The sequence below is a fragment of the Heptranchias perlo genome, chromosome 24 (assembly GCF_035084215.1).
Source record: "Heptranchias perlo isolate sHepPer1 chromosome 24, sHepPer1.hap1, whole genome shotgun sequence".
Classification (NCBI taxonomy): Eukaryota; Metazoa; Chordata; class Chondrichthyes; order Hexanchiformes; family Hexanchidae; genus Heptranchias; species Heptranchias perlo.
Genome location: NC_090348.1, coordinates 46321698 through 46465876, shown reverse-complemented (window position 1 = coordinate 46465876; position 144179 = coordinate 46321698). Strand labels below are relative to the sequence as shown.

Below are 144179 nucleotides of genomic sequence, written 5' to 3'. Positions count from 1 at the left end.
ACAGGTTTCTGTGCTCTACGGGCTGTTCCCGGGGACGCACACTGAGACGGACATCAGCTGCTGCTGGAAGACCATCAACTCGGTGAAAGACGCCCTTTGGTCTGCCCGAAACTTGCTGGTCTTCCAGCACAAGGAGCTGTCCTCGACCGAGTGTTGCAGACTGGCACATTCCAAGGTCCAGGACTACGTGCTGAGGGACGCACTGAGGATGGGTGCGGCCGCCGCAAAGGCCCTGTGGGGAAAGGCAACCGTTTAGAGCCTTCCCGCCATTGTAAACCGAGGGGCTGCAATCAGGGAAAAACCCCCTCGGGCAGAATGTAAAATTCAAATTGCTGAAATGTACCTGTAATGAATCTGAAATGTACCTGTAATGAATCTGAAATGAATCTGTAAGCAATAATCCGTGTTGAGTATGATGCAATGAGACACCCTAGAGTGTCATGAACTGCAATGATGTCCAATGTGTTCATTGTACTGTACTTGACGTAACCTGCAAATTGTATAATCTGTATTGTGTACGTTTGGAAAGTGATATGACAACTGTTTTGTATGTACTGCTGCAAATTTTATGAATAAAGTATATTTTTTGGAAAAAAAACAGGCAGATGGCGCTACATCCACTTTTTACATCATGAAACATCCTTGGTGAGACCGCACTTGGAGTACTGTGGAGAGCCCAGTTCCAGTCTCCATATTACACTTGGAGTACTGTGGAGAGCCCAGTTCTAGTCTCCATATTACACTTGGAGTACTGTGGAGAGCCCAGGTCTAGTCTCCATATTACACCTGGAGTACTGTGGAGAGCCCAGGTCTAGTCTCCATATTACACTTGGAGTACTGTGGAGAGCCCAGGTCTAGTCTCCATATTACACTTGGAGTACTGTGGAGAGCCCAGTTCCAGTCTCCATATTACACCTGGAGTACTGTGGAGAGCCCAGTTCTAGTCTCCATATTACACTTGGAGTACTGTGGAGAGCCCAGTTCTAGTCTCCATATTACACCTGGAGTACTGTGGAGAGCCCAGTTCCAGTCTCCATATTACACCTGGAGTACTGTGGAGAGCCCAGTTCGAGTCTCCATATAACACCTGGAGTACTGTGGAGAGCCCAGTTCTAGTCTCCATGTTACACTTGGAGTACTGTGGAGAGCCCAGTTCTAGTCTCCATATTACACCTGGAGTACTGTGGAGAGCCCAGTTCTAGTCTCCATATTACACCTGGAGTACTGTGGAGAGCCCAGTTCTAGTCTCCATATTACACTTGGAGTACTGTGGAGAGCCCAGTTCTAGTCTCCATATTACACTTGGAGTACTGTGGAGAGCCCAGTTCTAGTCTCCATATTACACTTGGAGTACTGTGGAGAGCCCAGTTCCAGTCTCCATATTACACCTGGAGTACTGTGGAGAGCCCAGTTCTCGTCTCCATATTACACCTGGAGTACTGTGGAGAGCCCAGTTCTAGTCTCCATATTACACCTGGAGTACTGTGGAGAGCCCAGGTCTAGTCTCCATATTACACCTGGAGTACTGTGGAGAGCCCAGGTCTAGTCTCCATATTACACCTGGAGTACTGTGGAGAGCCCAGTTCTAGTCTCCATATTACACTTGGAGTACTGTGGAGAGCCCAGTTCTAGTCTCCATATTACACCTGGAGTACTGTGGAGAGCCCAGTTCCAGTCTCCATATTACACTTGGAGTACTGTGGAGAGCCCAGTTCTAGTCTCCATGTTACACTTGGAGTACTGTGGAGAGCCCAGTTCTAGTCTCCATATTACACCTGGAGTACTGTGGAGAGCCCAGTTCTAGTCTCCATATTACACCTGGAGTACTGTGGAGAGCCCAGTTCGAGTCTCCATATAACACCTGGAGTACTGTGGAGAGCCCAGTTCTAGTCTCCATGTTACACTTGGAGTACTGTGGAGAGCCCAGTTCTAGTCTCCATATTACACCTGGAGTACTGTGGAGATCCCAGTTCGAGTCTCCATATTACACTTGGAGTACTGTGGAGAGCCCAGTTCTAGTCTCCATATTACACCTGGAGTACTGTGGAGAGCCCAGTTCTAGTCTCCATATTACACCTGGAGTACTGTGGAGAGCCCAGTTCGAGTCTCCATATAACACCTGGAGTACTGTGGAGAGCCCAGTTCTAGTCTCCATGTTACACTTGGAGTACTGTGGAGAGCCCAGTTCTAGTCTCCATATTACACCTGGAGTACTGTGGAGAGCCCAGTTCTAGTCTCCATATTACACCTGGAGTACTGTGGAGAGCCCAGTTCTAGTCTCCATATTACACTTGGAGTACTGTGGAGAGCCCAGTTCTAGTCTCCATATTACACTTGGAGTACTGTGGAGAGCCCAGTTCTAGTCTCCATATTACACTTGGAGTACTGTGGAGAGCCCAGTTCCAGTCTCCATATTACACCTGGAGTACTGTGGAGAGCCCAGTTCTCGTCTCCATATTACACCTGGAGTACTGTGGAGAGCCCAGTTCTAGTCTCCATATTACACTTGGAGTACTGTGGAGAGCCCAGTTCTAGTCTCCATATTACACTTGGAGTACTGTGGAGAGCCCAGTTCTAGTCTCCATATTACACTTGGAGTACTGTGGAGAGCCCAGTTCTAGTCTCCATATTACACTTGGAGTACTGTGGAGAGCCCAGTTCTAGTCTCCATATTACACCTGGAGTACTGTGGAGAGCCCAGGTCTAGTCTCCATATTACACCTGGAGTACTGTGGAGAGCCCAGGTCTAGTCTCCATATTACACCTGGAGTACTGTGGAGAGCCCAGTTCTAGTCTCCATATTACACTTGGAGTACTGTGGAGAGCCCAGTTCTAGTCTCCATATTACACCTGGAGTACTGTGGAGAGCCCAGTTCCAGTCTCCATATTACACTTGGAGTACTGTGGAGATCCCAGTTCGAGTCTCCATATTACACTTGGAGTACTGTGGAGAGCCCAGTTCTAGTCTCCATATTACACCTGGAGTACTGTGGAGAGCCCAGTTCTAGTCTCCATATTACACCTGGAGTACTGTGGAGAGCCCAGGTCTAGTCTCCATATTACACTTGGAGTACTGTGGAGAGCCCAGTTCGAGTCTCCATATTACACTTGGAGTACTGTGGAGAGCCCAGTTCCAGTCTCCATATTACACCTGGAGTACTGTGGAGAGCCCAGTTCTAGTCTCCATATTACACTTGGAGTAGTGTGGAGAGCCCAGTTCGAGTCTCCATATTACACTTGGAGTACTGTGGAGAGCCCAGTTCTAGTCTCCATATTACACTTGGAGTACTGTGGAGAGCCCAGTTCCAGTCTCCATATTACACCTGGAGTACTGTGGAGAGCCCAGTTCTAGTCTCCATATTACACTTGGAGTACTGTGGAGAGCCCAGTTCGAGTCTCCATATTACACTTGGAGTACTGTGGAGAGCCCAGTTCTAGTCTCCATATTACACTTGGAGTACTGTGGAGAGCCCAGGTCTAGTCTCCATATTACACTTGGAGTACTGTGGAGAGCCCAGTTCTAGTCTCCATATTACACTTGGAGTACTGTGGAGAGCCCAGGTCTAGTCTCCATATTACACTTGGAGTACTGTGGAGAGCCCAGTTCTAGTCTCCATATTACACCTGGAGTACTGTGGAGAGCCCAGGTCTAGTCTCCATATTACACTTGGAGTACTGTGGAGAGCCCAGTTCTAGTCTCCATATTACACTTGGAGTACTGTGGAGAGCCCAGTTCTAGTCTCCATATTACACTTGGAGTACTGTGGAGAGCCCAGTTCTAGTCTCCATATTACACCTGGAGTACTGTGGAGAGCCCAGGTCTAGTCTCCATATGACACTTGGAGTACTGTGGAGAGCCCAGTTCTAGTCTCCATATGACACTTGGAGTACTGTGGAGAGCCCAGTTCTAGTCTCCATATTACACTTGGAGTACTGTGGAGAGCCCAGTTCTAGTCTCCATATGACACTTGGAGTACTGTGGAGAGCCCAGTTCTAGTCTCCATATGACACCTGGAGTACTGTGGAGAGCCCAGTTCTAGTCTCCATATGACACTTGGAGTACTGTGGAGAGCCCAGTTCTAGTCTCCATATTACACTTGGAGTACTGTGGAGAGCCCAGTTCTAGTCTCCATATTACACTTGGAGTACTGTGGAGAGCCCAGTTCTAGTCTCCATATAACACCTGGAGTACTGTGGAGAGCCCAGTTCTAGTCTCCATATTACACTTGGAGTACTGTGGAGAGCCCAGTTCTAGTCTCCATATTACACTTGGAGTACTGTGGAGAGCCCAGTTCTAGTCTCCATATTACACTTGGAGTAGTGTGGAGAGCCCAGTTCTAGTCTCCATATTACACTTGGAGTACTGTGGAGAGCCCAGTTCTAGTCTCCATATTACACTTGGAGTACTGTGGAGAGCCCAGTTCCAGTCTCCATATTGCACCTGGAGTACTGTGGAGAGCCCAGTTCTAGTCTCCATATTACACTTGGAGTAGTGTGGAGAGCCCAGTTCTAGTCTCCATATTACACTTGGAGTACTGTGGAGAGCCCAGTTCCAGTCTCCATATTACACCTGGAGTACTGTGGAGAGCCCAGTTCTAGTCTCCATATTACACTTGGAGTACTGTGGAGAGCCCAGTTCTAGTCTCCATATTACACCTGGAGTACTGTGGAGAGCCCAGTTCTAGTCTCCATATTACACTTGGAGTAGTGTGGAGAGCCCAGTTCTAGTCTCCATATTACACCTGGAGTACTGTGGAGAGCCCAGTTCCAGTCTCCATATTACACTTGGAGTACTGTGGAGAGCCTAGTTCTAGTCTCCATATTACACTTGGAGTACTGTGGAGAGCCCAGTTCCAGTCTCCATATTACACCTGGAGTACTGTGGAGAGCCCAGTTCCAGTCTCCATATTACACCTGGAGTACTGTGGAGAGACCAGTTCTAGTCTCCATATTACACTTGGAGTACTGTGGAGAGCCCAGTTCTAGTCTCCATATTACACCTGGAGTACTGTGGAGAGCCCAGTTCTAGTCTCCATATTACACTTGGAGTACTGTGGAGAGCCCAGTTCTAGTCTCCATATTACACCTGGAGTACTGTGGAGATCCCAGTTCTAGTCTCCATATGACACTTGGAGTACTGTGGAGAGCCCAGTTCGAGTCTCCATATGACACTTGGAGTACTGTGGAGAGCCCAGTTCGAGTCTCCATATTACACTTGGAGTACTGTGGAGAGCCCAGTTCGAGTCTCCATATTACACTTGGAGTACTGTGGAGAGCCCAGTTCACGTCTCCATATTACACCTGGAGTACTGTGGAGAGCCCAGTTCCAGTCTCCATATTACACCTGGAGTACTGTGGAGAGCCCAGTTCCAGTCTCCATATTACACTTGGAGTACTGTGGAGAGCCCAGTTCCAGTCTCCATATTACACCTGGAGTACTGTGGAGAGCCCAGTTCACGTCTCCATATTACACCTGGAGTACTGTGGAGAGCCCAGTTCCAGTCTCTATATTACACTTGGAGTACTGTGGAGAGCCCAGTTCCAGTCTCTATATTACACTTGGAGTACTGTGCACAGTTCGAGTCTCCATTTTCCAAAAAGGATATAAAGGCACTGGAGAAAGTGTAAAAAAATTCACAAGAATGAAAGCAGAACTAAGAGGTTACAACAATCAGAAAGATTGAATAGGCTGGGGCTCATTTCTTTAGAAAAGAGAAGGCTGAGGGGTGACCTGATCGAGGTCTTTAAGATTATGAAAGAGTTTGATAAGGTAGACATAGAGAAGATATTTCCACTTGTGGGGGAGACCAAAACTAGAGCTCATAAATATAAGATAATAACTAATGTACCCAATAAGTAATTCAGGAGAAACTTCTTTACTCAGAGAATGATTAGAATGTGGAACTCACTACCACATAGAGTGGTTGAGGCGAATAGCAGAGGTGCATTTAACGGGAAGCTTGAAAAGTACATGAGGGAGAAAGGAATAGAAGGATATGTTGATAGGGTGAGATGAAATAAGGTGGGAGGAGGCTCGTGTGGAGCATAAACACCGGCATGGACCAGTTGGGCCGAATGGCCTGTTTCTGTGATGTACATTCTATGTAATTCTATGTAATCATTCATGAGTATGGTTCCTCATTACATTGAAGTGACAACAGGCCGCACGACCCAACCAGCCTGTGCTGATGTTTACCCTCCACATGGGCAGTAGTCCTAATCCCATGTGAACACCCTGTTCCTATATCCCCTGATCTCCCTTTCATTCAACCTTCTCTCACCTCAAGCCTCAAACCTCCCTCCGTTCCAACATTTCTTCCTTCCCATTCTCTCTTTCTCTCTCTCCTATCAATCTTATTTTGGTCAGTCCTCCTCTGAACTTTCTTCTCTCAATCCCTAAATCCAAAAACTCCACACTACACACCCCTCCCCCAACCATCTTCAGCTGCTTCATCAATGACCTTCCCTCCATCATAAGGTCAGAAATGGGGATATTCGCTGATGATTGCACAGTGTTCAGTTCCATTCGCAACCCCTCAGATAATGAAGCAGTCCGAGCCTGCATGCAGCAAGACCTGGACAACATCCAGGCTTGGGCTCATAAGTGGCAAGTAACATTCGCGCCAGATAAGTGCCAGGCAATGACCATCTCCAACAAGAGAGAGTCTAACCACCTCCCCTTGACATTCAACGGCATTACCATCGCCGAATCCCCCACCATCAACATCCTGGGGGTCACCATTGACCAGAAACTTAACTGGACCAGCCATATAAATACTGTGGCTACAAGAGCAGGTCAGAGGCTGGGTATTCTGTGGCGAGTGACTCACCTCCTGACTCCCCAAAGCCTTTCCACCATCTACAAGGCACAAGTCAGGAGTGTGATGGAATACTCTCCACTTGCCTGGATGAGTGCAGCTCCAACAACACTCAAGAAGCTCGACACCATCCAAGATAAAGCAGCCCGCTTGATTGGCACCCCATCCACCACCCTAAACATTCACTCCCTTCACCACCGGCGCACTGTGGCTGCAGTGTGCACCATCCACAGGATGCACTGCAGCAACTCGCCAAGGCTTCTTCGACAGCACCTCTCAAACCCGCGACCTCTACCACCTAGAAGGACAAGGGCAGCAGGCGCATGGGAACAACACCACCTGCACGTTCCCCTCCAAGTCACACACCATCCCGACTTGGAAATATATCGCCGTTCCTTCATTGTCGCTGGGTCAAAATCCTGGAACTCCCTTCCTAACAGCACTGTGGGAGAACCTTCACCACACGGACTGCAGCGGTTCAAGAAGGCGGCTCACCACCACCTTCTCAAGGGCAATTAGGGATGGGCAATAAATGCCGGCCTCGCCAGCGATACCCACATCCCGTGAACGAATAAAAAAAAAACTACACACCCCTCCTCCAACACTACACACCCCCCCTCCAACACTACACACCCCCCTCCAACACTACACACCCCTCCTCCAACACTACACACCCCTCCTCCAACACTACACACCCCCCCTCCAACACTACACACCCCCCCTCCAACACTACACACCCCTCCCCCAACACTACACACCCCCCCTCCAACACTACACACCCCTCCTCCAACACTACACACCCCCCCTCCAACACTACACACCCCTCCTCCAACACTACACACCCCTCCTCCAACACTACACACCCCTCCTCCAACACTACACACCCCTCCTCCAACACTACACACCCCTCCTCCAACACTACACACCCCCCCTCCAACACTACACACCCCTCCTCCAACACTACACACCCCCCCTCCAACACTACACACCCCTCCTCCAACACTACACACCCCCCCTCCAACACTACACACCCCTCCTCCAACACTACACACCCCCCCTCCAACACTACACACCCCTCCTCCAACACTACACACCCCCCCTCCAACACTACACACCCCTCCCCCAACACTACACACCCCCCCTCCAACACTACACACCCCTCCCCCAACACTACACACCCCTCCCCCAACACTACACACCCCCCCTCCAACACTACACACCCCTCCTCCAACACTACACACCCCCCCTCCAACACTACACACCCCCCCTCCAACACTACACACCCCCCCTCCAACACTACACACCCCTCCTCCAACACTACACACCCCCCCTCCAACACTACACACCCCCCCTCCAACACTACACACCCCCCCTCCAACACTACACACCCCTCCTCCAACACTACACACCCCCCTCCAACACTACACACCCCTCCTCCAACACTACACACCCCCCCTCCAACACTACACACCCCTCCTCCAACACTACACACCCCTACTCCAACACTACACACCCCCCCTCCAACACTACACACCCCTCCTCCAACACTACACACCCCTCCTCCAACACTACACACCCCCCCTCCAACACTACACACCCCTCCAACACTACACACCCCTCCTCCAACACTACACACCCCTCCTCCAACACTACACACCCCCCCTCCAACACTACACACCCCTCCTCCAACACTACACACCCCCCCTCCAACACTACACACCCCCCCTCCAACACTACACACCCCCCCTCCAACACTACACACCCCTCCTCCAACACTACACACCCCTCCTCCACCCCGTTTCTTCACTGTGTTACAATCAACACTCAATCAAACTGTCTCCTACTGTCACCTGGACTTTCTCAGGACCTGAAAACTGTGGGACTCCTCCCCTCCCTCAGACTCCCCTCAAACTGTGGGACTCCTCCCCTCCCTCAGACTCCCCTCAAACTGTGGGACTCCTCCCCTCCCTCAGACTCCCCTCAAACTGTGGGACTCCTCCCCTCCCTCAGACTCCCCTCAAACTGTGGGACTCCTCCCCTCCCTCAGTCTCCTCACAAACTGTGGGACTCCTCCCCTCCCTCAGACTCCCCTCAAACTGTGGGACTCCTCCCCTCTATCAGACTCCCCTCAAACTGTGAGACTCCTCCCCTCCCTCAGTCTCCCCTCAAACTGCAATCTACAGGCTTTTAAAGCTCTACGGTTGATATCATTTAACAACAAGTACAGATCAGCCATGATCTAATTAAATGACGGAACAGGCTCAAGGGGCTGAATGGCCTTGTCCTGTTCCTTTGTTACTTACTTCCAGGTTTGTCTCATCTTCTCTCCTACTGTTTTCAGCTTTGTCAGTGCCCTTGCACTGTGGGTTTTGGTTCCTTCCCTTTGGTGACAGACAGAGACGCTGCATGTGTGGTACTGGGCTGGCTTTAATCTTTGCCAAAATCCGGTCTCACCTAAACACCCAGAGCGAGACGGGAATAAACAGAGCCGGTTTCACACCGTGGCACCAATGAGGGATGACTCAAATTGTCCCCACAAGCTTCCTTTCTGATGTGATAGCAGCGTTGAGTATTCTAGTGTAGCAGTTACAAAGACTTGCCGCAGGAAGTTCTCATGATGGCTCAGTGAGTAGATTCACCATGTTTTGAGGTACTGAATCATATGGACCCTGAGGTCCTAAGTCTGATCTCTGGCCTGTGCTGAGTTAACTGATCTCAAGTTGGACAGCAGCTGGGGCATTGCAATTTGCCTCGGTGCCACTGAGTTGGAAAGAAGCACAGTCAGCCACTGTAGCCACCCTTGACCCCCACTGGACAGTGACCTTGTGTGGACATCAGCGATCGAATTGGGCATGGTCGTGATATCTTCCATGGTAGAATAGCAATGAAGGAGAAAGGAATAGAAGGTTATGCTGATGGGGTTAGATGAAGAGAGGTGGGAGGAGGCTCATGTGGAGCTTAAACACCGGCATAGAGCAGTCGGGCCGAATGGCCTATTTCAGTGAAGTAGACGCAATGTAACTCGATGTAATAGCCTGACAATATGGCCTCGCCCCTCCCTATCTCTGTAACCTCCTCCAACCCTACAACCCTCCGAGAACTCTGCACTCCTCCAATTCTGGCCTCTTGCGCATCCCTGATTTCCATTGGTGTCAAATTTTATTTGGTAACGCTCCTGTGAAGCGCCTTGGGACGTTAAAGGCGCTATATAAATGCAAGTAGTAGTAGTAGTAGTTGTTGTAGTAGTAGTAATAGTTGTTGTTGTTGTCCAGGTGCACACATGGAGAATAGTCAATTGGGTAAGTTCTCAGAGGGGTTGTACAACTGCACAGCTGGACTCCGAGCAGTGCACAGCTGGACTCCAACAGGAGTCAGGAGTTGAGGGCAGAAAATTGCGGGAGTGGGGGTGAAAAGAACAGAGATAGACAAGCTTGGCTTTCTGTACATACGCTCCTGGGGGGAACACAAGGCTGCTTGAGATTGGACATATTTGAGAAGGTGGGAGTGGAGACAATGGACTTCGATGGGAAAGAAATTTTGTAAAGTAAAAAGTTAACAGTGAAAATCAAGATTTATTTCCATCCAGTGAGAGGGAAAAGCAGGGCCCGTCCGGGAACTCTTGCAGTTTCAACCTCGGACACTTCCCTAAGTGAGAATCATGTCCCTGGACCAAGGAAACCTTAACTACATGTTTAGCTTAATTCTCCCTCCAAGAACAGCCTGGACCCTGCAACCTCAGTGTGCACGGAGCAGCTGTAGGGAGAGAGGCTCGGGTTACAGAGGCAAACCCTCCGCAGTGAGCCAGTAAAGAGAGAGATTCTGCCCCAGTATCTCACCGAGAAAGACTTAGTCTCATCATCACCAGCCCACCCTGATTGTCCCTATATAGTGCAGGGAAGTGTGTGCAGCACGGGATAGCTGTGTGTGTCTGTGTATTTATACAGTACAGGATAGCTGTGTGTACCTGTGTACTTATACAGTACAGGATAGCTGTGTGTACCTGTGTACTTATACACTGCAGGATAGCTGTGCGTATAGAATCATAGAAGTTTACAACATGGAAACAGGCCCTTCGGCCCAACATGTCCATGTCGCCCAGTTTATACCACTAAGCTAGTCCCAATTGCCTGCACTTGGCCCATATCCCTCTATACCCATCTTACCCATGTAACTGTCCAAATGCTTTTTAAAAGACAAAATTGTACCCGCCTCTACTACTGCCTCTGGCAGCTCGTTCCAGACACTCACCACCCTTTGAGTGAAAAAATTGCCCCTCTGGACCCTTTTGTATCTCTCCCCTCTCACCTTAAATCTATGCCCTCTCGTTATAGACTCCCCTACCTTTGGGAAAAGATTTTGACTATCTACCTTATCTATGCCCCTCATTATTTTATAGACTTCTATAAGATCACCCCTAAACCTCCTACTCTCCAGGGAAAAAAGTCTCAGTCTATCCAACCTCTCCCTATAAGTCAAACCATCAAGTCCCGGTAGCATCCTAGTAAATCATTTCTGCACTCTTTCTAGTTTAATAATATCCTTTCTATAATAGGGTGACCAGAACTGTACACAGTATTCCAAGTGTGGCCTTACTAATGTCTTGTACAACTTCAACAAGACATCCCAACTCCTGTATTCAATGTTCTGACCAGTGAAACCAAGCATGCTGAATGCCTTCTTCACCACCCTATCCACCTGTGACTCCACTTTCAAGGAGCTATGAACCTGTACTCCTAGATCTCTTTGTTCTATAACTCTCCCCAACGCCCTACCATTAACGGAGTAGGTCCTGGCCCGATTCGATCTACCAAAATGCATCACCTCACATTTATCTAAATTAAACTCCATCTGCCATTCATCGGCCCACTGGCCCGATTTATCAAGATCCCGTTGCAATCCTAGATAACCTTCTTCACTGTCCACAATGCCACCAATCTTGGTGTCATCTGCAAACTTACTAACCATGCCTCCTAAATTCTCATCCAAATCATTAATATAAATAACAAATAACAGCGGACCCAGCACCGATCCCTGAGGCACACCGCTGGACACAGGCCTCCAGTTTGAAAAACAACCCTCTACAACCACCCTCTGTCTTCTGTCATCAATCCAATTTTGTATCCAATTGGCTACCTCACCTTGGATCCCGTGAGATTTAACCTTATGTAACAACCTACCATGTGGTACCTTGTCAAAGGCTTTGCTGAAGTCCATGTAGACCACGTTTACTGCACAGCCCTCATCTATCTTCTTGGTTACCCCTTCAAAAAACTCAATCAAATTCGTGAGACATGATTTTCCACTCACAAAACCATGCTGACTGTTCCTAATCAGTCCCTGCCTCTCCAAATGCCTGTAGATCCTGTCTCTCAGAATACCCTCTAACAACTTACCCACTACAGATGTCAGGCTCACCGGTCTGTGGTTCCCAGGCTTTTCCCTGCCACCCTTCTTAAACAAAGGCACAACATTTGCTACCCTCCAATCTTCAGGCACCTCACCTGTAGCTGTCGATGATTCAAATATCTCTGCTCGGGGACCCGCAATTTCCTCCCTAACCTCCCATAACGTCCTGGGATACATTTCATCAGGTCCCGGAGATTTATCGACCTTGATGCGCGTTAAGACTTCCAGCACCTCCCTCTCTGTAATATGTACACTCCTCAAGACATCACTATTTATTTCCCCAAGTTCCCTAACATCCATGCCTTTCTCAACCGTAAATACCGATGTGAAATATTCATTTAGGATCTCACCCATCTCTTGTGGTTCCGCACATAGATGACCTTGTTGATCCTTAAGAGGCCCTACTCTCTCCCTAGTTACTCTTTTGCCCTTTATGTATTTGTAGAAGCTCTTTGGATTCTCCTTTGCCTTATCTGCCAAAGCAATCTCATGTCCCCTTTTTGCCCTCCTGATTTCTCTCTTAACTCTACTCCGGCAATCTCTATACTCTTCAAGGGATCCACTTGATCCCAGCTGCCTATGCATGTCATATGCCTCCTTCTTCTTTTTGACTAGGGCCTCAATCTCCCGAGTCATCCAAGGTTCCCTACTTCTACCAGCCTTGCCCTTCACTTTATAAGGAATGTGCTTACCCTGAACCCTGGTTAACACACTTTTGAAAGCCTCCCACTTACCAGACGTCCCTTTCCTGCTAACAGACTCTCCCAATCAACTTCTGAAAGTTCCTGTCTAATACCATCAAAATTGGCCTTTCCCCAATTTAGAATTTTAACTTTTGGGCCAGACCTACCTATCATTCTCCATAGCGTACCTGTGTATTTATACAGTACAGGATAGCTGTGCATACCTGTGTATTTATACAGTGCAGGATAGCTGTGCATACCTGTGTATTTATACACTGCAGGATAGCAGTGCGTACCTGTGTATTTATACAGTACAGGATAGCTGTGCATACCTGTGTATTTATACAGTACAGGATAGCTGTGCGTACCTGTTTATTTATAAAGTACAGGATAGCTGTGCGTACCTGTGTATTTATACATTACAGGATAGCTGTGCGTACCTGTGTATTTATACAGTAAAGGATAGCTGTGTGTACCTCTCTTTTTATACAGTACAGGATAGCTGTGTGTACCTGTGTAGTTACACAGTACAGGATAGCTGTGCGTACCTGTGTACTTATACAGTACAGGATAGCTCTGCGTACCTGTGTACTTATACAGTACAGGATAGCTGTGTGTGTCTGTATATTTATACAGTACAGGATAGCTGTGCGTACCTGTGTATTTATACACTGCAGGATAGCTGTGCGTACCTGTGTATTTATACACAGCGGGATAGCTGTGCGTACCTGTGTACTTATGCAGTACAGGATAGCTGTGCGTACCTGTGTACTTATACAGTACAGGATAGCTGTGTGTACCTGTGTATTTATACAGTACAGGATAGCTGTGTGTACCTGTCTTTTTATGCAGTAGAGGATAGCTGTGTGTACCTGTGTATTTATACAGTACAGGATAGCTGTGTGTGTCTGTATATTTATACAGTGCAGGATAGCTGTGCGTACCTGTGTATTTATACAGTACAGGATAGCTGTGCGTACCTGTGTATTTATACAGTACAGGATAGCTGTGCGTACCTGTGTATTTATACATTACAGGATAGCTGTGCGTACCTGTGTATTTATACAGTACAGGATAGCTGTGCGTACCTGTGTATTTATACAGTACAGGATAGCTGTGCGTACCTGTGTATTTATACATTACAGGATAGCTGTGCGTACCTGTGTATTTATACATTACAGGATAGCTGTGCGTACCTGTGTATTTATACAGTACAGGATAGCTGTGCGTACCTGTGTATTTATACACTGCAGGATAGCTGTGCGTACCTGTGTATTTATACACAGCGGGATAGCTGTGCGTACCTGTGTACTTATGCAGTACAGGATAGCTGTGCGTACCTGTGTATTTATACAGTACAGGATAGCTGTGTGTACCTGTCTTTTTATGCAGTAGAGGATAGCTGTGTGTACCTGTGTATTTATACAGTACAGGATAGCTGTGTGTGTCTGTATATTTATACAGTGCAGGATAGCTGTGCGTACCTGTGTATTTATACAGTACAGGATAGCTGTGCGTACCTGTGTATTTATACAGTACAGGATAGCTGTGCGTACCTGTATATTTATACATTACAGGATAGCTGTGCGTACCTGTGTATTTATACAGTACAGGATAGCTGTGCGTACCTGTGTATTTATACAGTACAGGATAGCTGTGCGTACCTGTGTATTTATACATTACAGGATAGCTGTGCGTACCTGTGTATTTATACATTACAGGATAGCTGTGCGTACCTGTGTATTTATACAGTACAGGATAGCTGTGCATACCTGTGTATTTATACACTGCAGGATAGCTGTGCGTACCTGTGTATTTATACACAGCGGGATAGCTGTGCGTACCTGTGTACTTATGCAGTACAGGATAGCTGTGCGTACCTGTGTACTTATACAGTACAGGATAGCTGTGTGTACCTGTGTATTTATACAGTACAGGATAGCTGTGTGTACCTGTCTTTTTATGCAGTAGAGGATAGCTGTGTGTACCTGTGTATTTATACAGTACAGGATAGCTGTGTGTGTCTGTATATTTATACAGTGCAGGATAGCTGTGCGTACCTGTGTATTTATACAGTACAGGATAGCTGTGCGTACCTGTGTATTTATACAGTACAGGATAGCTGTGCGTACCTGTGTATTTATACATTACAGGATAGCTGTGCGTACCTGTGTATTTATACAGTACAGGATAGCTGTGCGTACCTGTGTATTTATACAGTACAGGATAGCTGTGCGTACCTGTGTATTTATACATTACAGGATAGCTGTGCGTACCTGTGTATTTATACATTACAGGATAGCTGTGCGTACCTGTGTATTTATACAGTAAAGGATAGCTGTGTGTACCTCTCTTTTTATACAGTACAGGATAGCTGTGTGTACCTGTGTAGTTATACAGTACAGGATAGCTGTGCGTACCTGTGTACTTGTACAGTACAGGATAGCTGTGCGTACCTGTGTATTTATACAGTACAGGATAGCTGTGTGTACCTGTGTACTTATACAGTACAGGATAGCTGTGCGTACCTGTGTATTTATACACTGCAGGATAGCTGTGCGTACCTGTGTATTTATACAGTACAGGATAGCTGTCCGTACCTGTGTATTTATACACAGCGGGATAGCTGTGCGTACCTGTGTACTTATACAGTACAGGATAGCTGTCCGTACCTGTGTACTTATACAGTACAGGATAGCTGTGCATACCTGTGTACTTATACAGTACAGGATAGCTGTGCGTACCTGTCTATTTATACAGTGCAGGATAGCTGTGGGTACCTGTGTATTTATGCAGTACAGGATAGCTGCGTGTACCTGTGTATTTATACAGTACAGGATAGCTGTGTACCTGTGTATTTATACAGTACAGGATAGTTGTGTACCTGTGTATTTATACAGCACAGGATAGCTGTGTACCTGTGTATTTATACAGTACAGGATAGCTGTGTACCTGTGTATTTATACAGTAAAGGATAGCTGTGTGTACCTCTCTTTTTATACAGTACAGGATAGCTATGTACCTGTGTATTTATACAGTACAGGATAGCTGTGTACCTGTGTATTTATACAGTACAGGATAGCTGTGTACCTGTGTATTTATACAGTACAGGATAACTGTGTACCTGTGTATTTATACAGTACAGGATAGCTGTGTGTACCTCTCTTTTTATACAGTACAGGATAGCTGTGTGTACCTGTGTAGTTATACAGTACAGGATAGCTGTGTGTACCTGTCTTTTTATACAGTAGAGGATAGCTGTGTGTGTCTGTATATTTATACAGTGCAGGATAGCTGTGCGTACCTGTGTATTTATACAGTACAGGATAGCTGTGTGTACCTGTCTTTTTATACAGTAGAGGATAGCTGTGTGTGTCTGTATATTTATACAGTACAGGATAGCTGTGCGTACCTGTGTATTTGTGCAGTCCAGATTTTTAACAGATTCAATGATAAACTTTGATCCTTTCATGTGATTTTATTCACAGTTTGAAAAGTTCTATCGTATGATTTTAAAGATCTTACCTCACCCATTAGGAAAAGGAAGATGGAACTTGCATTTATATGGAGCCTTTCAGCACCTCAGGAAGTCCCAAAGTGCTTTACAGCCAAAGAAGTTGTAATGTAGGAAACGTAGCAGCCAATTTGCGCACAGCAAGATCCCACAAACAACAATGTGATAAATGACCAGATCATCTGTATTTAGGTGTTGGTTGTGGGACCAAGTGTGACACCAAGGAGCCCGAGTAAAATTGAAGTCAATGGGAATCAGGGGGAAAACTCTCCAGTGGCTGGAGTCATACCGAGCACAAAGGAAGATGGTAGTGGTTGTTGGAGGCCAATCATCTCAGCCCCGGGGCATTGCTGCAGGAGTTCCTCAGGGCAGTGTCCTAGGCCCAGCCATCTTCAGCTGCTTCATCAATGACCTTCCCTCCATCATAAGGTCAGAAATGGGGATGTTCGCTGATGATTGCACGGTGTTCAGTTCCATTCGCAACCCCTCAGATAATGAAGCAGTCCGTGCCCGCATGCAGCAAGACCTGGACAACATCCAGGCTTGGGCTCATAAGTGGCAAGTAACATTCGCGCCAGACAAGTGCCAGGCAATGACCATCTCCAACAAGAGAGAGTCCAACCACCTCCCCTTGACATTCAACGGCATTACCATCGCCGAATCCCCCACCATCAACATCCTGGGGGTCACCATTGACCAGAAACTTAACTGGACCAGACTTATAAATACTGTGGCTACAAGAGCAGGTCAGAGGCTGGGTATTCTGTGGCGAGTGACTCACCTCCTGACTCCCCAAAGCCTCTCCACCATCTACAAGGCACAAGTCAGGAGTGTGATGGAATACTCTCCACTTGCCTGGATGAGTGCAGCTCCAACAACACTCAAGAAGCTCGACACCATCCAGGACAAAGCAGCCCGCTTGATTGGCACCCCATCCACCACCCTAAACATTCACTCCCTTCACCACCGGCGCACTGTGGCTGCAGTGTGTACCATCCACAGGATGCACTGCAGCAACTCGCCAAGGCTTCTTCGACAGCACTTCCCAAACCCGCGACCTCTACCACCTAGAAGGACAAGAGCAGCAGGCACATGGGAACAACACCACCTGCACGTTCCCCTCCAAGTCACACACCATCCCGACTTGGAAATATATCGCCGTTCCTTCATCGTCGCTGGGTCAAAATCCTGGAACTCCCTTCCTAACAGCACTGTGGGAGAACCTTCACCACACGGACTGCAGCGGTTCAAGAAGGCGGCTCACCACCACCTTCTCAAGGGCAATTAGGGATCGGCAATAAATGCCGACCTCGCCAGCGACGCCCACATCCCATGAACGAATAAAATAAATAAACTTTGCCCAGGACACCGGGGAGAACTCTGCTGCTTCTCTTTGAAATAATGCTGTGGGATCTTTTATATCTATGCAAGAGAACAGACTTTAATGTCTCATCTGAAAAACAGCACTCTCTCAGTACTGATCGGAAGTGTCAGCCTAAATTATGCTGTCAAGTCTCTGCAGTGGGACTTGAACTCACAACTTTTTAAGTCAGAGATTAGAGTGTTGCAAACTGAGCCACAGCTGACAACTGAGTTTAGAGGATGGCTATTTGACCATGGAGGGCATCACACCCAGGCCTGATCCTGGAGTCTCCATGAATGCACTTTCCAGCAGAAATAGCTGAACAGCAATCAGGAACAGGAACCTTTGCTGATTCCCCCACCCCCTCGCTCCCCCCCAGCATTGATGCGGTGAGATTAATAGTAGGATTCCAAATTGCAGCTGGTCATATCAGCCAACTCAGTGCAGACCAGAGTTTGCACTTCTGTGGCTCCGTTACTTGTCTCCCAGCTGACTGAGCTGTGTGTGTGTGTGTGTGTGTGTGTGTGCTGGCCGTCTGTGTAACCCGAGCCCCCTCTCCCTGCAGCTCCCATATGCAGACTGAAGCAGCAGAGACGTGGCAGTTCTGAGAGAGACAAGTTAAAAATCTTCCTATTCTATAGCAGGAGGGCTCGTTGGTCTAGGGGCATGATTCTCGCTTAGGGGAAATTTAGTGTTTGAAATTGCGAGAGGTCCCGGGTTCAAATCCCGGACGAGCCCTAATTTTTTTGGTTCTGTCGATTGAAAGAAATACTTGCCATTTTAAAATAATTTCTTACTGATCTACCAGAGCCTTACGGTTTATTTTGTTCAGCATTAACCCTTTTTGTCAGTTTTTGTTCCTTTCCCTCCTGGATCTTCCGACTCTTGCTGGGGTGCAGGTCTGCCCTATGGAACCTTTCCCAAATGGCCAGCTTTCATGTGAGAGCTGAGACGTTGAACGTCAGCCAGTTATTCAACCATGGAGGGCATCACAATCAAGCCCAGTCTTGTTCGACTGTGAGTTCAAGTCCCACTCCAGAGACTTGAGCACAGAATCTTAACCTCCACCCCCGGTGCCAGCATTGAGGGAGTGCAGCACTGTCTGAGGTGCCGTCTTTCAAACCGGGGCCCCATCTGTCCTCTCAGGTGGACGTAAAAGATCCCACAGCATTATTCAAAGAAAAGCAGGGGGAGTTCTCCCCCCGGTGTCCTGCCCAATATTTATCCCTCAACCAACATCACTAAAATAGATTATCTGGTTATTTATCACGTTGCTGTTTGTGGGATCTTGCTGTGCGCAAATTGGCTGCCGCATTCCCTACATTACAACAGTGACTACACTTCAAGAAGTCCTTCATTTGGGACGTCCTGAGGTTGTGAAAGGTACTATAGAAATGTCCAATGCCCATATGCGCATCCTTTCCAGCAGAGGATTCCGGGAAGCAATCGGGAGCTGGGATTGTAACTAAGTTTTATTTTCAGTTCGCCCTTAGCCCTGGAGCACTGAGGCCAAATGTAGCACTGTAACTCCTCCCCTAGCTGAGATCAGTTAACTCAGCACAGATTGTGATCCTGACAATAGGGAGAAACTGTTTCCACTGGCAGGAGGGTCGGTGACCAGAGGACACAGATTTAAGGTGATTGACAAAAGAAAAGTGGGAAATGAGCAGAATTTTTTTTACGCAGCGAGTTGTTTTGATCTGGAATGCGCTGCCTGAAAGGGCGGTGGAGGCAGATTCAATAATAACTTTCAAAAGGGGAATTGGATATATAACAGGAAAGGAATCAATTTGCAGGGCTATAGGGAAAGAGCAGGAGAGTGGGACTAACTGGATAGCTCTTTCAAAGAGCCAGCACAGGCACGATGGGCTGAATGGCCTCCTTCTGTGCTGTATGATTCTATCATTCAAACATGGAACCCTCAGGTTCGGTACCACACCACAGAGTTATTTTACCCATAGGACTAACAGAAAGCGCACTCAGGTAGTAAAAATAATTCATGTTGATCAGCAAGGCCATCAGCTGCCTAGACTCACAGTCTGTTCCATTTCCAGTTATTATTGAGCTCTGTAACAGGTGTCCCATTAAATGGTCCTGGTAGCAAGACTCTCCGAGCTTAACCCATTCCTTCAGTTTCAGATGCTGACATGATTGCTGTGAATTTCCAGCTTTTTCTGTTCCCCTTTCCCTCCCACAAGTGCTCCCCTCAGAGGCCCTGACTCTTCCTGGGACACAGTTATCAGGCTTTCCCCAGGAATATTTTATTGACACTGAACACAAAAGTCAGCTTCCGTAAACAATCACAGTCTTCCTAAGAACTGATACTTGACTTTGTGCAACAACATATCTAAGATAGTTGCCTCTGAGTGAACAATGAACCTTTTAACGGTTGGAATATGCACTAAAAATAATACCAGTTGCCACCGTTTACTCCTGATCTCTCTGACTGCTGGTAAACACCACCCAATAGACTATTAGCTCTGGCTAAGACTACTAAATTAAATTTATTAGACGTAAGAGTAAACGGAAGCAAAATTTAAAACAACAGTTTTAGAAAGATTATACTACTTCCCTTTAATTTATATCACCTATTCCTAAACAATAAAGCTCCAAAATCTTAGTAGTTCTCTTCAGTAATAACATTTTTTACATGGGACTGATCCCTTAAGAAGTTCCCTACTGGCCCCTGGCTGGGAACAGTGGAACAGTGAAGTGGGAAATTATTGAAGGATAAAGGCCACCAGCCCGTACTAGCCTTCCCTTTCACCTGCAAGTTATACAAAGAGATTTTTTTTTAAGTACCTTCGCAATCAAAACTGACAATCAAATTAAATTTTAAAAGCATAACTTCAAATCCCAGAGTCGTGACCCAAGGAATTCACAGGCCTTCAGGATGAAGGACAGCTCGGAGAGTCTTGCTACCAGGACCATTTAATGGGACACCTGTTACAGAGCTCAATAATAACTGGAAATGGAACAGACTGTGAGTCTAGGCAGCTGATGGCCTTGCTGATCAACATGAATTATTTTTACTACCTGGGTGCACTTTCCATCTTCCACCACTTGTTATCGACAAAAAGAGGAGAGGAGTCAACACATTAGCCTGCGATTCCCCACCGTCCTTACAACAGAAAATCTTTCATAGGAAGTTATTGCGGAAGCCATTTTGTGGTACAAGTCGTTTGTTGCTTGTAGTGTTGTTCACAGTAGTTGCTAAATTTAACTTTTTTTATATATATATATACAGGATGGTGACAGAGTTGGGAGAGTGACTTCAGATATATCACTCACCCACTGGCCAAAGCCTGGAACTATATAGTGACACACAGTGTAGAGGGAGCTTTACTCTGTATCTAACCCTGTACCTGCCCTGGGAGTGTTTGATGGGACAGTGTAGAGGGAGCTTTACTCTGTATCTAACCTGTGCTGTACCTGCCCTGGGAGTGTTTGATGGGACAGTGTAGAGGGAGCTTTACTCTGTATCTAACCTGTGCTGTACCTGCCCTGGGAGTGTTTGATGGGACAGTGTAGAGGGAGCTTTACTCTGTATCTAACCTGTGCTGTACCTGCCCTGGGAGTGTTTGATGGGACAGTGTAGAGGGAGCTTTACTCTGTATCTAACCCGTGCTGTACCTGCCCTGGGAGTGTTTGATGGGACGGTGTAGAGGGAGCTTTACTCTATATCTAACCTGTGCTGTACCTGCCCTGAGAGTGTTTGTTGGGACAGTGTAGAGGGAGCTTTACTCTGCATCTAACCCGTGCTGTACCTGCCCTAAGAGTGTTTGATGGGACAGTGTAGAGGGAGCTTTACTCTGTATCTAACCCGTGCTGGACCTGCCCTGGGAGTGTTTGATGGGACGGTGTAGAGGGAGCTTTACTCTATATTTAACCTGTGCTGTACCTGCCCTGGGAGTGTTTGATGGGACGGTGTAAAGGGAGCTTTACTCTATATCTAACCTGTGCTGTACCTGCCCTGGGAGTGTTTGATGGGACAGTGTAGAGGGAGCTTTACTCTGTATCTAACCCTGTACCTGCCCTGAGAGTGTTTGATGGGACAGTGTAGAGGGAGCTTTACTCTGTATCTAACCTGTGCTGTACCTGCCCTGGGAGTGTTTGATGGGACAGTGTAGAGGGAGCTTTACTCTGTATCTAACCCGTGCTGTACCTGCCCTGGGAGTGTTTGATGGGACGGTGTAGAGGGAGCTTTACTCTATATCTAACCTGTGCTGTACCTGCCCTGGGAGTGTTTGATGGGACGGTGTAAAGGGAGCTTTACTCTGTATCTAACCCGTGCTGTACCTGCCCTGGGAGTGTTTGATGGGACAGTGTAGAGGGAGCTTTACTCTGTATCTAACCTGTGCTGTATCTGCCCTGAGAGTGTTTGATGGGACAGTGTAGAGGGAGCTTTACTCTGTATCTAACCCGTGCTGTACCTGCCCTGAGAGTGTTTGATGGGACAGTGTAGAGGGAGCTTTACTCTGTATCTAACCCTGTACCTGCCCTGAGAGTGTTTGATGGGACAGTGTAGAGGGAGCTTTACTCTGTATCTAACCTGTGCTGTACCTGCCCTGGGAGTGTTTGATGGAGACAGTGTAGAGGGAGCTTTACTCTGTATCTAACCCGTGCTGTGAACAGAATGTGAAAGGAGTTCATGAGAATAGAGTCTTCCCTCTTCACAGTGAGATGGCAGTTTAAGGTATAATGCGGTGGATATGCAGCATTTTGGGATGTCCTAGGAGGTGCTATATATAAATGCAGGGTCTTTCTCTCTAAATGTCCACTCACAGGCAATGACATCCTGTCATTACATCCCCGAGGAGTCTGGTGCTGCCGATGGGTGTCTGTGTAATCTGAGCCTCTTTCCCTGCAGCTCCTCTGTGCAGGCTGAGGATGCAGAGACGTGGCAGTTTTCAGAGAGACAGGAGTTAAACATCTGGTGAAATATTGTGGAAGGCTTGTTGGTCTAGGGGTATGATTCTTGCGTAGAGATGTGTTTGTAAATGCCAAGAGGTCCTGGGTTCAAATCCCAGATTTTCTCACTTTATTTTGTTCTCCGTGATTTTTAAAAAATAGAGTTTTCTGTTTTGAAAAGAAAATTTAATTCTTACTTTTCAGCTTGCAATTGAAGCAGGAATCAAGTTTGCAACAAACTTTAAACAGTTCCAGAATTCCCAGCAATGTTACATACTTTCAAGCACATCATCAGCTTGTGGACAGTAAAAACTATGGAAAGGAACATGTAAAAGGATCAGAAATACGTTACTCTGTAAACTTGAGATCATCCAAAGCTCTGCTGCCCGTATCCTAACTCATACCAAGTCCCGTTCACCCATCACCCCCTGTGCTCGTTGACCTACATTGGCTCCCAGTCCGGCAATGCCTCGATTTTAAAATTCTCATCCTTGTTTTGAAATCCCTCCATGGCCTCGCCCCTCCCTATCCCTGTAACCTCCTCCAGCCCTACAACCCTCCGAGATCTCTGCACTCCTCCAATTCTGGCCTCTTGCGCATCCCCGATTTTAATCGCTCCACCATTGGCGGCCGTGCCTTCAGCTGCCCAGGCCCTAAACTCTGGAATTCCCTCCCTAAACCTCTCTACCTCTCTCTCCTCCTTTAAGACGCTCCTTAAAACCTACCTCTTTGACCGAGCTTTTGGTCACCTGACCTAATATCTCCTTATGTGGCTCGGTGTCAAATTTTGTTTGATAATTGCTCCTTTGAAGCGCCTTGAGACGTTTTACTCTATTAAAGGCGCTATATAAATGCAGGTTGTTGTTGTTACAGACTGAGACCTGATCATGGCTTTCTGCAGTTTGACTCCCCACTTCTCCTGAATGTACTGAGTCTCACCGGGACTCAGTTCCACAAGTGCCGGCCACCCTGTCTGAGAGGCGTTCTTACAGCCGAATTGCATCGTGTCCGCCCCCCGACTCCTTCCCACACCTTCGCCTCGTCCACCCCTTCTGCCTCTCATTGAAAATCCTCATTGTCTTCCCTTTCAGTAACCATGGCAACCTCCTCATTGGCCCCCCTCCTCCCTTACACTCGGCACTGAGGTACTTCTCATCCTCAGTGATTTCAGTCTACATCTAAACTCCCCACCACTACTCCTCCAACTGTCTCACCCTCCTGTCCTGAGCCAACCTCATCCAGTGCTGGGACAGTCAGTCCTGTTCACACACAGTCAGTGCTGGGACAGTCAGTCCTGTTCACACACAGTCAGTGCTGGGACAGTCAGTCCTGTTACACACAGTCAGTGCTGGGACAGTCAGTCCTGTTACACACAGTCAGTGCTGGGACAGTCAGTCCTGAAACACACACAGTCAGTGCTGGGACAGTCAGTCCTGTTACACACACAGTCAGTGCTGGGACAGTCAGTCCTGTTACACACACAGTCAGTGCTGGGACAGTCAGTCCTGTTCACACAGTCAGTGCTGGGACAGTCAGTCCTGTTCATACAGTCAGTGCTGGGACAGTCAGTCCTGTTCATACAGTCAGTGCTGGGACAGTCAGTCCTGTTCACACAGTCAGTGCTGGGACAGTCAGTCCTGTTATACACACAGTCAGTGCTGGGACAGTCAGTCCTGTTCATACAGTCAGTGCTGGGACAGTCAGTCCTGTTATACACACAGTCAGTGCTGGGACAGTCAGTTCTGTTCATACAGTCAGTGCTGGGACAGTCAGTCCTGTTCATACAGTCAGTGCTGGGACAGTCAGTCCTGTTCACACAGTCAGTGCTGGGACAGTCAGTCCTGTTCGTACAGTCAGTGCTGGGACAGTCAGTTCTGTTCATACAGTCAGTGCTGGGACAGTCAGTCCTGTTCATACAGTCAGTGCTGGGACAGTCAGTCCTGTTCATACAGTCAGTGCTGGGACAGTCAGTCCTGTTCATACAGTCAGTGCTGGGACAGTCAGTCCTGTTCACACAGTCAGTGCTGGGACAGTCAGTCCTGTTCATACAGTCAGTGCTGGGACACTCAGTCCTGTTCACACAGTCAGTGCTGGGACAGTCAGTCCTGTTATACACACAGTCAGTGCTGGGACAGTCAGTCCTGTTCATACAGTCAGTGCTGGGACAGTCAGTCCTGTTCATACAGTCAGTGCTGGGACAGTCAGTCCTGTTCATACAGTCAGTGCTGGGACACTCAGTCCTGTTCACACAGTCAGTGCTGGGACAGTCAGTCCTGTTATACACACAGTCAGTGCTGGGACAGTCAGTCCTGTTCATACAGTCAGTGCTGGGACAGTCAGTCCTGTTCATACAGTCAGTGCTGGGACAGTCAGTCCTGTTCATACAGTCAGTGCTGGGACAGTCAGTCCTGTTCATACAGTCAGTGCTGGGACAGTCAGTCCTGTTCATACAGTCAGTGCTGGGACAGTCAGTCCTGTTCATACAGTCAGTGCTGGGACAGTCAGTCCTGTTCATACAGTCAGTGCTGGGACAGTCAGTCCTGTTCACACAGTCAGTGCTGGGACAGTCAGTCTTAAGTCTTAAGGGAAGAACAAAGATGAATTTATGGAGCATCTTATAACGTCTCTCGGGAAGTGGCAAAATGCTTCTCATCCAGTGGAACACTTTTGAATTGCAAACATTGTTGCTGTGTAGGCAAACATGGCACAAACTGTTAGTGAGATGATTAACCAGTAATTTGTTCTTTTCGATGGTGTTAGTTGTGGGAGGAATGTTAGTCAGGACCTCAAGACTTTTCATATCTGCCTGAACCATCGAAACAGGAAAAGGAGCCTCAGTTTGACGTCTCATGAGAAGGATTGCAGCTTCAACAGTGCAACACTCCCTCAGTACTGACCCTCCGACAGTGCAGCACTCCCTCAGTACTGACCCTCCGACAGTGCAGCGCTCCCTCAGTACTGACCCTCCGACAGTGCAGCGCTCCCTCAGTACTGACCCTCCGACAGTGCAGCACTCCCTCAGTACTGACCCTCCGACAGTGCAGCGCTCTCTCAGTACTGACCCTCCGACAGTGCAGCACTCCCTCAGTACTGACCCTCCGACAGTGCAGCACTCCCTCAGTACTGACCCTCCGACAGTGCAGCAGTCCCTCAGTACTGACCCTCCGACAGTGCAGCACTCCCTCAGTACTGACCCTCCGACAGTGCAGCACTGCCACAGTACTGCCCCTCCGACAGTGCAGCACTCCTTCAGTACTGACCCTCCGACAGTGCAGCGCTCCCTCAGTACTGACCCTCCGACAGTGCAGCGCTCTCTCAGTACTGACCCTCCGACAGTGCAGCGCTCCCTCATTACTGACCCTCCGACGGTGCAGCGCTCCCTCAGCACTGACCCTCCGACAGTGCAGCACTCTCTCAGTACTGCCCCTCCGACAGTGCAGCGCTCCCTCAGTACTGAACCTCCGACAGTGCAGCACTCCCTCAGTACTGACCCTCCGACAGTGCAGCACTCCCTCAGTACTGACCCTCCGACAGTGCAGCTCTCCCTCGGTACTGACCCTCCGACAGTGCAGCACTCCCTCGGTACTGACCCTCCGACAGTGCAGCACTCCCTCGGTACTGCCCCTCCGACAGTGCAGCACTCCCTCGGTACTGACCCTCCGACAGTGCAGCACTCCCTCGGTACTGACCCTCCGACAGTGCAGCACTCCCTCGGTACTGCCCCTCCGACAGTGCAGCACTCCCTCAGTACTGCACTCAAATGTCGAACCTAGATTATATGCTCAAATCCTTGAGCGAAGCTTGAAACTAAGTCTTAAAGGTGAAGGGTCAGTATCCAGCTCAATCTATCACTCAGTTCTGAACCATCCCAGATGTTCAATATCCCTGTGTTCATGTGGACTAAATTATTACACAGATGGACCCACATACAAAAGTACTATACTTAGTCCCTCTTCATCATCTGTGTCTCGGGTTGCCAACCCTTCAGGATAGTGCTGGAGTCTCCAAGAATTAAAGATTAATCTCCTGGACACTGCTGCGAGCAACACGACCCTGGGGGAAAAAATAATTTGGGCATTAAAAAATATTGTGGCCCTTTTCATTTTCTTTCGACACTTTTGTTTATTAGTAAAAAAAAATGTTGGAAAATGGGCAAAAAGGCCGTCTGACTGGGTGGGGCAGTCGGAGGCAGGAAGCCATGTGATGTAAACTCCAGGAATACATCCAACCAGAGTTGGCAGCCCCTCCCTGTGACCCCTTTCAGCCTGATCCACTTTGACCCTCGGCATTTCTGCACAGCCCAAGCAGCAAATGTTTGCTTGGCAGTGAACAATTTCTGTTTGCCAATAGCAGAGAACATGTGCTACTTTGTGAGGGAAATTTGCAGCTCGCCCGATATTCTGGTGTGCAAAGAGAAAGAAAAAGAAAGCTTTGCATTTATATAGCGCCTTTCACGACCTCAGGACGTCCCACAGCGCTTCACAGCCGGTGAAGTACTTTTGAAGTGTAGTCGCTGTTGTAATGTAGGAAACGAGGCAGCCAATTTTGCGCACAGCAAGATCCCACAAACAGCAATATGATAATGACCAGACCACCTGTGTTTAAAGACACTGTTGGGTGAGCCATACCGACCAGGTGGTTAGACTCCTGGTCTCTGCTGAGTCAGCTGATCTCACTCAGGGCAGCAGTCGGACGGCTTCAGTTGGGTGTAGGATTCCCAGGTAAAGGACTGGACAAAATTCACCCAGGGCTCATTCTCCTGATCGTTGTCTTGTGAAACCTGCTGGAAAACGCACAATGTCAACATCAGCTGAAGGCAGGATCAGGCTCAGGTTTGGCTGTGATGCCCTTAGCAGTTCAATAGCCTGCGGACTCTCTTTGTCCATCCCAGCACGGGAAGAATGCCCATTTACAGAGATCTTCTGATTTTTTTTTTAATTTTCGTCGTTTGGAAGAGCTGAGCTCAGTTGTAGCAGCCCTGCTGTCTTCCCAGTTAAATCAGTATAAACCCATTTTAAAAAAAATTAATAGAAACTAGCAATTTAGTCCCCAATCTGTAGTGCATGAGCTGATGGTAGCTGGGTTGGCAGTCAGCACGATACATAGAGTCCCAACTCTGGTTGGATCACACTACACAAGTGGAGTTTGGAGGTTTCATCACAAAGAAAAAGATCTAGGTGTTATTGTGCACAGATCTCTGAAGGTTCCATAACCAATGTGGAGAAGCTGTAGTTAAAGCTAACAGGGTATTGGTTAGTATTAATAGAACCATTCAGTATAAACCAAAGGACACCATTCTGACATTATCCAGGTCGCTGGTTAGACCGCATCTGGAGTGCTGCACCAAAGGGGTTTGGGAGTCACGATGTTCCAGCCATCCTGAGCGTGGAGCAGGCTTGATGGACCAGTTGGTCTTTTCCTTTCAATTTCAGATGTTCGTGTGACCTTCTGCTCCAACTGTCCCACCCCCACACTCCCGCCATTGGTCACCCGACACCTCAGAGCAATCAATCAGTCAATAATGGCGGATATAATACCCACAATCCTCCGCGCTCCAGAAATCGCTTTATCTATTGTGTGGTTTAACCGGAACGCGCCTGCGCCAAAGTCCACATTGAATCCTGGGAGCGTTGTGGCCCTGCAGTTTGTGAGTCTGGCCAGATTGAAACGGGGGATGAGAAACGTCCCTGTGGTTTTTCTCCCGAGTCGCTCGCGGTAGTGTCCGTGGGATTAATCTTTAATTCCGGGAGACTCCAAGACGATCGGGAGGGCCAAAACCCTAGTGCTTCGGCTGGTCGCTGCATCCTGGGTTAGGGAGAGGGAGAGGGAGAAAGATCGGGCAGGAGCAGGCTCAACTGTGATGCCTGAACAGTCAAATAGCCTGTTACTCCTTTTCTAAGCTTACACATGACGAATTGTCACTTGAGTGAAGCATTGATGAGTGGCTGATGACCATTAGTCACACCCCAGTCCGAGGTCGCGCTTTCAGGAACCCAGAGGCCAAAAATAAACAGATGTTGCTGCTTTGGTGAAGATGACTGCGGCAAGGTGTGAATTGCTGGTTTCAATTCACTCAAAAGATCAAAGTGGTTATTTCCACGGCTTAGTCAGCAGCAATTGTTCCTTTAATGTGAAAATCTATTTTTATAGATTTGTATGATCAATGCAGACCTGCTAAATGTTCAGACCTGCAGAACCAGAGGGGGAGATGAGGAGAATTTTTTTTACCCAGCGAGTTGTGATGATCTGGAATGCGCTGCCTGAAAGGGCGGTGGAAGCAGATTTAATAGTAACTTTCAAAAGGGAACTGGATAAATACTTGAGAAGGAAAAATTTGCATGGTGAAAGAGCGGAGTGAGTGGGAATAATTGGAGAGCTCTTTCAGAGAACCAGCCCAGGCACGATGGGTTGAATGGCCTCCTTCTGTGCTGTATCATTCTATGCCCATTATTGCTTCATGTCATCATGTTTTTCTTGTGTGAATTGCATGTATGTATGTACTTCATATGTATGTATGAAGTGTTGGTGATTTTGTTCGCACATTAAAAGAGTGACCAAAAGTGTCAGTCCCAGCACCTAAGGGGTTAAAAGTTTGAGTTTAAAACTGTGCTGGAAGCCCTCTAAATACCAGCGCCAGGTCAGAATGAAAGGCTGAATTTCTCTCTCTGTTTAGGCAACGAGAAGCTGATGCAAGACATTTACAAGAGAAGAAAATCACTGACTTCATCTTGTCAGAAACCAGATTCTCGTTTCTTAAATCAGTTCTGTGGGAAAACTTTGGGCATTGGTCACAAGCATTCTGGGGAAAATAAAAGGGTTAATCCTTGCATGCTGGGAAATCCTTTCACAAACCATTCTGGTAGAAGTTCCTATTTAAAGTCATTGGTACCAGAGTAAGCAAATAGATTGATTAGCGCACAATCCAGGCCGACACTCCCAGTGCAGTACTGAGGGAGTGCTGCACTGTCGGCGGTGCCGTCTTTCAGATGAGACGTTAAACTGAGGCCCCGTCTACCCTCTCAGGTGGATGTAAAAGATCCCATGGCATTATTCGAAGAGCAGGGGAGTTCTCCCCGCATCCTGGCCAACATTTATCCCTCAACCAAAACCTAAAACAGATGAACTTGTCATTTATCACACTGCTGTTTGTGGGATCTTCCTGTGTGCAAATTGGCTGCTGCATTTCCTACATTTCAACAGTGACTACACTTCAAAAGTACATAATTGGCTATGAAGCGCTTTGGGACATCCTGAGATTGTGAAAGGCGCTATATAAATGCAATTTCTTTCTTTTTAAATCGATAGATTGTGTTACTTGAGCAGGTAGGGTTAACAAGGCAGGAATAACCTGGAACAGCCCTGATATAGGAAAATGTGTCTGCCTTACTATGACTTAAGCCCTGGGAAATTAAAAAAGAGCTCTACTTGGAGTCTTGCCCTTCGTTAAACTAATTAAAATCAGGAAATTATCATTCTGACATCTCGATCTAGTCTAATGACACCAATGGAAAAGGGTCCATATGTTTGAATTGTTCAGCTTGGTTCGTCAGTGATGGTCATGTGTCCTTAAGTGGGATTTGCTTGGCACAATTAGATATATAAGGCAGTGTGTTCCCATTGATATCTGAGCATGAGACAAAGTGGTGAAGAACTTTGAAAGCAGGTCTCCAAAGCCACGAAAATCTTACGACTGGGAGTTGGAAAACCAAGATTAAGTATTTAATCATACAGACAGAAATAAAAACTAAAGTGTATTGCGACTGTAGTTTAACAGCTTACATCTGAACACAGTATAACAGTACAGAGCAATAACGCAAGTACAAGGTGAGGAGCACCTTGAGAAGAGGAGCACAACAGTTAACTACTAGCTCCAGGGAATCCCTGAAGTGATCCTGAGTATTCCAGAGGAAGGCAGAGCTGCCCAAAGGATGAGGGCTTGTGTTTTATGCTCATATCACAGGGAACTCGTCCTGCACTTACCAGTGCTACATTGAATACAGACTGTAAACTAAACCTTGGTAAATTCATACTGCAGCCTCAGATATTGGAGTACGAATTACTCAGCAGAACATGACTAACGCTTAGATAGTGATATAAAGTTACTGATGTGCCTGTGACCATTTAGGTTCCATTGACTGATATTTAGATATCCAGCCCCTGTAATGTAATCCTCAATATTTAACCAGGATGATAATTGTATCGTAGATGTTGTTAAATAATGTTAGTTGATATGTCCCTGGGTCCAACATCAATCTTTGAATACTCTGCAAGGAGTTAAAGTTACACCTCACTCCGTGATATACTCTATTCCTATTGAGATTGAATGGACTCAGCTTGGTTAACAATTTGGACTGGAGTCTATGGGACAATCTAAGCAGGAGCTCAATTAGGTATCTTGAAAACCTTAGATATGAAGTGGTAGGCCCCAATTTTAGGAGAAAGAGGGAGAGGAGAAGTGATCCATCCGATACTCAAATAGGTTACACATGGAAATTTCAGATATAGTAGCTTTTGTGTGGGATTTAGCATTCATCCGAGACAATTAAATCAAATCTAAAGACATTATGAAGGGTAACTAACCCCTTGTGGACTTTATTAAATATCTTCCACCAACATGCACTTTATCATTCTTCTATTATAAATTCCTATATTCACATTTATAATGGAAACTGCCCATATAAAGATGTCACACTGTAATTACACCCTCTCATCCTGCATTATCACCAGTGACAGGAGGTGCAATTGGAGGACAAGTTTACATACAGTTTACATTCTGGAAGACATAGGAGCTTAGAATGGAAATATAAAAGTAAGACGACATTGTAAGACTTTAAAACAGGGACTGATGCGTGCTCTTACCCAATATCCCCACCCTCTGACTCCACTTCCCCTGAACACTACAGCTGGTCTCCTCTTCCTCTGTGCTCCAGGTGATGGATTAGTACATATGAAAAAAATTCACGCAACAGTGTCCGGACTTTCAAAGTAATTCATTGGTTGTTAAACACTATAATATACAGTTCTTTCTTTTGCTATTTGACAATTGTCCTTTATATTCCTATTCATTTGTTTTATTTGGAAATCTCTGGTCTGTGTAATGACATCTGCCACTTTGAAGAGAGTTTAATCGCACAGCACCAGGTGGCCCATAAATTGCTGGAATGGCAGCTCTCGCAGCGAACGATGTGAATTGGATTTGTTCACCACGCCTTTCAAGGTCGTATTATTTTTGCGCCACAAATTGCTGGAAATGTGAACTGACAATGGTGCACCGATGTCAACATCGCATCTGGGAACTCACGAATATAGTGCCCATCGCGCGATCTCCTTAACTAATGAAATTTAAGGATATAGAAAGAGCGAATAACAGAAGGAAATAGGTGAATTAAGAGTGAAATTAGATACAGAAAGAGAAATAAAGAGGGAAAGAGTGGAATGAGAGAGAGAGAGAGAGAGACAAAGTAAAAGTAAGAAAAAAATTAAGAACAAGTATAAGAGGGCATCGTAACCCAGTTGTGTATTGGTAGGCGTGTGAAATGTATAAACATTCTTACTCATATACTACCAAAATTATTTTTCAAAATCTAATTTGCATTTCTGAGTGTCAGAACAGCTTTGCATCCTGAAAATTATTGCCTTCCGACACAAAAGTTTAAAAAACCTCTCTGAACAATTCACTACCTGCTGGAATGAAACTGCAGCTTCATTTGTTCCCTGACTGGATCTCCAAGGTTAAGATTCACGTCAGGACCATATATCCCGTCACTAACAGGGTCCTTACGACATGAAATATCAGCCCTAACTTTCTGTGGAGAGATTAATTCATATTTACGGTGCAAATCTAACAATTTGACACTCACGGGGAGGTTGATGGAGAGCTCGTGTTTTTACAAGGCTAATGGCAGAGTAGCACAAATCGTCCAGCAATTTGGGGAGATGTGAAATTCATGGTGTATCTCTTCCTTGCCACAAATTACTGTTTTTTTTAAAACGCACTAATAATGGTGGGGGTAGTGAACTGTTATTTTTCCAGCAATTTCTGGGCCAAAGTTAAATTATAGAAAGCAAGTGGTACAATTGTTTGTCAGGCAGCTGAGGGCACTGTACAGAAAAGATACAGCTTGCAGACTGTGAGAAGCAAGGTCTGATAGGACAGAGACAGAGACAGCTGTAATAATCCAGAACTGTAACAAACGACCAACATAAAGATGACTTGCATTTCTATCACACCTTTCACCACCTCGGAGTCCCAAAGTGCTTTACAGCCAATGAATTACTTTTGAAGCATAGTCACTGCTGTAATGCTGCAGCCAATTTGCGCACAGCAAGATCCCACAAACAGCAAATGAGATAATGACCAATTTTTAAAAAAAAAGTTGGTTGAGGGCTAAATATTGGCAGAACGCCCCTGCTTTTCTTCAAAATAGTGCCATAGGATCTTTTACGTCCACTTGAGGAAAGACAGGCCTTCAGTTTAAGGTCTCACCCGAAAGACAGCACCTACCGACCTGTGCAGCACTCCCTCAGTACTGCACAGGAGTGTCAGCCTAGATTTTGTGCTCAAATCGCTGGAGTAGGAATTGAACCTGCAACCTTCTGACTTAGAGACAAGGGTGCTACTCACTGAGCCGCAGCTGACACTGCTAAAACTAGCTGCAGCAAAACAAAGGATTTCAAGGCAAAGCACAAGACAGAACCAGGAACTTAGTGAAATAAACAAACAAAATCTCTTTACTTAAAAAAACACTTTATTGAGGATTAGAATTCAACTTGAAGGAGACACAGGCAAACATTAAGAAAAATGTGCTAGTGTTGATATATCATAAAAATGTGATTTACTGACACTTCAAGTACAAGGCAAGTGACAGCTCAGACCTGCCCAAAGGGCCACAGGCAGCAAAATTAAATGTTTGAGTTGATTTGGTGAAAATATATACTAAACATGTGCTGAATATCTGAGTGATATGTGGCAGCAGCTGGTTTTCCTGCAACAGCACCCCTTCCTACCACATGATCCAAGTAGCCTAATCTACAACACTGTGCTTTGGCTGCTCTCACCCCAGCATGTGATGCACTCTGCACTTTCATTACATTGAGCAGCAGACTTGGACCCTGCCACAAACTAAGCCATCTGTCTATTTTATCCCCCTCCTCTGGGTTTTCTCCCCCTCACAAAGTGCTGGTTCTTCCTAGGACGCATGTCCACAGTTAATAGCTGCCCTCCCAACACCTTGCCCATGAAACCACAGTGTAAGCATAAGCGGTAAGTGTTGATAGGCTAATCAGCGCTGGAGGCATCACATCTCAGCCCAAACCAGTCTGCGCACAACATCCTTATTAGTCCTTCCAACTCGTCCTCATTTATTGGATGAAGCCCTGTTTCTGATCATTTTTAAAAGCACACAGAATTCTTCGTACTTAATTCACTGATCTAGATTTTGAATAAATGAAGGGTTGGACAGTTGAACATACAGGCACTGGGATCACTGGATAACTTACATTTAACCAGTGCTGGATGAAAAGAATAGCTTCCAATTCAGGCACCCAGTGTCAGATCAAACACTCCCAGGGCAGGTACAGCACGGGTTAGATACGGAGTAAAGCTCCCTCTACACTGGCCCATCAAACAATCCCAGGGCAGATTGGGTAGAGCTCCATCTATTCTGCCCAGTGCGTATCAGTGATAATCTCAGAAGAGCTGAGGAAAAATATCACAATGGTGCCTCTTACTGCACCCAGTGAGATATTTTTCACTTCTGCTATCAGCCATCCTGTGAGACTATTTAGAGAGAAACAATGGGCAATTCTGTGCGCCCAAACTATGTCCAATAAGAACCAGATGGAGACTGTCCAAATTCTGCCCAGGTTACATTTGAGCCCAGGTTGCAGAGATGAAATGATACTGGCCTAACATCTTTCTTACATTAAATCTAGTCCAGATTTTACAAAATCTAAATGAAATGTTGCAGGTTCACCTCCAACACTGAAAAGGAAAGAATCCAATCCACGTGCGCCAGTGGCAGGGGGGCTCAGAGGGTGGGAAGGAGTATGAGGCTTCAGTCACGTGCCAAAATGATGGCAGTGTTGGTATAAAAAGCAGAGCGACAAATTTAAAAACCCCACTGATGTTAACCATTACAATTCCGGGCATCCCTTTAAAGCCCTCGATTAGATCCCAGCCTATAACTCAAGTATCTGTTATTGTCTATTTATAACCTTTGAAGAACTTAACACAACTTAATTTTTGAAAAGGAATCCAATGTCTGATGAGAAGACACTCAGCTGCCTGGTTACGCACGCAGGGGGTCAGAAACACTTTCAAAACTGCTGTAGTACAGAGCAGTGGAAGATGGATACTCACTATATGCTGAATTTCCAATCTCAAACCAGGTACTGGAGGGAAGGTGACAACATTGTTACAAACTAGGGAGGGAGCAAACTCTTGTGTGGGGGTGCAGTGGGGGAAATGCCAATTAAGATTGTCACTATAAAAAAGTATCTGACTCGAATTGCTCTCCTCGCTATGCAACCAGTTCGACATGAAAGAGGGAGGTGACTGATCCTAGACACCACCAGGAGCCACCTAAAACTCAGTTAGAAACTATGCCAAACAGACACAAATGACTCCTCAGCTTGTGCACTGGTGTCAAGAGGGAGACCATTTTGTACAACTGCAGATAAAACAGTCCCACTCATTTGGATTCAGCAGATTAGAGTCAACATTAGAGGCCATTAGTTGCAGTGGCAGGGAGAAATAAAAACCAGCATTGTGCACTGGAGAGCACATTTTAACTTGAAGAGCTTCAGTGAATGTGGAAACTGCATCCAATGCATTGATCGCGTGACCAGAGGGCGCGGGCGATGAAGGTTTGGGGGGGCGGAGCTAGGTGGCTGACTCAGTCTATGGTTAAATGGTAGCCTTGGCCGCAGTGGTTCCCTATAAATCAGCAGGGGGCTACGACTCCTCAATCAAGGTCAGATCATCACTTTGGTGCTGGAACTGGGCATCACCAGATAGCATGGAAGAAAAACAAAGCAGCATGGGCTTAGAGCATTTAAAATAAACTTTGCTCATTTTTAGTGGCAAGACATAAAATGTTGGAAACAGAAAATGATAGAAATTAAGCCTACAATCGAAAGATAAAGTTGGTCAATGGTTTGCGTGGGATGTTGACAGAGCCCCATTCCTTCACATGCTGACTGAGGTACAGCTGGTGGAGCAGGGGCAGGGAGAGAATGCCATGATCCATTAACAGTACATGAACACTGGTCAGAGCAGGCTCGATAGACTCGAGTGAGAAAAGGCCAGTCAGACTGCACTCGTTCCCAGGAGTGTGTGTGGTTTTTAAACACCAAGATTTGAAGAAGTTTAAGCACATGCCGGTGCAGCCCACAGGCTAACCACACCAGTCAGTGTGATGTTCACTTCCTTCACACTGACTAAATGAAACCCTATTAAACCGCTGTGCAGTGGCCTTGACGCATTCCTCCTTTCCTCTTCCCCACAAGTGATCTGTACTTGTGAACTTGAGTGGAAAGAATGCCCTGCACTAGTGACTTGTTCTCCAAACCTTAAAGGCAACAAAACCATTGACCAACAAGCACAAGTCGTCATAACCCCCTCCTCCTCACAAAAATCTGCTTGATCACAAACACCATCAAATTCTCTCTCCTTCCTTCCCCCCCCCACCTTTCCTCTCCCCACGTTTTGATGGGGTACAGTGCCACAGGAGCCAGAAAACTCCGTACCTCACCCAAGTCTCCATTCCTCACACGTGTGCCTAGGCATGAGTTTTGGGAGATTATTTGACTGTAGAGACATTATAGCCAAGCTTGATTTTGTTCTAACAAACACGCAATTTCAGTAGCAAGAACCCTAACTTACTTTCCCCTCCTCAGCCACGAGGCAACTGCAGCCCCAGCTGCTGCTCGGACTGGGATCAGCTCATTCAGCGCAGACCCTATCAAACCTGGTACCTTCTAGTTTGTATGGAGCAGGTGTTACACCGGCTGTTTAAGTTGCTTGTGTATTGCCATTTTAAAAGGAGCCGGTCATAAGCTTCTAGCACATATCCATCCCCCAAACAAACAAAAGCTTACAGGCACCGTTACTCCAGGTTTATTTGCAGTCTCATTCTATGCCACCTGCTTGGTTTAAAAACCCACCATCCAAGTAAGTGGACTGCACAAGATACTACATTCTCCACTCACACAATGCATTAATACCAAGAAAAATCAACGACATGCATTTCAATTATATGTACAAATATAATACTGAATTTACTTACTTAGTGACTGGATGCAAATGTTTTTTCTTTAAATGTAGTATGTCACTTTTATTGTGAATATTTATATTTAATCTCTCCAAATATATATTCTCTCCTCAAAATACATGATGGTAAATATAGGATAACAAATGACTGACTGAGTTATAGGGCAATGTTTCAAGTTAACTGTTTGGACAATGTTCGCATTCTCATGAGGGATGCCTGTGTAGTTTATAAGCAGCAGAATGGGACAACCTGCCCCCATCCACGTGAGGTAAACCTGCCTTAAACCAATCGCCAGTTGGGTTAAAAACTTAGTATACTGTTTATTTCTAGACTCTTACTGTTACACTTTAAACTACAAGGCAGCACGAGGCCAGTGAAAGGCTGAGAGAGATGGGGACAAAGGTATATAACGGTTATTACACGATCAATACTATATACAATTATGCCTTCAAGAGAGCTTGACTGAGTCAGAGATCACATCTTATAGAAGGTGAGTGTCTTTATAGATTAATACTTGGTCCATGTGATATCCTGGACTGGTTTCAATCGCCTGAGGGGGTCGGAGAGCAATTTTCTGGAGTATTTTCTCACTTATTGGCCCTGTTTTTTTTTTAAACCTCTGCTAGGAGATTACATGGTTGCCCATGGTGTGGGGGAGAGGGGGTGGGAAGTGTCTAGTCACGATGCTCCAGCTATCACGAGGTGTAGGGCAGGCTTGATGGACCAGCTGGTCTTTTCCTGCCCGGCAGAGATTCTACTCCCTCTCCCCCTGTGGCAGTACATTACAAAATGGATGAACACTGTAGTACACAATGTAACAGATGGCCAAGGTACTTTACTAAAAGGTGTATCTGGTCTCCTGCTGGTATCACGAGTGTACACACAGGTTTGAGCCCCAAAACTCCAGTTATACACACACCATGCATCCCCACTTATTATTCTGCCGTTAAGATATGAAACAAGAGCTCTGATCAAAAAGTATTTCCATAATCAAAGCATTTCTCAATTCTATGTACAATGAACAATTGACCAGGACTTCTATAAACCAGGCCTTTTTAACAAACACATCTGATTTGGAATTTCCTGGAGGTTAAGCAGACTTTGGGTGAAATTAGAAGTTATTAAATCATCTGATCAAGGAAAAAGAAAAAAAATACACAATACAAAAATAAGTTTGGTTTTACACATACATGGGAAGTAAATATAAAATCAGTAATTTCACAAGATGGCCACTCTCTGCAACCCCCTTCTCTGCTTCCAATTCAAGTTCAGTTAACAGCCTGAGAACAGAACACCTCGAGTTAAACAGCAAGTTGTAAAAAATAAATTATCCCTTCTTTATGGAATGGATTCTTGTTGTTCTTTTCTGCAGTAGTTATCTACATACTTAGAACTCATCGTGTCTCACTAAGGCCTCCCCGAAGTCTGTGGCCTGGCTCCCCACAAACAGGTCGTACTTCTTGATTATTTCTTCCTTTGAGAGTTTTCCATCCTGGAACAGAATGGGGAAAACGGTAAAAAGGGAGCCATGTAACTTGGAACAGGTGAAGGCCATTAGACCTGCCCCTTCGACAGATCAACCCCATCCACCATATCTAATCAATCCCTTCTCTGGAAATGTATCCAATTGCCTATTGAATTCATTGAAATTGACTTTCCACAATAATTTCCCATTGGGTGAAAAATCTCTGCTCAACACCATAAGAACGTGAGATAGGAGCAGGCCATACGGCCCCTCGAGCCTGCTCCACCATTCAATAAGATAATGGCTAATCTTAGACCTCAACTCCACTTTCCTGCCCGATCCCATATCCCTAGATTCCCCTCGAGTCCAGAAATCTGTATCTATCTATCTCAGCCTTGAATATAGTCAAACGACTGAGCATTCACAGCCCTCTGGGGTAGAGAATTCCAAAGATTCACAACCCTGAGTGAACAAAAACCTCCTCATTTTCTAACAGGAAGCAGAGAGTTGGGATAAATGGTTCATTCTCGGACTGGCAACCGGTAGCCAGTGGTGTTCCGCAGGGGTCGGTGCTGGGTCCCCAACTCTTTACAATCTATAGTAAGGATTTGGAGGAGGGGACCAAGTGTAACATATCAAAGTTTGCAGATGATACAAAGAGGGAGGGAAAGTAGAGAGTGAGGAGGACATAAAAAACCTACAAGGGGATATAGACAGGCTGGGTGAGTGGGCGGAGATTTGGCAGATGCAATACAATATTGGAAAATGTGAGGTTATGCACTTTGGCAGCAAAAATCAGAGAGCAAGTTCTTATCTTAATGGCGAGAAACTGGAAAGTACTGCAGTACAAAGGGATCTGGGGGTCCTAGTGCAAGAAAATCAAAAAGTTAGTATGCAGGTGCAGCAGGTGATCAAGAAGGCCAATGGAATGTTGGCTTTTATTGCTAGGGGGATAGAATATAAAAACAGGGAGGTATTGCTGCAGTTATATAAGGTATTGGTGAGACCGCACCTGAATACTGCATACAGTTTTGGTGTCCATACTTAAGAAAAGACATACTTGCTCTCGAGGCAGTACAAAGATGGTTCACTCGGCTAATCCCGGGGATGAGGGGGCGGACATATGAGGAGAGGTTGAGTAGATTGGGACTCTACTCATTGGAGTTCAGAAGAATGAGAGGCGATCTTATTGAAACATATAAGATTGTGAAGGGGCTTGATCGGGTGGATGCGGTAAGGATGTTCCCAAGGATGGGTGAAACTAGAACAAGGGGGCACAATCTTAGAATAAGGGGCTGCTCTTTCAAAACTGAGGTGAGGAGAAACTTCTTCACTCAGAGGGTAGTAGGTCTGTGGAATTTGCTGCCCCAGGAAGCTGTGGAAGCTACATCATTAAATAAATTTAACAGAAAAAGACAGTTTCCTAGAAGTAAAGGGAATTAGGAGTTACGGGGAGCGGGCAGGAAATTGGACATGAAACTGAGTTCGGATCGGTCAAGACCCTGTGGGTGATGGAGCGGGCCCAGGGGCTGATTGGCCGGGTCCTGCTCCTACTTCTTGTGTTCTTTGGATTTGAGGTTAGGATCAGATCAGCCATGATCTTATTGAATGGCGGAGCAGGCTCGAGGGGCCGATTGGCCTACTCCTGCTCCTATTTCTTATGTTCTTATGTTCATTTGTCTTAAATGGCCGACCCCTTATCCTGCAACTATGCCCTCTGGGTTTGAGATTCTCCAGCCATGGGAAACAACCTCTCAGCCTCTACCCTGTCAAGCCCCCTCAGAATCTTGTATATTTCAGTGAGATCCCCTCTCATTCTTTGAGAGTATAGGTCCATTCTACTCAACTTCTTAGGACAACCCTCTCATCCCAGGAATTAATCTAGTGAACATTCACTGCACTGCCTCTAAGGCAAGTATATCCTTCCTTAGGTAAGGAGACCAAAACTGTACACAGTACCCCAGGTGAGGACTCACCAAAGTCCTGTACAACTGTAGCAAGACTTCCTTACTCTTGTACTCCAATCCCCTTGCAATAAAGGCCAAAATGCCATTTGCCCTCCTAATTGCTTGCTGTACCTGCATGCTAACTTTTTGTGTTTCTTGTACCAGGACACCCAAGTCTCTCTGGACACCAACATTTAATAGTTTCTCACCATTTAAAAAAATATTCTGCTTTTCTATTCTTCCTACCAAAGTGAATAACCTCACATTTCCCCACATTGTACACCATCTGCCCCCTTCTTGCCCACTCATTTAACCTGTCTCTATCCCTTTGCAGACTGTGTCCTCCTCACAGCTTACCTTCCCACCTAGCTTTGTATCCAGAGTAAGGAAGTCTTATTACAATTGTATAGGGCTTTGGTGAGACCTCACCTGGAGTACTGTGTACAGTTTTGGTGTCAAGAGACTTGGGTGTCCTATTACCATGCAGACACTCAACTTCCCAATTTTTTAAAAAAAAACTGGTATTTGAGATCTTCAATAAACAATTTGCTTATGAATTGTCAATTCCTTTCCTAATCTAAAGAAAAAAAAATCATACCTCATCCACTTCTCTATATACATGTTCTCCACTTCCCAACCCCACAGACACCATCTTTACTCATCACTGGTCAGCTCCAACAGAGAATAACTGATTTCCTATGCTCACTGACTTGAGTGTATTCATTGAAAGAATCTGTTGCATATTCCTCCCCTGACCCATTTATCCCATCTCGAAGATTTGGATAGGGTTTCACAGGAGTCAGCAGCCTCTAGTGCCTCCCCAAGTGGTCATTCTTGATCTGAACAGTGGAATGTCAGCGTGCTATTCCACCATGCAAGGTGCCATTATAACCCTCACCTGCTGTCCACACACAGGCACTTCAATCAGATGTCAGTGGACAACAGGTCGGAATGGGCTAGAGCTGATTCTTCTGCCTCCCCTTTCTCCATTGCCACTCTCCGAGTGCACAGTGTGATCGATCTGTTTCGAACTTGCATTTATATAGTGCCATTAACTCGCTCCACCTCTCTCTCCCCTCCTTTAACATACTCCTTAAAACCTACCTCTTTGACCAAGTTTTTGGTCACCTGTCCTAATATATCCTTATGTGGCTTGGTGTCAAATTTTGTCTGATAATCGCTCATGAAGCACCTTGGGACATTTAACTAAAGGCACTATATAAGTGCAAATTGTTGTTGTTAATGTAGTTAAATGTCCCAAGGTGATGCACAGGAGCGATCAGACAATGTGATGCCGAGCCACATAAGGAGATATTAGGACAGGTGACCAAAAACTTGAAGAGGTAGGTTTTAAGGAGTGTGTTAAAGGAGAGAGGTGGAGGGGTTTGGGGAAAGAATTCCAGAGCTTAGGGCCCAGGCAGCTGAAGACACGGCCTCCAGTGGTGGTGCGGTGAAAGGCTGGGTAATGGAATTATACGCCTGACACTCGGTCCGTTAAGCAAGACCGGACGAGCAGTGGGCACAGCTCACCTGGTTTTCATCAGATTCGTAGACAAGATGGCGGGCCTCGGCCTCAGCATGGTCATAGTCAGCTGGCAGGATCCAGTCCTTGGTTTCGTCCTTGTCCATTTTGCCGTCTTTGTTCCGGTCTCTGAACTCGGTGAACTGCTCGCGCTCGGTTTTCACCCACTCGGGCTCGTGGCCGTCACTGTCGGCAGTGTACATGTCGCCTGAAACCAGAGAGGGGGAGGTCAAACGTGTCAGCAACTTTCCCCTTTAACCAACTGGCCCCAGTTTACAAAACCACTTTTGCCTCGACACATCGGTACATGTAGCAAAGTACAAAGAGAACATAAACTTCATTTGGCCCTACTCTGCTCAGACAGAATGTAGGGTCTGCAGCACCAAGGAATCCTCCCCCCATTTATTTTGTCTGCCAAAGATGACTTACTGCAGGAAAAACTCAGGAGCAAAACATGGTCATTTTATCCCCTAGGCACCCCCACACTATAAGTAATCAAGCAAAACTCGGACACCAACTCAACATCGCAATCCATGTTCTTGAATCCTAACTGGATGCGGAATGCAGATGAAATTTCCACAGCCTCAAGTTTGGAACCAATGTCCTAATGCCCTTTGGAATCCTTTCCCAAAATTCAACCATCTCACTTCAACTCTTCACCAGCACAAAAGCTTCAAAATCTACTTGTTCAACCTTGCCTTTAGTCACCTCTCCTGTCAAATCCCTGCTCAGTGAAGCTCCTTGGGATATACTGCAGCATCAAAAAGGTACCATACAGTCTGCTGTACACCTCTACCCTGCAATTTTATCTTCCTGACCCCCCCCCCCCCATTCTTCCAACTTTGGTCTACTTACCAATATACTCCTCCAGATCAATGAATCCATCTCCATTCTTATCAATGTCTTCCATGGTTTCCTGCCAGAGAAACAAAGCTTTTGTCTATTTCTATGGATAAACCTTCAACAGCAGGAGGAAATAATATGGCTCAAATCAGAATATGAGTTCTGCTTACTGTTTAAAGTCAAAACTAGTAAAAATGGAATTAACATAGCAAGTGTCCATATTGGGAGTCTTGTCCCTTGCAGAGTCCAAGTCTCTATACAACCAGAAATTTAAAGCTGGCAATTAAGGCAACCATTGAACCTTCACTTGCCATTCAATCATGTACAAATCACCACTGTTGTGGACACTCCTAGTTTAATCAATCAACCGCCAGAAAAAGGTGGTGAACAGCCACAAAGAAAATATATAAGAACAATGAAAAGTCTCTGAATAGTACACAAGCTTTAACTAAGGAGACAGACACAAGCCCAGAAGGACATCAGATAGCTTAGCTTTAACATTGCAGGGTGGTGCTTGTGTGTGACAGGATGCTCGTGGAGATGAAGGTGGAAAGGGCTGTTTTTACAAATCTAAAGATAGATCTAACAAGAAAAATCTAACTGGATAGTTTTCTGGTAAACGATGCAATTGAGACAAGAGCAAGCATTTTACAGGATGTGTTTTTTGGGGAATTTTGGGATCAGTCAAATGGGCCATGTGGTCCTTTCTGGTCCTGTACATTCCTTATGTTCCGATAACAAAATGTAACGTCACAATCCTTGTTACTCAGTCCTGACCAGCTGCTCGGTTCCAAGAAGCCAAAGTACAGTCAAGTCTCGTAGTGCAGTCTATCCTTCTAACCCTCAATCCCATCCCATGTCAGATATTCAGTCAGCTCTTCTGCATCTTGATACACAATCATTTAAGGGGAAGCTAGATAAGTACACGAGGGAGAAAGAATGAGAAGGATATGCTGATAGGATTAGATGCAGGGTGAGATGTAAGATGAAGTAAGGTGGGAGGTGGCACGTGTGGAGCATAAACCTGTTGGGCTGAAGGGCCTGTTTCTGTGATGTACATTAGGTAATTGTGTGTAATCTTCTCCAGTTTAAGAGGGGGGAAAAACATGGCAACACTCACCAGCACAACTATGTCCTTCATGTGGTCGTATTCCTCTGGGTGCAGGAAGGCAGTGAACTCCTCTTTTGTGGCAAACAGGTCACCGTTTTGGTCAGCCCTTTTGAACCGGCGCTCATCTCTTGCCATCATCTGTTTGTAGTTGTAACCATCGTCAGAATCCACATCATCTGTGGAGATCAAACAGGGAGTGGAGAGAATAAATCCAACGTGGGTAAACGGAGGCACAAGTGAATGAATGATCGGTCCCAAAGATAATGCCAGGGTTGAGATAGAAACATAGAAAATAGGAGCAGGAGTAGGCCATTCGAACCTGCTCCACCATTCAATATTATCATGGCTGATCCTCTATCTCAATACCATATTCCCGCTCTCCCCATACCCCTTGATGCCTTCTGAGATAAAGTTCGCTAACTGGCAGTGATTGTTGGAACAGCAGCAATGACCGTTTATATTTAAGTTTTTGAAGTACTTCACTCTTTGCCTTAGGTGCTGCGCTACAGCAGGAAACTCTGCTGGGAATGGAGCTTGGCATTTTCTCATGTTACTTTGTGCACAATGAAAGGCAAACCAGATCAATCTTGAGGCTAGTTGGTGTGTTTCCACAATCCCATGGCAGAACCACAGAACATCAAAACATCATGACTCACGTTCCCAGTGAGTTTTCCCCATTTATAAAAAGTGCTTTCAAAACCTTCTCAACAGGAAGGTCTTGGGTTTCATCTCTATTCTGAGCCAAGTTAGTTAGTTATCTGAATCAGGACATTACAATTGGCCTTGGTGATCAATGGGAAGAGGGGAGCAGGAAAATGGTGGAAAAAAAGTCAGGATTCCTACTCCTGATCCCCATCCATTGATCCCTCCTGGAGAGTACAAGGGCATCAGTTGAGGAGGGGACAGTTTGAGCTGCATTGATCGCTTGCCATCTTGGCTCACACATAAATATCCATTTGATCAAGGTACCGGAGGGCTGCCAGCATTGGTGGTACTACACTCACAGTCAGTGCTTCAGAGTGGGGAGAAAACAACAACGCTCTCATCCAAACACAGAATGCGTATTTACCAGCTGGCATGAGTCAGTTACCAGGGTCAATGCTGGGAGAACTGCCCAAGACTTGGACTGACAAGTTGCCAGTTTGTTGTGACAATAGGGGCACTGAACATGAAAAGACACCAATTTACACCGTTCATGTACTGTGAAGTGCTGAAATATCCTAGTCCCTTCGTGATGTTAACATAGAAGAGATGTGCCAACCACTAAATGTCCAGTGGCACAATGTCAAAGCAAACTCCTCTCTCCACCCCCTCCAAATCAGGTGGCTGATCCCGACATATTTCCTGCATGCCAGTCTCTAACCTAAAATCTTTCTGTATACCAATGAATCATTCAACACTAGAAAACCCCAAAACATTCAACACCGCAATGGCTAATACAGCACTGAGTGCACCATGTCCATTTTAAAACACAAATTCAATCTACAACAGGGCTCAGTATTAACTAATGCACCCAAGCCTACAACTCAAGACACTTTCTTACTAGATTCACCAACTCGCAATTCACCTGCCATCAACAAGCAGAGACCCAAGTTAGAATTTTTTTAGCTGCACAAACCCTTACTTTTGCTCCTTAAAACTCCCACACGTTGATGTGACTATAAGTTAAGCTGTTCTTTTAAATAAATATTACATGAGATAGACTTGTGTGGCTCAATGGCCAAACCCATCTCACTGAATTCCCAGCAGCTGCAGTGGAGACAAGGTATGGTTACAAATGCTGCACCTCCCCTGTGCGTGTGCCTCACCAAGCTGTCCATTGACTGGTACATCTCCTACAATAGCAAACACTGATGCACTGAGCTGAGGCATAGTTACAGCACTCTGATAGAAGACCCGCCTCATTTATTCACAAGATTTCTCTTCCCCGCAAACCCCTGGCACTTTTTATACACACATACATAAACTGTCCAACACTACACTTATTCCAGCCAGTGGGTTTGCTGCAATTAATCAGACACAAGACAGTGCTTTTGAGTGCCTTATACCATTTGGATAAAATATTGCATCTAACAAACCAGGTAAATTTTCCCTTTACACAACAATTTCCATTAATTCCAAAGAGATATCACTTTTTTTTTACTATTTTGTGCTTGGGATGGAACCCTTTCCCATTCAGGTAACCAATATCAAGTACACAGATATAAAATAAAGCTCCTTCCACTTGGCCCAACTTTAGAAAAGCACCCCTTATACCACCAATTTAACATTACCCTTCTTCAGCAGCCATTTTGCGACTACTCAAACGAGAATGCCGTTTAGTTTTGAATTTAGGGCTTTTTATGCTGTGCATCAACTTCCAGTAGGAGCTGGATTGAGACTACCCGAAGTCGTTAGGTAGGATCTTACAAAGGAGACTTCCATCCCATCAGAGTGAGCTATTGGTCTTGGATGCAAATGGAGAACGTTTAACTCACCAAGTCTCCTCATATAATTTAAAAGGAAAAATTCAAGGACTTACCTGGTGAATGAATGAGGTCGAGGCGGTGCCTGAGTGGACGGATGCGGCAGTGGTAGGATTGTGGTGATGGGTGGAGCCACGGAAATGCTGGAAGGAAGCAGCCAGAGAAAGGTGCAGCGGTTCTACCCCCCTCTCCCCGCAAGGCCACTTGGAAAGCAGTCATGTGCTAGAGTGACCATGTATGGAAAACTAGTGCACGATGAAAATAGTGTGCTGCTTTTTAAAAAGTCTATAGATCTGAACCCTGATGTGAAACAGATTTAATACCAAAGCTGACAGATGGTATTAACTGATACGGACCTCAATTGCCAACATGAAGGATGATGTGGAGATGCCGGTGATGGACTGGGGTGGACAAATGTAAGGAATCTTACAACACCAGGTTATAGTCCAACAGTTTTATTTGAAAATCACAAGCTTTCGGAGATTATCTCCTTCGTCAGGAGAGAGAGTGAAATATGCGATTTGAGAACCTTTCACTCACTCACCTGACGAAGGAGATAATCTCCGAAAGCTTGTGATTTTCAAATAAAACTGTTGGACTATAACCTGGTGCTGTAAGATTCCTTAAACATGAAGGAGGTCCCAGTCCCAGTTCAAATTTAACTTCTAATGACAGTGAAAATGCACCATAGCATTGGGCAATACAGACCAACGTGGTCCAAGCTTCAAATCGATGGATGTATTTGTTCTAGGTATCAGCAGAATGTTGCTATTGCCCTGAATCATGTTAAAGGGGAGGGAGAGGAAAAGTAAACCAGGATTCCTACTCCTGAGCACTATCCAGGAAGCTCTGAAAGTTCACAGAATTTTACAGCACAGTACAGGCCATTCAGCCAAACAGGTCTATGCCAGTCTTTATGCTCCACATGAGCCTCCTCCCACTGTACTTCACCTTCTAGGCTATTAAGAAATAAAATCAGGAAACACTTTCACACAAAGGGTAGGGGAAATCTGAAACTCGCTCTCCCAAAGCCTGTGGGTCAATTGAAATTTTCAAGAGGGCGATTGATCGAACTTTGGGTAAGGATATCAAGGGTTAGGGACCAAAGGCAGGTAAATGGATTTGAGGTACAGATCAGCCATGATCTAATAGGATGGTGGAACAGGTTCAAGGGGCTGAATGGCCTCCTCCTGTTTGTATGTTCCTTCCTAACCATAGCTATCAGGAGCCACTGCCTTCAGAGGAGGAGGAAACAAGTTGGGGGGGGGGGAAAGGATAAAATTGCAGGCGAGAGTATAATTGCACTTTTTTTGATGGACAAGAGAAGAACTTTTATTGCTGATCTACCAATCTCCGTAAGCGTAAATTAGTGAAGTTGAAGTCTCCAGTAACGCCAGGAGCATCAGAATTCACTCTGAATCCCAGTAACCCACAGCACGGTATTTCAGCACCATAATTCCACCTTCAATTTACTGCCATTGGACACCCCCACCCCACCCCCTCAATTATTTGCATGCTGCTCATTGCCCCGCTGCTCCTTACCCAGGTAGTAGCCGTACGTTACGTTTCTGTACTCCTCCCAGGAGACAAACCCGTCCTGGTTACTGTCGAAATCTGGCCACTGGCGCCCAACATTCTCGAAGATGTACCTCTTCTGAGCCCTCTTTATCCAGGCCTTCAGCTCTGCCTCCGTCACAAATCCGTCCTTATCCCCATCTATTTTATCTACTATCATTCTACAAAGAGAGAGACAAAAAACGTGTAGATGGCAGGGTCAGACTCTGGGCCTTAGAGGGTTTACCAAAAAAACCTACCCAGCAGGGACCCATAGGTCGCATTTTTGTACTCCTCCCAGGTCACGAGGTCATCGTCGTCTAGATCATGACCCTTCCACTGACGGTCGACATCCTCGTAAATCCAACGCTTTTGTGTAAATTTAATCCATTTCTCAAGTTCCTCCTCTGTAACAAACCCATCCTTGTCTCCGTCGATTTTATCTACAATTTTTCTGTTGGGAGAGTCACAAAACCCGGGAAAGGTTAGGAAAGGAGCTTGGAGAAGCTGATCTACAGGCACTTTTACATTCGAGTTAGGGGATCCTGGAGAGTCACACAAACAGAGGCTTCTGTAGGGCACTCTCCCCCATTTACCTTTCTCTTACAGCCACCTCAATCCAAGGGCTGTTGCGGGCCAAAAAACAGCGATTCATAGGTAAAAAAGGCAATAAAAATGCAGCTGCAGATTTAAGTGAAGGCCAGATGCCACGGTATTGGACATCTAGAGGATCCCCATTTTATATTGAGAGTGGTACCAGCTGCAGCAGTACTGCACCTCTGCTCTTTTTTAGCACCCTTTCAATGTAAAAGTGCCTTTGGTGAAGACTGTTAGTTCTACTGTGCAGGTATGGGGCTGCGAAGGGATCGTACAGCATCTAAGAGAAAATGACATAGCCTTCATACTAGAGGTTGTTAGTACCATTCCAGAGCGCCCATTTTTCAAATAGGCCTGTAACAAAGTCCGTCCCTTCCCCCAAGGCAGTGACTCATGCTGGGAACAACTCTGCATGTGCACGAGTCCCTCCAATAACTCGTCCATGTTGCCATTCTTCATGAGTGTTAGTCTATTTGATCATGGGGGTGGTGAAGAATGGAGAAAGTAGTACGAGAGAAAAGAGAGAGAAGAAGATTGGGTGTGCTACATCCAAATCCTACCCTCTCTAGATGGCAGCATACTTTCTAGCTGGACTGACTGCATAGGGATCAGCAGGTCTTGGCAGATTCTCATCTCTCCAGCACAGACAAACAGACCAACTGTCATGTCCCCAGTGCTGGTCAAGCTGAGATCAGGTAGCAGCACAGTGATTGACCTTTGGGTCATCCTGATCTTCATGGTTCAATAACACATTAGTGCATTTACCCATCAAACCTTCAGGGAACCCCTAAAGGCTACTTAGAATAGTGTGGTACTTTTTTTTCAGCTGTAGAACCTGGATTCAAATCCAGCCAGATTAGTGGAATTAAATCAGTATCTCCCTCTCAAGGTCACAAAGGAATTGAGTTTGGGGCAGTCTCAAGCCATGTACCAAGTGGGCACACAAAAGGTCATAACCGACAACTCAAATCAGAGATTGCTAGTGTGGGGAAAATATCACAACGGTGGGCAGAGTTTTTATTCTGCACAAACCCTGACCTGGTATGGGAGAACCAGAACGCCATAGGTACATGTATTAAATATGTGATGGAATACTGCACATTGCAAGTTACAATTGGACACATTTCCAAAAAAAAGGAGTATGGTGAGAAAATGGATGGTTGAGAGCCAACGCAGGTGTACTGGGTCTCAATAAACCCATGTTAAAAATTCTTGTGTCCCAAGCCCAGTTTGGACTCAGATTTAACTGAATCTCTACTGGAGATGAGACAGACAACTCATGTTTAATGTAGCAGAACATCCCATGGCACTTCACTGTTAAATGTAAGGAATCTTACAACACCAGGTTATTTTAAAATCACAAGCTTTCGGAGATTATCCCCTTCATCAGGCGAATGACTTCACTGTTAGATTTCTGACAAAAATAGGAGCAGCGGAATTAGGAGATGTGGCACGTTGAAGTAGATTTATTAAATGAGGTTTTCGAAGGTGGGGAAGGAAGTAGCAAGGGCTGAAGGCGGGGAAGTGTTCTGCCACTGATGGTTGGGGGGTGGGTGGAGTGGGGGAACACCTAGATCAGATTTGAAGAGTGGTGTGTGCAAGCTATGACCTAGGGTTGGGTGTAGAAAGACCATAGGTGGATGAACAGTTGAGGATTGCCGAGAGAGAGGGAACCAGCAAAGTTAGAAAATCAAAAGTTTGTTTGCATACGAGCACGAGGCTATCAAGTGATCACTCAAACAAAAGGATTTTAGTCACAAGCTGTGGAACAAGGCCATGCTCTGTAAGGAAGTAAATGAAAGCCACAGCACTCACTCAGTTACAACTCAGAGCTTCAGAATTCCGGTGAACAAAACCAGTTTTCAAGTGAGCATGTCGTAGGGACTCACTGTTACACAATGAGCTTAAAAAGAGTTAGTTATTCACCATGAATTAACTTGCATCTTTCATTACATTTATTTCCAGAAGAAAAAAATGCTCACCCCTCTTCACTTAATGGGTCTGATTCTTGCTGGGATACAATTCTATGTGCACCAAAAGCTCCCCACCAGTACCTCATCCAAGGAGATATTCTTCACATGCAAATCTAAACAGTAAATGTTGAGACGATTCGCCTACAGGGAAGTTTGATTCTGCCTGTACCAACCTCAGTACCCGAGCAACTTCCCTATGGGAGTCACTGTGCAATGGTCAGGAGTGGGTACCTTGAATAATTTCACCTCCTCCTTTTCAGCTCAGAGGCAGAGACTAATTGTAACACACCTTCCACCAACCCAGCCGAGATCAGCGAACTCAGCGCAGAGGACCCAACTTGAGAAAGTATACCCTGGAAAGAGTCAGTATTATTTCTAAAAGACATCAGGTTTAGAGGTAAGACTGGACAGGAAACAGGTCAGTTAAATCTCAATGGCAACAGCTTGCCATGAAAAGAAACACTCTGTTCAGTGCAGTCACTGGGTTTAGTGTATTGGTAGACTCTAAAGCGAAAGATATTATACCTGCTATTGTGCCAAATGCTCAAATTGCCCCCACTGTCATTGCAATGATAGAACTATAACGATCAGTACTACAGCCACACCCTCAAGCTCAGAATGCCCCATCCAGAAACAACCAAGTTGGAAGGACAGAATCTAGAATTTCACTGCAGGGTGTTTCTGTACAATTGAACTGGACACAGCACATGAAAATTCCATATCCCCATTTTACTGAAATCTTGGTGACAACATTGCACAGAATTACAAACCCACCCCTCAGAGCAAATAATCTCCATTCTTCCCTTAGTAAAGACATTCCAAATGAATGGCATTAGTTCTTCAGCCATCAGGTTAACAGTTTCCTGACAGGGAGAACAACAAATTAGAAAGAAAGCACCTCCCAGCAGCTGACCAGGTTGTCATTAGGAGGAGACTGCGAGTACATTACCCACCTGGCCCCAATCAGTGTCTCCCAGGGAGACAAGAGGTACATTGGAGGTAAAACACATTCAAACTGGGAATACAGCACTGCATTATTTAGCTCTCCCTGCCTGAACCCTTACACAGAAACACACATTAAGGCATTATATTAAATGGCCTCCTTTTAAAGCTGCCAAATGCCTCATTTTAATTCAGTACACTTTCCACTCCTTCTGTGGTTTATGCTGAGCAAATAATCAACAGTCTGAAAAACCTCAGGACCCTGAAGTCCCATTCTGGCAGAAGTTCCGAGCAGCCAGTAGGGACACAGTGCCATATTACGCCCACCATTATCCACATTTGTGGCTCAGGGAGGATTAATGCAACCCATTAATGGCTTATACAAACTGCTCGTTGCAGAGAACACAGCATCAACACTTCAAAAGTTATATAGGTGTTACCAAGGGCTTGAAAGTGGTGCTTACCTGACTAGACACTAAAGAACAGAATAAACAGATGCTAACTGACCCAGCTGTTCATGTTCCTGCAGAGGGTGGTTTTAACAAAACTACTGCAAACCTTTAATTAAGATTTAATTTATTTATTTACTTATTTTAAAAAAGGATAAAGGCAACAGCCAGATAAGTTGGAACTGGCAGTGACCTACCAATTTGAAGTTCCTAACCCCTCTGTTGCTACAATGCCTGACTGCCAAGGAACAATCCATGGTGGTTAAAGCACCCGACTCCCAACAGTGAGGGATTCTCCACACCACTAATGCCAAAGTACCCAACTCCCATCGAGGGAGGAACACGTTGCATCTATGGTGGTATAGAACCCAACTTGCACCAAGGAGGATCCCCATACGTCTTGTGATACAGAGTCCAACTCCTAGCAATTATACTTCCAATTCCTGCACCCTTTCAAATGCAATAAAAGGGAGCAGTGCGCTGACAGAATATTGAAGATGAGTTTGTGGTCAGCTCTACAACTTTTCCAGTGCAAACCATTATGTGTTAAACATTTTCTGACATGTTCTTACACACCCAAGCCTCTCTTTGCTCTCCTCAGGAGTGAGCTGGTCGAATGTCTTTGCCTCCTCAGCTCCAAGGAAGGCATCGTGGTCGTATTCGAAGTTCTCCGTGTCATCGTGCACCTTGTCACTCAGCTCCTTCTCGTGGATAGCACGATCTTTCTTCTCGGTGGGTTTGCTTAGAGCATAGACGCCACACATGGTCAGGTACAGAATGAGCTTTGTCAAACCCATCATATCCGTGGTGTTTCTGAAAGGTGGGGGGGAAAAAAAGGAAAAAAAAGTTAAACCCAAAGATTTGGTCTATGTTGTGTGCGCACAGTGTCTGGAGGCAGAAACAGTATTCACAGTAGTGGGGAGGGGAGAGAAAAGAGACTGAACAAACTTTTTCTTTACATTAGAATTTACAGAGAAAAATTCAAAAGTGCTGGAAATCAAATTTTAAAAATACACAATGCTGGGTATACAGAACATCTGGAGGAGAAAAGGTCAGTTAACAATGAAGGTGACCCGCTTCATCAGGGCACCGATTAAAGTAATATATTTGGGCTAAAATGCCAAGTAATTAAGTTTTGTTGCACTGCCCTTCTCATGCATCATTCACTTGCCAGGAAGGTGCCAGGCAGGTTGTACCTTTGCCAGTGATCTCCTAGCTGATTACTAGGAGGGACACAAACAGCCTGGGTTCAGTCACTTTAAATCCAACTGCTTCTTCCTCTGTTCTCCCCTTCTCAGAACAAAAGCTTGTATAACTAAGCAATCTTTTAGCTTCTCTATGGCAGCACACAGGTAATCAGCATACATCACACAGTTTCATTTATTCTCAGGACGTGGGCGCCGTTGGCAAGGCCAGCATTTATTGCCCATCCCTAGTTACCCCGAGAAGGTGGTAGCAACCAAGTGGTTTGCTAGGCCACTTCAGAGGGAGTGAACAGTCAACCACAATGGTGCAAGGCTGGAGTCAGTACTGGCCCATATCATGCAGGGACAACGGGTTTCTTTTGAAGTAAGAACAGAAAATGCTGGAAACACTCAGCAGGTCAGGCAGCATCTGTGGACAGCAAAACAGAGTTAACGTTTCAGGTCGATGACCTTTAACTCTTTTTCACCACAGATGCTGCCTGACCCGTTTGTTGCCAGAATTTTCTGTTCTATTTCAGATTTCCAGCATCCACAGTATTTTGCTTTTGTTTTAGGTTTCTTGAGTTGAGTTTTTATAACAACCCAGCAGCTTCACAGTCACTTTTATTGATACCAGCTAATTTAAACGAAACTCAAATTGCTGTGGTGGGATTTGAGCTCTTGTCCTCTGGATTATTAGTCCAGGCATCTGGATTACTAGGCCAGTAACAAAACCACTACACTACCGTAGCCGTGTCAAGAAGCTTCTCTGAGATGGACACCTTTGGGACAGACTGCAGGTGGCCTCCGCTATTGCAGTACATCGCTGGAGCTGAAACACACTTATAACAAGTGTATGGTTGAAATTTCTCTTTTCCTTTCTAGTTTCTAGATGCCGAATAGTCACTGGCTCTCAGGCTTTCCTGATGACACTCTGGAGCTGTCTCTACAAGTCATATGATAATGGCTTGGGGGTAAGTCTCAATTCTTCCTCCTGTGGGGTACCTAGCTTCGATTTGGTATTCTTCTCAGACCCTTCCCAGCAGTATAACAGATTGGATCCCCACTCCACATGTTGCTGAAATATCCTGCACCACAGTGGCCATTTAGACCAAAATAGGCCAGGTTCAATTTCCAGTAGTTGGGATGCAACAATTGGTCTCTGAGCAATTGGGGAGTGGAGTCACTGACTGGGGGGTGGGAAGGACATCCAGAAAGGGTTCTAGCTCTTGATTGCCATCTAGTAACTAACCCTTGCTAGACAGCATGCACGTGGAAGGTAATCATGGTCAGGATCAGATTCGGCTGCAATGTGTCCCACTCAGTTGCTGGGATGTTGTAAAAAAACTCAACTCAAAAGAAACCTGTCATCCTTACCCGATCTGGCTTATACGTGACAAGACTGGCACCAGTGGTTGACTTAACTGCCCTCTGAAGTAGCCTAACAAGCCACTTGGTTGCCACCACCTTCGCAGGGCAACTACGGATGGGTAATAAATACCAGCCTTTCCAGTGGCACTCACACCCCAAGAACATATGTCACCACTAACTGTCTAGGTTCACTAATGAAGATGGCCAATTGAATGATATACAGCAGAATACTTGGCAACTGTGGGCACTGCATCCTGCAGAAGACAGCACCTTCAGGAGAGGGGAGAAAATTGGAGGAAGGAAAAAAGGTTTGGCAACAAAATGACAGTCAGCTTAGGCTGACACTTCAGCGCAATACTGAGGGAGTGCTGCGCTGTTGGAGGTGCCGTCTTTTGGATGAAACATTGAGGCTCTGTCTGCTCAGGTGGACTTAAAAGATCCCATGGCACTATTTGAAGGGGAGTTCTCCTAGTCAACATTCATCCCATATCCAATACCACCAAAAGAAACAGATTAACTGGTCATATTTCTCATTGCATGCAAATCGGTTGCCACATTTGCCTACAAAACAACAGTGACTGCACTTCAAAAAGTGATTCATAGGCTGTGAAGCGATTTGGGATGTCCTGAGGACATGAAAAGCACAATATAAATGCAAGTCTTTTCCTTTCATAAGCTTACTTAGCCAAAGTAGGACATTTAAAATTCAATTTCCTTAATTATCTTTTTAAAAAAAAAATCACTAATCAGTGTGTTCTTGCTATAAATTCTGTTTTACAGTCACACAGAAAGCATTTAATAAGTGATATGCTTTGTTAGGTGTTACCATAATAGGATTGTCCACATTGAAGTGAGACATCACCTCGCCATTACTTCCCAATTTACTTCATCTTCCACTTTTTTTTTTAAAAAAAGCTTTGTGAAGTAACAAACTGGCTCTTCACTTCACCGTCGTTTCTCAACTGAGAGATACAGGAAACCCAACATTCAAAAAATGGACAAAAGCCTAACAGTAACTTACTTTATTTGTAAAAAAAAAAGCCAACACTGAAATCAAATGCTGGATTCCTAACTTTGAGCTAGTAGAAGAGGCAAAATATGCAGTTAACCCCATACCAATGCTGCTCAGAGTTCGACAGGATTCAATGCTGAACAAAAGTTCAATATTACTGCCAAATACAGGCATAAAAATATCTGCCCAGTAGCTACGATTGAAATCTTTCCAGATAATTTATTCTCAATTACTGCAGGTTACCAGAACATTACCATTCTTGATCTTTGACCATTCCTTTCCTATATTTTCAAAAAAAAAAGGGCACTGGCCTTTTGTTCATCTTGCTTTCCCATGCTCAGCCCTTCCCCATCAAACTCCACTCATTTTCCTTTTTTACACCCACTTCCTCACAGCCTCCTGCAAATCCCTGTCTGCCACGAACATCAAACTATTTTCTCAGTTTGCATCATCTCAATTTCCTGGACTGCTGCCATTTCTCTGCAACTCTGGTACAGATTGCTTCATTCTCAGACTCGTATCTGCATTCCTCCACATTTTCATGATGAGGTTCTCTAATTTGCTGCCCTGCTCCATTTCCCTCTCTACACCTACACTGGGGATATATACACCTGTTGCGCGAACACCTGGGGATATCCTGATCAATTGCTACTTCAACTCTCCAATAGATACTATTGGCTTTACAAACACACAGAAATCAAATACATCCCTCACTACAACTTTACAGCAGCTTCACTGATAAGCTTTCTGAGACACAGTTCCGTACATAGTCTAGGAGAGCGAGGCTATCCAATATCATTTTGGTACCGCAGTTTGCTCCAAAAGCCAGCCCCACAGCAAAGTACAGTGGGCACGATAATATATGTTGATGAGTCTTCCTCTGTATATATTGTACCAGGGAAAGCAGGAATGCAATTACAGTTCCTTGTGCTACCTTAGCACCAGTGTGTCCAAAAATCTCAGCACCGTGTCAAACACTTCAGACAAGTAAAAAGTGCTACAATATAAAAGGCAAGTGTTTTTTCCCCACACTTAGTGCCAAAAATGAATAGCGAGCTTGATCATTCGATGAGTTTGGAGCTACAAGAGTAATGCTTAATTCCTAATGCTGTTACTAGCCTTGCAATAAACTAGGGGAAAATAAACAGCTGCATTTTAATGTTAACTGATATGTTTATCCTCGGACACTCAAATCACCACCTCAGGTTGTTCCGATCACCAGTACATTACACTGTCATACAGCTCTAGAACCAAAGTTTTGAAACCGCATTGCTTCAGTGGACAATTTCATTACATCTACCATTATGTTCTACTGGAAATTGAGCTAATGACACTATCTGAGGTTCGAATTTTCACTACTGCTGACTGCACCCACTCTGCTTTGTAATGCCACATCATTACATCCAATTATAAAGATCGCAAGAGCATTTATTTCAGAGTTCTAGCAGGACCACTTGTATCTAGATACCATCTTTTGTGATGAACCATGAAGCAAAATGAGAAGCAATGAAACTTTCACAACTCATCAAATATACAAACTCTCTAGCACAGTCAGTCAGCTTGTGTATTGTGGATTTACATGGTGACAATCATGCACATGCTAGAGGGCGAGGTGCAACATCCAACCCCCTTGGCACTTCATGTCCATAAGATAAGCCATTGTATCACACTGTTCGCACACATTGCATTTATCTGTATTCCAAAAAGATCTTATTTTTCAGATTGTAAACAATTTTACAACACCAAGTTATAGTCCAGCAATTTTATTTTAAATTCACAAGCTTTCGGAGATTTTTCAGAGGGAGGGGTCCCAAGCCACAAACACTCAAAAGCCGTGACAATAGGATAATTATATACATGGCAAAATTCAAACTCCCTTTCCAGACAAGCCAAAATGAACTCCCTTTCCCACCCAGCCCTTCCTCTCCTGAAGGTGCTAAATCTGACACCTCACTAAAATGGCCACTCTTCATGGATGAGCCCACTCAGGTTATGTGTTTACATGCATGTATGTCAGCATCAAGGTGTCACAGCCATGCCTGACATTGCTCCAGCACACATGTACACTCCACTCCAGCCCAAGTCACTTCACAGCTATCAGAAGCGTGAACCTGGCTGATATTCCCCTCCCCTGCTCAAGGACATGGAGGCCAACTACAGCACCCGGCACCCTGTCAGACTAGGCAAGCAAGCACAGGATCAAACCTGGAACCTAGCTGGTCTGCCTTACTCAATTCCACACTAGGCAGCAAATCTTCTAACTAATACACCACCCAAGCACAAATACAGGTTGAGGCTGGAATTAAAATCTGGTCTCCTTCTCCAAGGGAAAGTTGGGGCATGTGGCATATTTGTACTTATGTAAATCAATTAGTTTATAATTACAGCATTCAAAAGCTAGTAATCCAGAGAATGCCTTGACTGGTCACATTGTTGCTACTGACTTATGAAAAACCAAACTCACCTCCCACATAATCTACAATTGGCCTGATCTCAACTCCAAAAATAAATCTTCACATTCAATATTAATTAGAAACACATTACTTAAACTGGATAAGAAAACATAAAACCATCAAATATTGCAAGCTATAAAGAAATAAAATACAAAACAAATGAAATATGCACAAAGCATAAAATAAAACCTATAAATAGTCCCCACCCAACATTTTAAGCAGAGATGCTGACTGACTTGTGGTGCAATTACAGCCATTTTCTGGTTACATGCCATTAACTTACAACATGGGGTTGTGAATTTAATGCAGTGCTTCCTGAATATCAGAATCATCATAGAATCATAGAAATTTACAGCATAGATGGAGGCCATTCAGATGTTGACAGTTTGGCTCCGTGTCAGCTTGATTCTCAAAAGTCTTGTCAGCTGTGACCCAGTGGGTAGCACTCATCCTTCAGAGTCAGTTGGTTGTGGGTTCAAGCCTCACTTGCGACTTGAGCACATAAACCTAACAGAGAGTGCTGCACTGTCAGAGGTGCCGTCTTTCAGATGAGACATTGAACTGAAGCCCCACCTGCTCACTCAAGTGGACGCAAAAGATCACATGGCCCTATTTGAAGAGCTGGGGAGTTCTTCCAGGATCTATCCCTCAACATCATCAAAATAGATTATCTGGTCATTTATCTCAGTGCAATCCACAGGACCTTGCTATGCACAAATAGGCTGCTGCATCTACCTAACTTACAACAGTGACTACACTGTGCAGTGGCTGTAAAGCACTTTGGGACATCCTGAAGTCACAAAAAGCACAAGTGCAAGTTCTTTCTTTGACTCCCAAAGTCTTTCACATGCAGTGTCTTATTACCTGGTTTAGGAGAGTTAGAAGTAAATCAAAACAAAAACTACAATTTTCTAACCACTCTAGCTGAGACTCTATTTCACTTGTTCTTGACCCACCCTCAAATTTAAAAAAATCAAAAGTAGAGGAACCCAATTACATAGACACATTTCAGTTCTACAATAGACATTCCCAAAAGGCAGGCCCTTGTCCACTGACCCTCCCTGGAAACAACCTTTCACACTGATGGGTTAAAAGACTTTAAATGAAATGAATTGGGTGGCTGTGTGGTAATATTGAACAATGACCAGCTAAGCTACAATGCAATTAATCACTAATTTATCACCAATGATAAACTAAACCACAGAATGAAATTTAAGAATGCAAATTTATCAGCCTAATTCTTTTTAAAAAAATGAAATTTGAAAATGTCTCCTATTGAGAGCGAATGTTTAACCCTACACCTGCTAGAGTCTCAACTCTCCTCCAGGTGCTTGAATACAGTATTTATAGCAACATTTAAATGTTAAAGTAATCACTATAATCCCCCAAATTAAATAACATAAATACCAGCCTCTTCTCCCGTCTCCTTCTCTCCTCTTACTCACTCACTCTGAAGAGGTCCAGCGGAAATAGCCCGCCCCTGCGCCCAAACGGAAATGACACCCCGGTCCCTCCTGCAGCCAATCACCGCTCGCCTTCCCAGCTCCCGCCTCCCTCCTGACGTCACATCTGTCGTCCCCCATTGGTCCGTTCTGGCGCGGGATCCGATTGGCCGCAAACCGCCACGTCGCGCGCCCCGCTGTCCCCCTTCTCTCCCGCTGCAGGCTCGAGCTCGGGTGTACGCGCGCGGCGCGATTACGTCAGCCGGTCGCCCCGGGCAACGGGGGCGGGGCCTGAGATTTCCAAAAAAAAACACGCCTGAGATGGAGGCGACATCCGGGACTTGAAGAGAGGCGGTTGTCCAACTGTGCTCGTGAGAGGCAAACTTTACTGTAAGAAACAAAAGTAGGATTGGTTTTAAAAAGCTGGTTGTATAAATTGACTAATTGGTGTACTGTTCGAACACAAGAGCACGGCTAATGGGTCCTTCAAAGCTCATCTGTAAAATGACACTAGGGCTTTGGTTAGGAGAGAGACGGGCTCGTTTCATTGGAGCCAAATGGAGATCTGAGGGGTTGAAAAAATATGAGGTAAATTGGGACAAACTATTTCCATTACACGGTGAGTTGGTATATAGAGAGTGCCACCTCAAGATCATCACCAAAAGAATTAAAGGAGAGTTTAGAAAACTTTTTGTTACATAGAGGATTGTTAGGACATGGAATATGGTGGGGAGATTGGAATCCATAACAGCTTTAAAGGGCAAATGGATAATTATTTGAAGAAGAAAAATTTAAAAGGGTCTGAGGAGAGGGCAGGGGACTGGGACTACAGGGATAGTCCTTTGAGAGAAATATAGTACATACAAGTCACAACATAGAAACAAGCCATTCAGACCAACCAATCCGTGTTGGCGTTTATCCTCCACACAAGCAAATCCTAATCACATTTATACCCACTGTGCTCCCACATCAACCCCTTTTCCTTTATCCACCTAACCAATCTTGAATGTTGATGTAGTTTCTGCCTCAGCCACTAATCCCGGAATTAAATTCATAGCTTCATGGCTTTCAGTATGAAGAACTAAGTGCTAAATCTTGTTTCCATGGCCCCTCATTCTTGACCTCCCTTGACCAACTACTGCAAACAATCTGTTTCTATATACCCTCTGCCATCCATTCATAATTGTAAATACTATTATATTGTGTAATGACCTGTAATCTGTGTTCTATTCAAAAAAGACCCAATTTTTCAAGTCTTTTCATTTTTGTATTTCCTCATACCAAGCAGCATCCTATGAATCTGTGATGTATCCCCTCAATATCTTTCCTAGAGTGTGGAGCCCAATACTGCACACTACACTCCTGTCATATTAAGGTTTTATATTGGCTCATCATTACCTCTTGGCTTTTATATTTTATATCTCTTAAGATAAAACCTAGGTTTCTATTAGATTTTTTGATGGCCTTATCAACCCATTCTGTGAAGCTGTACTCCCCAATTCCCTCTGCTCTCCCAGAGCACCGATCCTACTTCCACTCAAATTACTGCTGTTTTTTTTAAACCAAAATGCATTACATCACACTTGCTAACATTTAATTGAATCTGCCACTTTTTAGCCAATTCCTCCATCTTATCAGTATCCCTTTGCAGTTTCCTTTGGCCTTCTAAAGAGTTAACTGCACAGTCTATTTGATACCATTGCAAATGATCTACCTTAATTTTACCAAAAAGCCTTCAATATGGCACCTTATCTTTTGAAAATTCATAGAAACAACATCCACTGCATTCCCTTTATCAATACACTATTATTTCCTCGAAGAACGCTATTATGTTTGTCAGACATAACTTGAATTTTATGAATTCATGCTGGCAGTTCTTAATTAACCCATGTCTTTCCAATTGATTATTAATTTTATCCTGCAATATGGACTGAAGGAGTTTACCCACCACTGATGTTAGGCTGACTTTCTCTTTTTTTTAAACAGAGATGTTACATTAGCAAACCTCCAATACTCTTGGCACAACTTCCAGATCTAAGGATGTTTGAAAAATTTGGTCAGAGTGCAATTTCCTTCCAATGTACAATACCTGGCGTATATCTGTATTAAATCTCTAAAGTGTAAAACAGACATCGAAGAACCTGGTTTTAAAATGAAACTCAGTTTTCCCACAAATCTGTCTTTGTGGGGGTATTAGTGATCAAGGTTACTGATTACATTTTTATCAGAGCAAAAAATACATCAGAACTCAAGCTATGATCCATCCCCTTATCTGTGCTGTCCTGCGCCTCTTGTTCTTGTCCAATTTTGAACTTGGCAAAAAAAAATGGGATCAAGGCACACTTGGACAGTATATACCCTGTGCCGGACCTGACCTGCAAGTGCTTAATGTAACAGTTTAGTGGGAGCTCTACTCAGTTTTTAACATGTGCTGTATTTGACCTGGGAGTGTTTGGTGGGAAGGTGTAGAGGGAGCTTTACTCTGTATCTAACCTGTGCAGTTCCTGCCCTGGCAGTGTTTGATGGGGCAGTTTAGAGGGAGATTTACTCTGTATCTAACCCATGCTGTACCTGACCTAGGAGTGTTTGACAGGACAGTGTAGTTACAGCTTCACTCTCTTGCTGGGAATTTAATTGGGAATTCTCCCGCTGGATGCTGTAACTTCGGTGAAAACCCAGATACACCACATGAACATTGATCTTCTGCCAAAGTGACAGGGACCAACCAAGAGAAACCCTGAGGAAATTTCCAGTGTGTATCGAACCCATGCTGTACCTGCCCCGGGAGTACTTAATGGGACAGAGTGGAGGCAGCTTTATTCTAAATCTAACCCATATTATAGTGATCTGGAATTACTTGATAAACTGAGAAAAATGTCCAGCACTGAAATTCCTCACCTTGATAGCAGCAAAAAATTGTCAACATATAATATACAGTGTATGAAAAATACCAGATACAGATAATTTTTTTTAATATAAACCAAACAGAATCTGTCTTCCAAAAAACCATAAATTCAAAACTATCTGAGCCCAACAGCGATGAGGCTGCTCAGCCTGGAGAGTGGCATCAGTGTTGGTCTGTCACGTTCCCAGAGACCAAAGTATGTGCGGTCTTCATCTTCTGCCTCAAAGGCGTTCATCTCTTCTCCTCCTCCTCCTCCTCCTCCTTCTTCTTCTTCTTCTTCTTCCTCCTCATCGTCTTGTTCTCCAATCCCAGCTTTCTTCTGTTTACAGGGTAGGGTGTGTAAAGTCAGGACTTGATTGCACATTTTGCAGTGGTCGCACGAGCATCTTTCAATAATCTCTTCCCACTCGTCTCCTACACACAAAACGAACTGATGTCATCATGAAACACATGAGTGTCAGATACCAGAGTCCCTGGTCTTATTGTTCACGTACATCCTCATCAACACCCTGAGTCTAGACTCAATGTGATTAAAGGGGAAGGCAAGTCTAGGGAGAGGTGTGTTCCATTCAAAATTCTACCACATTTTATATAAATCAAAAAATGCAGATTAACCCAGTCAGTAGGGTGAGAAAAGATTGGATAAGCTGGGGTTCCCACCCTACTTCTATAATTGCCTTGCTGGCCCCTGTTGCTCTCAGTGGAGGTGGTCCAGTACACATGGAGTGACCCCCCTCAGTGATATCATGGACCACCCTAGCGGAGAGGAAGAACCGAATGGATGGGTTGCTCAGCGATTCCGAAAACGGATGGATTTGTTTTTTAATTTTGGATTTTTGTGGGTATATAACTTTTTCTCTGCAAGAGATGGTGCTTTGAGTAAAATTGTTCCTCCTGGACTTACCAGCTCCTTGAACAAATACAATGATCACAGACATGCCTAGTTCTGGAAATGAGTTTATCAATACCAGTGAGATTGGTGCCTTTATTATTGAGAACTCTGGGTGAACGACCAAGGCCATGGTGCAAGGTTGAAAAAAAGACCATTTAAATCAAGAAGTAGTGGTTAGATGACATCAAAGTTGGTTTTTAAAAGACACACACACACAAAATGAGCTAATGGCTCAGTGGGTAAATGTACGACCTGGCATGTCGCTGAGCCATACAGACTAAGAAAATCCCACCTTCTATCCCTGGCCGCTGCTGAGTTCGACAGTTTCAGCTGAGCCACCGGGGAATCAACAATCATCCGCACTGCCCCAGGGTTTGGGAGGGGAAAAATCAGCTACAGTTGCCCCACTTTCCAAACCTTATCTAATGACCTCTGCTGGAAAGTGCACGCTTATGTTGGGTGAAGATAGGATTGTGCTCAGATTTAATGCTCGCCAAAGTCCGATTGTTGGCCGATGGTCAATATTGGGCCTCACACATGAAGAATAGCCACTTGGGTGAGGTATTAGAGGAGCTGCCAATGCCCCTGGCATCATACTCCCGCCTCAGTCAGTGCTTTCAGGACAGAACAGGAGGAATAAATTGGGAGGAAAAGATGCAAAAAACACAAAGTAATAAATAAGCCTTCAGATTCAAGCACAGAATGGAGAATCATTTAAGGGAAGGGAGACCAAACTGAGGCCCATGGGCCACATACGGTCACTGAGCCCTGCCAGCATGGCCCTCTAAGCCCAGGCTACTCAACCCTCGATGCACTTCTATTTCTTACACACTGGTTTATCCTCTTTGAATATTGTGGGCCTGGAGGCTTGGAAAGGGCTGTTCTTAGTGTTGTTGCCTCATTGGTGGATAAATCCTAAATTATGAACTGAAGATAAATGCAAATTAATAGGTACATGAATTGAAGGTTTGCGTGTGGCCCCGGAGGTGCACACTTATGCAGCCAACAAAGTCAAAAATCTTGGCAGGTGGAATATTCTAAATGAGGTTGGGAACAACCTCAAAGTCGGTAAGACTCAGCGAGACTGGACATGCCTGTGCTCATCATTTTATTACAGTCACAATCTGTTATTATACAATATGCAAAACCATTTCTTGCTTGTTTTACTTGTTGAGTAAAACCATGTTCAGTTTTGGATGGCTTGCTGGTGAAGAGGATTGATGCTCCTTGCCACAGAATGCTAGGATTCAGGTTTGTACCTGTAACTCCTAGCACCATGAGCTCCGATCTTGACCATATTGTCAGGAGGTGGGGGGTTGGCATCATGGAATCATAGAAAGTTACGGCACAGAAGGAGGCCATTCAGCCCATAATGTCCATGCCGGCCGAAAATGAGCTATCCAGCTTAGAATCATAGAACCATAGAAGTTTACAACATGGAAACAGGCCCTTCGGCCCAACATGTCCATGTCGCCCAGTTTATACCACTAAGCTAGTCCCAATTGCCTGCACTTGGCCCATATCCCTCTATACCCATCTTACCCATGTAACTGTCCAAATGCTTTTGAAAGACAAAATTGTACCCGCCTCTACTACTGCCTCTGGCAGCTCGTTCCAGACACTCACCACCCTTTGAGTGAAAAAATTGCCCCTCTGGACCCTTTTGTATCTCTCCCCTCTCACCTTAAATCTATGCCCCCTCGTTATAGACTCCCCTACCTTTGGGAAAAGATTTTGACTATCGACCTTATCTATGCCCCTCATTATTTTATAGACTTCTATAAGATCACCCCTTAACCTCCTACTCTCCAGGGAAAAAAGTCTCAGTCTATCCAACCTCTCCCTATAAGTCAAACCATCAAGTCCCGGTAGCATCCTAGTAAATCTTTTCTGCACTCTTTCTAGTTTAATAATATCCTTTCTATAATAGGGTGACCAGAACTGTACACAGTATTCCAAGTGTGGCCTTACTAATGTCTTGTACAACTTCAACAAGACATCCCAACTCCTGTATTCAATGTTCTGACCAATGAAACCAAGCATGCTGAATGCCTTCTTCACCACCCTATCCACCTGTGACTCCACTTTCAAGGAGCTATGAACCTGTACTCCTAGATCTCTTTGTTCTATAACTCTCCCCAACGCCCTACCATTAACGGAGTAGGTCCTGGCCCGATTCGATCTACCAAAATGCATCACCTCACATTTATCTAAATTAAACTCCATCTGCCATTCATCGGCCCACTGGCCCAATTTATCAAGATCCCGTTGCAATCCTAGATAACCTTCTTCACTGTCCACAATGCCACCAATCTTGGTGTCATCTGCAAACTTACTAACCATGCCTCCTAAATTCTCATCCAAATCATTAATATAAATAACAAATAACAGCGGACCCAGCACCGATCCCTGAGGCACACCGCTGGTCACAGGCCTCCAGTTTGAAAAACAACCCTCTACAACCACCCTCTGTCTTCTGCCGTCAATCCAATTTTGTATCCAATTGGCTACCTCACGTTGGATCCCGTGAGATTTAACCTTATGTAACAACCTACCATGCGGTACCTTGTCAAAGCTTTGCTAAAGTCCATGTAGACCACGTCTACTGCACAGCCCTCATCTATCTTCTTGGTTACCCCTTCAAGAAACTCAATCAAATTCGTGAGACATGATTTTCCACTCACAAAACCATGCTGACTGTTCCTAATCAGTCCCTGCCTCTCCAAATGCCTGTAGATCCTGTCTCTCAGAATACCCTCTAACAACTTACCCACTACAGATGTCAGGCTCACCGGACTGTAGTTCCCAGGCTTTTCCCTGCCGCCCTTCTTAAACAAAGGCACAGCATTTGCTACCCTCCAATCTTCAGGCACCTCACCTGTAGCTGTCGATGATTCAAATATCTCTGCTAGGGGACCCGCAATTTCCTCCCTAACCTCCCATAACGTCCTGGGATACATTTCATCAGGTCCCGGAGATTTATCTACCTTGATGCACGTTAAGACTTCCAGCACCTCCCACTTTCCAGCACTTGGTCCATAGCCCTGTAGGTTATGGCACTTCAAGTGCACATCCAAATACTTTTTAAATGAGTTGAGAGTTTCTGCCTCTACCACCCTTTCAGGCAGTGAGTTCCAGATCCCCAACACCCTCTGGGTGAAAAAAATTCTCCTCAGCCCCCGTGTAATCCTTCTACCAATTACTTTAAACCTATGCCCTCTGGTCACTGACCCCTCTGCTAAGGGAAATGGGTCCTCCCTATCCACTGTATCTAGCCCCATCATAATTTTATATACCTCAATTAAATCGCCCCTCAGCCTCCTCTGTTCCAAAGAAAACAACCCCAGCTTATCCAATCTTTTCTCATAGCTAAAATTCTCCAGCCCTGGCAACATCCTCATAAATCTCCTCTGTACCCTCTCTAGTGCAATCACATCTTTCCTGTAATGTGGTGACCAGAACTGTACACAGTACTCAAGCCATGGCCAAACCAATGTTTTATACAGTTCTAGCATAACCTCTCTGCTCTTATATTCTATGCCTCGGCTAATAATGGAAAGTATCCCATATGCCTTTTTAACCACCTGATCTACCTGTCCTGCTATCTTCAGGGATCTGTGGACATGCACTACAAGGTCCCTTTGTCCCTCTACACCTCTCAGTATCCTCCCATTTATTGTGTACTCCTTTGCCTTGTTTGCCCTTCCCAAATGCATTACCTCACTCTTCTCTGGAATGAATTCCATTTGCCACTTTTCTGCCCACCTGTCCATTGATATCTTCCTGCAGTCAACAGCTTTCCTCCTCACTATCAACCACATGGCCAATTTTTGTATCATCTGAAACTTCTTGATCAAGCTCCCCACATTCAAGTCTAAATCCTTAATATATACCACAAAAAGCAAGGGACCTAGTACTGAGCCTTGCAGGACCCCACTGAAAACAGCCTTCCAGTCGCAAAAACACCTGTCAACCCTTTGCTTCCTGCCACTGAGCCAATTTTGGATCCAACTTGCCACTTTCCCTTGGATCCCATGGGCTTTTACTTTTTCGACCAGTCTGCCATGTGGGACCTTGACAAAAGCCTTGCTAAAATCCAAGTACACTACCATCAAATGCGTTACCCTCATCGACCCTCCTTGTTACCCACTCAAAAAATTCAATCAAGTTAGTCAGACACGACCTTCCCTTAACAAATCCATGCTGACTGTCCTTGATTAACCCGTGCCTTTCTAAATGACGATTTATGCTGTCCCTCAGAATCGATTCCAATAATTTGCCCACCACCGAGATTAGACTGACTGGCCTATAATTACTCGGTCTATCTCTTTCTCCCATTTTAAACAACGGTACAACGGTAGCAGTCCTCTAATCCTCCGGCACCACGCCTGTGGCCAGGGAGGATTGGAAAATGGATGGCAGAGCCTCCGCTATTTCCTCCCTTGCTTCTCTTAGCAGCCTGGGATACATTTCATCCGGGCCTGGTGATTTATCAACTTTCAAAGATGCTAATCCCCTTAGTACTTCCTCTCTCACTATGTTTATCCCATCCAATATTTCACACTCCTCCTTAACTACAATCTCTGCATCGTCCCCCTCTTTTATGAAGATAGAAGCAAAGTATTCATTAAGAACCATAGACTGAAGCTTTGACCCATCTCTAAAAAGAGGAAGGAGACAATGGGAGGATGAATAGCCCTGGTTGGCCTTGTTCACCCTGCCCCTAACCAACACTGCCACTTCGCTCTAGAAGCAAACTGACAAAAAACTAGCACGGGACCAGGAACCCCCACTTGCAGCGTGTGGCAGAGTTCATTCCTGGTTTTAAGCACTCAGCTGCTGCTGATCCCAGTGGTGAGAGGGGCAGCAGTGATCTACTAACCAGACCCATTATGCCAGCAAATTAGTTGTTTCAATACGAGTTCACACTGCAACAAGTGATTTGCTGCCCCAAAGGGGAGAAAGTAGAGTGCGTACGTCTGCATACACTCCTCTCTAAGAATGTAACACTTCTCAGTATTGCATTGATGTATCAGCCGAGATCATGCATTCGAGTTCTGGTGTAGCGATCTAACCAACAAGCTCATTGGGGATATGTACAGAAAGTTTCACTTTGTACCTAAGCTGTCCTGTACCTGGGTCTTGGAATGGTCAATGGTAACATAAAATAATTCACACAAAACAATAATAAATTACTCAAGGAGTGTGTCACGATGAGAAGTTCTGAGGACATCATGAGCCACAGGAACAAATAATGAGTTGCTTGTGAAAGTGGCCTGAACCCTGAGACTGTGTAACATCTCATAACTCACTCCAACACAACCTCTGTTTTAATAACATACCATGTTGACTTTAAATCGACAGAGATTGACAGTAATTAAACTCGAACCTGCCTGTAATGTCTGCCGTTGTCCACCACGACAGTCTTCAGTGGTAATGGCGATTGTGATGTGATGTGACAAGATTAGCGATCCAACAACATTTATGATATACCACCTTCAGTAAATCATGTTATGTGACAGGAAGTAGCAGTGATACCGGAAGAGAATTTATGCTGAGCTAGCAGAAGAATTCATAACCACCATTTATTCTGTACTATATATAATATTTTAATATATTGTTATATATACACAGAATTTCTTTTTTTCCACCAGCATTCTCTGCTCCTCTCCAGACACAGGGCCCTTGCTGGCACCTGCTCCCCTCCAGTACCACTCTGAAATGGGCATTATTCATGTGTCACCCTCAACGGTGAGTGTCAGTAGATTATTGAACTGTAGAGAGTATTGCAGCCGAGCCTGATACTGTTCTCACCCATACACATACAATTTCCAGCTGAGCTCGCTAGATATAGGTCAAGAACAGCAAGTCCGATTGATTTTTCACTTCCTTAGCCCAGGGTTACTGACCACCAACCTGGATTGAGATCACAGAGTGGACTCAACCTGGGACTTAGTCTGTATGGCTCAGTATCTCACTGGGCATTTACTGATTGATTTGCTCCTCCAATGGCTCAATGACTTTCTTCAATATTCTACACACATGTGCAATGCCCACTGACCCAACATAGCTTAGACAACAGAACAGTCATCCCATTTCATCTTAGCAATGGCCCTGAATGTCATAAATTTTAATTTGGATTGAAGCTCACTGTTTGGGAATGAGAATACAAGGGTATTACTGTATTGGCATGACTGGGTGGAATAATGCCTTAGACAAACAGTGGCACAACACGTACAGAGCTACAAATACAGTTATAGAGACATAGAAACGGACACAAGCAAAGAGATGACAGTCGTCACATACCCCATCACACCTATCCTCTTGCGTACATTCATAAGCATCTTCACATGTAAGCTCACACAAGTAACCTCGCATGTCTTCACAGTTTCTTTTACACTTGATATAAACTTAACTGAAGGACCAAGACTCAGACTGCAGGACAGCGTGAAATTAAGAAAGGTAGGGCAGAATATTAAGTAAATTATGGTTGATCATTGGAGGAAGAGGAGACCAAGGGAGGTGAAAAGTTGCACATTTTTGAGGTCCTGGGAAAGTACAATTTAAAGTCGAAAGTAGTGTGTAAGTCAGAACACACACACACATTCTTATGACTTGTAGCTATGCACACAGACACACAACTATTCAGACCCCACCCTCCTCGCAGGCCTCACTAACAGAAAGCTGAGTTTAGATGTAAACACTGTCTTCTCTGGTACCTGGGCTTTTCTCTTCTTTTACATCTAGCAATTGTTCAGTTCTTGTCCGTATTCTTTGAGGCTCCTGAGTATCAGGGACCCTGATGGAAACACATTGTAGTATCATTCTGACACAAATTGATTGGAGAAGACTTTGTCAACACTTGCCTGAAGAGAGGCTTTCTCAAATTAAAGCTTATCAACATTAATGGGTAGCCATTTGCAGTGCCATAATGGCACCATTTGCAATGTCTATCACATTGGTAGCTATTTACAATGTCTATCAGTGCTAGACTGGCTGCTATTTGCAGCATCTTTTGCAGTGTCAGACTGGTAATCATTTGTAAAGTCTGTGCCAAACTGCGAGATAGCTGAGCATCTTTCTGTGCCAGAGTGAAAGCCACTTGTAGTGGTTATCAATCGAGGGGTGGCAGATATTTGCATGGTATGTTCGGCTGCCTTCTGATTTTGGGGTAAACCAATTAAACCTGATAATTATTCCCTGAAAGATGAACTCCAAAATTAAGGAAGAGCCTGTTAAAAGCTGGAAACATCGTCACCCCCCGTATTATAGTTCTGGTGTGACGTGCACAGATGCTTTCCCTTTTTGACACACTGAGCACTTTATTTCTTTGTACTGATGGACACATTTAATCACCTGCACATGTACAGATGATTGCAGTTCAATGGGGGAGGAGGCACTGAGCATGTAGCTATTGATACACACCAACTCCTTTTAGCATTATACTTTGTGAACATTTATGTAAGCATTTATTTACTTAATCAGCTTACATCTATAGAGTCCCTTTGATGGGGAAAAATGTCCCAAGATGTTTCACTCAGGCATTAGAAAAAACGGATGCCAAGCCAAAGAGGGAGAGCTTAAGAGGGCCGACCAAGTGTTCAGTAGCTTTTTGCAATACCAATGGTTTGTCTTGATATTGAGAAAAAACACCTCACACCACTGTGTTGTAAAACCCTTTGATCTCTGTTGGACTGTGAGAGGGACAGGCTCTTTTTGATACAGTGACAAAGGCTTTTAAAGACCAGAGCATAGACATCAAGAAGCAGTCTAGCTTTTGGAAACAGGACAGTGCCTCGGCAATCAGGCAGCAGAAGGTTGTGTCACAGGTCTGTAGGGAAGAATGCAGAGGGGTTATTCTGTATAAGTCAATTAAGATATACCACCAAAGTCGGATAGCATTGCATGTTCTTTATTTTGTATCATTATGCGACTCTTAAGTTATACCAGTTAAACTAAATGACTCTTATTACACTGGTTGTTCTGTACATTTCACGTTACAGTGGAATAAAACAGCTCACAATTTAAGCTGTTTCATCTAGTGCTAACTCGGCCTGCCTTGGGAGAGATTGAAGGACCGCAGTGCAAAAAACTAAGTATCTAGTCCAAAGGGATGCTTTTGTTACAACCCTGGCTTGTGCTATTGTACAAGTACATAAAAAGTAGTGCAAGTCAACTGCCAAAACAGTAAGATGCTCAGACTGCTTAAGGGAGCAACTGACTCCACTGAATCCGAAAAGGTATCTACAGTAGGCCCGAATCCGTAACAGTGGCTCAGGACACTAGGTGGTGTCTTAGCCCACTCTGTATTGCAGGGAATTTGAACTCTGAAATCAGCCAGAAATTTGCTGTATGATTCTATAATTCGAAGTGGCAGATGGAGAAAAACATTGGCAAAAGGCCTGAATTCTGTGCTGGAACATTCTATTCTAAGGTTTCCTTACCAGTCTTTCCTGAAGACTTTGACATTGCTCTTTCCATAAGTCGGCTGTGACCTGAGAGTGCTCCCTGACGATTCGGTGCTGTGAACATCATCAGAGCCATCGTTAGTCTCCTTCCCAACCAAGAACTGGTTCCTTTTCCAAAATCCTATTTTAGAATTTGCTGTAACGTTGCTCCTGATGGGAATGTTTCGGCAGGGTTTCTGAGTCTCGTAGGTGAATTTCTCAGAGCTGATGACTGAGGACGAGGAGCTCCTCGAGTCACACAGGGAGGCCTTGGGGAGGTTGATGTTGGAATCTTTGAATGTTATAGAGAGTCCGGCGTAAATGATGTGAATAAGTTCTTCCCAGAGCTTGAAGACGTGGTTGGGGTGCTTGTCCTGGAGCTGGAGGTAGAAGGTGCTTCGATTGGCCAGGACCAGCTTCAAACATCGACTGACCTTTTCATGGACACTCAATCTGACCAACTTCATGGGAAGCATCCTTTCAAAGACAAAAAAAAAGAAATCTTTCTTTTGATACTTTTTTAAACTAGATTTTTGTTTTTGGACAAATCTAACAGAAGGGCCAAGGCCCATAGCCCAGGACACCACCAAGATTGGACATGGTAGGAGAGATGATGAGGTACAAGGTCAGCTACATTGGGGCAGCACTTCAGGGATGTCTGGAGGTACTTCCGTGCTACCCCAGGAATCCTGCTCGACAGACTCTTGATCGGCCCAGTGAACTATGTCTGCTGAGAGCAGTGAAAGCCCCAGTACTGAACAATCCAACTGTGCGGGATTGATTACCATTACAGACTGGCCCTTCTGTTACTTACTCAGTTGGCGAATGCAGTACTCTGCACAGTACTGAGCCATATGGATTTGCCATACAGTGCCACTTCGAGATTCCAGTGCCTAAGTGGGGGCAGGTGCCTCTGTTGCACTGTACAGGTGAGAGCAGCTCTCCCTATTATTTAAATAGCTCTGTTCCTTGGTTGTGGGATAGGGTCACCGCGGTGGGCTGAAGTTCCTCCCTGCCACACTCCCGGTGCCATAATGGTGCTGGAAGATTTCTCCCCTTTATTTATTAGTTAGAGATATTTGCCAAGAGCACATATAGGCTGCATTGCCAAAACAGTGGAGTATTGGGACGGATTTTATCTTGGGGTGGGGCAGGTATTATTGCATATAGATTGCCAAGAATTACCACTCTCTGTGTCCATTGTCCCTCTTCTATTATGTGTAATGTTCCTCTTGTCCTCCTCCTTAACAGAGGAGTTAACCCATTTAAAATGAACAAATTAATGCCTGTGTTAATATAGTCAAACAAGAGCATTAAGCATTCATCTGCTCATATTGACAACAGTAATTTCTAGACTCCATCCTTTAGTAAAACATATGAACAATCTCACACACAGATTTCCCAGAAAAGGTTAGCGATTAGGAGGAGGAACCCTGGCTGATTTTATTCCTCCCTCCGTAGCCTAGGAGCACTAAGGCTAATTGTAGCACCCCTATTCCCATGGGAATCAGGACTGGAACCTTGCTAATCCATAAGAACAGAAATAATAAGAGCAGGAGGAGGCCACACAGCCCCTCGAGCCTGTTCTGCCATTCAATCAGATCATGGCTGATCTTCGACCTCAACTCCACTTTCCTGCCAGATCCCCATATCCCTTGATTCCCCTAGAGTCCAGTGATCTATCTATCTCAGCCTCGAATATATTCAACTACTCAGCATCCACAGCCCTCTGGGGTAGAGAATTCCAAAGATTCACAACTCTCTGAGTGAAGAAATTCCTCCTCATCTCAGTCTTAAATGGCCGATCCCTAGTTCTATATTCTCCAGCCTTGAGAATCAACCTCTCCACATCAGAACCATACGGCTCAGTTCTGCGCTGAGTACTGCATTCACCAACCGAGTCATCAGAGAGCTGGCCACTAATTTAGAAAAACCATCTCTCTCACAGTCACCTGGTTATCTTCATGTATCCTTCTTCTCCCTCTGTTCCTTTGGATTCAGTGTCTCTGCTGGCAATGATCAAGATATTTGGGAGGGGTAAGAATGGAACGGAGGCGGTTATTCCCAGGGTCAGGAGTGTTGGGATGTTGTGGATGTCCACGCGGTTTCCTCGTCTGGTCACCTGGATTTGAATCAAATTTAAAATGGTCAAAATGCATCTTTCCATTGGGGCCTTCCCTCCCTCCCCCAGGCTTTCCCTGCCACACACTCACTAAGCGGTAGAGTGAGAGGCGTGAAGTGACGCCCTTAACGCTGCTCATTACCGAAACAGCATGAGAGGGATCACTTCTCTCGTGAAGAAACAAAGAACTTGCAATAATAATGTTTATAGAATTCTGAGTTCTGTATAGGAAAAATCTAATAAATGTAATGATATGAGTGGATTAACGCTGGAGCTCTTGTTGTTCCTAATCTGTATAAATGATCTGGATTCAACCAACATCACTAAAACAGATTATCTGGTCATTTATCACATTTCTGTTTGTGGGACCTTGCTGTGCGCAAATTGGCTGCTGCGTTTCCCCAAGTTACAACAGTGGCTACACTTTAAAAAAAATACTTCATTGGTTGTAAAGTGCTTTGGGGACATCCTGAGGTCGTGAAAGGCGTTATATAAATGCAAGTCTTTCAAATCTTTCTTTTCAGAAATGCAATACAAGTTGGTTAAATTGACAGATGATACTAAATTAGGGAGGATAGTTGAGTCTGATGAAGCAGCCATGGACCACCAGAAGGACTTAGAAAAAATTTGCAAGTGTGCATGACAACAGCAAGTAAAGTTCAGCACAGATAAGTTCAAGTTGTTGCAAATTGCAGGAAAAATGGAGGTTGTGATGAACTGGCTTGGGGAGCGACTGAAAGAGATCTGGGAATGATAGAATTGACATTTACCGTTTCCAGTTATTGCAGAGCAGCAATTGACAAAGGAAGCAGAATGTTGAGCTGCATTGCCAAAATAGTAGAGTTTGCAATAGGGGCAATTTTCCTATTGGGGGCCCTGGGTGGAGGTATTATTGCATATATAAAATTATCAGGAATGAGATCAGGGAAAGTAACATTTGTGGATACATGTATAACCTTTACAGCAACACTCACAATCACTGTCACTGCAGTTCTACCTGGTTCACGGCAAGATCATATGACTTTGTTTAAAAGGGAAATCTTGTAGAATGTGATAACTGTGAAGACCTCCACAGATGAATAATCAAGAGAGAGGAAGGATGAGAAAAAGAGTTATGGACAAACAGATGAATAAAGAAACAACAATGAGACAAAGTGTATGAGAGCTATACAGAGAGAAAGAGGGAGACGGAAAGAATTAGAGTGAGAGACAGGAAGAGACAGTCACAGTAGAAAAGGGACACACATTTTGTTTTTACTTTTGTCCATGAGCAACACAATAGGAGATCAACTAGTCACAGATTTTGAAAGAAATCTGAACGTAAGCCTAAATCACGATCTACATCTGCTACACTATAATGGTGACTCCGAGTGATCGTATCACATGACTGAGACACTTAGACACTATCAAACTTTGGCTTCGCTGGTACCTAATTGGTTAAAGATCCTGCCCCATGTGCAACTGAACCATCCAGACCAAACAGGGTGCTTGTGATGTGGGGAGAGCCTGTCAGTGTTCTGGGGAAGAGAGGGCAGGGCACCTGTAAGGGGAGAAGTACCCATGAATTTCCTGGCTCGGGTGATTGGCATGAACCAGCACTCACCCGGCACCAGCCAGTCCCTCCCCCATGCCCGGTAGGGCCTTGCACATTTTGGCTGCCATCATTGAGACTTTCTTGCTGTTACTTGGCTGTCAGCTGTGGCTCAGCTGATAGCACTTTCGCCTCTGAGTCAGAAGATCATCAGTTCAAGTCCCACTCCAGAGACTTGAGCACATAATCCAGGCTGACACTCCAGGGGGAGTGCTGCACTGTAGGAGGTGCCGTCTTTCTGATGTGATGTTAAACCAAGGCCCCATCTGCCCTCTCAAGTGGACATAAAAGATCCCATGGCACTATTTCAAAGAAGAGTAGCAGATCACTCAACCAACATCACTAAAAAACAGATTGGTCATTATCACATTGCTGTTTGTGGGACCTTGCTGTGCGCAAGTTGGCTGCCGCATTTCCTACATTACAACACTGACCGTACTTCCTGAGGTTGTGAAAGGTGCTATATAAATGCAGGCCTTTCTTTTCTTTTTACTGGTAGGAATCTGCAAAAATAGAAATATCTTTGTCCTTGAACTTTCTCTGTACTGCTGCAGATCCCCCGCTGACCCTTCAGTTCAGTTCTGGTGAAAGATCCACAACTGAAACATTAACTTGTCCGTTCTCTCCGTAGATGCTGATCATCCTTTTGAGTTTTTCCAACAGGTTTCTTTTTTTTTTCTTCTAGATTTCCAGCAACTGCGGTATTTTACTTTTCACGTGAGATGATCACTGAATCTGTTCTTTATCATTGGTATTGTTTGAGGAGGGAATGTTGCACAGGACACTGTGAGAAAGAACTCTCTGCTGTTCTTCAAATAATGCCACGGGATCTTTAACATCCTCCTGAACAGGCAAATGTGACCTTGGCCTAATGCCTCATCCTGAGGATGGCACTTCCAACAATGCAGCATTCCCACAGTACTGCACTGGAATGTCAGCCTAGTTTGGTGCGAAGCAAGAATAATCCAAACTGAGCCAAACTTATGCCATTACATAGAATGTACAGCACAGAAACAGGCCATTTGGCCCAACTGGTCTGTGCCGGTGTTTATGCTCCAGTTGAGCTCACAAAATATTCAAAATTCACCAGCCAGGAGCAGAACTCTGTGAATGCACATGAACACATGTAGAGCTCCCTCCAACCCATTAAGAGTATGGTTTGCAGCCCATTGTATAATTTGGATGCAGTCATTGGTCTCCGGTCTCAGCTAAGTAGGTATGTAGTGCAGTGCAATTGGAGCATCGCATGTCCTATTCACACTGCTAAGGGTGCTCATTGAATGGTGAATTAACAAATTTATTGATTCTGATGTTAGTATTTCAATCACTGAAGACTGCTTTGTGATGTCATGGGGGGAATTGCTGTGATATCATGAAAATTGTGCATCCAGTGGTGATATCTCACAGATTAGATGTAATCCCTTGCGTTTATTAATTCAAGGTAAGATGTAAAATGAAATCTAAGATCGGTTGAATATATTATGGCTTCCCTGTTGAATTAATAATGTCCTCCAAAGTAAAGGATTGTAAGTTCATACAAAAACCATTGTACGTGATATAAATGTAAATTGGACTTGTATGGGATTAAACATTGCTTCCCCCAATCGCTCAAGGGATAATGTGCACCCATTCTGGTGTGGTACTGAGCCTTACTGACCGGGAGGTCTCAAGTTAGGTCCACGCTTGGTGCAGAATTAGCTGATCTCAACCGGGCCCAGTAACGGGGGCATCACAATTTACCTCAGTATCCCCAGGGTAGGGAGGAGAACAAAAATCAACAGGATTCCTCCCCTGTTGATTGGTATCCAATGATCCTCTGCTAAAGATTGCTCTGTAGACATTGAGTGAGAACAAATGGGACCTCGTTGTGATGCTCCCCACAGTCAAAGAGCTGGGAAAACACCCAGGTTCTAGGTAACTGTTCCAGTGGTGCAACATTCCTTTATCTATGATACACTTTGTCTTATTTGATATGATGATCCTGAATCTCTATTCATCTAGTTTGGATGAGGAGTGACTGCCTACCTGAAATGTTGACCCACTTTTCTCTTCACAGATGCATTTTCTGTTTTTTTTTCATTTCATATTTCCAACATTAGCAATTTTATCTATCAATCTAATTAAACGTTTTCTGTCTGGCGCCACAAGGGCAAAGAAATGTCCACAGAGCAGAGAAAATTTAAAAGAGAAAATTTCACATCTTTTTATAAAAATTTTCCATTTCCGATAACACAGGCAGTGAACAACTGGAATCGTCACACAAAGCACCCAATCAAATTCCAGGAAAAAATTCAGACACCTTTTGAGCATCAATGTTGATTTCCTGCTCAAACCCCGATATTCCCTAAAATTAAAATTTATAATAAAATAAATATATAAGCAATTAAACAATGCTGAAAAAAGTCACTAAACTTACCTATGCTTAAGAACATAAGAAATAGGAGTAGGAGTAGGCCATATGGCTCCTCGAGCCTGCTCCGCCATTCAATAAGATCATGGCTCATCTTCGACCTCAACTCCACTTTCCTGCCCTGTCCCCACACCTATCTTACAAACGCCTGCACAAGCATTCCCCTAGATCAGCCTCCTCTCAGGCTGTTCAGGGGTGATATCAAAAAGCACTTCTTCACACAAAAGGGTAATGGAAATCTCAAACTCTCTTTCCCCAAAAAGCTGTTGAGACTGGGGATCAATTGAAAATTTCAAAACTGAGATTGAGAAATGTTTGTTAGGCAAGGGTATTAAAGGTTACAGAAAGAAGGCGGGTAGATGGAGCTAAGAAACAGATCAGCCATGATCTAATTGAATGGCGGGATAGGCTCAAGGGGCTGAATGACCTCCTCCCTGTTCCTGTGTATTGCTCCCCAGTCATCACTCACTCTGTCTTCTTGGTGCACATGACCATCAGCTCCCAGTCATCTCCCTGCTCCTGTCATCGCCTCTGCTTCCACTGCTGCGGGGCTTTTCCCCTCCCTCCTCCTCCCAATGAACGCTCACCGGACCAGATACAGACTTTAGCCTGCCTGGCAGTTCCAGGTCTCAGTTCACCCAATACTCCCACAACTCAGCCCCCTGAGTGCTCTCAGACTCTAGCACACCTGAACCCCGCACCCTCCCCCCGCCCCACCAGTATTTCCAGGCCCCAAGCTCCGGCCTCCTTCCTCCACTACCACCATGTTCCTAACCCTAACCCTAATGCAGCCTTCCCTAGACCCCATTCTCCTGAAAGCTCTAATTCGCAGCCTTGCTAAACTCATACATCCTACACCGAGTACGATCAGGGTTGGTACCACCCGCACTGCTCCCATTCCACATCCAGAGGTCACACACCCCCTCCCAGCCATCACCCATTCACATCCATCTCACTCATTCCTATACACCAACCTAAGGCCTCAGTCCCCGCACTCTGACCTCCCCTGAGCCCAACCACCCGACATTAACCCCCCCCAGTTTCTTCCTCACCTCATGTCTTGGAGCAACTTCTGGACACCTTACCCCCACCCTATCCTGGTGCCCCCACCTATGACTCTGGTTCCAATCTTGTTGAATACCCTTGTGGTGTTAAAAAAAGGCAAGATATGGAAATTGAGTACGTGTGAAAATCAAACAGAGACAAAGGGAGACAAATAGAAGAGAGAGGAGACAGAAGGAAGGAGAGATCAGTGCTAGAGAAAGAGTGAGAAAAATACTGGGGCACAAATGGAGAGATACAGACATCACACGAGAAACCTGTGTGAGAGCCTTACAGAGAGAGAAAGACTCAAACAAATGCACAGAGAGTGTGACACAGAAAGAATTATAGAGTAGGTGTCACAATTTTGAGTTTTGACATTCTCTCGTGTTCACGGTAAGTGGTATTTCACGTCCCCTACAATCCGAAGTGTACCTTTTACTGCCCAATATCTGATTAAACAATAGCATAGCGCAGGGATCATTACAGAGAATCCTTGCTCTGTGTACCAACTCCTGAACTATCAACGATGCTGCCAGGTGTGCTCTCCTCTGTTCACAGGAAGACTGAAAAGCATTCTATTGGCACCAGGGTACAACTTCAAACCAACAACAGGTTTATTTTACATAAAGTACACGAATGGAATAGAGTTATCCACCGTGAGAAAAATCAATTTTCCTCTTCCTTCAGTTATGAAAAACAATAAAGACACCACTTACTAATTCTTTGAATATTAGCTCCCTTCCTCTAGCTTATCTTCTTACTTCTGCTGTTAGCCCACAGCTGTGTCTGAGAGGGCGAGCCCTCCCCTTAAATCTGTGAGATGGCGGGCTTGACTCACCGAGTTTACAATCCTGAGGTAACACCTACCCTTTAGTGCGTGAGCAGGAGGCTCCCAAATGTCTGCCCTACCCAGCTTTGGGAATGGGATGGGATCTCACCTGGTCCCTCAGGTGTTGCAAGGACTGCAAAACCTGAGGGACCAGGTGAGATCCCATTCCATGTGGCCTGAAATGTCTAAGACTGTATACAACGAGCCTACCTTTGTCTACTCATTAACATTCCAATTCACTCTGGTGGTCAGCCTGGTTTCAGGCTTATTACTGAGGAAAAAAGCTGAATTTAACCTTGCAGAAATATTAGAAGTTAAAAAATTCAACTTTAGCAACAAGAGGAAAGATTCAAATTGCTATAGTAGGTGAAACAGTTATAGAAAGAGATGCACAATCTTTTTATTTGTCAATGAGCAAAGCAATGGAAGATCAACTAGTATTTCTAGTAACATAATGTGTTAATGGATATGATGGTCCTGTCTTTATTATATCACAGCAAATTGTATTGGGCATGACACTCCTGTTTTTTATATATACCTGGAATCATTTAAGAACCAATTGGATGCCACAATAGGGCAAGTTTGGGGCTATTCTGGATGGATGAACTAAGGTGGCCCGAATGCCATTCCTCATCCAGACTAATCCTCTGATCTTGAGTGTGGAATCCAGGATACAGTAATAAGATGAGAGGGAGTTTGGTGAGAGAAAGTGTGCAGTTATGATTAGTGATTGTGGTCATTTGAAATATTTTGAAGTAAAATGGCAAATGTGATACATAATCAGGAAAACTAGGTTGTTTTTCGTAAATAAGAGATTGATTTTGGACAGGGCAAATATCTATCTATGTTGCCCCAGTGTCATCAAACAAACACAAACAAAAGTGTCCCCTTTTTAGAGGGGCACAACTAATAAAGAACTAAACCATAAAACCAAAGGAAACTTATAAACTTAAATAATATTATACCTAGTATCCACTATACACTCCAGTCCCTGCAGTGCCCGCTGGTTGCAGAAGGTACTGGTGGACACCGCGTGTTCCTTCTCCAGGGCCACCCTGCGGTGGACAAGACTGCGGAAGAGATTCAGGCAGCCAAATTGACCACCCCAATGGGCCGCGTCCAACCTGGACCTGTGGATGACCATGTCGGCCAGGCCCTTTTTGCTCTGCAACTGTTTGTGCTGCTTGATGCTGACACTGGGTGCCTGGAATGGAAAAGATTTTATTCCCCAGCACTGACTGGAATCAGCTCAATGAGCACAATATTCATCCACTCATAGTCAGTGGCTGGAAAATCTAGCCCGTCTTATTGTGGCATCTTCTTGAACTATAGAATTAACATAGAAAGAAAGAACTTGCATTTAAATAGGGCCTTTCATGACCTCCGGATGTCCCAAAGTGCTTTACAATGAAGTACTTTTGAAGTGTAGTCACTGTTGTTATGTAGGAAACATGGCAGCCAATTTGCGCACAGCAAAGTCCCACAAACAGCAATGTGATAATGACCAGATTATCTGTTTTTAGTGATGTTGGTTGAGGGATAAATATTGGCCAGGACACCAGGAGAACTCCCCTGCTCTTCTTTGAATAGTGTCATGGGATCATTTACGCCCACCTGAGAGGACAGACGGGGCCTTGGTTTAACGTCTCATCCGAAAGACGGCACCTCCGACTGCAGCACTCCCCCTGTACTGCACTGGAGTGTCAGCCTAGATTTTGTGCTGAAATCTCTGGAGTGGGACATGAAGCCACAATCTTTTGACTCAGAGGCAAGAGTGATACCAACTGATCCACAGCTGCCACCTGTCCCATGTAACCTGTTACGTATTATGGATTCTTGTCTTAATGTTTGTACCTGAATAAAATCACTTTCAAAGACAGCGGACTGAGCAAAGAGGTTGTATTCCCGGGATCGCAGGAGCTTGTGCAGAGATCCACCTTCCACCCCGAGCTGTGCAGGACTGGGTCGTGCAGATTCAGTGCCAGAATCGATGGCTTCTGTTATACCCATGAAGAAGTCACGTCGCAAAGGTGTCGACTGATCCATCTTCACTCCTTCTCCCCTCCCCTTGTGATTCTCTGGCCAGTTCTCTTTCCAAGTTACTACTCTTCTGTCGTGCGCCTGTTGGTCTTGTTCTGCGTAAAGGGTTCCATTTCAGCTCTGCCGTCACTTCAGTAATTGACAGCTGAGGCTCGCATGCAAAAGGATTACAGATGCCAGGAATCAAACTCCTTCCGATTGGACCAGGCTACATCCAACTGGGACAAACTGCACATCAGTCAAACTCAAGCGGTACCCAGATTGGGTTAATTAAGGAGATGACAGCAGATGGGGGTGTCATAATAGTTGTCAGGGGGTGCATCACTTTTCCAGTGAGATCACAGACCTGCAGCAGAGTGGGAAAACCTGAAACATAGAGCCTACTTCATCTCAATGGTCTCCTCTAGCCCTATTCACACTTTTGCTGATGTTTCCACTTTACATTCATTAACTTCCCCCAGGTCACATGCCCTTAATGCACTCAACTTCTATCCCTCTGGCATTGCAATGGCTGAATCACTGCATCTCTTCCATGGCCTGTGACGGTCCAAAGGAAATCTTGTTTATTTCAATTCTTCAAAGTCACAGTTTCTTTCTGTCTCTCAAGTCTCATTTCTTTGAGTCTCTACCCTTCGTCCTTTTTTAATCTGTTAATATTCTTGGTATTGCTATCTCACCTCAAATGGAACTCCATTGCTAAATTTGTGTTCTAAAGAAAGAACTTGCATTTCTGTAGCATCTTTCACAACCTCAGGACGTCCCAAAGCGCTTTACAGTCAATGAAGAACTTCTTGAAGTGTAATCACTGCTGTAATGTAGGAAAATGTGGCAGCCAATTTGTGCACAGCAAGATTCCACAAACAGCAGTGAGATACATCACCAAATAATCTATTTTAGTGATGTTGGTCAAGGGATAAATATTGGCCAGAACACCAGGGAGAACTCCCCCGCTCCTCTTCGATTAGTGCTATGGCATCTTTTACATCCATCTAAGAGGGCAGACAGGGTCTCAGTTTAACACCTCATCCAAAAGACGGCACCTCAGACAGTGCAGTACTCCCTAGATTATGTGCTCTATTTTTCTGGAATGGGGGTTGAACCCATGACCCTGTGACTCAGAGGCGAGAGTGCTACCACTGAGCCATGGCTGACTCTAGAAAGTTGTGTACTAGAAGCTTGCTTTTCTTTTTTGTATCCAATGCCTCTTCCTCTCCCTAACAATTCTTAACAGGAGAAATTCTAAGGGGAGTGTTTTCTCTTCTGTGTGCTTTATGTTTTTTATATCTGTATTATCTCACACGTAGCATGTGCTTCTCGTAAGTGTTATACGTACTTCCTGTTAGACTTTAGTATCACACTTGAGTGTATCCTCTGACTCCCCTGAGCATCACCGTGGGTGATCTGCTGCTAATATGTTAAGAGTCTTGCGAATATTGCGTATTTGCTCTGTCACACTTTCATCATACTTTGACAATAAAATACTGTTATAAAACAACTTGACTCACTATGAAGAATATGACCAGTTACAGAATGAAACAATCACCTTTCACCACAGATTTCTTCAATTTTTAAAAAAAATATCCTAAATGTGGAACATTCCCCCCCCCCCCAACACCCACAAAAACTGATAAGGCTAGGGGTCAATTGAAAATGTCAAAACTGAGAGTGATAAATTTTTGTTAGGCCAGGGTATTAAGCGTTACAGAACCAAGGTGCGTAGTTAAGCTAAAGATCAGCCACCATCTATTGAATGGTAGAACAGGCTCGAGGGGCTGAATGGCCTACTCCTGTTCGGATGTTCCCAAGACCCTTGAACAGTAGCATTCCCACCCTGTGACAAGGTTTCCCGATGTCAGGCTTCTCCTGAGTCGTCCTCAGTCTCCTCTGAAGATGCGCACCACAATGGTTTGCTCCCAGTAATTAATATCATTGCAGTGTCCTAGCAGGGAGGGAGACTCCATTGTTAGGTCTGTGGGTCAGCAATAAGCGTGTCACTTATTTGTATAAAGAGATTAGAAATACTGTTAACAAAAAGTACCTTGGTGTACTTTTTTGGATAAAATATTAACATAGATTGCAATTGAAATAGAGCTGGGGTGTTACAAAGAGATGCAAGAGAAAGGTTTTTCCTATCTGTAGAAATGTGAGAATCGGTATGCCAGTAATAATAATGTGAGAAATCCTCCGCCGAATAATAAATCAAACAAGGAAATAATTTCTGTGACCTACAAAAAATGAAAGGTGGAGGAAGGAACGTTTTCTCTCCACCCGGACTGTTTGGTGCGACTGTATTCCTCCGGTCGGAGCGGTTGGGCAATAGCACATTAAAGATGGCCACCTCCACGGGAGAGGTGTTACCGGAGGTTCGGGGCCGTTTGACTACCGTTTTCGTGAGGAATCTGCCGGCCTCTGCGGCCAGCGGGCGGCTAGAGGAGATTTACAGCGAACTGGGGCCGGTCAAACACTGCTTCGTTGTGAAGGAGAGAGGTGAGGCGTGAGGCCCACCCGTGGGGCAGGAGTAGCGGCAGCAGCACGCTGGTTAGAGGCGGTGTGTTCCTCTCCGAGTCTTCCACCTGCTCAGGCTGGGCGAATCTGCAGCGTACTGTTCCACCTGAGCCGAACTCCCAGCCCCGTATCCTGGTCACCAGGCCCGCCCACCTCCTCGACCTCAGCCCATCTGTTGCAGAAAAACCCTCATCACCTCCCGGCTCAATAGGGTGGTGACTTTGGTCTTAGCCAGTAGAATGAAACAGGCTTAAAGTGAATCGGCAGCCCGTTTTACACGGGTGCGTTGAAACTATTTCCAGTGGCAGAAGGGTCGGTAATCAGAGGACACAGATTTAAGATAATTGGCAAAAGAACCAGAGGCCACATGAGGAAAACATTTTTTTAGGCAGCGAGTTGTTCTGATCTGCAATGCATTGCTTGAAAGGGCGGTAGAAGCAGATTCAATAATAACTTTCAAAAGGAGGGAATCTTACAACACCAGGTTATAGTCCAACAGTTTTATTTGAAAATCACAAGCTTTCGGAGCTTTATTTTCAAATAAAACTGTTGGACTATAACCTGGTGTTGTAAAATTCCTTACATTTGTCCACCCCAGTCCATCACCGGCATCTCCACATCACAACTTTCAAAAGGGAATTGGATAAATACGTGAAGAGGACAAATTTACAGTGCTATGGGGAAAGAGTAGGGGAGTGGGACTAATTGGATAGCTCTTTCAAAGAGCTGGCACAAGTGCAGTGGGCCGAACAGCGGCCTCTTGTGCTGTATCATTCTATGAAATCGGGTTTGATCCGCTACGAGATCGTTTCGGGCTACTGGCAAAGACCAATTTCACTCCCAATTACGCGAACAAATGCAAAGACAACATCTCTGCATAGCAGGATCCCACGCGCAGCAATGTAATGAGTGACAAGCTCATGTAAAAACAGAAAATGCTGGAGATACTCAGGCAGCGTCTGTGGAGGAAGAAACAGACTTAACATTTCAGGTTGATGACCCTTCGGGTGACAAGCTAATCTGTTTTGGTGATGTTGGTTGAGAGATGAATGTTGGCCAAATACAAGAATAACTTTCTCTGCTCTTCTTTGAACAGTACCAGAGAATCTTTAAGGTTTATCTGTACAGGCAGATGGGGCCTCGGTTTAATGTCTTATACAAAGGACCGCAACTCTGACAATGCAGCACTCCTTCAGTACTGCAATGAAGTGTCAGCTGTCGTGATGTGTTTAAGTCCTGGATGGGGATTGAACCCACAACCTTCTGACAAGAAGCCAAGCTGACACAATGCAACTGAAACTGCACCCTGCAATTTCCAGTGCAGAGTTGTCGAGTAGTGACTTGCATTGGAATGATGGTCGAGCAACGAGCTCACACTGTGCTGATAATTGACTAAGTTGCTGGATGTGTACATTGCACTGTACCCTGTAGGGATGCTGTAATTTATTTGAGCAGAGTTTGATGCAGAGCGGTGACTGACTCCTCTCTTTTCCTCCAGGGAGTCAGACTTGTCGTGGTTTTGGATATGTGACGTTTTCCCTTCCTGAGGACGCGCAGAAAGCACTGAAAGAGGTGAAGTTCTACGATGACCAGAAACTCTCTGCTTCTCTCGCCAAGAAGAAACTTTTGGGGAAGAAAGAGGGTGAGTGCTCCAGCCATGAGCAGATGGGAATACGTGTTCCTCCATTTTGAACTGCTTAACCAAGGAGAATTTATATAGAATTTAAATTCAAGTTGTGAGTAAGTGATGCAGTGGGTCAGACACTGACCGTTCACCTCTGGGAGTTGGGGTCAAATCAGACCCAGACAATTGGTGGCTGTAAGGACCCTATATGAAATGCATTTGGACAGTCTCAATCCACTTTCTAGTTAGTATGGACCCACAGGACAAATCGGCCTCTAATGTGACACTGAACTGACCATCTCACTCAGGCTGGTGTGGGAAATGGAAAAAATTGTCACTCTAGGTCAGTACGGGTGCTGTTGTGAAATTAGAATGTGACAGCCCAGCGACAGGCCCTTCGGCCCATCAATCTAAGCCGGTCTTTCACCATATGGGGAAGCACGTTGTTGGATTGGGGATAGGGAGCTTCACTGTGCATCCAAACACGTGCCATTCTGGGTGTGCCTGAAAGGAAGGTGCTCAGTTCCCCAGTCAAGATGCCCACACTGTATTGAGCACATAACTAGAGCGATGCCACAAGATGGTGACTTCCTGTAAATCAGCCAGAAGGCTGGCTTCCCAATGTCCAGTGGGTAAAGGGACTGTCTGATGCATCACTGAGCCATACACACCGGTAAAGTACCAGGGCTAATTCACAGGCTGTGCTCCATTTAGCTGACCTCAGCTGGGAAGTACTTGGGCTGTTACAATTGGCCTCAGTATCACTTGGGCTGGGGAGAGGAAAAACAGCTATTGTTCCTGCTTGTGATTGCTAGTCATTGATTCCCCCATCTCCTTGCTGCAAAGTGTTGTGTGTGTGTGTGCGTGCTTGTGGTCACTGGGAGAGAACAGGATCAGGCTCGATTGTTATGCCCTCATGGTTGAATAGCATGTTGACACTTGCTGCCTGAGCTTGTACATGAAGGACGGATATGGTATCGGAGGACAGCCAACGCTGGTGGAACTATATTCCACCAAGAATTGTGGGGGGGATGGGGGGCGCAGATGAACAGCATGTTCCACGAGCACCTTTGTAGACTAGTACCTCCAGTGAGCTTTGTACAGCACTATTGCTTCGCAGTTCAACTGTTTGAATTCATGGGCCTGGTGAGTATTTTCACTGGGCTGCTCCGTCACTAGTGAAACACAATGGCAACTATAGACAGAGTGTTGCCTGCAGATGGTGAGCCATTGGGGCTGGAAGATCTTCAGTTAATCCAGGGGTTCTGGCAGGCTAGAGGTCCCACTTTGCAATTCTGCAGTGACTGAAATTCCACCCACCAGTCTGATCAGAGCCCCAGTTACTTCAGCAAGATGAGGTTCTGCTGGATACAGTTACCAGGTAAAGAAGGCTCTGATTGCTGCTTGTTCATTCTGCATTACCCTCTGCTATATGACACTGCCAATCCACAGAATTTACAGCTTGTGACCAGCTTTTGGGCAACGGCTGCAGGTGTTTTCAATTGAAAAAGTTTCATTCAACATTGTAGCAAACTTTAAAAATAAATTTCTGTTCCTGTGTAGGACTATTCTGCATATTTTAATGTGAACCTAGTACTCCATTTACATTTCAACTTCACAACATGTGGAATCTCAACATTTGGAGTGTGTTTGAAAAATATCCTTTCATCGCTGGGGCTGGGTTCAAATCCAGTGCAGTCTCCTGTTCCAACGACTGTAAGTGTCCTATAAGAGCTTGGGGCTGTCTCAATCCCATTCTTAGACAAAGTAAGTTCACAGCACAAAACCACACCCCTAAATTTGACACGTGTTTCCAGTTTCACTCAGAAAACACAAAGATGGGAATGAAGACTGTTGCAGAGAAGGCATTCTTCTGAGGGTGGAGTTAAGGTGCACTGTTGACTTGTGGAGGGAGTTTTACTCTGTATCTAACCCGTGCTGTACCTGCCCTGGGAGTGTTTGATGGGACAGTGTAGAGGGAGCTTTATTCTATATCTAAACCGTGCTGTACCTGCCCTGGGAGTGTTTGACGGGACAGTGCAGAGGGAGCTTTACTCTGTATCTAACCCGTGCTGTACCTGCCCTGGGAGTGTTTGATGGCACAGTGTAGAGGGAGCTTTATTCTGTATCTAACCTGTGCTGTACCTGTCCTGGGAGTGATGGGACAGTGCAGAGGGAGCTTAATCCGTATCTAACCCTTACTGTACTGGGCCTGGAACTGTTGTGTACTGACAGTGGTAGCAAAGTGTAGAGAAACATATTCTACGGCCCAGTGCTGACATCCTTCATATTGATGAAGAAAAGACTCCTTTCTTAAACCTTTTACGTGAATTCATGATATTTTTAGATTTTTTTTTGCAGTCCGCAAGGAAGCTCCTAAAGAAAACACAAAACCACAAACGGTGAAGAAATTGCAGAGGAAAGCGAGGCTGATTGTTCGAAACCTGAGCTTTAAGGTACTGAGCAGCCATTCACTTGAGGATCAACTCCCGGTCTCAATATCAATTGAAGTCTTAGTCAACCAGCTCTACTGTCCCTCAGCCAGTCTCTGTCCCCTATATGTGACAGATCTGAAGTTAAAATCTCCTTTCCTGGACAGGTCCAGTGTCATTTCATTTTTAAGAACTCCTGGGAGATTGGGTTCTGTAGTCTGTTACAAAAGCTGTATGTAAATCTTACCCAGACTGGGTGCTGCAGTCTGTTACAAACGCTGTACGTAAATCTTACCCAGACTAGGTGCTGCAGTCTGTTACCAATACTGTGCATGAATCTTACACAGACTGGGTGCCACAGCCTGCTAACGCTTTACATGACAGTTTTGTCTCTGGCAACTGTTAAAAGTCCTACAATAAATTAGTTTGGGGGGACCCTCAAGCCAGCTCTTCAGTGTGAATCTGCAGCTTGAAGCTGCCTGCAATTCACCGCCAGGTTGAGATTAATCACACATGATCAAAATTGTAATTATGGATGAAATGGCCCAGGATCTCTGGTGGCAGTTGCTGACTCATTATAACTTGCAGTTCATCCAAGACTGGATGTTGGATAATCAGTCTGACAGCACAGAGGAAGTGGAGGGGTCAAGAGAGTTGGTGGAGGAGAATGGTGTGGTCGACCTTGTCAAAGGCTGCAGAGAGGATGTCTTTTGTGACTTTGATTAGGGCTGCATCAGTGCTGTGGCAGGGGCGGAAACCTGATGGGAGCAATTAAAACATGGAGTTGTGGGAAAGATGGACACAGATTTGGGAGGTGACAACATGTTCAAGGACTGTGGAGAAGAAAAGGAGGTTGGAGATAGGGCGGTAATTTGCAAGGACAGTAGGGTTGAAAATAAGTAATTTGAGGAGTGGTGATTCCTAGTTTATTAAAGAAGGAAAAATTAGGGAGGCAGGAGTTGGTGGATTGGTCATCTTAAATGTTCATGTCTTCACATGTCTCCGCCCAAATATTTCCCTTCCTTCAGGGAGAGTGGCCATTGCCCTCAGAACAGTAACTGTTGGTCTAATGGGCATGTTTTTCCTTTCAGTGTTTAGAAGATGACCTGAAGACTCTTTTCTCACGTTATGGGACTGTGCTGGAGGTTAACATCCCTACAAAAGAAGGTTAGTGTCGGGAGGGGAACCAGGCTGATTTAGGAGATTAGACACTGACCTTTTAGTTTTGGGGCCGGTCTTCCAATCCAGCTTACACTGATGGGATGGAAATCTCTGCTGGCTGCAAGGGTCTTACTTCGAGTGAATATGAGGCAACGTGGCTGGTTACAGGGACATTAGTGTCTGGCTGTGGTCAGGAGAAGTAAACGAAGAAAAACATGAGAAAAATTATAAATAAAAGGTGGAAAACTTGTCCAGAATAATATTCCTATGCGGAAAAGAAAGGAGTGAGTGTTTTCTAAGGAAGGAGGATTACATCATGTAGTATTCTGCTGCTGTGGTGGAGCTGTGTCCTTTAAGGCCACAAAGTCTAATTCCTGATGAGTAAACAGTGGGTAAGGTCAGCCAGAGTTTAATTGCTTCTCTAAGCAGGTCAGACCCCAGGTTGAAATGCCTGATTTTCTTTTCTTCAGCTTGATTGCCGAGGTCAATCCGAGGTTACAGACATTCTGGGGGTTACCTTTGCCCATGGGCAATGAGTGGTAAACTGGCGGGCAGGGCACTGTTATTAGCAGTGGACAGGACATGCGGTAAACTGGCGGGCAGGGCACCGTTATTAGCAGTGGGCAGGACATGCGGTAAACTGGAGGGCAGGGCACCGTTATTAGCAGTGGACAGGACATGCGGTAAACTGGCGGGCGGTGGGCGTGCCAGCTTTCTGGAGGAGTCGGAGTGCGTCCCATGCGATTTGCGACCCCGGCCCTCATTATGCAGTCGAGAAGCTGCGAGCGAGCAATGTGCTCCCAATAGGCACCTCATCAATTTGGAGGTGGGAAATCAGACGGTGCGCAGCTTCTCAAAGCCCTGCAGCAACAACTTAAAGGGGAGGTATATTTTTCATTGGGAACAGAAGAAAGCAACACCGTGGAGCAGTGGGCAGCATGCGGGCAGAACCTTCAGTAGAAACTTTCAGATCAGTTTAGGTGGAAAAACCACAAGTGATTTGTGAGAAAATTGTCTCCAGCAGCTGCAGCCAACTTTACCCGATAGCAACTGGGATCCCTTTAAATATGACTCAGAATGGTGCCTCCTGACTTGTACCTCCCATGGTCGGTGGAGCGGGAACTGGCAGGCAGGCAGAGATGAAAGTGGCGCTGGGTCTAAGTTACGTCACCTCACCCCTATTTACATGCACGCGCGAGGTTCTGGCCGCCACGATTCAAGTCCGCTAGAAAACTGGAACGGATACCAAAGCAGCGTTAAAGCCGCCGGGACTGGGAACAGGCGCAGCGTTTTGGTTCCACAACCGTCCCGTTTTTGAGCGCAGACGGGACGGTAGCGAGCCAAAAATGGCCATCTATTTCTCCTGTGTCAGAGGTCATAGACGTTCGGACTCCTGTGTCAATAAGGTACTCTCAATCGCTGGGTGAGTTCCAACTGACTGGCTTTCTTCATAGTTTTTTGTGTAACACCCGAGGTATGACGGGCACCGACAGGCATTAAAGGGCTATTAAGTTTGATGTGATTGCTTGTTTTTGCAAAGCAGGTTCCATGATACTGAATGTTTTGCATATCTCTCTCTCTCTCTCTCGCAGATGGGAAGATGCGAGGATTTGCGTTTGTTCAGTTCAGGAACGTTCTGGAGGCTGGGAAAGCCTTGAAGGGAATGAACCTGAAGGAGATTAAGGGTAATGAGAGAATTTGACAGCTGCTGTGTTTAGTGTGGTAGTATCACTAGGGGCCTCACAGGGGTGTGAGCTTGTGTAGTGCTCTGTAGAGGTGAGGGTGGTTCAGGCAACATTTGATGTCAGAAGATCGTGGGTTCAAGTCTCGCTTCAGAGACTTGAGCACAAAATCTCGGCTGACACTCCCAGTGCAGTACCGAAGGAGTGCTGTACTGTCGGAGGGGTGCTGTCCTTCAGACGAGATGTTAAACCGAGGCTCCGTCTGCCCTCTCAGGTCCTATTGACACTATTTCGAAGAAGAGAAAGGGAGATCTCCCTGGTGTCCTGGCCAATATTTATCCCTCAACCAACATCGCTGTTGGGAGGGGGGAGGGCTGCGGAAGTGTGGGGACAGCGGGGAGGAGCAGGCTAAATGGGCCAATTATGTCTGATGTCCTTGTTTTGTTCGGACAGGCCGTACCGTGGCAGTGGACTGGGCAGTGGCGAAGGACAAGTACAGAGCGACGGTGAATCCCAAGAGTTCAGGTAACCGGAGCAGCTTCTCGCAGGTTATTGGTATCCTGGGGTTTTCCAATCAACTACCTTAGAGGGATCAGGGAGAGATTTCCCAGAAGTTTCCCTTCTTGGCAGCTTTCCCTGCGGTTTGTTACCTCCCTCTTTAGGAGGTTAAATGAACTGGGGTGGGGGGGGGGTGGACGTCCCTGACTGTACAGACTGTACGGGATCTGCGAAAGGAACAGGTTTCAAACTTCTACTGGTGGATCCCAACTGGAATTCTCAGCTGTGAATGTGGTCATTATTGGCAGGAGCTGAGGATAAGCAACCCCATCAGGATGCAGATAATGATGATGAGGACGAGGATGGCCAGGGTTCAGGGGACCATGAAGAGAAAGAACCTGCCAAGGAATCAAAACCTACTCTACAGCGGAAGGCGACGACCAAGAAAAGGTAACAGAGTGTGGAGTTAATCGGCCCGCCAAGGAGTGACTCTCTGAGCCAGTGGAGAGACGCTGGCCCGGGTGCAGGAGGAGGTCCGGAGCTCACTCTTTTTATTTTTGTTCTCGTTTTCTGAAGACACTGACTCGTGTTGGCTGTCACCTCATGAGGGATTCGTGCCAAAGGCATTGAGCCTCAGCAAGCTGTTCAGCTGTGGGAGGTGGGGGGCATCACAGTCGCACGCGTCCGGTGCGACTTCCACTCGCACTTCCCAGCAGGAGCCGCCGGGTAGCAATCGGGAGCAGGAACCCTGGCTGATTTGCTGATCCCAGAGGCAGTGAGACCCAGTTGTAGAATCCCCTACCGCTGCCCAACTGGGATCAGCAAACTGGGAATCGAACCTGGGGCCTTTACGGTCCGTTTGGCCACACTGGATGGAGCCGCCAGCCGAGCCACCAGGTTAGGCCCATCACGTACGCTGAGGGGCGGCTTGATAGGTCAGTAGGTTTGATGGGGCTTAAAGCCGACAAATCCCCTGGACCTGATGGCCTGCAACCTAGGGTTTTAAAAGAGGTGGCTGCAGAGATAGCGGATGCATTGGTTTTGATCTTCCAGAATTCCCTAGATTCTAGAATGTTCCCCGTGGATTGGAAGGAAGTAAATGTAACCCCGCTATTCAAGAAAGGAGGGAGAGAGAAAACGGGGAACTACAGGCCAGTTAGCCTGACATCAGTAGTCGGGAAAATGCTGGAATCCATTATTATGGATGTAGTATCAGGGCTCATGGAAAATCATAATATGATTAGACAGAATCAACACGGTTTTATGAAAGGGAAATCGTGTTTGACAAATCTGTTAGAGTTTTTGAGGGTGTAACTAGCAGGGTAGATAAGGGGGAACCAGTGGATGTAGTATATTTCGATTTTCAAAAGGCATTCAATAAGGTACCACATAAAAGGTTGTTAAACAAAATTGGGGGTAATATATTAGCATGGATAGAGGATTGGTTAATGGACAGAAAGCAGAGTAGGAATAAACGGGTCATTCTCAGGTTGGCAGGCTGTGACTAGTGGGGTGCCGCAAGGATCAGTGCTTGGGCCTCAGCTATTTACAATCTATATTAATGACTTTGATGAAGGGACCGAGTGTAATGTATCCAAGTTTGCTGACGATACAAAGCTAGGTGGGAAAGTAAGTTGTGAGGAGGACACAAAGGGTCTGCAAAGGGATATAGACAGGTTAAGTGAGTGGGCAAGAAGGTGGCAGATGGAGTATAATGTGGGGAAATGTGAGGTTATTCATTTTGGTAGGAAAAATAAAAAAACAGAATATTTTTTAAATGGTGAGAAACTATTAAATATTGGCGTTCAGAGGAATTTGGGTGTCCTTGTACATGAAACACAGAAAGTTAACACACAGGTACAGCAAGCAATTAGGAAGGCAAATGGCATGTTGGCCTTTATTGCAAGGGGGTTGGAGTACAAGAATAAGGAAATCGTGCTGCAATTGTGCAGGGCTTTGGTGAGACCTCAGCTGGAGTACTGTGTACAGTTTTGGTCTCCTTATCTAAGGAAGGATATACTTGTCTTGGAGGCAGTGCAACGAAGGTTCACTGGATTGATTCCTAGGATGAGAGGGTTGTCCTATGAGGAGAGATCGGGTAGAATGGGCCTATACTCTGTGGAGTTTAGAAGAATGAGGGTGATCTCCTTGAAACATAAGACTCTGAGGGGGCTTGACAGAGTAGATGCTGAGAGGTTATTTCCCCTGGCTGGAGAGTCTAGAACTAGGGGACATAGTCTCAGGGTAAGGGATCGGCCATTGGGGACTGAGATGAGGAGGAATTTCTTCACTGAGGGTTGTGAATCTTTGGAATTCTCTACCTCAGAGGGCTGTGGATGCTGAGTCATTGAGTTTATTCAAGACTGAGATCGATAGATTTTTGGTCTCCAAGGGAATCAAGGGATATGGGGATCAGGCAGGAAAGTGGAGTTGAGGTCAAAGATCAGCCTTGATCTTATTGAATGGCAGAGCAGGCTCGAGGGGCTGTATGGCCTACACCTGTTTCTATTTCTTATGTTCTTATATTGTCATGCATCGCCAGGTTAACAAGCTGTAGGGTGCTGGAGTGATTTAACCAGCATACTCATCCTTGACCTAAGGAAACACCCTTATATACTTCCAACTTGTTTCTGTTTTGCAGGGAGGAAGGATCTAGAACCAGGCAGATGCAGGGGGAGGGAGTGTCTAGGCCAGAGGGCAGGCACAACAGGGTGAGCTGATAGAGAGAGATCTTTAAGATTATGAAAGGGTAGATGTAGAGAAGATGTTTCCACTTGTGGGGGAGACCAGAACTAGAGGCCATAAATATAAGATAGTCACTAATAAATCCAATAGGGAATTCAGGAGAAACGTCTTTACCCTGAGAGCGGTTAGAACGTGGAACTTGCTACCACATGGAGCAGTTAAGGTGAATAGCTTAGATGCATTTAAGGGAAAGCTAGATCACCACATGGGGGAGAAAGGAACAGAAGGATATGCTGATAGGGTTGGATGAAGAGGGGTGGCAGGAGGCTCATGTGGAGCATAAACACTAGCACTGCCATTTGGGCCGAATGGCCTGTTTGTGTAATGTAAATTCAACCTAATTCTATGTAACAGTGAGCCTAGAATCATGTTCTGTGTTCACAGTGTCATTGTTTTTATTCAGTTCTATAGAACATGCGATAGTTGTAAACAGGAGAATCCCAGTGTAACCAGCAACATGCTGCACCCCCACACAGTCTTCCCAGACTCTGGTCTTATTCAGCGTGCACTTACTGCTGTTTTCATGGCAATTCCTATTATGTTTAGTACCAGCTTCCCTCAGGACTATCACTTGAAAAATAAAGGAGGAAGTCAGAAGAACTGTTTTCACACAGAAGGTTATTAGAACATGGACTGCTTTACCACCAGTGGGTGGTGAGGCAGAGACTATGCCATTTAAAAGGGAATTGGATAAGGATTTAAAAAGTAAGGATATAAAAGGATGCAGGGAAGTGGGATTAGAGTAGATAGCTCCTGTTGAAAGCTAGCATTGGCACAGGAATGAAGGGCCGAATGGCCTCAATCTGTGCTGTAATTTCTATGACTCTATGACTCTAGAACCAGCCACGGGCAGGGCTGCTGGTTAATGGACATTTTAGTGATGTTCATTGAGGGATAAATGATGGCCAGGGCACCGAGGAGAACGCCCCTGCTCTTCTTTGAAATAGTGCCATGGGTTCTTTTACATCCACCTAAGAGGACAGACAGGGCTTCAGTTTAATGTCTCATCCGAAAGACGGCACCTCCAACAGTGCAGAGCTCCCTCATTTTTAATTACATGGATTCCTGAATTTTCACTGGTGATCGGGGGAATCATATCCCACAATTCCACCCATTGTTCCCCCCCCCCCCCCCCCCTCATTAAAACCGGGAACAGGTCACCTTGGTTATGAGTCTTCAGTAACAGTGCCAGCTACTACTATCAATAATTAATAACTCCACCAAGATCAGTCAATGAATGGGGACAGTGGACTGATATTATCTGGTGGTAATTAGTATAGTAATTACCACTGAGAATATTGAGGGGGCATCACTTGTGTTTGTTATGCCTGATCCTACTCAATAGAGTACTTGACAGCAAGGCTACTGTGTAAGAAAGAAAGACTTACATTTATGTAGCGCCTTTCACAACCTCAGGATGTCCCAAAGTGCTTTATAGCCAATGAAATACTTTTCAATAGTAGTCACTGTTGTAATGTAGGAAATGCAGCAGCTAATTTGCACATAGCAAGATCCCCCACACAGCATTGATATACGTGACCAGGTAATCTGTTTTTTTTAGTGATATTGATTTGAGGGATAAATATTGGCCAGGACACCGGGAGAACTCCCCAGCTCTTCTTCGAATAGTGAGATCTTTTACTTCCACCTGAGAGGGCAGAAGGGGCCTCGGTTTAACGTTTCATCTGAAAGACGGCACCTCTGACCGTGCAGCACTCCCTCCGTACTGCGCTGGAGTGTTAGCCTGGACTGTGTGTTCAAGTCTCTGGAGTGGGACTTGAACACACAACCTACTGACTCAGGTGACCAACTGAGCCACGGCTGACATTACACTGTGATGTTTACTGATGCTCAGTCTTAGGTCAGTCTGCCCAGTGCTTTGATTTGCTTGAATTCAGTTTCGTATTTCTTCCCACCGCCCCCCCACCCAATTTTGACCCCAGATTATAGACCCAGTTCTTGGGCTGTTTCCATGTCAAGGTTACGAGCCCAGAGATGTTCAGAATTGAATCTGACCAGAATGCCTTGGATTTCAGATCAGCGATGAGGGAGAAGGAAGAGGAGAAGGCATCAGATGATGCGATGGAAGGGTCAGATGATGAGAACAGTGATGATGAAGACGGTTCAGAGGATAGTGATCTGAAGTCGGAGGAGGAGGAGGAGGATGAGGATGATGGTGGTGAGTGATGAGTTAGAGCCCAATGCAAGACATTTTAAAATGGGTGGAATTTGGGACCTTGCAGATTGTGGGGGAGAAGGATGTTGTGTGGCGTTCGCAACCCTTATGGACATATGGTCTTCAAACAGTTCCATCTTTCTCCTTCAGATGAAGAGCCTGTGAAGAAAGAGAAATTGAGAAAGTCCAACCTCCCGGTGGATGTTCATGAAGGACGGACGGTCTTCATCAGGTCAGGCCAGAAACTCATTTTGAGGGCGGGGACAGGAAATTTAAAACAAAAACATCTTGCATTTATACAGCGCCTTTAACTTAGTAAAAACGTCCCAAGGCGCTTCACAGGAGCGTTATCAGGCACAACTTGACACCGAGCCACGTAAAGAGATATTAGGACAGGTGACCAAAAGCTTGGACAAAGAGATAGGTTTTAAAAAAGAAAGGAAAGAACGACTTGCATTTATATAGCACCTTTCACGACCTGAGGATGCCCCAAAATGCTTTACAGCCAATGAAGTACTTTTGAAGTGTAGTTGCTGTTGTAATGTAGGAAACACAGCAGCGACTTAAAGGAGGAGAGGTTTAGGGAGGGAATTCCAGAGCTTAGGGCCTAGGCAGCAGAAGTGACCAAGGCACGGATGAGGGTTTCAGCAGCAGATGAGCTGAGGCAGGGGCGGACAAGTCATTGTATGCTGCTGAATTCCAGTCTCCCTGATGATGAGATGCAGCAAACCGAGGGGTCAAACATCCTGCTCAGTAACTGGCCTTGCGGCTAAGTTCCTGAATAACTACGGCAAGTTTGACAACAAAACCACTCAGTCGTTGAGTATATTCAAGGCTGAGATAGATAGGTTTTTGGACTTGAGGGGAATCGAGGGATATGGAGATCAGGTGGGAAAGTGGAGTTGAGGTAGAAGTGGAAGTGGAGTTGAGGTAGGAAGCCTCCGAAAGCTTGTGAAGTTAAAATAAAATTGCTGGACTATAACTTGGTGTTGTAAAATTGTTTACAATTGAGGTAGAAGATCAGCCATGATCTTATTGAACGGTGGAGCAGGCTCGAGGGGCCGTATGGCCCACTCCTGCTCCTATTTCTTATGTTCTTATGTTCACTTGCCAATGGCTAAGGAACATTTGCACAGCAGACTATCCATTTTGATCTTTTAACATAAGAACATAAGAAATAGGAACAGTAGGCCATATGGCCCCTCGAGCCTGCTCCGCCATTCAATAAGATCATGGCTGATCTTCGATCTCAACTCCACTTTGCCGCCCGATCCCCATATCCCTTGATTCCCCTAGGGTCCAAAAATCTATCCAGCTCAGCCTTGAATATACTCAACGACTGAGCATCCACAGCCCTCTGGGGTACAGAATTCCAAAGATTCACAACCCTCTGAGAGAAGAAATTTCTCCTCATCTCAGTCCTAAATGGCCAACCCCTTATCCTGAGACTCTGCCCCCTAGTTCTAGACTCTCCACCCAGGGGAAACAGCCTCTCAGCATTTACCCTGTCAAGCCCCCTCAGAATCTTATATGTTTCAATGAGAACACTTCTCATTCTTTTAAACTTTTCTATCCTTTTCCAGAGGATATAGGCCCATTTTACTCAATCTCTCCTCATAGGACAACCCTCTAATCCCAGAAATCATTCTAGTGTATCTTCATTGCACCATCTCTAAGGCAAGTATATCCTTCCTTAGGTAAGGAGACCAAAACTGTACACAGTACTCCAGGTGAGGTCTCACCAAAGCCCTGTACAATTGCAGCAAGACTTCCTTACTCTTGTGCTTCAACCCCCTTGCAATAAGGGGGAAGTGGAGGAATGTGCCTGCCCCTCGGTCTCCTGTGCTCGGGGGCTGAGCCTGGCCCTCGGTCTCCAACCGCCCGGGGGCTGAGCCTGGCCCTCGGTCTCCAGCCGCCCGGGGGCTGAGCCTGGCCCTCGGTCTCCAACCGCCCGGGGGCTGAGCCTGGCCCTCGGTCTCCAGCCCCTCGAGGGGTGTGCCTGGCCCTCGGTCTCCAGCCCCTCGGGGGGTGTGCCTGGCCCTCGGTCTCCAGCCCCTTGGTGACGGGGGTGGGGGGGCGGGGCGGGGCGGTGGTTAGGCCTGTTAGGGTCTCTGAGCCCTCGATCGCTGTGCGCCTGAAGAGCCTCTGGTGGTTTATTGATGCATTTCGCCTTCTGCGTCCAGTTGCATCTCCTCATCTCCACCGCCCCATCGGTGCTGATTGATCAATATGGGCTATTGCTGTTTATTTGGTTCCAGCTTGTAGCTCCATACTCTCACCTGATTTATCCAATAATTTGCAGCTTTGCTCCTTATTTCTCCTGCAGGAACCTGTCCTTTGACACTGAGGAGGATTCACTGGGAGAGATGCTGGAGCAGTTTGGAGACCTGAAGTATGTCCGTATTGTCATGCACCATGACACTGAGCACTCAAAGGGTGAGACTACAGGGACTGGGGCAGTCCGTGGGGCACAGGGACCAGGGCGGTCCATGGGGCACAGGGCGGTCCATGGGGCACAGGGCGGTCCATGGGGCACAGGGCGGTCCATGGGGCACAGGGCGGTCCATGGGGCACAGGGCGGTCCATGGGGCACAGGGCGGTCCATGGGGCACAGGGCGGTCCATGGGGCACAGGGCGGTCCATGGGGCACAGGGCGGTCCATGGGGCACAGGGCGGTCCATGGGGCACAGGGCGGTCCATGGGGCACAGGGCGGTCCATGGGGCACAGGGCGGTCCATGGGGCACAGGGCGGTCCATGGGGCACAGGGCGGTCCATGGGGCACAGGGCGGTCCATGGGGCACAGGGCGGTCCATGGGGCACAGGGCGGTCCATGGGGCACAGGGCGGTCCATGGGGCACTGGGCGGTCCATGGGGCACTGGGCGGTCCATGGGGCACTGGGCGGTCCATGGGGCACTGGGCGGTCCATGGGGCACTGGGCGGTCCATGGGGCACTGGGCGGTCCATGGGGCACAGGGCGGTCCATGGGGCACAGGGCGGTCCATGGGGCACAGGGCGGTCCATGGGGAACAGGGCGGTCCATGGGGCACAGGGCGGTCCATGGGGCACAGGGCGGTCCATGGGGCACAGGGCGGTCCATGGGGCACTGGGCGGTCCATGGGGCACTGGGCGGTCCATGGGGCACTGGGCGGTCCATGGGGCACTGGGACTGGGGCGGTCCATGGGGCACAGGGCGGTCCATGGGGCACAGGGACCGGGGCGGTCCATGGGGCACTGGGCGGTCCATGGGGCACTGGGCGGTCCATGGGGCACTGGGCGGTCCATGGGGCACTGGGCGGTCCATGGGGCACTGGGCGGTCCATGGGGCACTGGGCGGTCCATGGGGCACTGGGCGGTCCATGGGGCACTGGGCGGTCCATGGGGCACAGGGACCGGGGCGGTCCATGGGGCACAGGGCCAAGCAGATCATCTTTCAATCCCTGGTCTGCAATGTGTGAGTTGATCTGAGTTGGGATTGCTGTAATTGGCCTCAGTGAACCTGGGCTAGGGAGGGAAAATCATTGGAGTTTCTGGTCCTGATCACTGTCCAGTCACTCCTGGTGGAAAATGAGATTGGGCTTGGCTGTGATGCACCTCAAAATCAAACAGCCTGCTCATGTTCTCTGTCCAAGTTCACACATGATGAATGTCCACTTAGGTCTACACAAGATGTTTGGTGCCTGTGAAACTGTAACGTCTCATCTGAAAGACGGCACCTCCAACAGTGCAGCACTTCCTCAGCACTGCCCTGAAGTGTATGCCTAGATTTTGGGCTCAAGTCCCTGGAGTGGGACTTGAACCCGCAAGCTTCTGACTCAGAGGTGAGAGTGCTACCACTGAGTGGCTAACACCTCACAGAGTGAATCTTCCTCTACACTGTCCGGTCAAACACTCCCCAAGCAGATATCACACAGGTTCGATACAGAGTAAAGCTCCCTCTTCACTGTCCCATCAAACGCTCCCAGTATAGGCACAGCACGGTTTAGATACAGAGTAAATCTCCCTCTACACTGTCCCATCAAACACTCCCAGGGCAGGTACAGCACGGGTTAGATACAGAGTAAAGCTCCCTCTACACTGTCCCATCAAACACTCCCAGGGCAGGTACAGGGATTAGATACACAGTAAATCTCCCTCTACACTGTCCCATCAAGGTAGGACACTGAAATTATCAGACCGTTCTCCCTAATCTGTGATTCTTTCAGTGGTGACCAGTGACTATCCAACAGGAAGAAATGCTCGGCGCTTGGCCTCGAGCCCAGTCTGTTCCTGAGTTTGTACTGAGCAGTCCTTTGGCCGTGTTTATGGTTCCCTATTTGGGGGAGGGAAGCTGATGTGTGCTGTTTGACCTTTAATTTCTCCTAACCCCTCGATTCCCACCTGTTGCAGGTTGTGCCTTTGTCCAGTTTGTGACGAAGGAATCGGCGCAGAAATGTGTGGAGGCAGCAGAGAGCCAGTGTGAGGTGAGGAACTTGTACCTTTACTCGATGTGAAGAAGTCTTGCTCCTGTCTGCATCCCGACTGTCGGAATCCCGACTCATCACACTCTAACTGATTCCTTCCCAGGACCGTAAAGCTATGGATCGCCTCGCCTCCCCCAGTCTTCACTTTCTCCTGTAAAACACAAGCTTTTGGTCAGTTGACCTTTACTTGTTGATTTATGGCATCTGTTGTCACCCGTTAATGGTATCCTGCACTGTAGGCCCTTCCTCTAGTGCTCATAAGAATGAGACAAGGAGAAGACAAGTCAGTTCGGCCCGTTGAGCTCATTCCTCTACTACCCCAGCACTCGACTCCTTGTCCTTTTGCTTTTCGGGACGGACTTGTATCAGTTGCCTGCACCTCATCCTCACCTCCAGACTCAACTTCTCCAACGCCCCCATTGCACCCACTCCAGTTCATGGACTCTGCCACTTACCTCCTCCAGATTCTTGCTCACCTATTGCTCCCGTCCCTACCAGTCTCATCCCCCGGTGCACTGATTTCAAAATCCCCATCCTCTTTCGTTATTTCCTTCCTGGCTTGGCCTCACCCCACCCACCTCTGCGTCATTCTTCGGACCTTGTCCTACTGCATATGGGTCCTCCATTTCCCGCTGCCGATTGGTGGCAGAGCATTGTACCCCCTCACTTCCTAAACTCCTCCCCCTCGCTACCCACTCTCCCCACCTCCTCGAAACCGTCCTCTTTTCTCATCCCTTCGGTCACTTCCTCTAACTCTGACCCTAACCCTAACCCTGACCCTATCTCTGACCCTGACCCTGACCCTAACCCTGCTTGCTGTCTGAATTCCTCCCCCCTGTGGGATGGTTGCGGCGTCTTGCTGTGCTGGAGGCGCTGTGGTGGTGCGGGTCATTCTGTGGCGGTGCGGCCCAGACTGCGTTTACGGTAGGCGTTCCGCAGCTTTGCCCAGGGTCGCCTCGCTAACGGGTGACTGACACTAACCTTACCTGTTTGACTTCCAGAGCGGAGGCCTCAGGCTGGATGGGCGGAAGCTTAACGTGGTCCTGGCGGTCAGTCGGGAAGAGGCCAAGAAACTGGGTGAGAAGAAGTCAAACAAGCCGTCCGGAACGCGGAACCTGTACCTGGCTCGAGAGGGCTGTAAGTATTTGCGGACGGGGCTGGGAGGGGGAGAGGGTCGGCGGGATTCCCGTTCCCTGCACAGCCCGGTGTGTTAATCAGCTGTCAGTCGTGACTCGGTAGGTAGCACTCTCTCTCTCGCCTCCGAGTCAGCAGGTCGTGGGTTCGAGCCCCACTCCAGAGACTTGAGCCCATAATCCAGGCTAACACTCCCAGTGCAGCACTGAGGAGCACTGCTATGTCGGAGGTGCTGTCTTTCGGATGAGACGTTAAACCGAGGCCCGTCTGCCCTCTCAGGTGGACGTAAAAGATCCCACAGCACTATTTCAAAGAAGAGAAGAGGAGTTCTCCCCAATGTCCTGGCCAATATTTATCCCTCAACCAACATCTGTCGAAAACTTAATTACCTATTATATACAATGCATTAACTCCAAACACTTATTTTCAGACAAGTAAGTATTTATTAAAAGAAACTTGTATACAAGGGAAGGGTATTCTGAGCAATGGTCAGAACAACCTCTTCACTGAACAAAGGAAACAGTTCACGTTTATACAGTTAATTCAGTTACGCCCACCTGTCGTAGAATATGGGTGTACACGTACATTCTTTATTGGTTCAAGTGGTTAGTCAATCAAAATAGGGAACCCACCCTCTGGTTCCTCATGACTGCCTCGTGGTTTTTGAACACCGTCCTGGGAAAGTAATTTTCCTTAATAAACAGTCTTTCTCATCAGTGGGTCTGTACCTAGTCTCAAGGCTATATGGTCATTCAATTCTGTTAGTCAGACAGTTACCAACATAAGCGAACAATAGCGCTTCTGTGTGTCTTTGATGAGAACTAAAACATAAGCTTTCTATTATATTCAGCTGGTCAGTTAATATGGTCAACTATCGATCATGCATTTCTTTTTATGGTTTAAGGGTATTAGAAAATTAATATGGTCAGGTCCACACTTATAGTTTAGGTGTATTAGAAAGTTAATATGGTCAGGTATCTCTTTATGCATTTCCACACATCACTAAAAACATGATCTGGTCATTTATCTCGGCTGTTTGTGGGATCTTGCTGTGCTCAAATTGGCTGTCATATTTCCTACATTACAACAGTGACTACAGTTCCAATAAAAAAAGTTAGTTGACGGTAAAGTGCTGATGGACGGCTTGAGGTCGTGAATGGCACTATGTAAATGCAAGTCCTTTCTATCTTGCTTTAATTAAGGGCTAAAATCAGCATGACACACAAACCTGCAGCTGTGTGTTTCTGCCTTTCTGTTGATGTCTCTCGGAACGTGTGTCCCCTTCATTAATGTTTGAGGTGGGGCTGCTGCCTATTCTGTGTAAATGTCTTTATATATCCTGCAAATCGAAATGAAGTTACTACTGGAAGCATCGGGGGGCGCAGGCGTTAAAAGGAAATTTCATGCAAGGGGTTGTTAGAATGTGGAAGCCATTACCACAAGGGGTTGTTGCTGGGCATTAGATAAACACATGAAGAAAAATATTGACTGATAATTTCTACACTCTAACCCGGTAGTGCCCCCTGCTGTCACCTTGGCTCTAATCAGTTAACTGTACAGACTAAGGATCCAGTCGGGGACTTTCCTGGTCATTATCAGTTCCACGCTGCATGATGCAACTGGACCAGGAACCCTGGCAGACTTTTTCCCCTCCCTTCCCAGCCTAGAGCTGTGCGAGACTGGCTAACTCAGCACAGACTTTGGGATAAAACCTGGGACTTCCAAGGCAGTATGGCTCAGTGCCATACCCGGTAGTGCAGCTACCAGAGCGAGCCACGGTGGGCAGGAGGGAGACATTCTACCCCTGGGCTGTGGTTTTGTCCAGCCCTCCTGGATTTGAGAAGCTTACTAATTTTTTTTTGTTCCTTTCAGTGATTCGAGCTGGAATGAAATCGGCAGAGGGCATGAGTGCCATAGATCTTACCAAGAGAGAGCGGGTGAGTTATCCAGTCATGCCTCAGAATATAAATGGAACCAAGATGCATGTCCGAGTCTCTCTAATACTGTTACCCGTTGTCTCTTTTTCTCTCTCCTTTTTCCATCCTACTCCCCGTTCTCACTGGAATGTGAAAAGAACAGTTTCAACCATGATTTTTAGCAAGGTGTATGTTTTGGAGCAGGGCACTGTAGAGGGAGTTAGATTGATATACCAGCTATCTAACAAGTCTCCCAATATCTGTGGGGCGATGTATTTAATATTGGTGGAAGGCAGTGTACCCATTGGGCAAGCTCGGAAGAGGGAAGGGGGACAAGTTTAACTACTTCACAGAATGAGTGTGTGGACCAGACCTCCCGGGGCAGGGAGGGACAGCGTCAGCAAACTCAAGGGGGAGCTGGATAGATATTTGACAGACGAAGGGAGTCAGGCTGGTGCGCGACACCCAGTCACGCCCGCTGCCGTTCCTGACCCGAAAACTACCTCACCGTTCCCCCCCCCCTGCCCACCAAACATCCTTCTGCAGTGAAACGCACAGGGGTTTTACGCAGGGCTCTGACCCCTCTCAGTTGCTCTTGTTCTGTGTTTTAGTTTGAGGAGCTGAAGCGCCAGAAGCTGAAGGACGTAAATATTTTCGTCTCGCCGACGAGGCTCTGCGTCCACAACATTCCGAAGTCGGTGGCCGACCAACAGCTGCGGAAGCTGTGTTTACAAGCCGCTGGCACAAAGGCCGTGCGGATAAAGGAGGTAAGAGCGGGGGGCCGGGGGGCGGGGGGGGGGGTCACACGGACATGGGAGGGGGACCCTGCTTCAGGAAGGAGAAAACTTGACAGCTGGAAGACTGCGGCTGCAATTGATGTCCTGTCGCTGGCAGTGGGCAGGGGACCAGGGTCCTGTTGAGTAATCGTTTAGTTAATGCGAGTGGGCCCCCTGTGGTGGTGCTCGCGGTAAGTCAGGTGCTACCCGTTTTTAAAGGGACAGGAGCATCATTAACATAAAATGTGTTATTCTGCTGCTAGGCTGACACTGTGCCCCTTTAAGAACCACCAAGTCTAATTTCTGTTAAGTAAGCACTGTGTGAGGTCATCCAGAGTTCATTGCTTTTTTTTATGGTGAGAGGGAAATTTGCAAACTTCAGGCTGCAGGTCAGAACCCAGAATCAAATGCCTGGCTAAAGTCAGCCAGAGGTTACAGACATTCTGGCTCCTGTGTTAATAAAATATATTCTGTTTTTTGAAGTACTTTTATTTTGAAAGATGACAGAAGTTTGCATATAGACAACAACAACTTGCATTTACATAGTGCCTTTACGTAATGAAACGTCCCAAGGTGCTTCACAGGAGAGTTATTGAACAAAATTTGACACTGATCCACATAAGGGGATATTAGGACAGGTGACCAAAAGCTTGGGCAAAGAGGTAGGTTTTAAGGAGCGTCTTAAAGGAGGAGAGAGAGGCGGAGAGGATTAGGGAGGGAATTCCAGAGCTTGGGGCCCAGGCAGCTGAAGGCACGGCCGCCAATGGTGGAGCGATGGAAATTGGGGAGGCCCAAAAGGCCAGAATTGGAGGAGTGCAGAGATCTCAGAGGGTTGTAGGGCTGGAGGAGGTTACAGAGATAGGGAGAGAGGCCTTGGAGGGATTTCAAAACAAGGATGAGAATTTTAAAATCGAGGCGTTACCGGACCGGGAGCCAATGTAGGTCAGCGAGCACAGGGGGTGGGAGAATGGGACCTGGTGTGAGTCAGGATACGGGCAGATAGACACACATGGTATACGAGCCATGTTCTCCAGCTAGCTCACGGCCACCTTTTGTGTCTCCCTTCAGTGTCGGATCATGCGGGATCTACGGACGGCGAAGACGAAAGGGGGAGGGCGCTCTCTTGGCTACGGGTTCGTAGACTTCACGGAACACAGCCATTCCCTGGCAGCTCTGCGCTACCTGAACAATAACCCGGACATCTTCGGGCCAGACAAGGTGAGTGAGGCACTGTGTGGTGTAACGGTGTCACAAGTCCGATTGTGGGGGGGTGGGTGGGGGCCACTGTGTTTTGGCCAGTGCCCTGCGATACGGGACCGCACCAATCAGCTTTGTGACTGGGGCTCCCCTCCTCCCTGGGGACACAGAGAATCCACAGGCTACGTACCCACGGTGCTTTGGGTAGTGTAGTGGGTTAGTCCACCTCCTGGACCTGGGACAGATGCAGCCCAGACGGACTGCTGGGTGTACGTGAAATGAGTTTGGATGTTTCAATCTCAATGTCAGTTCTTATCGGGCCCACAGCACAAAACCCTTGCCCGCTGTCCCAGGTGCTGACTCTTGCTAGGGTTCGGTCCTACTGCACCCTCCGATACTTCACCTGTTCCCCCCCCCAACACAAAATCCAGCACTAAATTGGCGGCCATGATCAGAGTGGTGCCTTCCCCTAGGGGACAATGTTGAGTCTGAGGCACTATGGGCAGAGCAGAGGCAGCTTCACTCTGCCTGACCTGGAACTACTGACGCCAAATCTACCAAACGTAAAACCATAGCTAGGAAGGAAAAACCCCAGTGTTGGCTCTTCAGCCCCTGGTATGCTGCTGGTGACCTGGGTGCAGTTAGACCCTTGGCTGGGATGGTGCATGGGAATGAGGGGAGGGGAATAATAAAATGCGTTCCAGAGCAGAAGAGCTGACTTCTTGCCGTTGAGGTTTCCAAAGGACTTTATTTGTGGAAAGTATCACTCTGCTCCCCCTGGTGGCGCTGTGGTTAACTGCACGCTGCGCTGTGCTACTGAACTGCACAGACCAGAGGGGTCCAGGATTCAACTCTCCGTCTCTCCTGCGTTAGGTAATGTCAGCCTGGGTATCCCTGGCTAGGAAGGGGATTCCCACTCCTGGGTGTGATGCCCCAGCACTCATAGTCTCAGCTTGCATGTGAAGGATGCGCACTCAAGAAAGAGAGAGGTACTGTCAGGGATCCTGCCTTGTATCACAGCACCTTCAGGAGAGAAGGATTGGGAGGGTGTGGGGGGAAATAAAATGCACAATTTAAATGAAAAGGGTTTTACGTTTCCTAGGTATTTTTTTGCACTATGTCCCTGCTGGTCCATTGCTGGCAGCACAGAGTTTCCTGAGCATGGTGAAACACACAGCTGTTACGGTACTGATACCCGTTGGGGAAGGTGGGATTGGGCTGCTGGAGGATTGACAGCAGCAGGCCTCGCCGCATTGACCCTGGGGTCACCTCAGAGGCCAACCACAGGGACTGGATCAGATTGTGTGGCATTTAATGTTGAATCTGTGCAGGGTCTCTAATCTGATTCTGTTGTACTTTTCTCTCTCTCCACACACACACACACACACACACACACACACACACTGGTACAGAGGCCGATCGTGGAGTTCTCACTGGAGGATCGCAGGAAGCTGAAGATAAAAGAGATGCGAGCACAGCACAGCCTGGTAAGGGGCGGGGAGGAGGGCGCTTTCTGCAGCACTGTTTGCCCATCAGTCGTGGGGAGTTCCAACACTGAAAGGGAACATTGAGTTTAATATAAACTATTGAAACGGGGAACGAGGGAGCATAGGAACAGGAGGAGGCCATTTAGCCCCTCAAGCCTGTTCCGCCATTCAATGAGATCATGGCTGATCTGTGACCTAACTCCATATACCCACCTTAGCCCCATATTCCTTAATACCTTTGGTTAACAAAAATCTATCAATCTCAGATTTAAAATTAACAATTGAGCTAGCATCAACTGCCGTTTGCAGAAGAGAGTTCCAAACCTCTACCACCCTTTGTGTGTAGAAGTGTTTCCTAACTTCACTCCTGAAAGTCCTGGCTCTAATTTTTAGGCTATGTCCCCTAGTCATAGAAACATAGAAAATATGAGCAAGAGGAGGCCATTCGGCCCTTCGGGCCTGCTCCGCCATTCAAAATGATCATGGCTGATCGTCTAACTCAGTATCCTGTTCCCGCTTTTTCCCCATATCCCTTGATCCCTTTAGCATTAAGAAATATATCTATCTCCTTCTTGAATACACCTAATGACTTGGCCTCCACTGCCTTCTGTGGTAGAGAATTCCACAGGTTCACCACCCTCTGAGTGAAGAAATTTCTCCTCATCTCGGTTCTAAATGGCATACCCCGTATCTTGAGACTGTGACCCCTGGTTCTGGACTCCCCAGCCATCGGGAACATCCTCCCTGCATCTAGTCTGTCTAGCCCTGTTAGGATTTTATATGTTTTGATGAGATCATCTCTCATTCTTCTAAACTCTAGTGAATATAGGCCTAGTCGACTCAATCTCTCCTCATATGTCAGTCCTGCCATCCCAGCAATCAGTCTGGTAAACCTTCGTTGCACTCCCTCCATGGCAAGGACATCCTTCCTCAGATAAGGAGACCAAAACTGCATACAATACTCCAGATGTGGTCTCACCAAGGCCCTGTATAACTGCAGTAAGACATCCCTGTTCTTGTACTCAAATCCTCTTGCAATGAAGGCCAACATACCATTCGCCTTCCTAACTGCTTGCTGCACCTGAGTGCTCGCTTTCAGCGACTGGTGTACAAGGACACCCAGGTCTCGTTGCACCTCCCCTTTTCCCATTCTATCACCATTCAGATAATCTGCCTTTCTGTTTTTACAACCAAAGTGGATAACCTCACATTTATCCACATTATACTGCATCTGCCATGTTCTTGCCCACTCACCCAACTTGTCTAAATCACTTTGGAGCCTCTTTGCATCCTCCTCACAGCTCACATTCCACCCCAGCTTTGTGTCGTCTGCAAACTTGGAAATGTTACATTTAGTTCCCTCATCCAAATCATTGATATATATTGTGAATAGCTGGGGCCCAAGCACTGATCCCTGCGGTACCCCACTAGTCACTGCCTGCCACCCGGAAAAAGACCTGTTTATTCCCACTCTCTGTTTCCTGTCTGTCAACCAATTCTCAATCCGTGCCAGTATATTCCCCCCAGTCCCATATGCTTTAATTTTGCTAAATTAGTCCTAGACTCTCCAACCAGCGGAAATAGTTTCTCTGTATCTATCCTATCAGTTCCCCTTGATATCTTAAAAACTTCATTGAAAGCACCTGTTAATCTTCAGGGGATTCCAGGGAATACAACCCTAGTTTGTAAATTCTCTCCTCGTAACTTAAGCCTGTGCCGGCTCTTTGAAAGAGCTATCCAATTAGTCCCGCTCTCCCTGCTCTTTCCCCATGGCCCTGCAATTTTTTGCTTTTCAGGTATTTATCCAATTCCCTTTTGAAAGTTACTATTAAATCTGCTTGCAGCACACTCCAGATCATAACAACACGCTGCGTAAAAAAACTTCTCCTCATCTCCCCTCTGGCTTTTTTGCAATTACCTTAAATCTGTGTCCTCTGGCGACTGACCCTCCTGCCAGTGGAAACAGTTTCTCCCCATCTACCCTATCAAAACCATTAATGATTTGAGCATCTTCATGAAATCTCCCCATAACCCTCTCTGCTCTAAGGAGAACCATCCCAGCTTCTCCAGTCTCTCCACGTAACTGAAGTCCCTCATCCCTGGTCCCATTCCAGTAAATCTCCCCTGGTTAATCTGCCTTTGGTTGCAAAGAGCTTTGGGCATGTACTGAGTTTGTGATAAGATGCTATATAAATGCAAGTTCCTTTCTTGCTTAACATTCGCAGCAAGCTTTTTTTGCCCACTGTTTCAATGAAGGCATTAAAGCCCCTGGGCTCCTAATACCACAGCATGGGGGATGATTTTAACCCCTGAGAACGGGTGGGTTGGGGGCGGGTGGGAGTTGAAAATAGTTATTTTTTGGGTCGCGACCGCAACCCGGCTTCACTTCCGGGATTAATGTGGGCGTGTAAAAGTACAGGCTTCCCACTGGGAATGCAAAGTCTGAAAAGTGTGCAGTTGCAACTCAAAAAAACAACAATTTTCAACTCCCACCTGCCCTTAGGGGTTAAAATCACCCCCATGATGTCCAATTTGAGCTCCCTCTCTCTCTTTAAGTGTAAATGCTGCTGTGTCCCTCTCCAGCCACCGGAGGGTGCTGTCACACTGCTGGAGCTCAGCTGGAGACTGGTGAGGAACAGCTGTTTAACGAGGAGGGGGGAGAGGGGAGGGGAGGGGGAGAGGGGAGGGGAGGGGAGGGGGAGAGGGGAGGGGAGGGGAGGGGGAGAGGGGAGGGGAGGGGAGGGGGAGAGGGGAGGGGAGGGGAGGGGGGAGGGGGAGAGGGGAGGGGAGGGGGGAGCTGTGTCCCGAAGGGGGGTGGGGGGAGGGAAGATGTGTCCCCGGGGTGGGGGGAGCTGTGTCCCCGGGGTGGGGGGAGCTGTGTCCCCGGGGTGGGGGGAGCTGTGTCCCGAACGGGGGTGGGGGGAGGGAAGATGTGTCCCCGGGGTGGGGGGAGCTGTGTCCCCGGGGTGGGGGGAGCTGTGTCCCCGGGGTGGGGGGGGGGAGCTGTGTCCCCGATGGGGGGGGGGGAGCTGTGTCCCCGATGGGGGGGGGGGAGCTGTGTCCCTGAGGGGGGGGGAGGGGGGAGCTGTGTCCCCGAGGGGGGTGGGGGGATGGAAGCTGTGTCCGGGGGGGCGGGGTGGCTGTGTCCCTGATCTATTCGATCGTCTGAAAGCTGAATGATACTTAAAAAAATAATATTTAGTAGTTCACTGGGTCTGAAATACTTTTTTCTTCCTTTGAACAGCAGAAACAGCAGCTTAAAGCAGGAGGAACCGTTCCGGCCCAGTCGGGCAAACCCCCGAGTGTCCACCAGCGGCCCACCCCCCCAGCAAACCCACAAGGCAGCAAACCGTGGTCAGGATTTCACACCAAGCCCGAAGTCGAGGAGGTGGAGCTGGCCAATGGCAAGAAGCGGAAGAAGGTGCTGCCCCTGCCATCGCACAGAGGCCCCAAAATCCGGTGAGAGGTTGTGCCTGGGAGTGAGTCTGGGGTGGGGGGACGGGGCTCCCTGGGTCAGCACTCCCTGCTTGTAGCAGTGCTCCACCTCGCTCGGTCCTGTGTGCACAGGGTCCCGGTCACGAGAGGTGGGGGGATGCTCTCTGTTGGAGCGGGTGTGTTGCTTTGGTCACCACCTACTCACAGGAAGAGTATTACTGCCAGGCAGAAATGTGTTTCCCGGGAATAGGGAATTTCAGCTCTGAGGAAGGGCGAAGGAACTTGGATTGGTTTTCCCCAGAAAAGAGAGTTTGAGTTTGAATTGAAGTTTTCCAGGTCATAAAGGGGGAGTTGATTGGCTCAGTGGGCAGCACTCTCAGCTCGGAGTCAGAAAGTCAAGGGTTCAAGCCCCACTCCAGAGATTTGAACACAAAATCTAGGCATAATATCTCACCTACACACCCGGTCACTGTGTAACACCTGGAATATCTCACCTACACACCCGGTCACTGTGTAACACCTGGAATATCTCACCTGCACACGCGGTCACTGTGTAACACCTGGAATATCTCACCTACACACCCGGTCACTGTGTAACACCTGGAATATCTCACCTACACACCCGGTCACTGTGTAACACCTGGAATATCTCACCTACACACCCGGTCACTGTGTAACACCTGGAATATCTCACCTACACACCCGGTCACTGTGTAACACCTGGAATATCTCACCTACACACCCGGTCACTGTGTAACACCTGGAATATCTCACCTACACACCCGGTCACTGTGTAACACCTGGAATATCTCACCTACACACCCGGTCACTGTGTAACACCTGGAATATCTCACCTACACACGCGGTCACTGTGTAACACCTGGAATATCTCACCTACACACGCGGTCACTGTGTAACACCTGGAATATCTCACCTACACACCCGGTCACTGTGTAACACCTGGAATATCTCACCTACACACCCGGTCACTGTGTAACACCTGGAATATCTCACCTACACACCCGGTCACTGTGTAACACCTGGAATATCTCACCTACACACGCGGTCACTGTGTAACACCTGGAATATCTCACCAACACACGCGGTCACTGTGTAACACCTGGAATATCTCACCTACACACGCGGTCACTGTGTAACACCTGGAATATCTCACCTACACACCCGGTCACTGTGTAACACCTGGAATATCTCACCTACACACGCGGTCACTGTGTAACACCTGGAATATCTCACCTACACACGCGGTCACTGTGTAACACCTGGAATATCTCACCTACACACGCGGTCACTGTGTAACACCTGGAATATCTCACCTACACACGCGGCCACTGTGTAACACCTGAAATATCTCACCTACACACGCGGTCACTGTGTAACACCTGGAATATCTCACCTACACACGCGGTCACTGTGTAACACCTGGAATATCTCACCTACACACGCGGTCACTGTGTAACACCTGGAATATCTCACCTACACACGCGGTCACTGTGTAACACCTGGAATATCTCACCTACACACTCGGTCACTGTGTAACACCTGGAATATCTCACCTACACACTCGGTCACTGTGTAACACCTGGAATATCTCACCTACACACGCGGTCACTGTGTAACACCTGGAATATCTCACCTACACACGCGGTCACTGTGTAACACCTGGAATATCTCACCTACACACGCGGTCACTGTGTAACACCTGGAATATCTCACCTGCACACGCGGTCACTGTGTAACACCTGGAATATCTCACCTACACACGCGGTCACTGTGTAACACCTGGAATATCTCACCTGCACACGCGGTCACTGTGTAACACCTGGAATATCTCACCTACACACGCGGTCACTGTGTAACACCTGGAATATCTCACCTGCACACCCGGTCACTGTGTAACACCTGGAATATCTCACCTACACACGCGGTCACTGTGTAACACCTGGAATATCTCACCTACACACGCGGTCACTGTGTAACACCTGGAATATCTCACCTACACACGCGGTCACTGTGTAACACCTGGAATATCTCACCTACACACGCGGTCACTGTGTAACACCTGGAATATCTCACCTACACACGCGGTCACTGTGTAACACCTGGAATATCTCACCTACACACGCGGTCACTGTGTAACACCTGGAATATCTCACCTACACACCCGGTCACTGTGTAACACCTGGAATATCTCACCTACACACGCGGTCACTGTGTAACACCTGGAATATCTCACCTACACACGCGGTCACTGTGTAACACCTGGAATATCTCACCTACACATGCGGTCACTGTGTAACACCTGGAATATCTCACCTACACACGCGGTCACTGTGTAGCACCTGGAATATCTCACCTACACACCCGGTCACTGTGCAACACCTGGAATATCTCACCTGCACACGCGGTCACTGTGTAACACCTGGAATATCTCACCTACACACGCGGTCATTGTGTAACACCTGGAATATCTCACCTACACACACGGTCACTGTGTAACACCTGGAATATCTCACCTACACACCCGGTCACTGTGTAACACCTGGAATATCTCACCTACACACGCGGTCACTGTGTAACACCTGGAATATCTCACCTACACACCCGGTCACTGTGTAACACCTGGAATATCTCACCTACACACGCGGTCACTGTGTAACACCTGGAATATCTCACCTACACACCCGGTCACTGTGTAACACCTGGAATATCTCACCTACACACGCGGTCACTGTGTAACACCTGGAATATCTCACCTACACACGCGGTCACTGTGTAACACCTGGAATATCTCACCTACACACCCGGTCACTGTGTAACACCTGGAATATCTCACCTACACACGCGGTCACTGTGTAACACCTGGAATATCTCACCAACACACGCGGTCACTGTGCAACACCTGGAATATCTTACCTACACACGCGGTCACTGTGTAACACCTGGAATATCTCACCTACACACCCGGTCACTGTGTAACACCTGGAATATCTCACCTACACACGCGGTCACTGTGTAACACCTGGAATATCTCACCTACACACGCGGTCACTGTGTAACACCTGGAATATCTCACCTACACACCCGGTCACTGTGTAACACCTGGAATATCTCACCTGCACACCCGGTCACTGTGTAACACCTGGAATATCTCACCGACACACCCGGTCACTGTGTAACACCTGGAATATCTCACCTACACACGCGGTCACTGTGTAACACCTGGAATATCTCACCTACACACCCGGTCACTGTGTAACACCTGGAATATCTCACCTACACACGCGGTCACTGTGTAACACCTGGAATATCTCACCTACACACGCGGTCACTGTGTAACACCTGGAATATCTCACCTACACACCCGGTCACTGTGTAACACCTGGAATATCTCACCTACACACCCGGTCACTGTGTAACACCTGGAATATCTCACCTACACACGCGGTCACTGTGTAACACCTGGAATATCTCATCTACACACGCGGTCACTGTGTAACACCTGGAATATCTCACCTACACACGCGGTCACTGTGTAACACCTGGAATATCTCACCTACACACGCGGTCACTGTGTAACACCTGGAATATCTCACCTACACACGCGGTCACTGTGTAACACCTGGAATATCTCACCTACACACGCGGTCACTGTGTAACACCTGGAATATCTCACCTACACACGCGGTCACTGTGTAACACCTGGAATATCTCACCTACACACGCGGTCACTGTGTAACACCTGGAATATCTCACCTACACACGCGGTCACTGTGTAACACCTGGAATATCTCACCTACACACGCGGTCACTGTGTAACACCTGGAATATCTCACCTACACACGCGGTCACTGTGTAACACCTGGAATATCTCACCTACACACCCGGTCACTGTGTAACACCTGGAATATCTCACCTACACACGCGGTCACTGTGTAACACCTGGAATATCTCACCTACACACGCGGTCACTGTGTAACACGTGGAATATCTCACCTACACACCCGGTCACTGTGTAACACCTGGAATATCTCACCTACGCACGCGGTCACTGTGTAACACCTGGAATATCTCACCTACACACGCGGTCACTGTGTAACACCTGGAATATCTCACCTACACATGCGGTCACTGTGTAACACCTGGAATATCTCACCTACACACGCGGTCACTGTGTAGCACCTGGAATATCTCACCTACACACCCGGTCACTGTGCAACACCTGGAATATCTCACCTGCACACGCGGTCACTGTGTAACACCTGGAATATCTCACCTACACACGCGGTCACTGTGTAACACCTGGAATATCTCACCTACACACACGGTCACTGTGTAACACCTGGAATATCTCACCTACACACGCGGTCACTGTGTAACACCTGGAATATCTCACCTACACACGCGGTCACTGTGTAACACCTGGAATATCTCACCTACACACGCGGTCACTGTGTAACACCTGGAATATCTCACCTACACACGCGGTCACTGTGTAACACCTGGAATATCTCACCAACACACCCGGTCACTGTGTAACACCTGGAATATCTCACCTACACACGCGGTCACTGTGTAACACCTGGAATATCTCACCTACACACGCGGTCACTGTGTAACACCTGGAATATCTCACCTACACACGCGGTCACTGTGTAACACCTGGAATATCTCACCTACACACGCGGTCACTGTGTAACACCTGGAATATCTCACCTACACACGCGGTCACTGTGCAACACCTGGAATATCTCACCTACACACGCGGTCACTGTGTAACACCTGGAATATCTCACCTACACACGCGGTCACTGTGTAACACCTGGAATATCTCACCTACACACGCGGTCACTGTGTAACACCTGGAATATCTCACCGACACACGCGGTCACTGTGTAACACGTGGAATATCTCACCTACACACGCGGTCACTGTGTAACACCTGGAATATCTCACCTACACACCCGGTCACTGTGTAACACCTGGAATATCTCACCTACACACGCGGTCACTGTGTAACACCTGGAATATCTCACCGACACACGCGGTCACTGTGTAACACCTGGAATATCTCACCTACACACGCGGTCACTGCGTAACACCTGGAATATCTCACCTACACACGCGGTCACTGCGTAACACCTGGAATATCTCTCCTACACACGCGGTCACTGCGTAACACCTGGAATATCTCACCTACACACGCGGTCACTGTGTAACACCTGGAATATCTCTCCTACACACGCGGTCACTGTGTAACACCTGGAATATCTCACCTACACACGCGGTCACGGTGTAACACCTGGAATATCTCACCTGCACACGCGGTCACTGTGTAACACCTGGAATATCTCACCTACACACGCGGTCACTGTGTAACACCTGGAATATCTCACCTACACACGCGGTCACTGTGTAACACCTGGAATATCTCACCTACACACGCGGTCACTGTGTAACACCTGGAATATCTCACCTACACACGCGGTCACTGTGGAACACCTGGAATATCTCACCTACACACGCGGTCACTGTGTAACACCTGGAATATCTCACCTACACACGCGGTCACTGTGTAACACCTGGAATATCTCACCTACACACTCGGTCACTGTGTAACACCTGGAATATCTCACCTACACACGCGGTCACTGTGTAACACCTGGAATATCTCACCTACACACGCGGTCACTGTGTAACACCTGGAATATCTCACCTACACACGCGGTCACTGTGTAACACCTGGAATATCTCACCTACACACGCGGTCACTGTGTAACACCTGGAATATCTCACCTGCACACGCGGTCTCTGTGTAACACCTGGAATATCTCACCTGCACACGCGGTCACTGTGTAACACCTGGAATATCTCACCTGCACACGCGGTCACTGTGTAACACCTGGAATATCTCACCTGCACACGCGGTCACTGTGTAACACCTGGAATATCTCACCTACACACGCGGTCACTGTGTAACACCTGGAATATCTCACCTGCACACGCGGTCACTGTGTAACACCTGGAATATCTCACCTGCACACGCGGTCACTGTGTAACACCTGGAATATCTCACCTGCACACGCGGTCACTGTGTAACACCTGGAATATCTCACCTACACACGCGGTCACTGTGTAACACCTGGAATATCTCACCTACACACGCGGTCACTGTGTAACACCTGGAATATCTCACCTACACACGCGGTCACTGTGTAACACCTGGAATATCTCACCGACACACGCGGTCACTGTGTAACACCTGGAATATCTCACCTACACACGCGGTCACTGTGTAACACCTGGAATATCTCACCTACACACGCGGTCACTGTGTAACACCTGGAATATCTCACCTGCACACGCGGTCACTGTGTAACACCTGGAATATCTCACCTGCACACCCGGTCACTGTGCAACACCTGGAATATCTCACCTACACACGCGGTCACTGTGTAACACCTGGAATATCTCACCTACACACGCGGCCACTGTGTAACACCTGGAATATCTCACCTGCACACGCGGTCACTGTGTAACACCTGGAATATCTCACCTGCACACGCGGTCACTGTGTAACACCTGGAATATCTCACCTGCACACGCGGTCACTGTGTAACACCTGGAATATCTCACCTGCACACGCGGTCACTGTGTAACACCTGGAATATCTCACCTACACACGCGGTCACTGTGTAACACCTGGAATATCTCACCTACACACGCGGTCACTGTGTAACACCTGGAATATCTCACCGACACACGCGGTCACTGTGTAACACCTGGAATATCTCACCTACACACGCGGTCACTGTGTAACACCTGGAATATCTCACCTACACACGCGGTCACTGTGTAACACCTGGAATATCTCACCTGCACACGCGGTCACTGTGTAACACCTGGAATATCTCACCTGCACACCCGGTCACTGTGCAACACCTGGAATATCTCACCTGCACACGCGGTCACTGTGCAACACCTGGAATATCTCACCTACACACGCGGTCACTGTGCAACACCTGGAATATCTCAGCTACACACGCGGTCACTGTGCAACACCTGGAATATCTCACCTACACACGCGGTCACTGTGCAACACCTGGAATATCTCACCTACACACGCGGTCACTGTGTAACACCTGGAATATCTCACCTACACACGCGGTCACTGTGTAACACCTGGAATATCTCACCTGCACACGCGGTCACTGTGTAACACCTGGAATATCTCACCTGCACACGCGGTCACTGTGTAACACCTGGAATATCTCACCTGCACACGCGGTCACTGTGTAACACCTGGAATATCTCACCTACACACGCGGTCACTGTGTAACACCTGGAATATCTCACCTACACACGCGGTCACTGTGTAACACCTGGAATATCTCACCTACACACGCGGTCACTGTGTAACACCTGGAATATCTCACCTACACACGCGGTCACTGTGTAACACCTGGAATATCTCACCTACACACGCGGTCACTGTGTAACACCTGGAATATCTCACCTACACACTCGGTCACTGTGTAACACCTGGAATATCTCACCTACACACGCGGTCACTGTGTAACACCTGGAATATCTCACCTACACACCCGGTCACTGTGTAACACCTGGAATATCTCACCTACACACCCGGTCACTGTGTAACACCTGGAATATCTCACCTACACACGCGGTCACTGTGTAACACCTGGAATATCTCACCTACACACTCGGTCACTGTGTAACACCTAGAATATCTCACCTACACACTCGGTCACTGTGTAACACCTGGAATATCTCACCTGCACACGCGGTCACTGTGTAACACCTGGAATATCTCACCTACACACTCGGTCACTGTGTAACACCTGGAATATCTCACCTACACACGCGGTCACTGTGTAACACCTGGAATATCTCACCTACACACTCGGTCACTGTGTAACACCTGGAATATCTCACCTACACACGCGGTCACTGTGTAACACCTGGAATATCTCACCTACACACTCGGTCACTGTGTAACACCTGGAATATCTCACCTGCACACACGGTCACTGTGTAACACCTGGAATATCTCACCTACACACGCGGTCACTGTGTAACACCTGGAATATCTCACCTACACACCCGGTCACTGTGTAACACCTGGAATATCTCACCTACACACCCGGTCACTGTGTAACACCTGGAATATCTCACCTGCACACGCGGTCACTGTGTAACACCTGGAATATCTCACCTGCACACGCGGTCACTGTGTAACACCTGGAATATCTCACCTACACACGCGGTCACTGTGTAACACCTGGAATATCTCACCTACACACGCGGTCACTGTGTAACACCTGGAATATCTCACCTACACACGCGGTCACTGTGTAACACCTGGAATATCTCACCTACACACGCGGTCACTGTGTAACACCTGGAATATCTCACCTACACACGCGGTCACTGTGTAACACCTGGAATATCTCACCTACACACTCGGTCACTGTGTAACACCTGGAATATCTCACCTACACACGCGGTCACTGTGTAACACCTGGAATATCTCACCTACACACCCGGTCACTGTGTAACACCTGGAATATCTCACCTACACACCCGGTCACTGTGTAACACCTGGAATATCTCACCTACACACGCGGTCACTGTGTAACACCTGGAATATCTCACCTACACACTCGGTCACTGTGTAACACCTAGAATATCTCACCTACACACTCGGTCACTGTGTAACACCTGGAATATCTCACCTGCACACGCGGTCACTGTGTAACACCTGGAATATCTCACCTACACACTCGGTCACTGTGTAACACCTGGAATATCTCACCTACACACGCGGTCACTGTGTAACACCTGGAATATCTCACCTACACACTCGGTCACTGTGTAACACCTGGAATATCTCACCTACACACGCGGTCACTGTGTAACACCTGGAATATCTCACCTACACACTCGGTCACTGTGTAACACCTGGAATATCTCACCTGCACACACGGTCACTGTGTAACACCTGGAATATCTCACCTACACACGCGGTCACTGTGTAACACCTGGAATATCTCACCTACACACCCGGTCACTGTGTAACACCTGGAATATCTCACCTACACACCCGGTCACTGTGTAACACCTGGAATATCTGAGCCTGTATCATTGCTGGTATCGGTTCCCTCTGGTGGCAGGTGGTCACACTGCAGCTAATGCTTGTGCTGAGTGGATTTGCTCTACTTGTAAATGTTTCCTCCTAATTTGATCCCTGCCCCCCCCCCCACCCCCCGCGAGCTTTCTATATCTTGGGGCCTTGCCTCGTTGGACGGGTGCCTCCCCCGACCCCAGTACGGTGCGACCAGCTGGTGCTCATTGTGCGGGCACAGCGTGGGGAGAATCGGGGACAGAGCTGGCAGTCTGAGCACTGGCAAGGGGAGGGAGGGGGATCCTGGTGATAAACAATACTGGTGTGTTCCCCCCCCCGCACCCCCCCTGCACACAGAGCGCTCGCTGCGATTAACCTGTGGCCTCTGAATCGTTCCTCGTTGCAGAAAACGGGATAAAGGGAAGCAGCTGCAGCCCAAGAAGGTGAAAGTGCAGCCGAGCCGGGCGGAGAGGGTGAAGAATACTGTTGCGGTGAAGCAGGCGCCGGCCAAAAAACAGGTGAGGGGCCGTGCCGGGGGGGAGGGAGACTGTACCGAGGTGGGGAACGGTACAGAGACCAGAGAGCCCAGGGTCGGTTCCCGGCCTGCGTTGAGTTAGCTGATTTCTGAGGTTACGCTGCAATTGCCCCCAGTGGCTCTTGGTGAGGAGAGAGGGGTGTGGGGATGAATCAGCCAGGGGGGGTTTTCCTGCTTCGGATCGCGGTCCAGTGACTCCTGCAGGAAAGTGCTCCGTCCGTGGATCTTGGCTGGATGGGACCCAGCTGGGCCGCGCCGGCTTTCCGCTATCAAATATCCAACCGACACTCACTGCCTGCGCTCACCCGTGGAAGGAGGGCCATTTTGGTGAGGTCTCGGAGGCTTCCACGTGCCTGTGGAATTGTACCCCGGCCATGGTTGCGGCGGGAGGAGCAGGGGGGGGGGATGAAAATCGGAGGCCAGAGAAATACCTGGGAAGGTTGGAGTTTTCGGGTTGGGATGAGGCGAGTGAACCCTGGCTGGATTCCCTCTCCCCTGGCCCCAGGGCCACTGAGGCTTACAATAAATTTTTCGATGGGCCCTTCGTGTATTTTTCACCACTTTTCTTGTTTTCCTCCTTTTCAAACCCAAAGGGCGCAAAGAACAACAAAAGTAAACGGGACAAGGAAGAGACACGGTTCAACTCGCTGGTCGAGCAGTACAAGAAGAAGCTGCTGGGAGCAGCCCCCGCCTCCTCTCCCATGAAGAAAAGCAAATGGTTTCAGGACTAGAGCAGCGTGTTGGGGGAGCTCTCTCCCACCTCGGGACTTCTCGCAGGACAGGCCTGGCCCGAGCCTCAGGCTGCAGGCTCCCGCGCAAGACGCCTTTTACTGCCCAAGTTCTCGGACCCAACCTCATTAGCGGATTCTGCGAGGGCCGCGCGCTGAGCCTCGACTGTTATCCTCACGTCCCCCTGACTGTTCACGGGGAGAGTTCAGCTCAGTGCAGGATTTGGTTGGGGGGGGGGTCTTAACTGGAGACTGAGGTCCAGCCTGGTGGGGGGGGGGGGGGGAAGGGGTGTGCGGGTTCGCGTGTGCGGGTGTGTGCTCGCGTGTGCGGGTGTGTGCTCGCGTGTGCGGGTGTGTGCTCGCGTGTGCGGGTGTGTGTTCGGATGTTTGCGTGCGTGTGTGGGTGCGTGTTTGCGTGTGGGTGCGTGTTTGCGTGTGGGTGCGTGTTTGCGTGTGGGTGCGTGTTTGCGTGTGGGTGCGTGTTTGCGTGTGGGTGCGTGTTTGCGTGTGGGTGCGTGTTTGCGTGTGGGTGCGTGTTTGCGTGTGGGTGCGTGTTTGCGTGTGGGTGCGTGTTTGCGTGTGGGTGCGTGTTTGCGTGTGGGTGCGTGTTTGCGTGTGGGTGCGTGTTTGCGTGTGGGTGCGTGTTTGCGTGTGGGTGCGTGTTTGCGTGTGGGTGCGTGTTTGCGTGTGGGTGCGTGTTTGCGTGTGGGTGCGTGTTTGCGTGTGGGTGCGTGTTTGCGTGTGTTTGCGTGTGGGTGCGTGTTTGCGTGTGGGTGCGTGTTTGCGTGTGGGTGCGTGTTTGCGTGTGGGTGCGTGTTTGCGTGTGGGTGCGTGTTTGCGTGTGGGTGCGTGTTTGCGTGTGGGTGCGTGTTTGCGTGTGGGTGCGTGTTCGCGTGTGGGTGCGTGTTTGTGTGTGGGTGCGTGTTCGCGTGTATGTATTTGGTGCTGAAACGTTTGCTATCTGCAGTTGGTTCCTTGAATCTCTCTCCCTCCCTCCCAGCTGTTTCCGAGCAGGGGCATTGAGGGCGGGGAGTTGAAGCTGTCTCATTGTCCTACCACAAACCCCGAGCCTTCAAAATATCAAGAAAATGTGGTATATTTAAAATAAACAATAAAACGTTAATTGGGGGTGGGGGGAGGGTTGCATTTTAATACATAAACGCCCCGACAATGTGCCTTAACCCCAGCTCCCTACCCACAGCATTCTGTGATTTCCAGCTCCCTAAGTTTGTGATACTGTCTCCCTGGGCTGCTAAGATGCAGATCGTGGAGTCTCGGGGCTTGATCACAAGTTTAAATCCGCGTTCCCTTTCATTCCTGTGTCCCCCAATTTGTGGATACAGGTTCCCCTGATTTAGGAATTCTCTCACCAGCAACTTAACAGCACGAAGAGCCTTTCCTGAATCAAGTAGGTTTTTGCATCTCAGCTGCTGGTGAGAAATATCGGAGTCGTTCTCATCCAAGTCATCGGATTCCTGCGTGTATCTTTCTGAGGGGGTAGCGAGGTGGGGGAAGGAAAATCCCTGTCCCGAATGCGAGGAGGGGTGAGTGAAGAGTGAGTGCCCTCCCCATCGGCCGACGTTGCCATTGTAAGTGCGAGGCTCTTGAGGAGCCCTTTGTCAGGCTGCATTTACACCACGACTGTACGGTCAGTGATCGCTGGTCTACAAATCGCACCAGCGCTGGAGTGAATCAGAGTCGGGCCCCAGCCCAACACCAAGGTGACGTCAGGCGAGACTCCAGATTCACGTTACCCCAGCTCAGTATCTGTCTGAATCTGATACCCCTTCACACCAGCGCTAAACTTGTAGTGTGAGTACAGTTTAAATGTACAGTTTTATTCTGTGTACAATACAAATAGTTATTACATTTCGACATCTTGGTTAATCTGCCTTTGCTTTAATCCAGAGACTGTCACAACTGTGAGGGGAGTTTGCTGTCGGCAATAAAATGAAAAAGCACAAGAGTTGGGATCTCCCCCTCCGCCCAGCTCAGCACCTTCCCTCATTGAAGCACTCGCACCTTTTTTGTCAGCTCTGCACTCGATTGGTACGGGGCCTCCCTCCCTCCGCCCACCCTCGGTACGGGGCCTCCCTCCCTCCGCCCACCCTCGGTACGGGGCCTCCCTCCCTCCCTCCGCCCACCCTCGGTACGGGGCCTCCCTCCCTCCGCCAACCCTCGGTACGGGGCCTCCCTCCCTCCTCGCACCCTCGGTACGGGGCCTCCCTCCCTCCCTCCTCGCACCCTCGGTACGGGGCCTCCCTCCCTCCCTCCTCGCACCCTCGGTACGGGGCCTCCCTCCCTCCCTCCTCGCACCCTCGGTACGGGGCCTCCCTCCCTCCCTCCTCGCACCCTCGGTACGGGGCCTCCCTCCCTCCCTCCTCGCACCCTCGGTACGGGGCCTCCCTCCCTCCCTCCGCCCACCCTCGGTACGGGGCCTCCCTCCCTCCGCCCACCCTCGGTACGGGGCCTCCCTCCCTCCGCCCACCCTCGGTACGGGGCCTCCCTCCCTCCGCCCACCCTCGGTACGGGGCCTCCCTCCCTCCCTCCGCCCAACCTCGGTACGGGGCCTCCCTCCCTCCGCCCACCCTCGGTACAGGGCCTCCCTCCCTCCTCGCACCCTCGGTACGGGGCCTCCCTCCCTCCGCCCACCCTCGGTACGGGGCCTCCCTCCCTCCGCCCACCCTCGGTACGGGGCCTCCCTCCCTCCGCCCACCCTCGGTACGGGGCCTCCCTCCCTCCGCCCACCCTCGGTACGGGGCCTCCCTCCCTCCTCGCACCCTCGGTACGGGGCCTCCCTCCCTCCCTCCTCGCACCCTCGGTACGGGGCCTCCCTCCCTCCCTCCTCGCACCCTCGGTACGGGGCCTCCCTCCCTCCCTCCTCGCACCCTCGGTACGGGGCCTCCCTCCCTCCCTCCTCGCACCCTCGGTACGGGGCCTCCCTCCCTCCCTCCTCGCACCCTCGGTACGGGGCCTCCCTCCCTCCCTCCTCGCACCCTCGGTACGGGGCCTCCCTCCCTCCCTCCTCGCACCCTCGGTACGGGGCCTCCCTCCCTCCCTCCTCGCACCCTCGGTACGGGGCCTCCCTCCCTCCCTCCTCGCACCCTCGGTACGGGGCCTCCCTCCCTCCCTCCTCGCACCCTCGGTACGGGGCCTCCCACCCTATTTCTGTGACTTCCTCTAGCTTTGTGTCCCCTCCCACACTCTTCACCCCTCTGACTTGGCCGTTTGTGCTTTTCAACCCCTCCCTTTAACCTTCCACTACCACCTCAGCCCTATTCCCAGGATTTCTCTCTCCTGTTTTGCTCTCTTTTCCCCCCCCCACCCATCTCCCACTCTTCTCTTCCCCCCTCCCCTTTGCTTCCCACTCTCTTCCCCTCTATCTCCCGCTCTTTCTCCCTCTCCCCCCTCTCTCTTTCTCTCTCCCTCTTCCCCCCCCCCCCCCCCCAGTCTCTTGTTCTCTCGTGCATGGTCTCTGTCTTCTCTCCCCTCTCCTTTCCCTCATGCTCTCTCCTTTCTCTCTCCTCTCTTCTTATCTCTCTCTCTCATGCTGTCTTTCTTTTGCTCTCTCTCTCGCTCTCTCTCTGGTATATCCCTTCTGGTTACACCCAAGTGATTTCTCTGAGTTGATCTTTCGTAAACACTCACTGTAACAAGTAAATCCTTAAACCAAGGCCCAGTCTATAATGTGAAGTGTGCTGTAGTCTTTGTTTTATTGTAACAGTTGACTTTGGATTATGAAGCAGTTTTATTTTTTTTTGCTTCTTCCAGAATTCCCTCAGCGCCAAGTGGCTGAGATTGTCATTGTATGATGGTCTTTCTCTTCCCCCTCTCTTTTCTAAAAGCTAGATTTATAAATATACAACTTAAAACTGAACAGGCCTTATTTTAAACCCCTGACTCACATTTGGATTGTGCTGATGTGACTCTCAGACAAAGCGTAAATGCATCGCTCAGAGCTCTTTATAATAAGAAAACACAGATGAAAAGAAAGGCAACCAGCCAGTCTACCCCATTTACCTGCACGTACCATGTACAGTGTGCTGTATTGTGTACTCTACCCCATTCACCTGCACAACCTGCTCTGTTGTGTACTCTACCCCATTCACCTACACACACTGTACAACCTGCTCTGTTGTGTACTCTATCCCATTCACCTACACACACTGTACAACCTGCTCTGTTGTGTACTCTATCCCATTCACCTACATACATAGTGTACAACCTGCTCTGTTGTGTACTCTATCCCATTCACCTACACACACTCTACAACCTGCTCTGTTGTGTACTCTATCCCATTCACCTACACACACTGTACAACCTGCTCTGTTGTGTACTCTATCCCATTCACCTACATACATAGTGTACAACCTGCTCTATTGTGTACTCTACCCCATTCACCTACATACATAGTGTACAACCTGCTCTGTTGTGTACTCTATCCCATTCACCTACACACACTGTACAACCTGCTCTGTTGTGTACTCTATCCCATTCACCTACATACATAGTGTACAACCTGCTCTGTTGTGTACTCTATCCCATTCATCTACACACACTGTACAACCTGCTCTGTTGTGTACTCTATCCCATTCACCTACACACACTGTACAACCTGCTCTGTTGTGTACTCTATCCCATTCACCTACACACACTGTACAACCTGCTCTGTTGTGTACTCTATCCCATTCACCTGCATACATAGTGTACAACCTGCTCTATTGTGTACTCTATCCCATTCACTTACACACACTGTACAACCTGCTCTGTTGTGTACTCTATCCCATTCATCTACATACACACTGTACAACCTGCTCTGTTGTGTACTCTATCCCATTCACCTACACACACTGTACAACCTGCTCTGTTGTGTACTCTATCCCATTCACCTGCATACATAGTGTACAACCTGCTCTATTGTGTACTCTATCCCATTCACCTACACACACTGTACAACCTGCTCTGTTGTGTACTCTATCCCATTCACCTACACACACTGTACAACCTGCTCTGTTGTGTACTCTATCCCATTCACCTACATACATAGTGTACAACCTGCTCTGTTGTGTACTCTATCCCATTCACCTACACACACTGTACAACCTGCTCTGTTGTGTACTCTATCCCATTCACCTGCATACATAGTGTACAACCTGCTCTATTGTGTACTCTATCCCATTCACCTACACACACTGTACAACCTGCTCTGTTGTGTACTCTACCCCATTCACCTACACACACTGTACAACCTGCTCTGTTGTGTACTCTACCCCATTCATCTACATACACCGTGTACAGTCTGCTTTTTTGTGAATTCTACCCCAACCCATTTCATCTGAAGTTCTGCAACGTTTGTCCCATATCGAGCAAACTTCAGAATATCTTCCACATAATTCATCCATGACCAGTTTCCTTCCCTGGTCCCAGCCGCTCCAGGGGCCATCCTGTTCCCTAATCGGCTCCATCTGCTGGTCCAATTGGATCCAGGATCCCACAGCATTATTTGAAGAAGGGCAGAGAGTTCTCCTGCTGTCCTGGCCAACATTCCTCCCTCAACCAACATTGCAGGAAACAGATTGGTTATTTGCCTCATTGCTGCTTGCTGCGTATAAAACGGCTGCCACATCACCTACATAACAACAGTTGGTGTGCTTCTAAACAATCCATTCCGTGTGACACGCTGAGAGACATTCCTGAGCCATGATCTGGTGCTGTATAAATGCAGCCCTCTGCCTGTCCTTCCTTCCCAATCCTCACGGGATATTTATACAGCTCTAGTTAATACGGTTAACCGTGGTAAATGCCTTTTGAAATGCGCATAATCCAGACCTTTAAAATGCAGCAAGGAGCGGATAATATAAGGACTATATTTAACCTGCACATTAAATATAGCCTGAGAGGACCTGTCTGTGTAATTAATGGACCTCAAGCAAGATTCAAGATTAGAAGAATTCCCCCAATGCCACAGAGTAATACCTGGAGCAGAGTCCCAGCCAGGGAATGAAAGATGTTCCAAAAAATGTAGAATAAATGTCTGGTTAAGAACAGGGCTATGGATTATGAGGATCAGCAGAGATTGAGATTGTCAAATGCAGTGTAGCAAATACTTCTTTGAAAGTAGATAAATCATCAGGACCAGATGAAATGTATCCCAGGCTGTTAAGAGAAGCAAGGGAGGAAATAGCGGAGGCTCTGACCATCATTTTCCAATCTTCTCTGGCTACAGACGTAGTGCCGGAGGATTGGAGGACTGCTAATGTCGTACCGTTTAAAAAGGGAGAAAGGGATAGACCGAGTAATTACAGGCCTTTCAGCCTAACCTCGGTGGTGGGCAGATTATTGGAAATGATTCTGAGGGACGGTATAAATCGTCATTTAGAAAGGCACGGGTTAATCAAGGACAGTCAGCATGTTAAGGGAAGGTCGTGTCCAACTAACTTGATTGAATTTTTTGTGGCGGTAACAAGGAGAGTCGATGAGGGTAGTGTGTTTGATGTAGTCTACATGGGTTTTAGCAAGGCTTTTGATGAGGTCCCTCGTGACAAACTGGTCAGAAAAGTAAAAGCCCATGGAATCCAAGGGAAACTGGCAAGTTGGATCCAAAATTGGCTCAGTGGCAGGAAGCAAAGGGTAATGGCCAACGGGTGTTTCTGTGACTGGAAGGCTGTTTCCAATGGGGTTCCACAGGGTTCAGTAGTGGGTCACTTGCTTTTTGTGGTGTAAATGATTTAGACGTAAATGTAAGGGGCATGATTAAGAAGTTTGCAGATGATATAAAAATTGGCCGTGTGGTTGATAGTGAGGAGGAAAGCTGTAGACTGCAGGAAGATATCAATGGACAGGTCAGGTGGGCAGAAAAGTGGCAAATGGAATTCCAGAGACGTGTGAGGTAATGCATTTGGGGAGGGCAAACAAGGCAAGGGAATACACAATAAATGGGAGGATACTGAGAGGTGTAGAGGAACAAAGGGACCTTGGAGTGCATGTCCACAGATCCCTGAAGATAGCAGGTCAGGTAGATAAGGCGGTTAAGAAGGCATATGGGATAATTTCCTTTATTAGCCGAGGCATAAAATACAAGAGCAAGGAGGTTATGCTGGAACTGTATGAAACACAAGTAAGGCCACAGCTTGAGTACTGCGTACAGTTCTGATCACCACATTACAAAAAAGATGTGATTGCACTAGAGAGGATACAGAGGAGATTTACGAGGATGTTGCCAGGGCTGGAGAATTTTAGCTATGAGAAAAGATTGGATAGGCTGGGGTTGTTTTCTTTGGAACAGAGGAGTCTGAGGGTTGGTTTAATTGAGGTGTATAAAATTATGAGGAGCCCAGATAGAGTGGATAGGGAGGACCCATTTCCCTTAGCGGAGGGGTCAGTGACCAAGGGGCATAGATTTAAAGTAATTAATAGAAGGATTAGAGGGGAGCTGAGGAGAATGTTTTTTACCCAGAGGGTAGTGGGGGTCTGGAACTCACTACCTGAAAGGGTGGTAGAGGCAGAAACCCTCAACTCATTTAAAAAGTACCTGGAGTGCACCTGAAGTGCTGTAACCTACAGGGCTACGGACCAAGTGCTAGAAAGTCAGATTAAGTAGGATAGCTCTTTTTTGGCTGGCATAGGCCCGATGGGCCGAATGGCCTCCTGTGCCGTAACTTTCTACGATTCAATGAAATGACCGCTGTTCTTGACTTACTAGGACTGTGGAACTGGATCAGGATGGATGTTCTAGGATAGATGGCTCAGTTGGTAGCACTCACATCTGAGTCAGAAGGTTGTGTGTTCAAGTCCCACTCCAGAGACTTGAGCACAAAATCCAGGCTGACATTCCAGTGCAGTACTGAGGGAGTGCTGCACCGTCGGAGGTGCCGTTTTTCAGATAACGCGTTAAACCAAGTCTGCCCTCCCAGTTGGATGTAAAAGATCCCCCTGCACTATTTCGAAGAAGAGCAGGGAAGTTCTCCCTGATGTCCTGACCAATATTTATCCCTCAACCAACATCACTAACAAAAAAAACATGATCTGGTCATTATCACTTTGCTGTTTGTGGGATCTTGCTGTGCACAAATTGGCTGCCACGTTTCCTGCATAACTACAGTGACTGCACTAGAAAAAGTAGTTCATTGGCTAAAGCGCTTTGGGATATCCTGAAGTTGTTAAAAGTGCTATAGAATAACAAGTCTTAGGGTAGAAGGTTAGAGGGATTTCTGATTTGCGTTCAGGGTAGGAAGAAATATTCCAGGATCTTCGCTCGGGAGCTTGCAGTAAGCTGGGGGGGTGGGGGGTAGAGTCTCTGATGGGAGCAGATTGTACGTGAGATGTGGAAATCATGGGGATCGATGGGTCGAATGGCCTTTTCTTGCACTGTGCCTCTTGGGCCACAGAGGGAGCTTGGTTGCCCTGAGCAGACTGACTGCAGTTAAAGGAGAGCAGTCCAAGTGATCGCAGAAAGTTTGCATGTGAGAACAGTACAGGTAATTAAAGTGAGATGTGGAAAGTTGCCTCAATTTCCCACAGGGCAGTGAGTTGGAGCCACTCCCTTGGCAGCTGGCTCCTTTGATGCACCCCTCTCATTAACCACAGTAGCTCACACCTCCTTTTGGTTTTATTCACACATTCCAGAGTATATTAGGTAAATGATCTGGCTTTTTACATCCCACCTACAGTGCTGCGGGCTCCCCACGCAGCCACTAAGTAGTGAATTAATCGCACACACACACACACATTAGGTGATTTGTTTCTCCATTACTCAAAGGGATCCCACCCTGTAAAGTGATTGTTCCCTCAGTCACTGTTCTTGGTGCACGCCCCGAACCAGATCCCCAGCACCTTCAGGTAAACCGACCTGACGGTGAAGGGGACAAAGGATCGGTCGGTCCAGTTCCCGAAGAACATGGCCTCGCTCTTGGTACGATTTACCCTGGCCCCCGAGGCCACTTCGAACTGGTCGCAGATGCTCGTCAATCTGCGGTCCGACAGCTGATCCAAGCAAAAGACGGCGACGTTGTCCATGTAGAGGGAGGCCTTGACCCGAGTGCCTCCGCTGCCTGGGATCGTCACCTCTCTTACGCCCGCATCCCTCCTGATGGACTCAGCAAAGGGTTCGATGCAGCACACGAACAAGACGGAGGAGAGAGGACAGCCCTGCCTGACTCCAGATTTGATCGGAAAGCTTTCTGATTCCCACCCATTGATTGAAACTGATGTTTGTGTAGAGCAGTTGGATCCAATTGCGGATTCCCTCCCCAAACCCCATTTTGGAGAGCACGTCCATCATGTACGTGTGGGATATTCTGTCAAAGGCCTTCTCCTGGTCCAGGCTGTTCAGGCAGGTGTTCACCCCCCCCCCCCTGTCCTGTACATAGGCGATCGTATCCCTGAGTGGCATCAGGCTATTTCTAAGGTGAAGCAGAAACTGGGACTGTGGGATGGACGATCCCTCTCGATCGTGGGCAAAAACCTGGTCATCAGGTGCGAGGTGCTCTCGGTGTTGCTGTACGTGGCACAGGTCTGGCCCATACCTCGCTCCTGCGCCGCGACAGTCACCCGAGCCATCTTCCACTTTATCTGGAGATCAAAAATGGACCGTGTCCGCAGGGACACAATGTACAAATCTCCGGAGAAAGGGAGGAAAGGCGTGCCCAACGTGGCCCTCATCCTGATGACCACTTTCGTGTGCAGCTGCATCAAGCTTTGCGTGGACCCTCGGTACGAAAACACAAAGTGTCACTACGTGCTGAGGTTCTACCTGTCCCCAGTGTTGAGAAGGATGGGCCTGGCCACGATGCCACGGAACGCTCCATCCAGTTGGACTGTTCCGCTCCACCTGTCCTTCGTCGAAAAGTTTATGCAAATAAACACCTTCGACCACAAGGCGATCAGTAAGTGGTCCGCACGTAACGTCCTTGAGACCCTGCGGGAAAAGGAGATGGTTGATCCTGTTGGTTGGTTCCCCGAGCAGACTGTCGATGTAATTTGGCAGAATGCCTCATCGTCAAAGCTTTCAAACAAGCACCAAGACCTAGCTTGGCTGGTGGTGAGCAGGGCCCTTCCCGTCAGATCCTTCATGCATTCCTGGACTCTCAGCGCCACCGCGTGCTGTCCCCGAGGAGGCTGCGGTGGAGACGAGACCGTCACACATCTGGAATGTGCCTTTGCAAGGAAGGTCTGGAGAAAGATGCAGTGGTATCTCTCCAGGTTCGTCCCGAGCAGTTCAGTAACACAGGACTCTGTGCTCCACGGGCTGTTCCTGGGGACGCACGCAGAGACGGACGTCAACTGCTGCTGGAAGACGCCCTTTGGTCTGCCCGAAACTTGCTGGTCTTCCAGTGCAAGGAGCTGTCCTCGACCGAGTGTTGCAGACTGGCACATTCCAAGGTCCAGGACTACGTGCTCAGGGACGCACTGAGGATGGGTGCAGCTGCCGCAAAGGCTCTGTGGGGAAAGGAAACCGTTTAGAGCCTTCCCGCCATTGTAGACCGAGGGGCTGCAATCAGGGAAACCCCCCCCCGCCCCGGGCAGAATGTAAAATTCAAATTGATGTAATGTACCTGTAATGAATCTGTAATCAATAATCTGTATTGAGTGTAATGCAATGAGGCACCCCAGAGGGTCATGAACTGTAATTATGTACAATGTGTTCATTGAACTGTGCTTGATGTAACCTGCAAATTGTATAATCTGTATTGTGTACATTTGGAATGTGATATGAGAACTGTATTGTATGTATTGTTGCAAATTTTATGAATAAAGCATATTTTATGAAAAAAAAGTTCCCTCATTCACTGTGATCTTATCAAGCCTCTCTTAGCCTTAAGGACCCAGCCTAATTTGTATTTATTTTGACCTGATATTTGAGCCACAGGAGTTGTGGAGTCTCACTGCCCGGGACCATCCTGTATTCAGCCCTGGTGACATTAGTGAGTGTTACAACTGGACAAAGTGCTCCTGGACAATCATCTCTCTGCTCCTGATCACTGTCCAGGGTGACGTCCTTTGGAAGTGTGAGGAGTCGCACAACACCAGGTGCGAAGTCCAACAGCTTTATTTGAAATCACAAGCTTTCGGAGCTTTGCTCCTTCGTCAGGTGAAGTGAAGAGATGCATATAGACACAGCGTATATAGTCAGAGAACAATGCCTGGTGATTACAGATAATCTTTCCAACTGCCCTTTATCACACCTCGGCAGAGAGATAATCACAGCAATCAAAGGATTGGCTGGTGTTCAGACAGGTTACATTACATCCAATCCTTTGATTGCTGTGATTATCTCTCTGCCGAGGTGTGATAAAGGGCAGTTGGAAAGATTATCTGTAATCACCAGGCATTGTTCTCTGACTATATATGCTGTGCCTATATGCATCTCTTCACTTCACCTGACGAAGGAGCAAAGCTCCGAAAGCTTGTGATTTCAAATAAAGCTGTTGGACTATAACCTGGTGTTGTAAGACTCTACATTTGTCCACCCCAGTCCATCACCGGCATCTCCACATCCTTTGGACGTGTGTTTGTGTGTGCGCGCGCGTGCGTAAATGACCAGTTTGGCTGTGATACCCCTGATGGGTGTATCTCGCTGACTCTCAGTCCATGCTGAGTCTGGTTGTGTTCCTGCCCAGAGTACATGTGCACACCGGGAGTGGGAGGGCCCGGCTGATTCTATCCACCCCCGCCCCGGGGCTCCGAGACCACCCGTTGAGATCAGTTAACTCAGTGCAGGCCTGTGTGGCTCACTCTCACACACACACTCCACTCACTCTCTCACACACACACTCCACTCACTCTCACACACTCCACTCACTCACACACCTACTCATACAGGGCACAGTAGCATAGTGGTTATGTTACTGGACTAATAATCCGAAGTCATGAGTTCAAATCCTGTCATGGCAGCTGGAGAATTTAAATTCAATTAATTAAATAAAAATCTGGAATTAAAATACTAGTATCAGTAATGGTGGCCATGAAACTACTGGATTGTTGTAAAAACCCATTTGGTTCACTAATTGTCCTTTAAGGAAAGAAACCTTCCGTCCTTCCCCGGTCTGGCCGATACGTGACTCCAGATCCACAGCAATGTGGTTGATTCTTAATTGCCCTCTTTAAATGGCCGAGCAAGTCACTCAGTTGTAAAATCTTGCTTAAAAAAAGTCACAATAAGAATAAAACCAGATGGAGCACTGGACACGACCAAAGGCAAACCAAGCCCAGTTGACTCTGCAAAGTCCTCCTCACTAACATCTGGGGACTTGTGCCAAAATTGGGAGAGCTGTCCCACAGAATAGTCAAGCAACAGCCTGACAGAGCCGGAGTACTGTGTGCAGTTCTGGTCGCCACACGACAGGAAGGATGTGATCGCTTTGGAGAGGGTGCAGAGGAGATTCACCAGGATGTTACCAGGGCTGGAGCGCTTCAGCTATGAAGAGAGACTGGGAAGATTGGGTTTGTTTTCCTTGGACCAGAGGAGGCTGAGGGGGGACATGATCGAGGTGTACAAAATTATGAGGGGCACAGATAGGATGGATACGAAGGAGCTTTTTCCCTTCGTTGAGGGTTCTATAACAAGGGGACATAGATTCAAGGTAAAAGGCGGGAGGTTTAGAGGGGATTTGAGAAAGAACTTTTTCACCCAGAGGGTGGTTGGAGTCTGGAACTCACTGCCTGAGAGGGTTGTGGAGGCAGGAACCCTCACAACATTCAAGAAGCATTTGGATGAGCACTTGAAATGCCATAGCATACAAGGCTACGGACCTAATGCTGGAATATGGGATTAGAGGAGACAGGGCTTGATGGCCGGCGCGGACACGATGGGCCGAAGGGCCTCTATCCGTGCCGTATAACTCTATGACTCTATCTATGACTCACAGAATCATACCTTTCAGCCAATGTCCCAGACTCTTCCATCACCATCCCTGGGTATGTCCTGTCCCACCGGCAGGACAGACTGACCAGAGGTGGCGGTACAGTGATATACAGTCAGGAGGGAGTGGCCCTGGGAGTCCTCAACATTGACTCTGGACCCCATGAAATCTCATGGCATCAGGTCAAACATAGGCAAGGAAACCTCCTGCTGATTACCACCTACCGTCCTCCCTCAGCTGATGAATCAGTCCTCCTCCATGTTGAGCACCACTTGGAGGAAGCACTGAGGGTAGCAAGGGCACAAAATGTACTCTGGGTGGGGGACTTCAATGTCCATCACCAAGAGTGGCTCGGTAGCACCACTACTGACTGAGCTGGCCAAGTCCTGAAGGACATAGCTGCCAGACTGGGCCTGCGGCAGGTGGTGAGCGAACCAACACGAGGGAAAAACTTACTTGACCTCGTCCTCACCAATCTACCTGTCGCAAATGCATCTGTCTATGACAGTATTGGTAGGAGTGACCACTGCATAGTCCTCGTGGAGATGAAGTCCCGTCTTTGCACAGAGGACACCATCCAACGTGTTGTGTGGCACTACCACCATACTAATTGGGATAGATTCAGAACAGATCTAGCAGCTCAAAACTGGGCATCCATGAGGCGCTGTGGGCCATCAGCAGCAGCAGAATTGTATTCCAGCACAATCTGTAACCTCATGGCCCGGCATATTCCTCACTCTGCCATTACCAACAAGCCAGGGGATCAACCCTAGTTCAATGAGGAGTGTAGAAGAGCATGCCAAAAGCAGCACCAGGCGTACCTAAAAATGAGGTGCCAACCTGGTGAAGCTACAACTCAGGACTACATGCATGCTAAACAGCGGAAGCAACATGCTATAGACAGAGCTAAGCGATTCCACAACTAACGGATCAGATCAAAGCTCTGCAGTCCTGCCACATCCAGTCGTGAATGGCGGTGGACAATTAAACAACTAACGGGAGGAGGAGGCTCTGCAAACATCCCCATCCTCAATGATGGAGGAGTCCAGCACGTGAGTGCAAAAGACAAGGCTGAAGCATTTGCAACCATCTTCAGCCAGAAGTGCTGAATGGATGATCCATCTCAGCCTCCTCCCGATATCCCCACCATCACAGAAGCCAGTCTTCAGCCAATTCGATTCACTCCACATGATATCAAGAAATGGCTGAGTGCACTGGACACAGCAAAGGCTATGGGCCCTGACAACATCCCGGCTGTAGTGCTGAAGACTTGTGCTCCAGAACTAGCTGCGCCTCTAGCCAAACTGTTCCAGTACAGCTACAACACTGGCATCTACCCGACAATGTGGAAAATTGCCCAGGTATGTCCTGTCCACAAAAAACAGGACGAATCCAATCTGGCCAATTACCGCCCCATCAGTCTACTCTCAATCATCAGCAAAGTGATGGAAGGTGTCGTCGACAGTGCTATCAAGCGGCACTTACTCACCAATAACCTGCTCACCGATGCTCAGTTTGGGTTCCGCCAGGACCACTCGGCTCCAGACCTCATTAAAGCCTTGGTCCAAACATGGACAAAAGAGCTGAATTCAAGAGGTGAGGTGAGAGTGACTGCCCTTGACATCAAGGCAGCATTTGACCGAGTGTGGCACCAAGGAGCCCTAGTAAAATTGAAGTTAATGGGAATCAGGGGGAAAACTCTCCAGTGGCTGGAGTCATACCTAGCACAAAGGAAGATGGTAGTGGTTGTTGGAGGCCAATCATCTCAGCCCCAGGGCATTGCTGCAGGAGTTCCTCAGGGCAGTGTCCTAGGCCCAGCCATCTTCAGCTGATTCATCAATGACCCTCCCTCCATCATAAGGTCAGAAATAGGGATGTTCGCCGAAGACTGCACAGTGTTCAGTTCCATTCGCAACTCCTCAGATAATGAAGCAGTCCGAGCCCGCATGCAGCAAGACCTGGACAACATCCAGGCTTGGGCTCATAAGTGGCAAGTAACATTCGCGCCAGATAAGTGCCAGGCAATGACCATCTCCAACAAGAGAGAGTCTTACCACCTCCCCTTGACATTCAACGGCATTACCATCGCCGAATCCTCTCTCTCACACACACACACACACACACACCTACTTACTCACTTTTTCACACTCCACTCAGTTTCACTCACTCTCGCTCACACACTCCATTCAAACCCACACACTCACTCACTCTCACACACACCCATTCTCACTCTCACACATGCACTCACTCACTCTCACTCTCTCTTACACAAACACCTACTCACTCTCTCACTCCACTCACTCTCACACACACTCCACTCACTCACACACACTGGATTCACACACACTTTCACTCTCATACACGCTCACTCTTACCCTCACACACTACACACTCACTTACCCACCTACTCACTCTCACACACACTCACTCACTCACTCACTCACACTCACTCACACTCTCTCACTTATTCACGCTCACTCACTCTCACACACACTCACTCACTCACTCGCTCACACTCACTCACACTCTCTCACTTATTCACGCTCACTCACTCTCACACACACTCCACTCACTCTCACACACACTCACTCCACTCACACACACTCACTCCACTCACACACACTCCACTCACTCTCACACTCACTCCACTCACTCTCACAAACACTCCACTCACACACACTCACTCCACTCACACACACTCCACTCACTCTCACACTCACTCCACTCACTCTCTCACACTCACTCCACTCACTCTCACACTCACTCCACTCACACACACTCCACTCACACACACTCACTCCACTCACACACACTCCACTCACTCTCACACACACTCCACTCACTCTCACACACACTCACTCTCTCACACTCACTCCACTCACACACACTCCACTCACTCTCACACACACTCCACTCACTCTCACACACACTCACTCTCTCACACTCACTCCACTCACTCACACTCACTCTCTCACACACACTCCACTCACTCTCACACTCACTCCACTCACTCTCACACACACTCACTCTCTCACACTCACTCCACTCACTCACACTCACTCTCTCACACTCACTCCACTCACTCTCACACACACTCCACTCACTCACACACACACTCACTCCAATCACTCCCTCACACACTCACTCCACTCACTCTCTCACACACTCACTCCACTCACTCTCTCACACACTCACTCCACTCACTCCCTCACACACTCACTCCACTCACTCTCTCACACACTCACTCCACTCACTCCCTCACACACTCACTCCACTCACTCTCTCACACACTCACTCCACTCACTCTCACACACACTCACTCTCTCACACTCACTCCACTCACTCCCTCACACACTCACTCCACTCACTCTCTCACACACTCACTCCACTCACTCTCACACACACTCACTCTCTCACACTCACTCCACTCACTCCCTCACACACTCACTCCACTCACTCTCTCACACACTCACTCTCTCACACACACTCACTCCCTCACACACTCACTCTCTCACACACACTCACTCTCTCACTCAAGCGAATTATAAAAAGTTTGTAGATGCTCTTGGATAAAGATGAGGCCCCTTTAAATATTTCTGAGCAGTGATGTTATTTGGGAGGTGGCTGGGCGGAGTGGCCATGTTTGAGTTGTGATGGTGATGAATGAATAACAGCAGCATCCTTAAACGAGGCCGCCCGTGCGCGACGACGTCTCTTATCGGGGACCTTCCCTTTTGTTCTTTCCTCCCCTCCTTTCCCTGGCTCTGTACTTGCTCAAAAACTTGAACTCTTTTCACATCTTCCAGTTCTGATGAAAGGTCTTCGACCTGAAACGTTAACTCTGTTTCTTTCTCCACAGATGCCGCCTCAATTGCTGAGCTTCTCCAGCATTTTCTGTTCTTATTACAGATTTCCAGCATCCACAGTATTTTGCTTTTGATTTTGGGTCTGATTTTGTGCCTGTTCGTTCTGCTCCCTCACATTCTCAGCAACACAACCTCCACAGTGATGATGTCATTCACTATTTCCCCCAATTTTCTCCCTCCTTTGTTGACGGTGATGTTCCCACCTCCTCCCTTCGATGACTCTGCTCTTGCTTCTTTTTCATCTGTTGACATTCTTTGCCTCACCGTTCCACGATCTGAACAGGAACTCCCGCATCTCCTCCGTTTATAAAGGTTTCAGCCTTGGCTCAGGCAGAAGTGCCGTCTTTCGGCTGAGACGTCAAACCGAGGCCCCGTCTGCCCTCTCGGGTGGAAGTGAAAGATCCCCTGGCCACTGTCTGAAGAAGAGCAGGGGGAGTTCTCCCCGGTGTCCTGGGGCCAATATTTATCCCTCAACCAACATCACTAAAACAGATTATCTGGTCATTATCACTTTGCTGTTTGTGGGATCTTGCTGTGCGCAAATTGGCTGCCACATTACAACAGTGACTACACGTCAAAAGTATTTCATTGGCTGTGAAGCACTTTGGGACGTCCTGAGGTTGTGAAAGGCGCTATATAAATGCAGGTTCTTATTGGGCGCAACAGCTGCTTGTCTTTACTTTCTTTCCCAGCAACTCAAAATTGTGGAACTCTTCACATTCCTCAGACTTACCCCATCTTCATACAATCCACAGGCTGTTCATCCACTACATTGATCTTCCTAAACCAGTACTTCTGATTTATCTCCTTCTCTTCCACTCTTCCAGCCACCAGCAGCCCTTTGGTATTTTGCATAAGTGGCCATACTTTATATTTAAAGCTCAACAGTAAGTATCTAACCTGAGCTGTAGCTGCCCTGGGAGTGTTTGATGGGACAGTGTAGAGGGAGCTTTACTCTGTATCTAACCTGTGCTGTATCTGCCCTGGGAGTGTTTGATGGGTCAGTGTAGAGGGAGCTTTACTCTGTATCTAACCCGTGCTGTACCTGCCCTGGGAGTGTTTGATGGGACAGTGTAGAGGGAGCTTTACTCTGTATCTAACCCGTGCTATACCTGCCCTGGGAGTATTTGATGGGACAGTGTAGAGGGAGCTTTACTCTGTATCTAACCTGTGCTGTATCTGCCCTGGGAGTGTTTGATGGGTCAGTGTAGAGGGAGCTTTACTCTGTATCTAACCCGTGCTGTACCTGCCCTGGGAGTGTTTGATGGGACAGTGTAGAGGGAGCTTTACTCTGTATCTAACCCGTGCTATACCTGCCCTGGGAGTATTTGATGGGACAGTGTAGAGGGACCTTTACTCTGTATCTAACCTGTGCTGTACCTGCCCTGGGAGTGTTTGATGGGACAGTGTAGAGGGAGCTTTACTCTGTATCTAACCCGTGCTATACCTGCCCTGGGAATGTTTGATGGGACAGTGTAGAGGGAGCTTTACTCTGTATCTAACCCGTGCTGTAGCTGCCCTGGGAGTGGTTGATGGGACAGTGTAGAGGGAGCTTTACTCTGTATCTAACCCATGCTGTACCTGCCCTGGGAGTGTTTGATGGGACAGTGTAGAGGGAGCTTTACTCTGTATCTAACCCGTGCTGTAGCTGCCCCGGGAGTGTTTGATGGGACAGTGTAGAGGGAGCTTTACTCTGTATCTAACCCGTGCTGTGCCTGCCCTGGGAGTGTTTGATGGGACAGTGTAGAGGGAGCTTTACTCTGTATCTAACCCTGTACCTGTCCTGGGAGCGTTTGATGGGACAGTGTAGAGGGAGCTTTACTCTGTATCTAACCCGTGCTGTACCTGTCCTGGGAGTGTTTGATGGGACAGTGTAGAGGGAGCTTTACTCTGTATCTAACCCTGTACCTGCCCTGGGAGTGTTTAATGTTGCTGCTGGATTCAAAGAACAGGAAAATATTACAATTTGCTCAGGAATGACAGCCCTTCTCTTGAACAGATTCCAATTCCCATTCTGTATTTTGCAGTATCCCTGGAAACCATAATAATCTCACTCCCAACCCCCCAGAGCCTCCCGGCTCAACGAGACTACAAAATAATAAAAACTCATCACTCAGTCACTGCGTGTCGATGACAAACTGTGCGGTTAAGGGATGTCAGTTTGATAGTACTGACGCCTAAAAGCAGTGACTAAAGCGGACAGGCACAAGTGAAAGAGCTCTGTGACCCGCATTCTGACACTGCTCACGGTTTATTGATGATTAATACTCCCCATTCATGGACCCAAATCTCCGGTCCGTGATCCAGAAGATCAAAAGGTAAAATGACGCAGTGCCAATGGTGCAGGATATTCCTCCCGCAGGCAAATATTTTTACAGTTATGCTGTTCTCTGGCATAGTTTCTGTTCAGAGTGACTGAGCCGAGCCTCGAGGCTGGAGGCCAGCAAGCACAGGAAGAATTAAACTGCTGGGTGTTTTAACTGGTTATTCGCCGAAACCCAATGCCAAAGACTTGTCTGACTGTGCACATCATGAGTTATTGAGAACATAAGAACATAAGAAATAGGAGCAGGAGTGGGCCATTCAGCCCCTCGAGCCTGCTCCGCCATTCAATAAGATCATGGCTGATCTTCTACCTCAACTCCACTTTCCCACCTGATCTCCATATCCCTCGATTCCCCTAGAGTCCAAAAACCTATCTATCTCAGCCTTGAATATACTCAACGACTGAGTGGTTTTGTTGTCGAACTTGCCGTAGTTATTCAGGAACTTAGCCGCAAGGCCAGTTACTGAGCAGGATGTTTGACCCCTCGGTTTGCTGCATCTCATCATCAGGGAGACTGGAATTCAGCAGCATACAATGACTTGTCCGCCCCTGCCTCAGCTCATCTGCTGCTGAAACCCTCATCCGTGCCTTGGTCACTTCTGCTGCCTAGGCCCTAAGCTCTGGAATTCCCTCCCTAAACCTCTCCTCCTTTAAGTCGCTGCTGTGTTTCCTACATTACAACAGCAACTAAACTTCAAAAATACTTCATTGGCTGTAAAGCGCTTTGGGACATCCTAAGGTCGTGAAAGGTGCTATATAAATGCAAGTCTTTCTTTCATTTCTTTTTAAAAACCTGATTTTTAAAAGCTGATCAACCGTTGAAGCTCTACAAACAGTGTGGCAAGGCGACAAGAAGGGCAAATGGTGTTTAAAGTAAAGAACATAAGAAATAGGAGCAAGAGTAGGCCATACAGCCCCTCGAATTACAGACCAGTTAGTCTAACATCAATAAGGGGGAAAATGCTAGAGTCTATTATAAAACATTTGATAACAGAACACTTGGAGGGCATTAATGGGATTGGACAAAGTCAGCATGGGTTTATGAAAGGGAAATCATGCTTAACAAATCTACTGGAGTTTTTTGAGGATGTAACTAGTAGAATAGATAGGAGAGAACCAGTGGATGTGGTGTATTTGGATTTTCAGAAGGCTTTTGATAAGGTCCCACACAAGAGGTTAGTGTGCAAAATTAAAGCACATGGGATTGGGGGGAATATACTGGCATGGATTGAGAATTGGTTGACAGACAGGAAACAGAGAGTAGGAACAAACGGGTCTTTTTCCGGGTGGCAGGCAGTGACTAGTGGGGTACCGCAGGGATCAGTGCTTGGGCCCCAGCTATTCATAATATATATCAATGATTTGGATGAGGGAACTGAATGTAACATTTCCAAGTTTGCAGACAACACAAAGCTGGGGTGGAATATGAGCTGTGAGGAGAGGCTCCAATTGTGATTTAGACAAGTTGGGTGAGTGGGCAAGAACATGGCAGATGCAGTATAACGTGGATAAATGTGAGGTTATCCACTTTGGTTGTAAAAACAGAAAGGAAATTATTATCTGAATAGTGATAGATTGGGAAAAGGGGAGGTGCAACGAGACCTGGGTGTCCTTGTACACCAGTCGCTGAAAGCGAGCATTCAGGTGCAGCAAACAATTAGGAAGGCGAATGGTATGTTGGCCTTCATTGCAAGAGGATTTGAGTACAGGAGCAGGGATGACTTACTGCAGTTATACAGGGCCCTGGTGAGACCACATCTGGAGTATTGTGTGCAGTTTTGGTCACCTTATCTGAGGAAGGATGTCCTTGCCATGGAGGGAGTGCAACGAAGGTTTACCAGACTGATTGCTGGGATGGCAGGACTGACGTATGAGGAGAGATTGGGTCGACTAGGCCTATATTCACTAGAGTTTAGAAGAATGAGAGGTGATCTCATCAAAACATATAAAATTCTAACAGGACTAGACAGACTAGATGCAGGGAGGATGTTCCTGATGGCTGGGGAGTCCAGAACCAGGGGTCACAGTCTCAGGATACGGGGTATGTCATTTAGAACCAAGATGAGGAGAAATTTCTTCCCTCAGAGGGTGGTGAACCTGTGGAATTCTCTACCACAGAAGGCAGTGGAGGCCAAGTCACTAGATGTATTCAAGAAGGAGATAGATAAATTTCTTAATGTTAAAGGGATCAAGGGATATGGGGAAAAAGCAGGAACAGGGTACTGAGTTAGACGATCAGCCGTGATCATTTTGAATGGCGGAGCAGGCCCGAAGGGCCGAATGGCCTACTCTTACTCCTATTTTCTATGTTTCTATGATTCCCCTAGAGTCCAAAAATCTATCCATCTCAGCCTTGAATATACTCAATGACTCAGCATCCACAGCCCTCTGGGGTAGAGACTTCCAAAGATTCACAACCCTCTGAGTGAAGAAATTCCCCCTCATCTCAGTCATAAATGGCCGACCCCTTATCCTGCGACTATGCCCCCTAGTTCTAGACTCTCCAGCCAGGGGAAACAACCTCTCAGCATCTACCCGGTCAAGCCCCCTCATAACCTTATATGTTTCAATGAGATCACCTCTCATTCTTCTAAGCTCCAGAGAGTATAGGCCATTCTACTTAACCTATCCTCATGGGACAACCCTCTCATCCCAGGAATCAATCTAGTGAACCTTCGTTACACCGCCTCTAAGTCAAGTATATCCTTCCTTAGATAAGGAGACCAAAACTGTACGCAGTACTCCAGGTGAGGTCTCACCAATGCTCTGTACAACTGTAGTAAAACTTCCTTAGTCTTGTACTCCAACCCGCTTGCAATAATGGCCAACATGCCATTTGCTTTCCTAATTGCTTGCTGTACCTGCATGATAACTTTTTGTGTTTCTTGTACCAGGACACCAGTCTCTCTGGACACCAACATTTAATAGTTTCTCACCATTTAAAAAATATTCTGTTTTTCTATTCTTCCTACCAAAATGAATAACCTCACATTTCCCCACATTATACTCCATCTGCCACCTTCTTGCCCACTCATTTAACCTGTCTATATCCCTTTGCAGACTCTTTGTGTCCTCCTCACAGATTACTTTCCCACCTAGCTTTGTATCATCAGCAAACTTGGATACATTACACTCGGTCCCTTCATCTAAGTCATTAATATAGATTGTAAATAGCTGAGGCCCAAGCACCGATCCTTGCGGCACCCCACTAGTTACAGCCTGCCAACCTGAGAATGACCCGTTTATCCCAAATCGCTGTTTTCTGTCCGTTAACCAATCCTCTATCCATGCTAATATATTACCCCCAACCCCATGAGCCCTTTTTTATTATTCGTTCATGGGATGTGGGCGTCGCTGGCGAGGCCGGCATTTATTGCCCATCCCTAATTGCCCTCGAGAAGGTGGTGGTGAGCCGCCTTCTTGAACCGCTGCAGTCCGTGTGGTGAAGGTTCTCCCACAGTGCTGTTAGGAAGGGAGTTCCAGGATTTTGACCCAGTGACGATGAAGGAACGGCGATATATTTCCAAGTCGGGATGGTGTGTGACTTGGAGGGGAACGTGCAGGTGGTGTTGTTCCCATGTGCCTGCTGCCCTTGTCCTTCTAGGTGGTAGAGGTCGCGGGTTTGTGAGGTGCTGTCGAAGAAGCCTTGGCGAGTTGCTGCAGTGCATCCTGTGGATGGTACACACTGCAGCCACTGTGTGCCGGTGGTGAAGGGAGTGAATGTTTAGGGTGGTGGATGGGGTGCCAATCAAGCGGGCTGCTTTGTCCTGGATGGTGTCGAGCTTCTTGAGTGTTGTTGGAGCTGCACTCATCCAGGCAAGTGGAGAGTATTCCATCACACTCCTGACTTGTGCCTTGTAGATGGTGGAAAGGCTTTGGGGAGTCAGGAGGTGA

At 47.1% G+C, this 144179-nt stretch overlaps 3 protein-coding genes and 1 non-coding gene across 7 annotated transcripts; 2 read left to right on the top strand and 2 right to left on the bottom strand.

Annotated features, from left to right (window-relative positions):
* Positions 1 to 18431: 18431 nt before the first annotated feature.
* trnap-agg (transfer RNA proline (anticodon AGG)) lies at positions 18432 to 18522 on the top strand. Its single transcript is given in 2 exon segments — positions 18432 to 18467; positions 18487 to 18522. It is a non-coding gene; the product is annotated as a tRNA-Pro (tRNA).
* A 14903-nt stretch (positions 18523 to 33425) lies between these two features.
* LOC137341763 (calumenin-like) lies at positions 33426 to 59342 on the bottom strand. Of its 4 annotated transcripts, XM_068005242.1 has the most exons (8): positions 59263 to 59341; positions 52412 to 52648; positions 47863 to 48056; positions 43865 to 44031; positions 42757 to 42817; positions 41910 to 42109; positions 38356 to 38460; positions 33426 to 35695 (listed from the first exon to the last, which is right to left on the bottom strand). In XM_068005242.1, the coding sequence occupies exons 2-7, from the start codon at positions 52633 to 52635 to the stop codon at positions 38356 to 38358; spliced, it is 951 nt and encodes a 316-aa protein (XP_067861343.1). In that variant the 5' UTR covers positions 52636 to 52648; positions 59263 to 59341; the 3' UTR covers positions 33426 to 35695. The 4 variants fall into 4 exon arrangements, with proteins under 4 accessions (XP_067861343.1, XP_067861342.1, XP_067861341.1 ...); XM_068005241.1 differs by having other exon boundaries at positions 33426 to 38460; positions 59267 to 59342; XM_068005240.1 differs by lacking the exon at positions 47863 to 48056 and adding an exon at positions 48135 to 48328 and having other exon boundaries at positions 33426 to 38460.
* A 2975-nt stretch (positions 59343 to 62317) lies between these two features.
* LOC137341762 (Golgi-associated RAB2 interactor protein 1A-like) lies at positions 62318 to 81583 on the bottom strand. The gene is made up of 5 exons (XM_068005238.1): positions 81392 to 81583; positions 73494 to 73663; positions 71539 to 72018; positions 69814 to 69893; positions 62318 to 62616 (listed from the first exon to the last, which is right to left on the bottom strand). Exons 1-5 carry the CDS (start codon positions 81581 to 81583, stop codon positions 62318 to 62320), a joined length of 1221 nt encoding a protein of 406 aa, XP_067861339.1.
* Positions 81584 to 83886: 2303 nt separating this feature from the next.
* Positions 83887 to 121491, top strand: rbm28 (RNA binding motif protein 28). The gene is made up of 19 exons (XM_068005236.1): positions 83887 to 84064; positions 85581 to 85724; positions 88068 to 88162; positions 89230 to 89305; positions 90892 to 90984; positions 91435 to 91506; positions 91788 to 91929; positions 96261 to 96403; positions 96551 to 96632; positions 98727 to 98836; positions 100789 to 100862; positions 101864 to 101999; positions 103869 to 103933; positions 104524 to 104679; positions 105757 to 105906; positions 107298 to 107372; positions 110617 to 110831; positions 120377 to 120488; positions 121099 to 121491. The coding sequence occupies exons 1-19, from the start codon at positions 83908 to 83910 to the stop codon at positions 121234 to 121236; spliced, it is 2235 nt and encodes a 744-aa protein (XP_067861337.1). The 5' UTR covers positions 83887 to 83907; the 3' UTR covers positions 121237 to 121491.
* The last annotated feature ends 22688 nt before the right edge of the window (positions 121492 to 144179 follow it).

Coding starts and splice junctions, on each gene's coding strand:
- LOC137341763 (XM_068005241.1), bottom strand. CDS start 52,635: ATGATGGGTTTGACAAAGCTCATTCTGTACCTGACCATGTGTGGCGTC. Junction 48,057..52,411: donor GAGAGCAAAGAGAGGCTTGG/GTGTGTAAGAAC, acceptor CTCTCTTTGTAG/AATGATAGTAGATAAAATAG. Junction 44,032..47,862: donor AACGTACGGCTACTACCTGG/GTAAGGAGCAGC, acceptor TGATCTCCACAG/ATGATGTGGATTCTGACGAT.
- LOC137341762 (XM_068005238.1), bottom strand. CDS start 81,583: ATGGATCAGTCGACACCTTTGCGACGTGACTTCTTCATGGGTATAACA. Junction 69,894..71,538: donor AAAGTCTTCAGGAAAGACTG/GTAAGGAAACCT, acceptor TGTTTCCATCAG/GGTCCCTGATACTCAGGAGC. Junction 62,617..69,813: donor AAAAGAAGAGAAAAGCCCAG/GTACCAGAGAAG, acceptor TTTTGTGTGTAG/GAGACGAGTGGGAAGAGATT.
- rbm28 (XM_068005236.1), top strand. CDS start 83,908: ATGGCCACCTCCACGGGAGAGGTGTTACCGGAGGTTCGGGGCCGTTTG. Junction 91,507..91,787: donor GGTGAATCCCAAGAGTTCAG/GTAACCGGAGCA, acceptor CATTATTGGCAG/GAGCTGAGGATAAGCAACCC. Junction 96,404..96,550: donor GGAGGATGAGGATGATGGTG/GTGAGTGATGAG, acceptor TTTCTCCTTCAG/ATGAAGAGCCTGTGAAGAAA.